Source organism: Mauremys reevesii, linkage group 6 (genome assembly GCF_016161935.1).
Source record: "Mauremys reevesii isolate NIE-2019 linkage group 6, ASM1616193v1, whole genome shotgun sequence".
Classification (NCBI taxonomy): domain Eukaryota; kingdom Metazoa; phylum Chordata; order Testudines; family Geoemydidae; genus Mauremys; species Mauremys reevesii.
Genome location: NC_052628.1, coordinates 31,125,599 through 31,269,777, shown reverse-complemented (window position 1 = coordinate 31,269,777; position 144,179 = coordinate 31,125,599). Strand labels below are relative to the sequence as shown.

General features: G+C 41.1%; 1 long non-coding RNA gene across 1 annotated transcript; it reads right to left on the bottom strand.

The window, feature by feature from the left end:
- Nucleotides 1–66,124: 66,124 nt before the first annotated feature.
- On the bottom strand, nucleotides 66,125–135,668 carry LOC120407642. Its single transcript, XR_005600149.1, has 3 exons — nucleotides 135,457–135,668; nucleotides 126,775–126,875; nucleotides 66,125–66,328 (listed from the first exon to the last, which is right to left on the bottom strand). It is a non-coding gene; the product is annotated as an uncharacterized LOC120407642 (long non-coding RNA).
- Between the last annotated feature and the right edge of the window lie 8,511 nt (nucleotides 135,669–144,179).

Genomic DNA, 144,179 nt, shown 5'->3' with positions numbered 1-144,179 from the left:
ACATGTAATGCACACTGACTGTTGGTTACAAACATGCCCACACAGAGTGGCAGGTTTAATTAAAGCCATTCTGAGACCCTCGTACAATATACATGTTCTGTAGAAGTACATTGGTCACCTTTAAAAAGTCAGTTGTTCGCCTGCTGGTAGCTGAGATCTCTCAGTTGGTCTCTCAGATGTAACTGTGGGTAAACCTTTACTTTTAAATGGCAACCAGTGCAAAATATTAAATTTTTATGGGAGGGATGATATGGCAAATTTCGAATGAGTGATGTTGCAGCTTGGTGCAACCTCTATTACTAGAGTGGCTCCTGTGTACAGCATGCTGCATCCTGCATGCCAGGCCCTAACCTGTCAGTTGCTGAAAATGCTGTGGCTCCTCTTATCACCAGGGACTGACCAAGAAGTGGGATGGACCAATCACCCAAGGGTAAGGCTCACCAACAGTGAGGGATGAGGCATGGAGTGGGGGAGGCAGGGGCGCTTGAGGGCTGAGGCCCCTGGAAAGGGGTAGAGGTAGGGGCTCATGGGCCATGGGATGGGGGCTTAGTTTTGTCCTGGTCCCCTCATAAACTCCTTGGGGCCAATATCAAAATAATTATGAATCTAGCAATAACTCTCTCACACCATTTGACACTTGAACCTATTGCAATGGACAGTAATGGACAAAACCATGTTTTCAGTTTTGCAAAATAAGCAGCCCTTAGATTTGGGCTGCATTTTTGCTAAAACAAAGGTGGATTTTACATTTTTCAGAAAATGCTATAAACTTACCTTCCACCTTCACAGCTCCCAAAGATGGGATGAAGGGGATCAAATTAACATCAGGAATGGCACCCTCAATTATTTCCGTTTTAAATGTACGTCAGCATACAATTTACGTTCAGATGGTAGATTTTATTTTAAATGAATCAGAGGATGGGACTGAATAAGAAGAAAAATATTAAGCTCTGGATTTTTTATTTATTTGAAATCAGTTGTCCACATTTTTAGATAGTATAAATCAGCATAGCTTTATTGACTGCAACAGAATTACATCAATTTACATCAGCTGAGAATCTCACTCATTGATTACAAGTTTAAATATTCCCCTGCAGTGCTGTAAACCCAAATACAATAGTTTTGTGCTAGTTCTTGAGAAAAAGGATTTGAAACTGAGCAGCCTATTTTTAACTGTCCAAGCTGAGTGAAATGAAGAAAGTAAATGATGAAAACTCATGGCGATCGCGGGAGGTCCCGGATGACTGGAAAAAGGCTAATGTAGTGCCCATCTTTAAAAAGGGAAGAAGGAGGATCCAGGCAACTACAGGCCAGTCAGCCTCACCTCAATCCCTGGAAAAATCATGGAGCAGGTCCTCAAGGAATCAATTCTGAAGCACTTCGAGGAGAGGAAAGTGATCAGGAACAGTCAGCATGGATTCACCAATGGCAAGTCATGCCTGACTAACCTAATTGCCTTCTATGATGAGATGTCTGCCTCTGTGGATGAGGGGAAAGCAGTGGATGTGTTATTCCTTGACTTTAGCAAAGCTTTTGATACGGTCTCCCACTGTATTCTTGCCAGCAAGTTAAAGAAGCTTGGGCTGGATGAATGGACTATAAGGTGGATAGAAAGCTGGCTAGATCATCCTGCTCAACGGGTAGTGATCAATGGCTCCATGTCTAGCTGGCAGCCGATATCAAGCGGAGTGCCACAAGGGTCGGTCCTGAGGCCGGTTTTGTTCAATATATTTATTAATGATCTGGAGGATGGTGTGGATTGCCCCCTCAGCAAGTTTGCAGATGACACTAAACTGATAGGAGTGGTAGATACGCTGGAGGGTAGGGATAGGGTACAGAGGGACCTACATAAATTAGAGGATTGGGCCAAGAGATATTTGGTGAGGTTCAACAAGGACATGTGCAGAGTCCTGCACTTAGGACGGAAGAATCCCATTCACTGCTACAGATAAGGGACCGAGTGGCTAGGCAGCAGTTCTGCAGAAAAGGACATAGGGGTTAAAGTGGACGAGAAGCTGGATGTGAGTCAACAGTGTGTTCCTGTTGCCAAGAAGGCTAACAGCATTTTGGGCTGTATAAGTAGGAGCATTGCCAGCAGATTGAGGGATGTGATCATTCCCCTTTATTCAGCAAAGAATCCTGTGGCACCTTATAGACTAACAGAAGTTTTGCAGCATGAGCTTTCGTGGGTGAATACCCACTTCTTTGGATGCAAGCAAGTGTCTGCTTGCATCCGAAGAAGTGGGTATTCACCCACGAAAGCTCATGCTGCAAAACTTCTGTTAGTCTATAAGGTGCCACAGGATTCTTTGCTGCTTCTACAGAAACAGACTAACATGGATACCCCTCTGATACTTGTCATTGCCAGCAGATTGAGGGATGTGATCATTCCCCTTTATTCAGCAAAGAATCCTGTGGCACCTTATAGACTAACAGACGTTTTGCAGCATGAGCTTTCGTGGGTGAATACCCACTTCTTCGGATGCAAGCAAGTGTCTGCTTGCATCCGAAGAAGTGGGTATTCACCCACGAAAGCTCATGCTGCAAAACTTCTGTTAGTCTATAAGGTGCCACAGGATTCTTTGCTGCTTCTACAGAAACAGACTAACATGGATACCCCTCTGATACTTGTCCCCTTTATTCAGCATTTGTGAGGCCTCATCTGGAGTACTGTATCCAGTTTTGGGCCCCACACTACAAGAAGGATGTGGAAAAATTGGAAAGAGTCCAGAGGAGGGCAACAAAAATGATTAGGGGGCTGGAGCATATGACTTATGAGGAGAGGCTGAGGGAACTGGGATTATTTAGTCTGCTGAAGAGAAGAACAAGGGGGGGATTGGATAGCTGCTTTCAACTACCTGAAAGGGGATTCCAAAGAGGATTGATCTAGACTGTTCTCAGTGGTAGCAGATGATAGAACAAGGAACAATGGTCTCAAGTTGCAGTGGGGGAGGTTTAGGTTGGATATTAGGAAAAACTTTTTCACTAGGAGGGTGGCAAAGCACCTGGAATGGTTACCTAGGGATGTGGTAGAATCTCCTTCCTTAGAGATTTTTAAGGCCCAGCTTGACAAAGCCCTGGCTGGGATGATTTAGTTGGGGTTGGTCCTGTTTTGACCAAGCTGTTGAATTAGATGACCTCCTGAGGTCTCTTCCAACCCTGATATTCTATGATTCTATGAATAGTACATTTGATTTTTAGCAAAGAGATAAAAGGCCTAGTTGGTGTTGTGCAACTGGAAAAGGTGGTGTGATGAACAGCAAAAAATATTGTACGGAATACTACTTGGTGTCTACTGCATAGCATCATTGCTCTAGATACATGCAGTACCAAGACAATAGTGTGTGCACACAGCAAAAGGGATTAGGGACACCCTGTAGATCATAGCATTATGTGATATGTTCTCCTTATGTGCACAAAGCAAGAACAGAAAAACTGTTTAAAACAGTCACAGGCAGCTTTCAGATCCAAGTTACTACATCCAGACTCTCTTGGTTGTCCTCCTCAACCATTTCCCCTGGTCACTTTGCACCTCTGTCATCTCCTAAACAGTGACCTCACAGTTTGCACGCTCAGTGACTCATCCCCTATTGATGATAGACCCTGGTAAGTTTCTGGAAATGTCTGGTAAAGCATGGATCATTTGCTCTAGATCAGATTCAGGATTTTATTATTTGGATCCCATCTCTAGTTAAAAATAGATACCAAGCACTTTTTATATTTACTTATGCAAGTTCTGTAAATAAGTAAATGTGAAACAGAGCTCTTCTTTACTGTTGCCAATTGGCTGAACCCCCTGAGGAGCAATGGTCTCCAAAGGGCTTAATGAGATGACAAACTGCTCAGCCTTAAGCTTGTAAGAGCCACGTTATGAGCATTAGCACGAGCTGCATAGTTAAGAGCAATGGATTTGGTAACATTTTTTACCATCTGTACACAGAAACACAGTAATTCACTGAAACAATGTGAGTTGTTTGTAACAACACCCTGCAAGCAGATCATTCTTCTCTCTTTTTTCCCTTCCTACCATGGATTGCAACATTCTGCTTTCTCCGGGAGCTGATATTTTCTTTGAACGCTTTCTTTTTTAAGGAGAGTTAATGCTAGTGTGGCGTTTCTCAACTGTTCCCATAATGGGACCCCAATTCCATTCCCTTTTCCATATTGGGACTGCCCTCCCATGTAGCTGGGACACTTAGACTAGTAACATGAGAAGGGCAAGGTTATCCGGACAGCTGTCCATGATCCCCTGTAGGTTACCGCACGTGCTACTGAAAGGTACTAAGCACACATCTCGGAAGACTGAACTTTATCTACAGAACATGTACAGCATGATAGCAGAAATACATTGTTTCTCTGCATTATCCCACCACTATGCTTCAGCAGTGATCTGGAGTGATCAGCCCTGGGTTTAGGACAGAAATTCAGTCTCCAAGTCTTTCACTGTTGAGTCTCTGTTATGCCTGCTAATAAAAGTGATTATTAGTGCCCTTGATAATGAGGCCATCTAGTGCCTACAAACGAGAGTGAGACCACCAATTCATTCTACATGCCAACCAAGCAGCTGTCAGCTGGAAATGACATTTGGGTTGCTACTGATGTGTCCAAACTTTGGTCACTACTGACCTGGATCAAACAAGTGACCAGGAGATCAAATTCTCTGCATCCACTATACATGTCATGCCATGCATTCCCCTTGGCAATATGCACTTAAATATACCAAATAATTTAACTGATGGCTATTTGCTTCTTATCTGATTATAAATAATAATAATAATAATAATAATAATTCTGAAGCTCCGTTTCATGAAGATATACTATAATGACCACCCCATTGCTCTTTACAATGGAATAGACTCATTAACTACATAAGCTATTCTGCCACTCCAAAGCAGTAAAGCATATAGCTTGTCATAGATAATACGCAAACAAAGAGAAAAAAGGCATCCAACTATAGTGACACACAAAACTAAACCATGTTTTTATAGACATTATATAAAGGCCTTCACTAAAATATAAGAACCTACTAGGAACTGCTTTTAAGGTGCATATACTGTAGCATCATTATAGAGAGATTGAGATAATGATTCAAATATGACTTTCTTCAGTGAAAATGTGTGTGTATGGGGGGGTGTTGTTTGTTTGTTTTTGTGATCTAATTATATAATATATGAAATATACCATCTTAGAGAACTAAGTTTTCCACATGCTATCCCAGATCATATGCATGAGTAAAAAAATTCCACTTGTATAAGAAAAAGCCTCAATTCTATATTAACCAAATGTCTCAAACCACTGATGGTTTCAGAAGGCAGCAGAAATTCTATTTCACTTTTGTTTCTAATCAGCTTCACTTTCTGGTTCTCTTAGATTAGTAACACATTGCAATTACTGTGTCAGGGCACAGTTTTTCCTTGAAAAATAATCTATTTAATTTAATTTAAAAAAAATTGGAATTTTTCATACTAGGCTTTGTAAAAGCATTTTTTTAAAATATCCAAAACGTTGGTCCTAAATTGACCAGTCAGTGTCCCTTTAATGGTCTTTCTAATCTTGAGAAAAGCATTCATTCTTCTTCAAAAATGTGAAACATAGTTGGGCTTTGCTGTTTTAAAATTCCTGAGCTGAAAAGAAAAATCTTTCCCCCCCCAAAAAAATCCTTAGGAATTCCCAGCTACACAAAGGCTGTGGGCCGCATGCTGTTCTCAGTTACACCGTGGCAAATGCAGAGCCGCTCCAATGGAAGCCCCTGGATTTACACCGGTGTAACCGAGAGCTGCATTTGTTCAGAGGCTCTACAGTCAGTTTAAAGTATTAACTAGTTACATCTGCAGCTCTGTATTTAGATTACTAAAACAAGTGTATGGATTATCTGAGAATAGAACAAATTCCTTTTACTTTTATGAACTAATATTGATAAGTGCAGCACTGCAAGAATTGATTCCTTCCACAATTTGCAGTGGCTCCAGACTACGCCATGGCCTGCTTCATCTTTGTTCCACAGTATAAACTTACCCCAGCTGCAGTCCTTCATCGTTGTTGGATTTGTCCATTCCCTCTGGCAATGGTTTCCTATTATATCTGTTAATACACTTTATTTTTTCTTCTTTGTACTGTTTACATAAAGACAACAAACAGTTATTGTTTGAAAACGCTGGTTTTCAAACTTGCTCTCAGGACATGGTGGTGAAAACAGCAAAGCCCACTCTTCACCAGCACTTAGACCATGCTGTTCTACTGGTGCAGGAAACAGGCAGTAATTTGCTCGTGTGGAAGCATCCATGAAAGACGGGAGACAGATTTGAAGGAGCAATGGCAAAACTCTTTCTGTCTCTCTGCTGTCCATTCTCTCACTAGCATCAGCCTTTTTCCTTTCTCACCATGCAATCTCCATACAGTTGGTTGGTTTAAGAGCCTCCTACACTACAATGCCCACAAGCCTCAGTATCTTTCTCCTAGTCATTCACCTGGTCGCTTTTCAAAAGTCATGTGACAAACAAAAGTTTTGTGTTTTGTAGGGTTCTGAGTTCTGCTGGCTCTTGAGGGTAAACTCTTGGCTGTAAACTGCTAGTTAATTTTACTTGTGACTTGGAGCACCTAGCACTATGGGTAGGTCCCTGTTTTTATGTCAGTCCAAATAAAGCTTAACACAGTGTTCTGATTATTTAACATTTACACTGACGTAGCACACAGAAGGCCCAATCAATATTAGGGTTCCATTTGCTGGGTGCTATAAACACGAGAACACAGTCTGTACCCTGAAGGGTCTATAATCTATGAAAATATAGGTCATATTCTCTGCATGTGTAAATTGGGGCAGCCCCTTTGAAATAAAAAAAGCTGCACCAAATTACATCGAAAAAGACTATGGCGGCTCCATATCTTTTCTCTTCTCTGTACCCAAATATTTCTCTTTCATTTTGTTATTGGCTTCATGACTAAATCCTTTGGATTTTGTTGACATATTTATGCATCCTGACTCCCTGGAAGAGGCATCGCTCTAAAGATTAATTTATTTGCCTTACCATCGTTGTATGCCACTGCTTTCAGAACTACGCCATTCAGGTCTTGTGTTATTTAATTTTGCAAAGTGTTTTGTGATACAAGTTGACTGTGTTTTGGCATAACAAAATAGAGGGAGTTTTATTACCATTTTCTTGGAGTCTACTTTTAAAGAATCACTCATTTCCTTGTGAATAATTTATGCTATCACTCTTGTTTGCTATTTGCCATAGAAATTACTGCTATTGCAGATTTTAGGTTGATATTTACTGGTATTTTGTACACTGTTGCCTCTATTTTTGAGGTATATAGCACATTTACAGTTTAACATTTATCAAGTGCATGCACAGACATCATGTTGTTGTGCCACTTTCTCAGCAGGCTTCTGTGAAAGCTGTTTATTATATATTTATTTATCCATTCCTCCATAATATAATTAGGAAGGATTGTCTTGTGGTTAAGTAGGGAGCTATGATGCAGAGGAAATGCGTTCTATTCCTGGCTCTGTCACAATCTTCCTCTGTGGCCTGGAAGAACTTAGCTATAGCCAGAGGTGAAAGTAAGCTGGTGTGGTCTGGTACGGCGTACCGGTAAGAAAGTGGCCGTCGATACACAGCCAACCATACCAGCAGGGCCACTGATGGGGGGGACAAAAGGGGCAGCTGCTCTGGGGCCCGGCGATTTAAAAAGGCCCAGGGCAGTGGCCAGAATCCTGGGCTCTTTAAATCGCCGCCAGAGCCCTGGGCGGCACAGACCAGGCAGCGCTAAAGGGCTGGCTGGGGGAGTCTGGCCCCAGACCCGCCCCTTCAGCCCAAGGTCCTGCCCCTTCCAGGGGCTCAGAGCCACCCTCCGCACCTTGCCCAGGACCCCAACTGCCCTGCATACCAGTAAGTCCTTTAAGTTACTTTCAACCCCTGGCTATAGCCACATTTTCAGATGTGGCCACTGATTTTGGATGCCTCTATTTTCAGGTTACTAATTAGTGGTGCCTTTGGCTGGATTTACAGACTTCAGTTAAACCTGTGGGTGTTCAGCTCTTCTGAAAATCAAGCCTAATATATGTCTTACACTGGTCACCCCAAAATTGAGGCACCCAAAAACCAATGGCAGTATTTGAAATATTAGGCTTCTGTTTCCCACAACCATAAAATGGAATAGTACATAAGTTACCATATGGAGTGTTGTTCATGTTTATGAAGAATATTGAGATCCACAAAGTTTTTAAAACATCAGTATAGTAGCTTTACTCCTTTTGATAAATTTTCCTTTTCATGTTAATATATTATTTTATTTTCTCTGACTTTCAGAATTAGGTATTTATTCCAAGGTCATCTTTTTGCAGCCCTTTATCTGTTGTTCTTATGAGCTGTTTATAACATTAATATGCTCCAAGCCATTCATTTAGTCTCTGATTTTTTTTATTCTTGTTTGAGTAGTCACAAATTTTCCTCAGAAATGAAGGTTTAATGTCTTCTAACCATATATCAATTATAGAAGTGTGCTACGGTTGTAGGACTTCCACTTCTGGTTAATTAGGATATTGCTTTTCTAGTTTCCTTTCATCTTCCATCTTTCCAACACCACAATTCTCTCGTTCTTGCTAGCATTTATTCCATCTCATTTCCAATTTTCATTTAAGTTGAAGAGCTTGCCCATTCTTAATGTTCTACTACTTCAGAGAACTTTTCTTTTACATGGGATTCAAAATGCATAGTTGCCCACAGTAAACCAATGCTGGCAAAACACACAGCTCAGTTATTTATCCTTCCCTAGAACAAAGAAAAAAAGAAAATGTGCATCAAGAATGAAAGAAAGGGGCTTTTTGTGTTTGTGTGGGTTTTTTTACAACAAAGCATGAGAAAGAAACAATATGAACATATTTATTTACTTGGGAGGCCACTCATAACAATGCTGACACAAACTTTGGGATGTTTCTTTAATCCCGAGAGCAGTCATATGCTGGAGCAGTAATGAGTTTCTCTACATTTTTCAATGTGCTTTGAACACAGTGTTTATGCTAATCTGTTCTTCCAAGTGTCTGCTGTTAATCATGATCTTCATTTTTCTTAAGAACATCCACAGTAATACTACTCTCTCTCTTTCATGGTCAAGATGAAGCATCTGCCGACAGCCATCTTCATTAACATCATAAAGGATAAGAGAGCAGGAGGACTGGCAAAATTGTGCAGCATGCACTCGAGAGAGAAGTATCCTGGAAAAACAACTAATTGAGGAATACACCAAGACTCTTCTTCTGTTTATAGAAGCAACTTAGCTGACCTGCAGAGTTGGCCAGAAAGTGGTAAATAGTTTCAGCAAAAAAGTTTGGAAGAAATGGGAATTTTTTATTTATAGCTTAAACTTTGTCTATGGAAAATTTCCATTTTTTTTCAACAAAAGGAAAAAATAAACTAAAAATGATTAGTTTCTGAAAACCAAAAATGTTTCAGCCATTTGGTGTTCAGAAGTGTTTGGTTTTTCATAAAAAAAGAAAGAAAATTTCAAAAGATTTTGACCAGCCCTAAAAAACCGGTGGGGTTCCATTGCCAGATGGGCAAAGAGTAGTAAGAGGTTACCAGCTTTTGCATAATTCAAAACTCAGCTCTGCGTGGAATCTCCCCGCCATGTTAGCCCTGAGATTGAACATTTGTCGACAAGCCACTTTCATATCCATTTGAAGGGCAAGCGCTTTACCTGCAAGGTGATACGTTAAAGAGGAGTAAGGCAGAATAATCAAGTTTTTATATAGTCATCCTGATTTTTTTAATTGGAAAAGAGATTTTAATTGCTTTTGCAGTTTTAGGTCCATATCTCAAAGCTACTGAAAACAAATCGGAGATAAATTTCTCACTTTTTTTGCTCCTTTACTTATTACCTGTGATCTCAGAATACTGTGATAAAATTAAGGCCTGGTCTACACTGTGGAGGTGGGTGGGTGGGATCGATCTAAGTTACGCAACTTCAGCTACGTGAATAATGTAGCTGAAGTTGACATACTGAAATCGATTTACCGTGGTGTCTTCACGCTGCCCGCCAATCTGGTGGGTAGTGTAGACGTACCCTAAGAAAAGGAAAATGTATTGATTAAGAACATAAGAATGGCAATTCTGGGTCAAACAAATGGTACCTCTAGCCCTGTATTCTGTTTCTGACAGCAGCCAGTGCTAGATGCTTCGGAGGGAATGAACATAATTGGTCAAATTTGAATGATCCATGCCCTGTCATCTAGTCACAGAATCTGGCAGTCAGAGGTTTAGGGACACCTGGAGCATGGAGTTGCGTCCCTGACCATCTTGGCTAATAGCCATTGATTGACCTATCTCCCCATGTGCTTATCTAACTCCTTTTAGGACCAAGTTATACTTTTGACCTTCACATATCCCCTGGCAATGAGTTCCACAGGTTTACTGTATGTTGTGTGAAGAAGTACTTCCTTATGTTAATTTTAAACCACCTGGCCATTAATTTCTTTGGATGACCCCTGTTTCTTGTGTTATGAGAAGGAACAAATAACACTTCCTTATTTGTTTCTCCATACCGTTCATGATTTTATAGACCTCTATCGTATCCCCGCTTCATCATTTCTTTTCTAAGCTGAACAGCCCCAGGCTTATTAACTTAGCTGTTTGACTTTAATGGGGTATGGAAGATTTTCAATTTCCCTAATTTATTTTTAATGATTGATTGATTGAGTTTTATTACAGCGTCATGAAGAAGCCCCACTTATGATCAGGTCCCATTGTGCTAGTGGCTGTACATACATATAGTAAAGGACTATTTAGAGGTAAGTGTTTCAGGACAGAAACAGACAATACAGGGAAGAAAGAAAGCACTATTCCCACTTTACAGATAGAGAACTGAGGCATAGGAAGATTAAGTGATTATCCAAGCTAATCTGGAAAGTCTGTGGCAGAGCCAGCAACCAAACATAGATATCCTGAATCTCAGTCCACAGACATTCTTACTCTCCCTAAAAACAAAATAAAAATCTCCTGACTGTGGAATGGTTCCCTATGGGAGGTAGATTTCTCTTCAGTTCATTCTTTTCACATTAAAGAGAATGAAAACACTAAACATATATATTGTAGAGAACTGGCATTGGAGGAATGCAGATCACCAAATACTCTTTCCCATTTCATCCTCTAGGATCAATACTGCACAAAATCAAAAGGAGGCAGGGATTCCTCCTATACTACACAGAGACTTTTCAAAGTATTGAAAATAGTACATTTGTGGCTGTTTCTTTATCAGCAGGAAATTCTCTTTTGTTATGTAGAAAACTACAGAACATCATTAGTAAAAACATTTTCTGCAAACATCAGGACAGAATGACACTTCCATTAGTCAAGACAGGGCTTCAGTGTCTACAAGATCACAGCAATTTATTTTTGTTTTTGATAAAAGGCACTCATGACATTTCTTGCTTTCAAAATGTACTCTGTTTCCAAGGAGCTGAGCCATAAACAACTACCTGGATTAAGATGGTGGTAGTACCAAGATTTCAATGTTAATGCCAAGCCTGTCACACTGTTTACTGTGCATGTGCTAGGTACAAGCCAATCTGTTCCAAGCCTGCCTCTGAATTATTGATGGCTAGTGCTTTGCACAGCTTTCTGAAAGCTCTCTAAAACCAATGGATTTTATACAATGAATCAATTTCCCCAGATCCTTTATGGTTTTTAGTTGAATTGAAATGACCATTTATGGTAGGAGGAAAAAATGCCATTGTGGTTTCATTTGATTAAACAAGAATTGACACACATAGAATCTATTTTGCATTTGAAGGGTTGATAAGTGGCTTGAGTAGAGAAGCAATATACTGGACCTCATTTTAATTTAGTTTTAAAGCTGACTCAACTATCAAATATATATAATTAACAAACATTTTGTAATCAACTGTTAACAATTAATAGAAACCAGGTTTGTTTTGTTCTATTATTATCATCATCAAGTACTAATTTGAGGAAAGTGCTTGCGGAAGAGTGACTCACCGGACAGCACACTCCCTTGAGACAAGGCACTCCATAGTAGGCTTTCCTTTGGAGTCCACTGCCAACAGTCACTCTAGGCTTGTAGTGGCCTGTGATGTCTCATGACTCAGCTCTTTGACCAGGTCATATTCAGTCCCACCCCTCTTGCGGTAACAGAGTCCCATATTAAACAGTAGTCCAGCGATCATATGCCAAGTCTTCTTCCCAGTTTTGGGATTAGCAGTTTTTATACCCTCATGTTAGGGGGCTTTCATACTATCTTCTTCAGTGGCTGTAGGGGAACCCAGGCTCTCCCTCTTTGGGTTCCAGTGCAGGGACCTAGCAAGTAACTAAAGTCTGCTTTTTTAGATTCCTTGCTTCCTTCCTGGACAACTTCCTACCTCAGTCTATCTCTGGGCCCTTTTCTCCCACCCCTTCCTGGGCTCATTCTTCTACAGATTCTTTGCCTCCTCTTGAGCTCAGCAGAGTTCTTTCTGGCTCCTGAACTGACCAACGCCTCCCAGAGCTTTCTCCCTGGAAGGCTGGCTCCTATCTGCATCTCTCAAAGCCCTCTGTGTTTCCATCTCTCTTTCCTTCCTTGTCCTTTCACCAAGACTCATCACAGGAGCTCATGCCACTCCTGTGGCTTCCCACTGTCTTTTCTGGTCCTTTGCTAGTGCTGCCTTCTCAGGAGAGCATCCTGAGCCCTACTCTCCCCCGGGTCTCCTTTCTACTGCCCTGAAGTCCTTCCTTTATTAGTTATCCTGCTTCTCTCAAGTGGGTCTCATCCTTAATTCAACCATCCAACCCCTCCCTCATGTTGCCCTAATCTTGAATTGGTCCTGGCCCACTCTCCAGGTGCAACCAGGTACACTAGTTACTCTCTGGCTCCAGTTTACTCTTTCTCTGCCAGTATGGGATACATACCCTTTCACAGTGCCATATAACTAAAGCAATCAAAATACTCACTTTTTTCCTCTCAGGTGAGCATCTAATTGTATTTTCTAATACAGAGATCGTTTTATTATTATCCACAAGGTGTTATCAGGTTACTGGTGATGTGCTACTGTCATAAACAGTTAGTTAAGGGTTAAGGTTTTTGTCTACCTGTAAAGGGTTAACAAGCAGTACCTGTGGACACCTGACCAGAGGACCAATGAGGGACAAGATATTTTCAAATCCCTGTGGAGGGAAGTTTTTTCCTGTTCTTGATTTTAGAGAGTCTCTCTTGGGAATTAAGAGAGTCCAGACATCTTAATCAAGTCCTCCCAGGTTTCTGCAATAAATTCTTCTATTCAAGCTAGTGAGTATTAGCAAGGAACTAGTATTCTTATACTTTTATTTCTGTATTTGCAATTCTGTGTTTTGCTATAGAATTTCTTTATTTCTGTACTGTTATTGCTTTTACTGAGAAAGAAAGGAGGGGGAATTCTCTCCAGAGATTGATAAGTTTAGACCCTGTGTATTGTTCCATCTTGGTTACAGAGACAGTGACTTTCTTTTTATTCTTTAATAAATCTTTTCTATAAAGGACTTGGTTAATCTTTCCTTGAGTGGATTCTCAGGGAAAGGGGAGGGGGAGGCATTCCTCTGTAGTAGATCCCGGTATCTCTCCTAGGAAAAGGGAGGGGGGAGGAAGCAGGGGGGAATGGTTTATTTCTCCTGGGTGTAAGAACTCCATGGATTTGGGGCTCTTGGGATCCCCAAGGATTTTGGGGAAGGTCTGTGTCCCAATCCACGTACCTGATTGGGTGGTGGCAGCTTTTACCAGATCTAAACTAGGATTTTTAGTTTAGAGGGAAACCAGTGCAGGTCCCCATTTTGGAACCCAACAGCTCTAAGTGGGGGTGAGACCTATGACAGCTACAATGTGGAAAAACTGGATTCAATCCATGCTGATAGTCAAGGACTTGTGTTTTATAAGTCAGCACCATTTGATAAGGTCCTGTAGGTTGGCCTTCACTGGTTGGTTAAGGCACTAGACTTGTGAAGTTACTACAATAACTCTTTGTTTTAATGATTTGCCCAAATATTTCAAGGTTATTTTATCTCTCAAGATCTACGTTAAGGTCTCAGGTCATTCATAAAGCCTTGTATGCATCTTCTGTGCTGGGTGAATTTCACCCTCCCATAATACACTGTATTTACATCTGTAATCTGTTTTCAGTCAAATAAGGCCCTTGTGCTTTCCTTTTCTGGCCATGCTAATCATAAGGGACCACAGCTACCTCTGCTGGCTGCCAAATGGTTACAGTGCAGAAAGGACCAGAGTATTAAGGCAAAGAGTTTTCTCCCCATCCATTTTTCTGTGTCTCTACTTTTCAGTGTTGAAATTGTGTACTTATTACCACAGCAACAAAGTGCAACCATCTGCTCCCCCACTCCCTGACAGTGACAGAGGCTCAGATACTGCCAGCTTTCCCCATATGACTAGTTGTACTGTCTTCACAGGTATAAATGTAGGGTAAACTGTATTTGATCTACAGTCATCTGTATATGGTCCCAGCTCCAAATGACACAAGGTGCAAGCCTGAGATCACTAATACGAGTTTCCTATGGGTGAAATTCACACCCAGGCAAAGGGAGCACCACTGAAGGCCCTTCAAAATAGGGCTGAAGAGAGACTTTTGCAGGGTGGTGGAGGGGGTGTATAAGCCTTGTGATGGTCCTCTGCACGGGTAAAACACTCAGTCAGCAGCCCTTATTCCAAGAGCAGCCCCACTGAAAAAAATGGGACTATTTGAGGAGTGAGGTACTACTCATTGTAAGTAAAGGTGGTAGAATCTGGCACGTTATTAAGATTCAGGGCCAGAATCTTGCACACTTACTTGCAATGAATAGCATCTTATTCTGTAAACTGTTCCATTGAAATAAATTTTATGTTCAGTGAGTAAGGGTGGCAGAATTTTGTATTTAGTTGCAATAGCTACTTTAGCAACAGAAATATTTGTCTGAGAGAAAATGCACCTCCAGATTAGCTTACATTCCCTTGTCCCTTGCCACCCAATTGATTTTCCAGGTTTAATTCCAGATGCAAGTGTATATGTAAAATGAACGAAAGAAACCAAGATGTGCAGAGAGGACCAGTTTATGTACATTAGCTACTGTTGCCAGGGAAACAACTTTTTTTCTGTACATTCTGAATGGTGGTTGGGTCTCAGTCAAGGTGTCTCATACTGTGGCATCCAGAAAAATGACTAAAGTTGAACACAAGAAAAATACGTTTAATAATTATGTAGAGGCAAAATGGAGTGTGTAGACATGGAGAGGACAATAGGCACCATACAACAAGATACTTTGGAAGTTTATTTAGATACTTTTGTAATCTGTGTGAGGGAAATTCATGCCAGTACAGAGAGCTCAACGTGTGGAATGCACCATTCAAGTCACATGCCAGCCCTAGATCTAAGGATTTAAGTACAATAAGACTTTGTGCAAGGCCTGTATTGGGGGTGCAATTCAACCTGTACAAGAAAATGTAAACACAATGGGCCAGATACCAATTTCACGAGTTTTACACCTGTGTATGTCCAACATCAATGGAGTTGCTCCTGATTTAGGCTGGTATGAGAAGAGATTCAGGTCCAATATTTTGGGAGTACTCTCTCTGTGTGTCTCTCCTGATCTTCCTTTAGGGATAAAAGTGAGAAATAAAATTATTATCTCTTATTTACTTTTTTTCTTAAATATATGGGGCCAGATTCTCTGCTAGTTTAAATCCATCACTTCAGTGGAACTGTGAGGATTTACAGCTAAGGATTTGGCCCATTGTGTGCCAAATTGTGCCTGAGTTACTAGTACAATTGTGAAACTTTATTAACACCAAGGGGCTTGCGTGGGTGTAAATGAAAGCAAAATTTGTTTCTATCTGGTCTGTGGTAGTACCTGCATTCACTCAAGTAGTAACTACTACTATAGATAAAAAATAAACAGACAATTAACATCATTATTATTATTCACTATAGAGCTGGATGAGTTAATCGTTACCTGTTTGGTTAGTGAATTATTTGCGAACTTGTGACACACCCCAGGGATACGCAGAGTTGTGAGGCACCTCATTGCTATCTGCCTTTAGTGCAGGAGTGGTCAAAATACAGCCCGCAGGCTGGATCCGGCCCATCTAACATTTCTTTCTGGCCCACCATGACTCCGGCGGCACAGTGGGGCACTCAGGCAGGCTGCCTGCATGCTGTGGCCCCACGCCATTCCCGGAAGTGGGTGCCTGCTGCTGGTATGTCTCTGCAAGCCCCTGGTGTGTGTGCGGTGGGGGACAGGGGAGAGGCTCCATGTGCTGCCCCCACCCCAGCACCATCATCACAGCTCCCATTGGCTGGAAACTGGCTAATGGGAGTGGTGGGGGTGGTGCTTGTGGGTGCAGGCAGTGCACAGAGACCTGCTGCCCCCTCCCCGCAAGGGGCGCACAGAGACGTGCCAGCAGCAGCCAGCTGCAGCCATTTCTGGGAGCAGCATGGTAAGCACCTCCCAGCCAGTGCCTGTACCTCGCACCCCCTCCCGCACCCCAACCCCCTGCCCCAGGTCAGAACCCCCTCCTGCACCCAAACTCTCTCCCAGACCCTGCACCCCCTTCTGCACCCCAATCCTCTGCCCCAGCCCGGAGCTCCCTCCTGCACCAAACTCCCGCCCAGAGCCTGCATCCCTTACCCTCTCCTGCACCCCAACACTATGCATCAGCCTGGAGTTTCCTTCTGCACCCAACCTCCCTCCCAGACCCCGCACCCCCTCCATTAATATAGTAGAAATGTGCGGCCCGTGACAACTTATCAAAATTCATGAAGTGGCCCACCCCTGCTTTAGTATGAAACAGTCTTATCTGAGCATGCTGTAGCTCAGCTCCCTGAAACTAACAGCCTCTGGCCACACAAGCATTGCCCTCCAGGACTTTGCAGATCCCGTCCTCTCTGTGCATGCTTGGGATAAGCACATACGAACCCCTAAGACCTCTGAGCATTTCCTGCAGTGTCCAGCCCTTAGCTATTGGACACTCATAGAAATTACCAGCTAAGCTGTCCCCAAAGAACAGTGCACACACCAGATTGTTTGATTCAACTGATGTTCAGTGCCAACATAACATCACAGCACTAAGATGCTTTTATAGTGAAAACAATCATACTTTTATTATCAAAGGCTAAGATTTAAGAACTAGTAAATGTAATGGAAGCAGAAATGGTTATATATAAAATAAAAATGTAAAATTCAAACCTGGGTCTGTACTTATCAATGGTTACCTTTCCTATTTAATACAGCAGATTTTATTGCAAAGGGTCAGTCTTTTGCAGAACTATCTGGTTTTCAGTCAATCAGGATCCAAGTATTAATGTACACCCCCAGCTCTTTAAGGGGTTTCCTTAGTAAATGGATAATAAAATGTCACTTTGAATTCTGTTTATATTCTTCTAAGTTCATTCCTTTCCCTGTCCACCCTCCCCACCTGCCCCAGACAGAACAATTCCCTGTGGGTTAGTCTTTGCCATCTTCCCACCATCTTGTTTACTCCATATGAGGATTTGGCTTCCATTGTGTTGGCTTACAATGTTTAATTTACACAGTCAACAATGAGACAGTTAAATCAACTACCGCTGTCTGACTCAAAACCTGTCAACCATGCCTTAATTTTTTAGACTTTAAAACATACGTTTAGTGCATATACACAACTTTTTATGTATCCATACATACAGCACACTGATTCTGAGGGTCAGTGTGATCTTGGATTTCATTTAAGATCTTGCATGATATTTTTATAGATAAATACTATGAAAGTAGAGTGATTGGTGTAGTGAGTTTGTCAGGCCTGATACGAGTTGCTATTATAGAACTGTGAACCCTTTGTCAGCCAGAATCAATGAACCTGAGTGTCATAGAACCAGTCCTGATTTTTGTAACTATATTTGTTATAAGTAATGGGTGAATAGTTCTGACAAATCATTTGCAGCCTGTGAGCTGTTCATGAACTGTTCCCTTGTTTGGTGTACATTATTCATGTAGGTATATGTAATCCTGCCTCAGCCTGGGGTGGATGGACTGATGACCTCTTGAGGGCATTGTCTGGTCTAATTTTAAATGACCCAAACAATAGGTCTACCGTCTTATTTATTTTTCCTTGTGTCACCCTAAACAATTTCTCTTAAACACAACATTTGTAGAAAATTATGTCATCTCTAGTCCTTCCCTTCCCCACTTAGTTAATCTCTACGTCTTTTAATCTTTCCTCGTAAGTAATTCAAGACCAATATTATCAGAGCAGGAGACTGAAAGGATCTAATGGAAAGACAGCTGCTATGAGATACAGAAAGAATATTCAGATGCTCCTACGAAAGCAAAGAATGATTTCAATGAGAGCACTGCTCTCATGGAGAGATAGAAAAAGAGATATTAGAAAACATAATTTGGGGCCCAATCCATCTGTTACTGTAATCAATGGGAGTTTTCTACTGATTGCAGTTAGAAGGGAAACATTATGTCAGTGTTAAGTGGAACTCATTGAAGAAGCTAATGATGACTCTCCAAATAGTGATGACTCTGCAATCTGTGCTTTTCATAAACTCACTCAACATAGATCGGAAACGGAAAGAGCCAACAGACTTGTACAAATCCTCTTGCAGTTTGTCATGTTGCCTATAAAGAAAAAATGCAAGCCTTGTGGGACTTATTAATAAAATGATACTGCAGTTTTTCTCTTATATTCAAAAGTTGGTTCACTGCATTCCGAACACAGGCTGCTATTGAAAAGGCAATAAATACTTTCAAGGAAAGAAGGTAAGAGCAGATGGTTAGAGCTGATCAATGAAAATTAGAAACAATTTTTCAGAATCTACCCCCCACTTCATTTTCTAGCCAATTCTATCAGATGCACTTAAATATGCTTTTAAGACTATCCCCATTCAGGATAGCACTTGAGCTTTCATTGAACTTTAACATTTTTTTTTCTTTTCTGGTCAACCAGGCCCTGAATCTCAGCATCATTGTCAAACCAATCTTGGTGATGGTAGGTGACATAGCCAATGGTCTCAGCACATGCCGAAAGAATGGTAGCCTTTAATCCCTTCTAGAAATTTTCATTATCATCATCAGCTATAGGCATAGTGGCAAACCTCTCTTAGAGACCCTGCTGAAGTTTCTCCCAAGTCATTATATCTTGAAGGGACTTGATGCTGAATTTTTTTCATACTTATTTTGCCTGCTTATGATACCTTGAGATGTCCAACAGTCATTGGTTCCATTCATGATGCTCGTGATGTGGACATCCTTCTGATCTCAAGCTCTGACGATAACATAGTCAACAAGATGCTAATGCCTGGAGCAAGGGTGTCTCCAGTTGGTCTTATACTTCTCACTTTGTCTAAAGAGGGTGTTCGTGATGACCAGGCCATGTTCTACACATTTTCTCAGGAGACGTATGCCATTGGCGTTGGCCTTTCCTACTCCATACAAGCAACTCAGGGCTGAAGCTCAAAGGAAAATCTGCAACATTAAAAACAAGTGGTGGCGAGAAAAGGCCAAGGAGATTGAGCTTTATGCTGATAAATATGATGTGAGAAGCTTTTTTCAGGCAATAAGGGCCATTTGCAGCCCATGCTGCCATGGTCCCACACCACTCTGAGCCCAAGACAAGTCGCAGTATTTTAAGGACAGCAAAGCCATCAAAGCCAGATGGAAGGAGCATTTTGAGTCACTTCTGAACCATGAGTCATCTGTCTCTGATGCCACTATCAAATCTATCCCTCAACAACATGAAAGAGAATCTCTTGCTGTCCCCCGACCCACAAAGAAGTAATGCGAGCCATTATGCAAACCAAGAATGATAAGGCAGCAGGGCCAGATGACATAACAGTTGAAGTCTACAAATTTGGAGGTGAAGAACTGGTAAGGAAGCTCCACAAACTTTTTTTCATATCTGATATAATGAGAAGATTCCAGAAGACTTGAGAAATGCCAACATAGTTACAATCTTTAAGAAAGAAGATAAATCAGCGTGTGGAAATTATTGAGGCATTGAATTGCTATCTACAGCAGGGAAAATTCTTGCCCATATCCTCTTAAACAGATTATTTCCCCTGGCTGAGGAAATATTGATGGAATCTCAGTGTGGTTTTAGACTTTAACCAACATGATCTTCGTTGCCTACCAAATCCAGAAAAAGTCTCAGGAGTAAAATCAGGCCCTTCATCGATTTGACAAAGGCTTTCGACTCAGTCAATCATGAAGCCCTGTGGAAGGTGATGGCCAGATTTGGCTACCCTTCAAAATGCATTAAGGTCCTAAGGCTTCTTCATGATCAGATAACTGTCACCATTCTCTGTAATGGCCTGGAGATGGACCCTTTCATCATCAAAACTGAAGCTAAGCAAGAGTGCATTATTGCCACAGCCCTGTTCTTCATCTACTTAGCAGTCATTTTGGTCCTCCTGAAAGACCGCTTCCCCAAAGGAATTGACATTCAATACAGAATGGATGGGCAGCTTTTTAATCTTCAACATCCACACATGAAGTCTAAAGTCCTCAGGGCATCCATTACTGATCTTCAGTGTGCTGATGACTGTGTCATCCTCTCACACACTGAGAATGACCTTCAGCCCACACTGGATTTTTTTTACACAAGCTTATCAAAGCCTGGGACTCTCACTCAATATTGAGAAGACTAAAGTGGTCCATCAGCCTGCCTCAGGCCTTGCACATGACTCATCAATTCACCATCATGGCACAGACTTTGGAGACAGTCAAGCACTTCTGCTACTCCAGTAGCCAACTTTCTCAAAACACAAAACTCAACGGTGAGATCCAGCACAGCACAGGAGCCAGTGCATAAATATTTCATTTGGGAAATTGCTCCAATGCATTTTCACGGACCATGACCTACGGCAGGACACCAAGATCCAGGTCTATAAGACAATTGTTATTCCTACACTCCTTTGTGTATGCGAACCTGGGTGACCTATCAACAGCACCTCAAGAGTCTGGAGAAGCACCACCAGAGATGCCTCTGGAAGATCCTTCGCATCAATTGAGAAGATCGCTGCACTAATGCCAGCATCCTCAGTGAAGCTAATGTCACCAGCATTGAAGCAATGATCCTCATGCACCAACTCCACTGGGTTGGACATTGTATGTGGATGCCAGACTCTCACCTCCCAAAACAAGTCCGCTACTCTGAGCTCACCCAAAGTTGGAGATCCCATGGTGGTCAGAGGAAATGCTACAAAGACACACTGAGAGCATATCTGAAGAATATGTGTGGACATCACAAACTGGGAGGAGTAAGCCACCAGCTGACCCCAATGGCGCCACATTCTCCATCAGGCCGTTGAAGCTGAAAAGAGAAAGAGAAGGAAGGAAAAAGAAAAAAACTTCCTGGCTCACCAGGAAATGTCTGTACCTACTGCAGGCAGATCTGTGGTTCCAGAATTGGATTCCTGAGTCATCTCAGGACCCATATGTAAATCTGTGGTAGAGAACATCCTCAAATCGAGGGATCAGCAATGATGATGATGATGAAGATGAACTTTAAAGACTTAAGAGATTTAAGAACAAGGATTTAAGAACACGTGAAGATTCGCAAGCTGAAGTGGTACGGCCATTTAACAAGATCATCTTGCCTATCCAATACCATCCTCCAAAGGAAAGTACAAGGGAAGAGAAGAAGAGGTAGACAGAAGAAGAGATGGACTGATAACATAAAAGAGTGGACAGGAATGGACTTCCTGGAGACTCAAGCACTGACTCACAATCATCAGGGGTGGAGACAATTGGTTGATTGCTCATCAGTGATGGTGCCCTAACGACCAATGCGGTTATGGGAGTGGTGGTGGTGATGATGATGACATGCCTAAGTTCCATGGATTTATACAGCTAGCTTTTTAAAGCCAATGCTTTCAACAGGAATTAGGTGCCTAACCTGCTTAGATGCTTTTGTAAATCCCACTAGCCACCAATCTGCATCTTTAGGTGCCTAAATAACTTTTTTAAATCTGGCCCATAGTTCCTAAGGTGGCAAGTGTTTAAATGATATAGGGAATAAGGATGCTTTGTTGGATCAGGTCCATAGAGGGGGCTAAATAAGTTAATTGGGAACATTTTATACATTTGCATATACTTAGCAAAATAGAAATAAATTAATCCTGAGAAATATTTCTCTCCTGCCATTTTTAATCCTGCCATCATTGAGGTATGAGTGCATATAATAGGCCAAAGGATGGAATGCTCTATACTCTGTTTGCTCTCTTCTCATGAATGCCATTGATGTTTATGTTTAAATGTTCTTTTTTCCCTCCCATACTCTTTCTTTTATTTTTTCTTTGTGTATTATGTTTTACTTTGACACATCTGTGCATATCATCTCTTTTTCTGCCTATCCAGAGTGAGTTATTGTTTGTTATTTAAATGGAGTTCAAGAAAGCTGACTGGAAAGACTAAGAGGACAAGACCTGTATATGACTTGTACTAGCACTACTGGACAGTGAGTGTGGTCTTAGTTGCAGCCAATACTGGTGTCACTCATGGATGGAAACATGTCACTCCTCATACTGATGGAATAGATTTGATAAGTGCACTATATGTCTAGCACCCACCTCCCTACACCCTTCTCAGATCTGATTGGAATAAGGAGAAAAAACTAATTAAGCTATCTTGAGTTAACAGATGCAATTTTATTTCCCTCCATCTAAATCTTCACAGAATGAAAACTGCTAGGCAGTCTTTGTGACACATGGGTTTCAATCCATTGATCTCCCCATAAAGGCTGAGAAATTAAAACTAATGAAGGTTGCAAAAAGATACAGAAGAGAGCAGGTTGTTATTTCATGAGGAGCTGTATACAGTGGAAAATGTTACCATATTGTGATTTATGAGAGATCTAGGAGGATAAACTCAAGGACTGTGGGCGGGGGGAGGGGAGGAAATGTACTTTAACAAATGTCAAAGTTCTGATGCAGAAGAAAAATCAATCTAAGAGCAACACCAAAAATGTACAGTGAAAACATCTGTCAGAACTTTTGCATGGAGTGCAGGCATGACAGGTAGGAGAGTTAGCAAGTGGATGCATTTTAGAACCGCGCTATGTAAAAGATTCTTCCCTTGAGTGGCAAGAATTATCTTGGGCTAGATTGTAATTTTTCAATCAGGTCTGAGTAAGGGGCAGTACAAATCGGCACTGTCCCAGGAACCAACCAGGGACTGAATTACGCCTCAGAGTCATGATCCTCCCTTGTGCTGAGGAAGGAGTAAATTACCATGACCCATTTTTTGGTTCAATTCCCCAACCCCTCAACTCATCGGGTTGATGACTAAGGGAATGGATGAGTGGGGAATACTGAGCTAATAGCTCCCTACTCTAAGCCCAAGCTGGCATCCCAGTGTGATCAGGGTTAGTGTCCTTACTCCCTCTTGCTGCCCTGAGTGGTTAAGTGAAGCTGTGACAATCGATCCTTAATGACAATCTTTTGTATTAGATACAGTCGAAGCAATCAGTGGCAGTTAATAAGACTAAATGGGGCCCTGATCCAATCCAACCAAAGAGCCTCCAGCAAAGAGAAGACCCTCCCCACGTATCACTGATTTGAGCAAAGGTACTTGTGCTGGTTTTGTTTAAATTAGTGTCAGGTAAATAACTTCTCTGAGGATTTATTCCTGTGCAGAATATGAGCAGAGAGCTGCATGTGTAAATGCAAGGTAAAATATGATGAGCAGGACAGCAGGCATATAAATCAGGACTGATGGATGTAGTTGACAAAATTACACTGCTATGAAGCTGTTGTAAGTGAGCTCAGAGTCATCCCCCCACAGATTTATATTAGTCAATCTTGGTCCATTTTAAACAAGGATTTTAAAACCAAAACATGGAAACCTCTCATGTACTGTATCTAAGGATATGATTTGGTCATGGAGGTCATGGTTTCTGTGACTTCAACAGATCTGCATGATTTCTTTGGCTTCAGCTTCAGCCCCGGGCAGTGAGGCTCTGGCTTTGGCTTCATCCCTGCCATGACCATGCTGTGATTTTGTACATTTTTCCCATGACTATTCTGTGTTTTACACCATGATAAAATTGTATCTATACCTACATCTTAGTGCGTCTCATGGGTTTAATCTACATAATCATTTTTGTTATGCTCCCCACCACCAAGACACTACCACCAATAGTAGCGATGGATAAAGTACTACCCACTGGCTGGCACTGCAGTTTTAACTACTATGATGACCAACCCTACCCAGGGTACTCTAGGTCAATGGTTCTCAACCTTTCCAGACTATCGTATCCCTTTCAGGAATCTGATTTGTCTTGCATACCCTGTGGTTTACCTCACTTAAAAACGACTTCCTTACAAAATCAAACATAAAAATACAAAAGTGTCACAGCACACTATTACTGAAAAATTGCTGACTCTCATTTTTACTGTATAATTATAAAATAAATTGATTGGAATATAAATATTGTACTTACATTTCAGTGTGATACCTGAGCCTGTTTTTCATGTATGAGCCTTCTCTGAAGCTGGAGCCCCAGGCAGTGGGGCTGAAGCCACAGTCCCACCACCCAGAGCTGAAGCATGTAACTTAGCTTTGCGGGGCCCGCTGTGATATGGGGCCCTGGGCAATTGCCCTGCTTACCACCTCTAATGCTGGCCCTGCGCTTGCAACCCTTCCCTAAGCCCATTCCGTGACCCTCCTCAGAGTCGCAACCCCCAGGTTGAGAAACACTGATTTAGGTGAGTTGACCTTGGCGTACCCCCAAGAATATGTGTATCCTTGGTTGTGAACCAGTGGCCTAGATGATAGAGTAGTTATAACCCTGGTGGCCAGTCTACACTAGCACTCCCAGTGATGATACCACCAGTGGAGCTGCAGTATTTGTGCCAATGGTTCAAGATTTTAGCAACAATGCTACATTAATTAAGGCCATATTACAGAAGAATCAGAATCTCAAATCTGAACACATCCCTTGCCACATTCTTTCACGGACTCTGTGGTGTATAGAAACAGTGTAAAAGAGCTGGAAGGGGCATAGGGAGAATTACCTCAGCCCAGGATTAATGGGTCAGTATAAGCAGCCCAACACTGCCTTCCTCATAGGCCCCTGTGTATCAGCGTGCTGGGGATGGGAAGTTCAGTGGTGGGAAGCGTCAGGGTCATAGCACTGAGTGGTACAAGGATTCTGGGTGGTTGTATTTTATGTAGGGCCCTTTTGATACTCACAGAAGCCCAGAATCCATGTAATAATGCGGTGGAGTAAAGCCAACTTTCCCACACTCCCCCTAGAGTTCTTTCTCTCAGGAGACGCAGCACATAACATGTTCCGAGTCTTTGGAGACATTTGGAACAGGATTCTGATCTGACCGTTGTTCTATTCCACCCTAATACATTAGGTCAGTTGTAAATTAGCTCTGTCATACCTCAAAAGCTCACACCTTTTGTCCTTATTAAAGAATTATCCCTGCTGTTCAAGTGACATTTCTGTTAATTTAATGGAGAATAACATTTTCAGTCAGTTTTCTTTTTAGAAAACAAGTCACATCCGGCTTGACAACTATCATGACAACTATCATCAAAAACTCCCGGCCAATGGGAGCTGTGGGAAGCGGCGGCCAGTCCGTGCGGCAGGTTGCCCACCACGGAATTAACTGCTCCCAGCTGCTGCTTTTGTTGCCATGGGGACAGAGGAAGGACAGGCAGGGCAGAAAAGGCAGGGGAGTTGCACTGTATGTAAGAGAGCAGTATGACTGCTCAGAGCTCCAGTATGAAACTGTGGAAAAACCTGAGAGTCTCTGGATTAAGTTTAGAAGCGTGAGCAACCAGTGTGATGTCATGGTGGGAGTCCGCTATAGACCACCAGACCAGGGGGGATGAGGTGTATGAGGCTTTCTTCCATCAACTAGCAGAAGTTACTAGATCACAGGCCCTGGTTCTCATGGGGGACTTCAATCACCCTGATATCTGCTGGGAGAGCAATACAAGGGTGCACAGACAATCCAGGAAGTTTTTGGAAAGTGTAGGGGACAATTTCCTAGTGCAAGTGCTGGAGGACCAACTAGGGGCAGAGCTCTTCTTGACCTGCTGCTCACAAACAGGGAAGAATTAGTAGGGGGAGCAAAAGTGGATGGGAACCTGAGAGGCAGTGACCATGAGATGGTCGAGTTCAGGATCCTGACACAAGGAAGAAAGGAGAGCAGCAGAATACGGACCCTGGACTTCAGAAAAGCAGACTTTGACTCCCTCAGGGAACTGATGGGCAGGAACCCCTGGGAGAATAACATGAGGGGGAAAGGAGTCCAGGAGAGCTGGCTGAACTTTAAAGAATCCTTATTGAGGTTGCAGGAACAAATCATCCCGATGTGTAGAAAGAATAGTAAATATGGCAGGCGACCAGCTTGGCTTAACAGTGAAATCCTTGCTGATCTTAAACACGAAAAAGAAGCTTACAAGAAGTGGAAGATTGGAAAAATGACCAGGGAGGAGTATAAAAATATTGCTCAGGCACGCAGGAGTGAAATCAGGAAGGCCAAATCACACTTGGAGTTGCAGTTAGCAAGAGATGTTAAGAGTAGCAAGAAGGGTTTCTTCAGGTATGTTAGCAACAAGAAGAAAGTCAAGGAAAGTGTGGGTCCCTTACTGAATGAGGGAGGCAACCTAGTGACAGAGGATGTGGAAAAAGCTAAGGTACTCAATGATTTTTTCGCCTCTGTCTTCACAAACAAGGTCAGCCCACAGACTACTGCACTGGGCAGCACAGCATGGAGAGGAGGTGACCAGCCCTCTGTGGAGAAAGAAGTGGTTCAGGACTATTTAGAAAAGCTGAATGAGCACAAGTCCATGGGGCCAGATGCGCTGCATCCGAGGGTGCTAAAGGAGTTAGCAGATGTGATTGCAGAGCCATTGGCTAGTATCTCTGAAACCTCATGGCAATCAGGGGAGGTCCCAGATGACTGGAAGAAGGCTAATGTTGTGCCCATCTTTAAAAAAGGGAAGAAGGAGGATCCAGGGAACTACAGACCAGTCAGCCTCACCTCAATCCCTGGAAAAATCATGGAGCAGATCCTCAAGGAATCAATTCTGATGCACTTAGAGGAGAGGAAAGTGATCAGGAACAGTCACCATGGATTCACCAAGGGCAAGTCATGCCTGACTAACCTAATTGCCTTCTATGATGAGATAACTGGCTCTGTAGATGAGGGGAAAGCAGTGGATGTGTTATTCCTTGACTTTAGCAAAGCTTTTGATACGGTCTCCCACAGTATTCTTGCCGGCAAGTTAAAGAAGTATGGGCTGGATGAATGGACTATAAGGTGGATAGAAAGCTGGCTAGATCATTGGGCTCAATGTGTAGTTGGCAAACGGTATCAAGCAGAGTGCCCCAAGGGTGGGTCCTGTGTCTGGTTTTGTTCAATATTTTCATTAATGATCTGGATGATGGCGTGGACTGCACTCTCAGCAAGTTTGCAGATGACACTAAACTGGGAGGAGTGGGAGATATGCTGGAGGGTAGGGATGGGATACAGAGAGACCTGGACAAATTAGAGGATTGGGCCAAAAGAAATCTGGTGAGGTTCAACAAGGACAAGTGCAGAGTCCTGCACTTAGGACGGAAGAATCCCATGCACTGCTACAGAGTAGGGACCGAGTGGCTAGGCAGCAATTCTGCAGAAAATGACCTAGGGGTTACAGTGGACGAGAAGCTGGATATGAGTCAACAACAGCATGCCCTTGTTTCCAAGAAGGCTAATGGCATTTTGGGCTGTATAAGTAGGGGCATTGCCAGCAGATTGAGGGACGTGATCATTCCCCTCTATTCGACATTTGTGAGGCCTCATCTGGAGTTATGTGTCCAGTTTTGGGCCCCACACTACAAGAAGGATGTGGAAAAATTGGAAAGAGTCCAGAGGAGGGCAACAAAAATGATTAGGGGGCTGTAGCATATGACTTATGAGGAGAGGCTGAAGGAACTGGTGTTGTTTAGTCTGCAGAAGAGAAGACTGAGGAGGGATTTGATAGCTGCTTTCAACTACCTGAAAGGGGGTTCCAAAGAGGCTGGATCTAGACTGTTCTCAGTGGTACCAGATAACAGAACAAGGAGTAATGGTCTCAAGTTGCAGTGGGGGAGGTTTAGGTTGGATATTAGGAAAAACTTTTTTGCTAGGAGGGTGGTGAAGCACTGGAATGGGTTACCTAGGGAGGTGGCAGAATCTCCTTCCTTAGAGGTTTTTAAGGTCAGGCTTGACGAAGCCCTGGCTGGGATGATTTAGCTGGGAATTGGCCCTGCTTTGAGGAGGGGGTTGGACTAGATGACCTCTTGAGGTCCCTTCCAACCCTGATATTCTATGATTCTATGATCAAGTTTCAACCTGATGCAGGATGCATGCACACCACACACACACATGTAAACACAGAAAACCCAGTTAAAATATTAATGTTGAGAATTAGGATTAAATTGGAATATCCAACTCACTCCCAGTCAGCAGAGCACCAACAGATGCGGAAACACATCTGTGTGTCATGGCTGATCCAGTAGACTTCAGCAACCAGTTTATGTGATATGTTTTCAGAATCTTGGGTTGACAAGTACACAGTTTGATTGTGGTCTCCTACATGAGATTTCACAAAGTATAGCTCATCAAAAAATGGTAAAATGAGAAAATAAATTCAAATACCGCCCCATGAATAGAGGATACTGCTAACATAAATTAATAATGGAAATACTGACCAGCAAAGAAACATACTGATGTAGTATCTTTCTGAAAGCATATTGATTCTCCAGTACATTAATTCCTTACACTGAAGAATTAATGTCAGGGAGTGAGTCATAGGTCAAAATATAAGTTATATTTTCACTGTGGTCATTTATGGGTTTTGGGGGGCGGATGGTTTTTTTTCTTCTTTTTTTGACACAGATACTTCTTGTTTCATTATGTTTTTAGAGTGCAATTAATTTAAACTGATTAAGTACTCTTACATTTTGCTGTGAATGTTACCCACAATAAACTGATCACAGATGGAATTTACAAGGATCATTTGGTAAACCATTTATATTATATATACAAAAGAAATTAAGGTGTGATATAATATCAGAGTTCTGGAGGCTGCATCTGGTTTGTATCTGGAAGTAATATGACTAAGATCTTGTCCATAAGTTGTGCCAGTATAACTTAAATATTCTTTTAAACCAATACAATTAAATAATTTTAAAGACTTTGTGAACACACTTAGTTTGGCTAAATCTGTTCCTAACTGATTTAAGATAAACCTAAATAAGCCGCTCAGATCAAATTGCAACTGTCTTATGGAGAGGAGTCCTAAATATGGGGAGCAGTAGAGAATTAAGTTATAGCTAGTTGAAAAATGGGGGGAGCGTGGTTCTGTGGAAAAATTCAGTTTTTTGGCAAAAATTCAAATATTGAAAATGTTGTATTTGGGAATACTGCTACAGAACCTTATGGTCCTATTCTCCTCTATAGGCTGGGAGTTCGGTCATAATGCAACTTACATGAGGCACCATAGTCACCCTCTTGGATTATCACAGGAATCCAGGGCCATAGTGCATCATGGGAAATGTAGACTGGACTGGAAGCCTGTCTCATAGATGAGAATGGGAACAGGAGACAACTGAACTACAACTTCCATGAGGCACAGGATCAGCATATTGAAATCACTGAATTCTTTCCTTAGAGGTTTTTAAGGTCAGGCTTAACAAAGCCCTGTCTGGAATGATTTAGTTGGGAATTGGTCCTGCTTTGAGCAGGGGGTTGAACTAGATGACCTCCTGAGGTCTCTTCCAACCCTGATATTCTATGATTCGATGATAAAATATTTTGGTGTTTGGGTGTTCATTTTTTCAACCCAAAATTGAAATTTTCCATGAAAAGCAGTGTTTTCACAAAAAATATAAAAACCCAACTTTTTGTCATAAAACAGTTTTGACAGAAAAATTTTGACCTAACCTATTTATATCTTTGATTTTTTGTAATATATTGTACACAAAACTCTGAGTTCCTGGTCAGGAAAGTGCAGTGTAAAGTTAAACACATTCTTAAGTGCATTCCTGACTAGGGATGCTTTCCTGAATTTGGGCCCTTGTTATATAGAGAGATATTTTGGGTATGTTCTGTTCTATTATGCTCTAATCTCTGTTACTGGTTTCAAAATGAAATTTACGTTCTATGGGGAGAGCTTCTTACTCTCCTAGGGCTTCTAAGACAATATTTATATACACACACTGCTAGTGGCATCATATCTCTCGGGGGACAAGGGGAGACACAGACACCATTCTTGTCTCCTGGTTGGCGTACTAATTTGAGGCAAGGCTAATCATGTGACCTAGGCATGAGGAATAACAGCTCCATCTCCCAGAAAGAGAGGGCAGTTTCTGGATTTAAGGTCCTAAATAGATACTACTCTATTTAAAATAATCCTTTGCAGGTCTTTCTGGTTATCAGGTTTTATGGGATAGATTTTGTTCCTGTTTGTTATTTTCTGGTAAAAATATAATGTTAATATATATTAATTCCAATAAACTATAATTTTCACTAGAGCTGAAGTTTCTGTTGCAAAAGCCTGGATCCCAAAGCTGTTGGATTTAATCTAGCTGGTTTATAACCTCTCAGAGATTGTTTTCATAAGAATATTAGAAAAATATGGTTGTATTTCTGCAGGTTTTCTGAATCATTCCCAATACATGATAGATTTTTCTCCAAATCACCGCTGTCTTGATGGTTCTCTTTATTCTGCTTCTTCAGAGACTTAATTTAAGCAACATATCTGAGGAAAAATCATATTTATGAGGATTGTCCTAAACTTTAGCTTCCTCACAGATTGTCCTTTTCCAGGGCTTCTCCCTGAAATACTTTCTTTCTCTCTTTCATCTCCAAGACATACTCAGCCTTTGGTCTTGTTGAGTGAAGCTTTGAAGTGGAGATCCAACTGGTCTGATTGCCAGGGTGAGTCAGAGGAATATCTCTGCAATTTCATACAGTCCAACTGTTTTACAAGCTGTCTCGGGATTAAGGAAAAGTAAAATTTTCCAAGCTATTGACTGTGATAAATCATTATCAAAACAATGCATCAAAGAGTCCTGTGGCACCTTATAGACTAAACAGACGTATTGGAGCATGAGCTTTCGTGGGTGAATACCCACTTCGTCGGATGCATCCGACGAAGTGGGTTTTTACCCACGAAAGCTCATTCTCCAATACGTCTGTTTAGTCTATAAGGTGCCACAGGACTCTTTGATGCTTTTACAGATCCAGACTAACATGGCTACCCCTCTGATACTTATCAAAATAACGTTATACAGCATTGTTCTATTATAAGCAATGTACCCTTTACAATTGCTGCAGTATGCATATAACTTTCCATGGACAGCAGAAATATGTAAAACAAATAGGTTCTAATGTTTTCTTCCACATTTTTCTTGCACATTTGTTTTTGAAGTATGTAATTTATAAAAGAGGGGGCAGTAGTTAAAGCTGATGCTTAAAGGTTTTCATTTATCATCCTTTAAATATAATAAATGCAACCCTATCATTCAGATATATACAGTTCTGTAATTTCAGCAATCAATAACAGAATAAAGATATCAGGACTGGGGTGGGTTTTTGGTAAATGTATGGTAATTATATCCCATTGTTGGAATTTTGTACAGTTCTGTTCTAGTATTTATTTTATATAGAGTCAATCAATATCCGTTAGCAAACTCTGAGTAGAAGATAGAAGGAGAAGCCTGTACAATTGACCAGAAAACACGATAGAAAAAAAAAGATTGTGAAATTGACTAGAAAACATGTTATCTACTAAGGAAATCCAACCCAGTGCAGCTGTCTAGATGAGTTATTTAATTATTTAATAATGTAAACACTATGAAGAATATGCCACACTTTTCAATGAAGTTCAATTTGAGTATAATGAGCCACTGAGTCCCTTCTCACTTACACTTGTTTTATGCCACTAACTTCATTGGCTTCAAGGGAAGTTACTCCTGATTTACACCAGTGTAAATGAGAGGATAATAAAGCCCATTGTATTCAGTCTATTAAATTACATAGCATTTATGACCTGCTTTATAATAATTTCAGATCATGTAAGAAAAAAGAACATTTAGTAAGTTTTACGAATATCACTAATTTTAAAATACTGTGTGATGGTTGAATCTTAATATGCTAAGGTTTGCTGAAGCTCCTTAAAATTAATGGGCCAGATCTTCTGCTGGTATAAATTGGCATAGGTCTATTGATTCCATTGGTACTGCTCTAATTTACACTAGCTGAGAATATGGCATATAAGATGTACAGCCAAAGTTCTTCCAAACATCCCATCTGGAAATCTGGGTAAAAATCGTCTTCCACCAAGATCTCCGCACAAGGCCTATGCACCATTTAAATCCAATTTAAGCCCTCAAAATAATGCTTAAATGGGATTTAAATTGCATAGGCTTTGTGCTGGCCCTCAGTACAGAGGGGAATTTTATCCCTGAATTTGAAATAGCATTTCCTACTGTGTTATGTGACTCCTATTTCCAGCTATGGCTGATACTAAGGGACAGGTTTTCAAAAACAATACCCACATGCTGCATCATAATTATGGGATTCTGAAGATGCCCCATGGCAGCTCTGCCATAGGAAGAGACCATGATGGGTGATGTAATTCAGCTGGGGAGCAGCGCCCATCAGGGAGAACAGGAGCACGAGGTACCCAAAACAACAACCACCATAAGGCACTGCGGTGGTCCAGACAGGCACAGAGACCTGACCGGAAAGCATTTTGGGTTGACAAACTGTAACAAAATGTTTATATGCATCAATGTCAAAATGCTTCATTTCGATCAAAAATATGTAAATGAAACACATTGATGTTTCTGATTAGTAATTTTTCAGAACTTTTTGTTCTATTTAAAATTTCAATATTTTGAATTTTTGTCCCAATTCAAGAAGAAAAAAAATGGCAAAATATTGGAATTCCCCATGGGATGGGAATTCTGTTTGTCAATATACTTAGTTTAAATGGGACTTAAATTACATCAGCCTTCTGCTAGTCTTCAGGACGTGGGTGAATTTTACTCCTGAAACAACTTTTCCTACAGTTTTTTCAACTTTCATTTCCAGTCCTGGCTGACAGTAGGGGCCTGATTTTCAAAAGAGCTCAACCTTCAGCGGCAACCAGAGTGGTGCAAAATAGCTGGATTTTAGGATAGAATTTGGCACTGTGATAAATGAAGAAGGGGGATAGCTCCCTTTTATGGACACCCACCTAGTCAGTTAGCTATAAAATCCCCCTTGGTAGCTGTTCTCTACTTGCCTGTAAAGGGTTAAAAAGTCTGATTGCTATGCATAGATAAAAGGAAGGGAGTGGGCACCTGGCCAAAGGAGCCAATGGGAAGGCTAGAACTTTTTAAAATTGAAACAAGACTCCCCTTTTGTCTGTTGTTGTTGTTCTCCGGAGAGTAGAGACACAGAGCAGCAATGCTGTAAGCATCTTTAAAACCAGGTATGAAAAAGCATCAATTCATACCTTGGAACCTAATTATCTGAAATCCCAGATATGTAAGTAAATCAGGGAATGTCTAGGGAGACACGATTAGGGTTATTTTTTTTTATTTCTTATTGGCTTGTGGACTCCTCTTTGCTAACCCCAGATGCTTTTGTTTAGCTTGTAACCTTTAAGCTGAACCTCAAGAGAGGAATCTTGATGCTTATTTTTTGTAATTATTTCTAAGGCCTGGTCTACACTAGGAGTTTATGTCGAATTTAGCAGCGTTAATTCGATTTAACCGTGCAACCGTCCACACCAGGAAGCTAATTAGTTCGACCTAGAGGGCTCTCTAGTTCGAATTCGGTACTCCACCCCGATGAGGGGAGTAGCGCTAAATTCGACATGGCTATGTTGAGTTAGCCTATGTGTGGACGGAAATTGACCTCAGTAGCTCCGGGAGCTATCCCATAGTGCACCACTGTGTTGACGCTCTGGACAGCAGTCCGAGCTCAGATGTTCTGACCAGCCATACAGGAAAAGCCCCGGGAAAATTTGAATTCCTTTTCCTGTCTGGCCAGTTTGAATCTCAATTCCTGGTTGGACATCGGGGCGAGCTCAGCAGCACCGGCAACGATGCAGAGCTCTCCAGCAGAGGGGTCTATGCAATCTCAGAGTAGAAAGAGGGTCCCAGCATGGACTGACCGGGAAGTCTTGGATCTGCTCGGTGTGTGGGGCGAGGAGTCTGTGCTTTAGGAGCTGCGATCCAAAAAACGGAATGCAAAGACCTACGAGAAGGTCTCCAAAGCCATGGCACTCAGAGGATACAGCCGGGATGCAATGCAGTGCCGCATGAAAATCAAGGACCTGAGACAAGGCTACCAAAAAATCAAAGCGGCAAACGGACGCTCCGGAGCCCAGCCCCAGACATGCCGCTTCTACGAGGCACTGCATGCCATTCTCGGTGGGTCTGCCACCACTGCCCCACCAGTGACCGTGGACTCTGAGGATGTGATAGTGTCGACGGGCAGTTTCTCGGCGATGTTCGCGGATGGGGAAGATGAGGAAGGGTTTGTGGAGGACGAGGCAGGCGACAGCGCTTACAATACTGATTTCCCCGACAGCGAGGATCTCTTCATCACCCTCACAGAGATCCCCTACCAACCCTCCCCGGCCGTTAACCCGGACTCTGAATCAGGGGAAGGATCAGTCGGTAAGTGCTATAAACATGTAAACATTTATTTTTTAAAAAACAGGAATAAAAACTATATGAAAAGAAGGTCAATGCATATGGGGATAGAACAGAAATCCTCTTGGGAGAGTTCCACGAAGCTCTCGTAGAGGTACTCTAAAAGCCTCCGCAGGAGGTTCCTGGGGAGAGGTGCCTTATTGGGTGCTCCATGGAAGCACACTCTTCCGCGCCAGGCTATCCTCAGGTACTGTGGGAGCATTGCCTCCACGAGCATGGCAGCATAGGGCCCTGGTTTGTGCAGGGTTTCACGCAGCATGCGCTCTCTGTCTGTCTTAGTGACCCGCCTCAGGGTGATCTTGCTCGGCGACTGCTGCATCTAATTAGGGGAATTAGTGTAATGTTACTATTGGGAATGCTTCACTTTTCCTTTGCATAACAATAAGCGTCGTTTAACAGCCACGTGGTGGAGGCTGCAGAGGGGAAGCATACAGGGATCTTTCCCGGGGACAGCCGCGAGGGGGTGGAACAGGGTCAGAGTTTATGCTTTCCGGATTCCCTGCAGCAGGAGGGCACTGCTATACATTAACTTTTAAGCAGCCTAAAGTTTATGGCTTACCATGCCTGGCTGCTACACGGATTCTGCTGTCCTGCCCCGCTTGTCTGATCTCCAGTGCAAGACCCCAGGCAATGAAAGCGAAGGCCGGAAATTCGAACTTGTCCTGAGAGCGCATGAGATAGGTGCCGTATATGGTCTTGTTCACAGAGACAGACTAGACTGTGTTCAGTGTTCGCAAACATGTATCTTTGCAAGGAAATCACTTCCTTTTTCCCATCACACAGCTGTGGCTGATTCCCGACCTGCCCCGGCATCCCCCTCACAGAGGCTGGTGCAGATTAGGCGGCGAAAGAAAAAGACTTGGGACGAGATGTTCGCTGAACTGATGGCCTGCTCCAGAGCCGAGGCGGCCGAGCAGAGACAGTGGAGGGAGACCCTCTCTCAGCAGCAGCGCTCACACAGCGAACGAGAGGACAGGTGGCGGCAGGAAGACCAGCAGGCGACTCAAACGCTGCTTGGCCTAATGAGGGAGCAAACGGACACGCTCCGGCGCCTTGTGGATGTTCTGCAGGACCGCAGGCAGGAGGAGAGAGCCCCCCTGCACTGTATCTGCAATCGCCCCCCCCGCCACAAAGTCCTGTCCCCCCCTCACCCAAAATAACAAGAAGGAGGGGCGCTAGGGGCCGTGAAAACTGTCACTCCACCCCAGCAGAGCGCTCATGTACCAAACAGCTATCATTCCCTAAATTTTGAGAAGTGCATCCCTTCCTGGCTCACCCAATCCCAAATCCCAGTTTCATCCCCCAGCTGTGTAGTTGAGTATTAAAAATAGTTTGCTGTTAATTACTGATTCCGTCATGTTTCTTTGCAGAAGAATTTGTGTGAAGGGGGGGGAGTGGTTTGTTAATTGCATAGGACAGCCACCATTACCAGGGTACAGACATGGGGGCAGGATCAACAGCAGGTCACACACAGAGTGCAGTCACTAGACACCCGGGTCACTCTGGGAGGTGTCTGCTGCCCCAGGTCAGTCTGGGAGGTGTATGCTGCCCCAGGGTCCTAGCGCCTGCCATCCACAAATGGCAAGGCAGGCTGCCCTTACCATGCCCTTCCACCCTAGCCATGAGCCTCTCTGATGCCCTGAGCCCCAGCCAGAGCCCTCATCCCCCTACACCTACTCACCCTTCCCACACACCCCTCACCCCTTCCTGCAAACCCACCCCTTCCTGCACACCCTCCTGTAACCGTCCTCCCCCCAGAGACCGCTGTAGGAGCAGGAGCCTGTCATTCCTCGAGTGTAGAAGCGGTCTGTACATCACTGCACACCGTACCCACCACAGTCTGCGTCCCTGTTTGAACCCTTTAACGCGAATTCATTAGTAAAGAAAACTTTGTTAATTAACAATGTTCCATTAACTTTATTTTTAAACGTCTGTTGGAAGGGGGGAAACCTGGTGAACGGGGTATGTAACCGCAGAAAAAAGTCAACAGTAACTGAAACAGGGGCAGGTTCAGCTTCTCTGTAAAGAGACTGGACAGTCATAGGTTACCCTGCTCTCTGAGGAACCTAGCTTTCAAAGCCTCCCGGATGCACAGCGCTTCCCACTGGGCTCTTCTAATCGCACGGGTGTCTGGCTGAGTGTAATCAGCAGCCAGGCGATTTGCCTCAACCTCCCATCCCGCCATAAAGGTCTCCCCCTTGCTCTCACAGAGATTGTGGAGCACACAGCAAGCTGCAATAACAATGGGGATATTGGTTTCACTGAGATCCGAGCGAGTCAGTAAGCTCCTCCATCTCCCCTTGAGACGTCCGAAAGCACACTCCACCACCATTCTGCACTTGCTCAGTCGGTAGTTGAAGAGTTCTTTGTCACTGTCCAGGGCGCCTGTATAGGGCTTCATGAGCCAGGGCATTAGCGGGTAGGCTGGGTCCCCGAGGATCACTGTAGGCATCTCCACATCCCCAACAGTTATTTTGTGGTCCGGGAAGAAACTACCTTCCTGCAGGCGTCTAAACAGACAAGAGTTCCTGAAAACACGTGAGTCATGAACCTTGCCTGGCCACCCGACGTAGATGTTGGTAAAACGTCCCCTATGGTCCACCAGTGCTTGCAGCACCATTGAAAAGTAGCCCTTTCTGTTAATATACTGGCTGGCCTGGTGGGCTGGTCCCAGGATAGGGATGTGAGTCCCATATATAGCCCCACCACAGTTTGGGAATCCCATCGCGGCGAAGCCATCTATGACGACCTGGACGTTTCCCAGGGTCACTACCTTTGAGAGCAGTAGGTCAATGATTGCGTTGGCTACTTGCATCACAGCAACCCCCACGGTAGATTTGCCCACGCCAAAGTGGTTCACTACTGACCGGTAGCTGTCTGGCGTTGCAAGTTTCCAGAGGGCTATGGCCACTCGCTTCTGCACACTCAGGGCTGCTCGCATCCGGGTGTCCTGGCGCTTCAGGGCAGGGGACAGCAAGTCACACAGTTCAAGGAAAGTGCCCTTACGCATCCTGAAGTTTCGCAGCCACTGTGATTCATCCCAGACCTGCAGCACTATGCGGTCCCACCAGTCCATGCTTGTTTCCCGGGCCCAGAATCGCCATTCCACAGCATGAACTTGACCCAGTGCCACCATGATCTCCGCGGCGCGGGATCCCGTGATTTGTGAGAGGTCTGTGCCTCTCTGACGCTTCATGTCCTCACCGTGCTGCCGGAGCCTCCTCGCCCGATTTCTCAGCAGCTGACTGTGGAAGAGGTGGACGATAAGGTGCGAGGAGTTGACAACGGCCATAAGTGCCGCGATGATCGCAGCGGGCTCCATGCTCGCAGTGCTGTGGCATCCACGCTGTCACTGACCAGAAAAGTGCGCGAACAGATTTCCCGCAGGCGCTTTCAGGGAGGGAGGGCGGGAGTGACAGTTGAATGACGTTACCCAAAACCACCCTCGACACATTTTTCCCCCAGCAGGCATTGGGGGCTCTACCCAGCATTCCAATGGGAAGCAGGGACTGCGGGAACTGTGGGATAGCTGCCCAGAATGCACCGCTTCCAATGTCGATGCTTGCCCCATTAGTGTGGACTCACAAAGTTGAATTAGTGTCCTTAGTGTGGATACACAAATTCGACTTCATAAGGTCGAATTCACAAATTCGACCTAAGTTAAATCGAACTACTCTTGTAGTGTAGACATACCCTAAGATCTTGCAAAAAGCCTAAGTTCCATATGTATTTTCTTTCTTAATAAAATTTACCTTTTTAAAAAACAGGATTGGATTTTTGGTGTCCAAATTGGTTTGTGCATATGTTGTTTAATTAGCTGGGGGCAACAGCTAATTTCCTTTGTTTTCTTTCTCAGCTCTTCAGAGCATGTGGGAAAGACTCACCAGCCAGACACTCAGGAAAGAATTCTCTGTAGTAACTCAGATCTCACCCCATCTAACATCCCATCACAGGCCATTGGGCCTGTTTTCCACTGATAGTCAAAGATCAATTAATTGCCAAAATTAGGCTATCCCATCATACCATCCCTTCCATAAACTTATCAAGCTTAGTCTTGAAGCCAGATATGTCTTTTGCCTCCACTGCTTCCCTTGGAAGGCTGTTCCAGAACTTCACTCCTCTGATGGTTAGAAACCTTCATCTAATTTCAAGTCTAAACTTCCTGATGGCCAGTTTATATCCATTTGTTCTTGTGTCCACATTGGTACTTAGCTTAAATAATTCCTCTCCCTCCCTGGTATTTATCCCTCTGATATTTATAGAGAGCAATCATATCTCCCCTCGGCCTTCTTTTGGTTAGGCTAAACAAGCCAAGCTCTTTGAGTCTCTTTTCATAAAACAGGTTTTCCATTCCTTGGATCATCCTAGTAGCCCTTCTCTGTACCTGTTCCAGTTTGAATTCATCCTTCTTAAACATGGGAGACCAGAACTGCACACAGTATTCCAGATGAGGTCCCACCAATGCCTTGTATAATGGTACTAACACCTTCTTATCTCTACTGGAAATACCTCACCTGATGCATCTCAAGACCGCATTAGCTTTTTTCATGGCCATATCACATTGGCAACTCATAGTCATCCTGTGATCAACCAATACTCTGAGGTCCTTCTCCTCCTCTGTTACTTCCAACTGATGCATCCCTAGCTTATAACAAAAATTCTTGTTATTAATCCCTAAATGCATGACCTTGCACTTTTCACTATTAAATTCCATCCTATTAGTATTACTCCAGTTTACAAGGTCATCCAGATCTTCCTGTGTGATATCTGGTCCTTCTCTGTATTGGCAATACCTCCCAGCTTTGTATCATCTGCAGACTTTATTAGCACATTCCCACTTTTTGTGCCAAGGTCAGTAATAAAAAGATTAAACAAGATTGGTCCCAAAACAGATCCCTGAGGAACTCCACTAGTAACCTCCCTCCAGCCTGACAATTCACCTTTCAGTCTGACCCATTGTAGTCTCTCCTTTAACCAGTTCCTTATCCCCCTTTCAGTTTTCATATTGATCCCCATCTTTTCCAATTTAGCTAATAATTCCCCATGTGGAACTGTATCAAATGCCTTACTGAACTTGAGGTAAATTAGATCCACCGCATTTCCTTTATCTAAAAAATCAGTTACCTTCTCAAAGAAGGAGATCAGGTTGGTTTGGCATGATTTACCTTTTGTAAAACCATGTTGTATTTTGTCCCAATTACCATTGACCTCAATGTCCTTAATTACTTTTGCGTTCAAAATTTTTTTCCAAGACCTTGTATACTACAGATGTCAAACTAACAGGCCTGTAGTTACCCGGATCACATTTTTTTCCTTTCTTAAAAATAGGAACTATGTTAACAGTTCTCCAGTCATATGGTACAAACCCTGAATTTACAGTTTCATTAAAAATTCTTGCTAATGGGCAGGCAATTTCATGTGCCAGTTCCTTTAATATTCTTGGATGAAGATTATCTGGGACCCCCGATTTAGTCCCATTAAGCTGTTCGAGTTTGGCTTCTACCTCAGACGTGGTAAGATCTACCTCCATATCCTCATTCCCATTTGTCATCCTACCATTATCCCTAAGCTCCTCATTAACCTCACTAAAGACAGAGGCAAAGTATTTGTTTAAATATTGGGCCATTATCCCTAAACACTGAGGATGCAGTGGAGATTAGCAGTCCCACTTCTTTCTTTGTTTTCTTCTTACTTATATGGATGTAGAACCTTTTACTGTTGGTTTTAATTCCCTTTGCAAGGTCTAACTCTACATGGCTTTTGGCCTTTCTCACTTTATCCCTACATGTTCTGACCTCAGTAAGGCAGCTTTCTGTTGTATCAACCAGGCAAGGTACTAATAAACTTCAACAGGACTTTATTTTTACCATGGAAACCTCTTTACCAAGCTTCAGCTGCGCTCTCTGTAACTCCTTCCCTCTCCTTCCTGTTTCCTGTCCTTTCAGACTCCCAACAGCCAGTGCTTCCAGTTCTAATAATTACAAGCACATCTAAACACCACACTTTCCTTGCTGATCCCTCCCATCTTCCATTCCTTGTAAGCTTTCTGCTTTTTCTTAATCACCTCTCTGAGATGCTTGTTCATCCAGCTTGGTCTACAACTCCTGCCCATGAATTTTTTCCCCTTTCTTGGGATGCAGGCTTCTGATACTTTCTGCAACTTTGACTTGAAGTACTTCCAGGCCTCCTCTGCCTTTAGAGCCACAAGTTCTTCAGTCCAATCCACTTCCCTAACAAATTTCCTTAATTTCCTAATTCCTTAGCCCTTTTGAAATCAAAAAGCCTAGTCACAGATCTATTTTTGTTTATCCTTCTATTTAGTTTTTGAACTGAATTAGCTCATGATCACTCGAACCAAGGTTGTCCCCTACAACCATTTCTTCTATGAGGTCCTCACTACTCACCAAAACCAAATCTAAAATGCATCCCCTCTTGGTGATTCAGCAAATACTTGGTGAAGGAATCCATCACCTATTGCATCCAGAAAAATCTGAGCCCTATGATTATTACTAGCATTTGTCCTCCAGTCTATATCCGGAAATATAAAGTCTCCCATGATCATACAATTCCCATTAGTATTTACTTCATTAAAAACATTAAAGAGGTCTCTATCCATATCTAAATCAGATCCCGGTCTATAGCACACCCCAAGCACTATCCCAGGGGAAGCTCTAGTAGCTTTCTTCCCCAGTGTGATTTTTGCCTAGACAGACTCTGTCTTATCCATTCCATCCCTTCTTATTTCTTTACAGTCTACCTCATCATTGATATACAATACTACTCCACCACCTTTGCCTTTATTTCTGTCTTTCCTAAACCGCACATACCCTTCAATACCTGTACTCCAGTCATGACTACAATTTCACCATGTTTCTGTTATCCCTATAATATCCGGTTTCACTTCCGGCGCCAGTAACTCTAGTTCCTCCATTTTGTTACCTAGGCTCCTCGCATTAGTGTACAAGCATCTTAATTTTTGCTGTTTGGCTTCGCTCACATTCTTTACCCGATTAGGCACAGACATTCTCAGATATACGCCAATATCCCTATTAGATTGGAATCTACACTACCCTTCTTCCTTATGTCCATTCTCCTACCCATGGCTGTATCCTTCCTTACCTCATTTTCTTCCCTCTCAATGTTAAAATCCGGCGTGGAGATTGCCTGGACATCTCCCAACCATCTCCCCCAAATTCCTAGTTTAAAGCTCTCTTAATCAGTTATGCCAGCCTCCATCCTAGAAGTCTATTTCCCTCCCTACTCAGGTGAAGTCCATCCCGAGAGAACAGTCCTCTGTCCATGAATGCCTCCCAGTGGCCATACATCCCAAAGCCCTCCTAATAGCACCACTGCCTGAGCCATCTGTTGATCATTATAATCTTGTCACACTTTTGTTGCCTTTCTCTAGGAAGAGGCAAAATCCCACTGAAGATCACCTGAGCCTTGAATTCCTTAAGCATCTTCCCCAGCCTGCCATAGTCTCCCTTGATTTGTCCCAGTGAGAATCTAGCCGTATCATTTGTTCCCACATGAAGGACAATCAGTGGAGGGAGGAATAGTTCAGTGGTTTGAGCACTGGCCTACTAAACCCAGGGTTCAATCCTTGAGGGGGCTATTTAGGGATCTAGGGCAAAAATCTGCCTGGGACTTGGTCCTGCTTTGAGCAGGGGGTTGGACTAGATGACCTCCTAAGTCCCTTCCAACCCTGATATTCTATGATTCTTTCCCATTAGGATCCTCTTCAGCCTCAGGTCCACATCCTGTATCTTAGCAGACAGCACACCCTTTTGTTCTCTGGATCAGCTCTGGTTACAGACCTGTCTATTCTTCTCAGTAAGGAGTCCTCAATCACATAGACCTGCCTTTTCCTGGTGATAGTGAGATTCTCCAGTCTATCCCCTGTTCCCTCTGGCTGCAAGTCCTCTCAATTCCTAATCTTCTGCAACCCATCCTGTATCCTCCTGGAGCTCATATTTGGTGTTATCTCCATTGACTCTTCCCCTCTTCCTATAGGACTCACTGCTCTTGCTTTCTTCCTTGCCCTCTCACTTCAGTGACCACCTGCTGTTCCCCTTCTTCATTTTCCAACTCCACAAACCTGTTCCTGAGCTCTATTTCTCCTTCACTAGCCCGTCTTTTCCTCTGCCTGGTTCTCTTAGTCACATGCTTCCACTGTCCACTTTCCTCACCCAGCAGTGTCTCCTCAGAGTTCTTTGGTCCTGCTTCCATCTGCAAGTCTGAGCTTTTCCCTTCAGCCTTTGCTCCAGCATCTGCTCTAACCCCCTTCTAAACTCAACCAGAGGTTCTGCCTGCATCTCCAATCTTTGGATCTTTTCTTCCATCAGCTCTAACAGGTAGCACTTTATGCAGACAAAACTCTTTTCAGGTACCCCCTCCAGGATCACATACATACCGCAACTTCAACATCCAGTCATCTTCATTGTGTCTTCCACTGCTTGGGTCACTACCACTGCTGCCTCCGTGTCTGCCATAGCCTTCCCACCTAAGTCCTGTTAGTCCGGGAAACACAAACCAAACCACCACCACCACCCACAGCAAAGCAAACCCCCAACAAGCACCAAAACACCACACACTCCCTTCACTAGCCTGTCTGTTCCTCTGCCTGCCTCTTCTAGTCTTCCCCACAAACTCCCCTGTTTTCAACACCATTTGCTGGCTCCTGTGCCACTACAGCTGTCTGTGCTGCTGCCTGACTGGCTGGCTACATTTATAGGACCCCTAATCAGAGAAGACCCACCCCCTAATCAGGGCTCATCTTCTCTCCCCTACCAGCCTCTACAAATACAAATACAAACACAAATACCTTCTCCTCCAACAGAACTCCCACATTTTCACATTGAAATATTACTACCAATGCTGCTATAACATAAATACTGCTCGGATTATATTTATGTTTTCCTATTTTACTAGTTATGCAATTAATTTTATATAGCTTCTTCTTAAGTAAACGAATGCTGTCCTATAGATTTCTCTGATTTATAGGAGTATTTATATCTCATGTCTGAGTGAAAACATATTCTGACTTGCCCATGACTAGTCATAAATCGTAGTATAAGTCTGAGTGTATAAACCCTACTATAAACTAGCTAATAGTTAAATATTTCTGTACACAGCAGCTAGAGCATAGTAACAAGAATTGCTAACATTCCACACCAGCTTTTCTTATTTTCTGTATTTATGACTCGTGTAGCAGTAGCACTTAGAGGCCCCTTGTGTACTATGCACATATAAAATAAAAGGCAGTCCCTGCCCCAAATACTATCAAGTAAATACTAAGAGCCAACAGGTGGAATCAGCACACCAACTGCCCAGTGATTGTGAGGTGTTTTGTAATCATCCAGGCAGAGACCAGTTTTAAGAAGAGATTTGAAGGGTAACCTTTGATATCTTTCCAGGGAGCTCTTCATATGGAGGAGAAAGCACAAAGGTACTCAGGGGAAAACTGGACTAGCATGTAATAAAGGCTGGCAACAATGGCAGAGTAGAAGTAGGACCTGGTTACACCTAGGGGGAATTCTGCACCAAAACATTAAAAATTCTGTGTACACTATTTTAAGATTCTGCAAATTTTGTCAAAATAATACAATATAATCACTCCAGTTTCAACTCTTTTGGTAATTTATTTCAAAATACCAGCCAGCAAGTATGTTTGTAACAATACAGACAGCAAAAAAGGTTCAGGAAATGTGGTGGGGTTTTTTTTGGACTAATGGACTCCTTACTAGGCATATTAATACAGAACTTTGAGTAATAACTCATTTAAACTACAATACAGAAACGTATTTCCCACACCCCTCAGAAGCAGTTCAAAGGCTGGGGGGAAGTCAGGAGTAATGGAGGAGCTGAGGGAGATGGAAGTAATTGCCCTGTAGGGTTGTTCAGTGTTGGTGGGAGATGTATGGATTTTTTGGGGGATGGGGAAGATTGTTAGGGAGTTGGGAGCCTCCCCATGCAGACCTTGCCTGACCCTTTCAGTCAGGCACATCTGCTCTTGTCCCCAGGTGTCCCTGAACCTCTCCCCCATCCCAATATGCCCCTGCACCCCTACTTAGTCATCCCTCCTCCCGCCATCCCCATGTATCCCTGCATCCCCTTCCCATCCCCATGTGTCCCTGTACCTCTTTCCCCATCCCAGTGTGTCCCTGCACCCCCACTCAGATAGCCCTTGCCCCTTCATCTCCATGTGTCCATACACCCCCACTCAGTCACCCCCTGTCCCCATATGACCCTGCACCCCACTCCCATTCAGTCCCTGCCCTGGTCTGCCCCTCCCGCTAGCCCTTCTGAACCCCAGTCTATGTAACCCCCCAACAGCCCGGGGTACCCTGCTCTGTCTGTCCTCATCCCATATTCTGCATGTGAGAAATGGCACAGAATTCCCCCAGGAGTAAGTAGGAGTCAGTGGTTCCATAACATTTAGGAGTTGATTGTAGAAGAAGATTGTAGAGATTAATGCTGAGTCCCGTGGGCCAATATCAGTGGGGAGTTTTGATGAAAAACTGATAGCCTGATATGCCCTATGGAATTTTCAGAAATACAGCAAGGATGTTATAATTGCTTTTGTAAATATAATATTGATCATGTAAAGGATATTATTATTCTCAAATTTTCCTCCTGAGACGCATTGTCCTATAACCCCAAATAATATTTGATTTTCAATTTTATGAGTAATACAGTCCTATCTTCATTTTGAACTATGAGGTAGAAGAAAATTCCTTTTTATTTACAGATGCTGTAGGTAATAGGCATTTCAGGTTTAGTAAAGTGCATGATTGTTTTTTAAATTGAGCATTTCTTCATAATAATGCGTTATAAATAAATTGTTGTGCTATAAAACATCATCATGCTTTCACAAACCTTCAAAGTCCTTAAAAGCAGTCACTCTTATATGGTTTTAAAAACTAGCTACTAATATTTACATTTGTGACTGTGCACAAATACATAAAATCATTGTAAAAGCAAGAGGCTTAAGTGCCTGCCCTTCCATTCACCAGGTCAAAAAGAAATTTTAGATCTGTCTCAGAGGATTTCTTGCTATTACAAATATGAAACCAGGATGTTAAAATGAAAAAAGAAGCAAATTTAATAATAATAATAAAAATACTAGCAATGGCCAGTGCTCAGCTTGATGGCTCCAGAGAATAGAAAGAGATTATGTTAAAGCATAAATGGAGCTTTAACATTTTTAAATCCAGAAGGTCTAATCTAATCTAATCCTTTTCAATCCAATTTTTTAAATGCAGCCTAGACATCAGATTAAAGCTTGTGCTTTGCTTTTTTAGGCCACTGCAAACAGAGTCAGCATCTGTGAAGCCTTCCCCATGTTCACCATTTCAAAAAGGGGGTTTTAGATTAAAGAAAAATATAGTTATGAAAATAGAAGGGAAGTTGCAACTTGGATATCACATGTCTCAATTCCACTCACTAAATTGAAACAAAATTTATTTCCTTATTGTAAACATACATTTTCTGTTTTAAAATAATGAAATTGAAGGAAAGGATTCTGTTGGTGGGTATAAAGCCTATTGGTTCACACAATATACAGTACAATACATTAATATACAAGTTGAGAAGTGGAAGAATTTCCATGCAGTGTTACATTTTTCCAACAGATCAATGTGTGAATAATTCTGCAAATCTCTAAGAATTCAGCTGATTTAATTGTAAGGCTCAAGCCAATGAAACCTATTTTTTTGCCCTTGCATTAAACAAGTACAAATCGAGTTGTCCTCTTTGATTTAAATTTGTGAAATGAATTTCATGGTTGTGCTTCTTGAATCTAAAATGATCTTTCAAAGCAGGGTGCACAGGATTATTATGCTCCAGAGCAGGGGGAAGGATCTATTATACATGAGCACAAATAAAGTCCCCCACACTTAGCAGAAGTAAGTCTGAAGCCCCTTGTCTGCTTGCCCCCTACTCTCAAGAGCCTAGATTGGGAATATAAATTCAACACATAATCCTGATGTAAAAATTTCTGTGTTGCTGAGCTACTGTCAGCAGGGTTCAGACATTTATTTGTCTTTCTGGATACAATATCCAGTTTTGTCTCAGGATACTAGGGTTAGATCAACAACTTGTTAGAAGGAGGAAAAAACAAAATGTGGAGTGGGATTTTCCAAAGTGCTCAGCATTGGCTTCTTTTCCCATTGAAGTCCACGGTAAAAATCTCAAGGACTTCAATGGGGAAAGAGGCAAATTATGAGTGCTTTTGAAAAGCCCCCCAAAATGTACTCTGTTGACGTCCTTCTGGCAGTGTTTTCCGTTTACCAATAATACCTATGTCAGTTTTCCATTATGGCAGGATAGCTAGGTCTAAACTGGACAGCACTGAACAAATGTTTCTTACAGTACTGAATAATAAATAACTGAAAGGGGGATGTGTGAGTGTAGAGTAGATGTATCAGAAGTGATATGAGGTAAAATGTTCAAAAGTGCCTAACTGACTTACGAACCTAAGTGCCATTTTCAGAAGTCACTTAAAGTCACTGATTGGAGGAGGGATAGCTCAGTGGTTTGAGCATTGGCCTGCTAAACCCAAGGTTGAGTTCAGTCCTTGAGGGGGCCACATAGGGATTTGGGGCAAAAATGTCTGGGGATTGGTCCTGCTTTGAGCAGGGAGTTGGACTAGATGACCTCCTGAGGTCCCTTCCAACCCTGATATTCTATGTTTATACTCTGGTAAAAGACCCATGATACTGCTGCAGCTGACAGGTTCATGGTGCTCCAGCCTGAACATCTACACTGCTATTCTATAGTCCTGCAGCCCAAGGCCTGAAAGCCTTTTAGCTGACCTAGGGTCTGTGTCTCAGTGTCATGGGGTTTTTATCTCAGTGTAGATGTACTCTCAGGTGCTTTTGAACATTTTACCTAAGATCTAAAATGTCAGCGGGCACTTAGTTATTCACTCTCATCTTTGGCCTTATTCTGATACTAGTCAGGATTCGTAGCTTGATGGCTACCCAGATCTCTAATTAATTCAGGATCAGATTCCACAGCATGTCCTCAGCACAACACCAACACTTGTGCTGTGAATAATCAAGCACTTGATCAAGTAGAACTATTCAAGACAAACAAGTAGAGCAGTGATTAGAAGAGGGTGCACAGGTAAACTGTCCTTAACCACAACAGGCCAGATCCTACTCACCTTCCTCATGCAGGTAATTGATTGCAGCTGAGCAGTGATGATGAGCAGGAGTTAGCCCATAGTTAGCACATTTGCTATACAGGGAGAAGAGATGTTTCCTGTTGTCTCCAGATACACCACAGTATTCTGCCATTTTTGTCCAAAGACAACATTTTTATTCATTGACATCAAGTGTAATTTGTATAGCAAAAATCCCCTAATCATGTTCATCCAGCTATGCCATGAGAGACCATCTTCTGTTATCCAAACAAGGGAGCATTCCCATGTGAGAGGCAGTAGAAACAGGTTATATCCAGCTACTGAAGCTTCTGAATACTCATGGGTTCTAATGATGATCATGTTACACATGGGGCAGCTAAATCAAACTGCTCTTTTAAACTTGCACATACTTCAGTCTAAAATATGTGTGCGCTTAATATAGCCCCACAAAAATGCAATAATGCTAGTGTGTCCTGTGTAGACTGTTCATAAGAACATAAGAACGGCCATACTGGGTCAGACCAAAGGTCCATCTAGCCCAGTATCCTGTCTACCGACAGTGGCCAATGCCAGGTGCCCTAGAGGGAGTGAACCTAACAGGTAATGATCAAGTGATCTCTCTCCTGCCATCCATCTCCACCCTCTGACAAACAGAGGCTAGGGACACCATTCCTTACCCATCCTGGCTAATAGCCATTAATTGACTTAACCTCCATGAATTTATCCAGTTCTCTTTTAAACGCTGTTATAGCCCTAACCTTCACAACCTCCTCAGGCAAGGAGTTCCACAAGTTGACAGTGCGCTGCATGAAGAAGAACTTCCTTTTATTTGTTTTAAACCTGCTGCCCATTAATTTCATTTGGTGGCCTCTAGTTCTTGTATTATGGGAATAAGTAAATAACTTTTCCTTATCTACTTTCTCCACATCACTCATGATTTTATATACCTCTATCATATACCCCCTTAGTCTCCTCTTTTCCAAGCTGAAAAGTCCTAGCCTCTTTAATCTCTCCTCATATGGGACCCGTTCCAAACCCCTGATCATTTTAGTTGCCCTTCTCTGTGCCAGTATATCTTTTTTGAGATGAGGAGACCACATCTGTATGCAGCATTCAAGATGTGGGCGTACCATCGATTTATATAAGGGCAATAATATATTCTCCATCTTATTCTCTATCCCCTTTTTAATGATTCCTAACATCCTGTTTGCTTTTTTGACCGCCTCTGCCCACTGCGTGGATGTCTTCAAAGAACTATCCATGATGACTCCAAGATCTTTTTCCTGATTCGTTGTAGCTAAATATTGTATGTATAGTTGGGGTTATTTTTTCCAATATGCATTACTTTACATTTATCCACATTAAATTTCATTTGCCATTTTGTTGCCCAATCACTTAGTTTTGTGAGATCTTTTTGAAGTTCTACACAGTCTGCTTTGGTCTTAACTATCTTGAGCAGTTTTGTATCATCTACAAACTTTGCCACCTCACTTTTTACCCCTTTCTCCAGATCACTTATGAATAAGTTGAATAGGATTGGTCCTAGGACTGACCCTTGGGGAACACCACTAGTTACCCCTCTCCATTCTGAGAAGTTACCGTTTATACCATTTGTTCAGTGACAAATAAGGAAAGGAAAGGACCTTTGGTGTTGAAGATTATGGCTGATTTTCTCAGGTTGGCAGCCAGCACTGACACTATGCTGTTCTTCTGGAGGTGTTGTTTTGATGGATGGTACCAAGTGACAGCACAGAGAAAGTGAGAGAGGGTACAGCAGTGACAAAAGTGGTATCCAAATCCTATGAGAGTCCAACTTTTTGGAGTGGCTTTGGGAAGAGGCTCTTTGTGGTGTTTCTTTTTTCCCCCTTATGATGTGTTAGTTTAAGACTGAGATAGCAAATAGACACATGCAAAGAAAATGTGTGAAAACATTAAATGTCAAGGTTGCACTGATAGCTGGCAGCTGACTGTTGATAAGAGTATCAAGAACATAGAGTTAGTTCTGAGGGCTTGTGGTGGTGCAACAAAATACAGTGAGACTGCACCTGCCTCTGAAGTGGGTCCCTGAGCAGCAAAACCAATCCTGTTCTATTGCTCATGGAGGAGCAGGATTGGTGGGGGAGACTCCTGCTCTTCAAGAACTCTGCATCAGCATGAGGCTGCTGGGATGCAGGCTCAGGCAGGACATGGGTGCATATAGGGAGGTGCAGGATCAGAAGATCTACTTCTATGCAGCTGCTTTGGTCTTCACCCCTGCATTCAAGGGACCACAGACAGTACTCCAACAAACGACTTGCAATAGTCTCTGAAGAGCCACTCTGAAGCCACTTCATCATCTGGAAGAATGGATTCCTCCCTCTCCTCACACATTTGCCCAGCACCTGCTCCAGCTGCTTGAACTAGGACTCTAAACATACCCAGGTAGAACTTTCCAAAAACACCTACAAGATATAAATTCCTCCTTGGGTCACTCTTTTCAATACTTTTCTTTTGTTTATGACTGATTTACTTTTGAGAGTTTGTGTATTGTAGTAGAACGGTGGGTATGATTTTTCCCCATTTTACAGCTGAGGACACAGAGGCAAACAAAGGCTAAAGGCTGTGTGGTGTTTCTTGTATATATAAGTTTTTAAACACACTTATATCCAAGTTATCTCATTTTTCTAATGACAACAAAACAAGGAAATTTTTATGGAGAACTATTGGTCTGGTTTTAGAATCACAGAAAGGCAAGGTTGGAAGGGACATTGAGAGGTCATCAAGCCCAGGGCTGAGGCAGGACTAAACCATCTCAGGTGTTTATCCAACCTGATCTTAAAATCTTCCAGTGCTGGGTATTCTGCTCCCTCCTTTGGGAAGCCTATTCCAGAACTTAACCCCCTTTATAGTTAGAAAGTTTTTCCTAATATTTAACCTACATCTATCTTGCTGCAGATTAAGCCCATTACTTCTTTTCCTACCTTCAGTGGATGTGGAGAACAATTGATCACCATCCTCTTTATAACAGGCCTTGACATATTTGAAGACTGTTATCAGATCCTCCGGTCTTCTTTTCTCAAGACTAAATATGCTCAGGTCTTTTTTAACCTTTCTTCATAGGTCAGGTTTTCTAAACCTTATATCATTTTTTTTCTCTCCTGTGGTCTCCCTCCAATTTGTACATATCTTTCCTAAAATGTGTTGCCCAGAATGGGACACTTTTCTCCATTTGAGGCCTCACCAGTGCTGAGTAGAGTAGGACAATTACCTCCCATATCTACCGTATGACACTCCTGTTAATAGACCCCAGAATAACATTAGCCTTTTTCACAACTGAACCACATTTTTGGTTCATATTCAATTTATGGTCCACTATAATTCTCAGATCCTTTTCAGCAGTACTACCACCTAGGCAGTTATTCCCCATTTTATAATTGTGCATTTAGTTTCTCCTCCAAAGTGTCGTACTTTGCACTTGTGTTTATTGAATTTCAAATTGAAATGAGGATACATGTTCAGATCCTCAGCTAGTGTAAATCAGTGAAATCCCTGGAATATTCACCCTACCACTGATTTACAGGATGACTTTGGGCAAATTCCTTACCCTTTCCATGTGTGAAAGAAAATTGTAAACTGCAGGATACAGATATATGTAACTGTTGGTAGGGCAGCTGGTGAGGAAGAGCACTGTAAAAGGAAACCGTGCTGTTAACTTTTCTGTTAACTTATTTCCAACACTGGATACAATACATAATTGATAAACAACCACAAACAAAGAGTAACTATTAATGGAATTATGTCAGACTGGAGGGAGGTCTCAAGTGGGGTTTCACAAGAATCTGTTCTGGGTCAGGTATTGTTTAATATCTTTATTAATGACCTGGATGTAGGAATAGAGAGCATACTAATCAAATTTGCAGATGACACAAAGTTACGGGGGTTGCCAACACTTTGGAGGACAGAGCTAAAATTCAGTGGGATCTTGATAAGTTGGAGAACTGGGCTAGGGACAACAAAATGAAATGCAACAAAGACAAATGCAACAAATAAAAAACAAATGCACAAATACACAATGGAGGATAACTGGCTTGGCAGCAGCACTTCTGAGAAGGATCTGGGAGAAGTGATGGATCACAACCTCCACATGAGTCAGCAATGTGATGCTGTTGGGAAAAAAAAGGAAATGCAATTTTTGGTTGCATTAACAGAAGCATAGCATGCAAGTCACGGGATGTATAGCACTGCTCTACTCAGTGCTGGTTAGGCCTTAGCTGGAGTACTGTGTCTACTCTTGGTCACCAGTGTATAGAAAGGATGTGGAGAAACTGGAAAGAATCCAGAGGCAATCGACAAAGATGATCAAAGGAATGGAATGCACACCATATGAGCAATGACTGAAGGAACTGGTTATGTTTGGTCTGGAAAAGAGGAGATTGTGAGGGGACATGATAGTGGTCTTCAAATACTTGAAAGGGTGCTATAAAAAAGATGGAGAAAAGTTGTTCTCTCTTGACGCAGAGGGCAGGACAAGAGGCAATGGGTTCAAATTACAGCATAGCAGATTTAGATTAAATCTCAGGAAAAACTTCCTAATTGTAAGAACAGTAGGACCATGGAACAAACTTCCTAGTGCAGTTGTGGCAGCTCCTTCACTGGAGGTTTTCAAAAGGAGGCTGGATAGCCACCTGTCTTGGATGGTTTAGATAGAACAAATCCTACATGTTGGCAGGGGGGTAGACTAGATGACCTTTGCAGTCCCTTCTAACCCTATGATTCTATGTGTCTGATATATAGATTGAACTCACTGGAGCTGCACCATCTTAAAACTGGAGTAACACAATGGTGAATTAGGTTCTGTGCTTTATTTCTGAGCAATTCTCTAAAGCAATTACACATAAGATCTAAAACACTATCATTCATGTGTAAAAAGAACAGTTCAGCCAAATGTGAAGAACCTCTCTGCACAAGCAGAGCTCTGAATTGGAGAGAAGGACCAAGTTGGCACTAGTACTGACTTGAGTGAGACCTGACTAACTAATCATTAATAACTATTTATACTCATTTTGAACCCGAGTGTCAGCTGGTATAAAGCAGCAGATAAATCGACTGCAGAAAAGCTATGCCACTTTGCACCAGTTAAGGGGCTGGACTGTTTAGGCACCTTCCCCCAGCCAAAGAATTTAGGGTGCCACACAACAATTTGTAGTATGGAATAAAAATCAAACAGTAGCCAATAATATAGGTAACTCACCCCTTCACAGGTTAACCCTTCTCGAAATTGATTGGCTCTATAATTACCCTAATATCTTGGAACCAATTCTCCATTGCTGCACATTGTGAAATAAGTGTCACCCATGTTTACACCCGTATCTCACCTATTTTACTGGTACAAATGACAGCACAAAATGCAGGGCCGTAGAGACTCAAGATACACATTTTTAGAATGCTCATGTTCTTCTTATAATTTGACTTTTTCACACGTGGACATTTTTTGGAAAGATACTAGGGGTCAGAGCATCAGCAGGTGTAAGTGGGCAGAGTTCCAATGCCTTCAGTGAAGGTATGTTGATTTATACCAGCTGAGAATCTGGCTATATATAGCACTGCACACTATATACGAAAGCCAAATCCTGCCTTGACCTGCAGATGTATGTTGTATATATGTGAAGGTGCGTGTGTCTTTATTAGAAGGCAGGATTCATCTCAAGAGACTGCCATCCCACCCCACCAGCTGCTATTGTTTCTTGGAGCAGGAGCAATGTGTACTCATGATCTTCTACTAGCAAGTTCTTGCTGAGGGCAGCATATGTGCTTCCAGCTGGGTGACTCTCCATATACCATACTTTTTACAACACCACACCTGTAGGCCATGGTTTGTGCTGCGTGGGCATAATTGCCAGCAGACTCTTAAGGCAAGGCAGGATGACGGTGCCTCTCCCCATCCTGGGTTGTGTTCAACACTTTCCTGATCACTTTCCCCCCTGCACACCAGTGCAGCCAACTGCATGATTTAACCCTTAAAAATTAAATAATTAAAGAAAGAAAATGCACCGATTGATCCATGGAGAACCTGAAAGTTTTTATTTTACTACTTTACTCTTCGCTAGCCCTTTTCCCTCTGACTTTCTGTCGACACTAGTGTTGCTTTTCCTTTCCACCTCCCACACATATTGATTACCTCTCAAGCTGATGCCCTCTGCTCTCCTCTGACTTGCTGCTGTATCTAGCACTGTGAGTAACACTTGCACATTTTTAGTTCTTCTGTTTGTACACAATGGGCCAAATTTAGCCCTGGTGTATTTTCACTGAGTTTCACCAGGGGTAAATTTGTCCCAGTGCCTTAATATGCCTCACTTTGTTTTTTCAGGTCAGGAGTTTTCTGAGCAAAAAGGGAAAACAGGCCCCTATGATATAAAACTAAATATTTATATTTATAGGGATTGATCCTGCACATAGTGAAGGACATCAAACTCCTGATCAAAACTCAGCTTTTTACTTTGGGTGAGTACATGACTTAGTCTTCTTCCACACTCACTGCTTATCCCGTCCTTAATTTCTGCTTTTTTATTCTTGGGTGAGATGGATGTATACCATTTGTATGTGAAATATTCAAACATCTTCCATAAGTGTGGAACCTGTTTGCTACAAAGAGTTCTTTAGAGGATGCCTTTAATGTTTACTTTACTGTGTCCCCACAACTGTTTATAGCTTTTCATGGAAGTGTGGAGTTCTCTGCTAGAACACTGTTTTTACTGAGTGTGCTATGAAGAAGGACCAATTCAGGCCACGCATCCCTTTATATAAATTTTATCAATATACAACAATTCAACAGAGTCACATAAAACTCAAGATGGCCAATAGCAAAACCACAAGAAAAGAGATTATGTAAATCACAAAAGCAAACTTAGATTTTTTTAAATTACCTTAATATGGGTTTTTCCCCCTCATGGACATTTTTGACTTTTCAGCAAAAACCTGAGCTTTTGGGGCTGAAAACAGATTTTTTTTCAGTTTCTAGCTGAAAAATTTTGTGTTTTGGTTTTCCAACAAAAATTTAAAAATTTCAAGCATTTTCCACACATTTTTTTAAAAAATAAAATAAAAAAATATAAAGCAGAATAGTTGACTAGCTCTATTTAATATTGAGGGTCAGATCCTGCCATCCTTACTCACGTGGTGCTTGATTTTACTTCCATTGATTTTAATGGGGCCATATAAATTGGCTTTAGGAGAGTGTTGCCACTTTGAGGTGTTTAGGCACCTTACTGCAGCCAAGAAACTTAGGGAGTCACACAACAATTTGCAATATTCAATAAAAATCAAACAGTAACCAATAATGTAGGTAACTCACTCCTTCACAGGTATGAAGAAGGTGTGGAGAAGTCATTTGTGCTGTGAGGAGTCACGCTGAAACCTAGTTCCTGTGATTGGCTATAGGGCTGCTTTGTACCACCAAATGTGTCACACCAAAATGGCATCAATCCCTTGAGTAAACAACAGAACACCAAACACATCATTTATTTGTCAAGCTGCAGTTCTGATTCTTCTTACTCTGATAGAGTATTGCAGCTCTTGTTTAAAAAGGCAGACATAGGGATCCACCCACACACCCATTCTCAACGTAAATAACCACACTTAGAAATTCTGCTCTGTTTAAAAATACCTAAAATACACAGCAACAATTCTCAAATTGGTTATTTTTCCTATTAAAAGTAGTTTCACATGCAGTTTTCCTTCTGTGTTTCACGCATTTTCCCAGAGCTTTCTCAGTCCCTGAGGAAGAGAGAGACACACACATGCACAGAGGCTGAGCCTGCCTGAGAGATTGTTTCTCAGAGAAAGCATGGTTTCCTCTGAACACCCTTGCTGTACATATATTTTCATTCCAGTTAATACTGAAGAACTTCATCCATGTTTATTAGTGTGGATAGAAAAGGAGTGGAAGTTTTTAAATCAAGGAACTGGCAAATACCCCACCCCAGTCAATTTCATTTACTAGTTCTCTGCTCTTTGTTCATCTCTAATAAAAATGGACAAAATGAATTAATTGGTGACAGCGTGATAATTAATAACATTAATAATTTAACTCTTGTTCTAATCAGCAAACAATAGAGAGATAATTGAAAGATAATAGTCTAATTTATCCCTGATATAGTTTCATTAACTTCAATGCTCACTGATGTGCAGAGCTGCCCATAGTCAATTCCCTTACCACTGTAATAGCTCATGGAAAACAACCCTTTAACAGTAATGGGGGAATTATAAATAATAATATGCATAATAAGTTCCTGTTAGATTGCTATTTAGTGGTGTATTGAAAACGGTGTTAAAATGATAAATTCTCAGAGGTTTCCCTAGTCTTAGCCTGTTTGCAGGCTAAGAGGTTCTATAGGGAAGTGTGCAATCATGTTCCCCATTAGCTGATTTTTAGCTGAGTTTTACATACTGACTTCTTTAAATCGTTCCTTGTAAGTCATTCTCTCCAGCCCCCGATCTTATGTCTCTCTTTTTTTTCCCTCTGGGTCCTATTCAGTTGGGAATATTTTTGGCAATGTAGTGTCTAGGAGGAACGGAATGCCACTGCATTCTCCTTTCTCATGTCACTGAATGGTTGAGCACTCAAGTATGATATCAGGACATAGAATAATTTTTAAATCACAGTAAGGAGTCTTCTGGGCATATCAACTACTCTTACATTTTAAAGTAACAACACTTTATGCACATAAGACTTATTCCACTGCCTGTGAAGCCAATGAAAAGACTCCCACTGACTTCAATGGGTATCGCTTAGTGACACTGAAAGTTGAAGTTTGATTGCTCGGATAACTCTCCTTCCTGATGAGACACTAGGATCTTCATCTTTCTGAAGGAAAAAGGAGGATCACAGACTCATACTACCCTACAAGGATGGCACCAGTTACCTCTTGTTTAAAATAACATTGATAGAAAAGAAGCTGTTGCCAACAAGATGACAAAAAAGGTAGAGGAGTGAGAGAGAATGTATTGAAAGCTTTGCATTCTTAGTCCACAGGTTTCTACTGATTAAATATTGCACTCAGCCTGGAATGCTACAATTCTGTGAACTGAGTGAAAGCAGTTTGTAAGTTTTAATGTTTTATTGGGGGAAAAAATACCTGAAACAACTTTGAATGTTCAAGTGAAACTTAGCCTCACTAGAAGGAATGTTGTATTTTCATTAGTTTAAAGCAGATTAGTCAAGCTGGCCACTGATATATTAATATTTTGAAGAAAAATGTGAGACCTGAAGCCTTAAGTATTTTGTATTTTTTTATGTGTGTGTGGGTTTGGGGTGCAGGGAGGGGCAGTAGGAGGTGGCAGGAATCAGGGTTCTTACCATCTACAGGCCAGCTTCTCCAGCGTAGCAGGTTTACTCTGTGCATCCGCAGAGAGCAGTGAGGAAAGATCACTCTATGCCACCTTTCCTCTCCCCTGACCCGAGTCTAGTAGGAAGCTGAAACAGCCACCAGCACAGCTGAAAACAGCCTAGGGCTGTAAATTAAATCCCACTTGAAATGGGACTGCTCTGCCCTTTGGGAATTGGAGAGAGCACTGGGCCCTCAACACTGGCCCTCTCAGCCCTGGCTTCCCTCCTCACCACCCTGTCCCCTGACATGATATGCCAGCTGCAGACCACCTGAGAATTCTCCTCTGCTGAGGGAATCTTCACTAACCCTCTGTTGCAGCTTTCCATCAGCTTTGTGCAGACTCAGCTGCACAAAGCAGGTGGAGTCAGGGTGGAGAATCTGATTTACATATACAAATAATATCTCTAGATTCTGCCAAAAATAAAATAAATTTTTTTTTTGCCTGACACAGCTAAAGGGAACCTATGAAAGCAGGAAAGGCTACAATTAGATCATCTCTCCATTGTCTGCCTGCTACGCTGTCTTGGTGAGTATATTTGAGTGTATTAGCGATTCAGAGAAACAGCAAAGCATTTTTTGAATCTCAGTCAAAGAATATATGAAATGTAAACAGAAATGTAGTGGTGATTAATTAGCTCATGAGACACCTTAGTGTGACATGAAACATTTTCCATGTGCTGCTTTCCCACTGTGCTAGCCCTGTAGCTAAAGAGCAGATGGATGCTGTGACATTAAGTTCTCTCTGTAGGTGATTGTTATTTTCTTGTCAAACACACTATTGACTTAGCAGACTGGGCTACATTTCTAAAGGAAAAAATCCAATTATACAGCTCTGTCATCACCAGAAGGCTATATTTCTGAGCTTCGATATTACAGCCATGAAATATTACTTTATACAAATGTAAGGAAATACCCATAAGGAAATACCCAACAGTTTTAAAATCAGTTCAATGACCACAGTTACAGTACACAAATCACTTATAGAGGACTAAATATTGATTGGCAGAATTATTTCTATTTTATCACCAAACTGATTTTTCCAGAATTCTCTTAAAATCAAACTCCAAACAAAATATGCCCTGTTTATTCAATGATGTGATTTCCTTCACATATAAGGAACAACACACTGAAAACAGGGTTGTCACTGTCAGCATACCATGGCTATTCAGATTTAAATTTCCAATGGAGATGGAAATCAAATCCCATCACTCCAAAAGGAGGCCTGTCTTCCTTAGGGAGAATCTCCATTGACAGTGTGGAACAGTGGTTCTCAACCTATTTACCATTGTGGGTTGCATATGCAGCTCTCTGTATATTATGTCGGCCACATCCACATAATAGATATACTACTTTTATAGACCTGAGGATGTCACATGGGCTGCAGCTGTGTGCTGATTGGGCAGCAGGTTGAGACCCACTACTGTAGAGCTTAATACATAGAGATGTAATTCTGATGGTATCCAACAGAAGGCAGTGTCTATGGCTGCCATGTCAGTATTGGCAGCACACTTGCTTGCCTCTCTCATCTTTCTTATCTAAAATCTGATACACAGACCAGGTAATTTCAGATTATCTCAGTGTACTCATATTATAGGCTTTGTACCTAACATGACCAACTGATGGGGGAAATGAGTGTGTATATTGTTACATTGATGGCATTTTGGTAACCTGTGTTAAAAATGTCAAATATATCACTCCGCCTTCTTTCTCACCAATAATCAGTGGCCCATTATTTCCCTGCCATTGTGGGGGCCTCAGGCACTGGTGCACATTGGTCCCTCCTATTATCTGCCTGTGGAACATAATAATCTAATCTCCTGTGGGCTGTAATACTTTGGTCTGATTTTGGTTGTTGGGTTTGGTATACGGGAGCTGGTGGCCTGTGGTATGCAGGAGATCATCTAGATGATTTGGTGGTCCCTTCTGGCCTTAAACTCTATAACTCAGTAATATTTCATATTTCAAGTTTCTAGCTCAGTGGGAACATGGAACTTAATTATGTAATTCAGTCAGCCAGGCATTCTCTATTAGAAACATACATCTCAGGTTGAGAATGACACCAAAAACCACTGTACACCTATGGGTGTACACCTATGGGTGAGCTGAATATTAGGCTGCAGAACAATATGAGTAGTGATGCTATTCAGTAAACCAAATATTGCCTGACCTGTCATTCAATATATATGCTTCTCAGTATGGTATATAATATAATATAATATAATATAATATAATATAATATAATATAATATAATATAATATAATTAATAATATCTGACAGATAGAAATATATGCACTTCATGGCCTAGTGCCTGCCCCCCTTATTCATCTCTTCTCTAAATAGAGCAGACACAAGCAATTGGCTCAAGCTTACTGATCTCTCCCCATGTGAAAGTGTCCCACGTATACAGGCCTCTGATTGAATTGTTCTGAATATTAACACAAGGAGAGTGTGTTTTAGACAAATAAGTGATTTTATTTTTAATTTTTGAATTCTCCAGACACCTCCCACACACTTACTTAACCACGCCAACTATTCCACACATGGTGTGTACATTACTGGTTTCTGAATGACAGGGAATATATTACTTAAAATGATCTGAATTAACTCTTCCATAAATCAGAGCATTGCAGTTTTAAATTCTGACATCTTCTGAGCTACCATGACTAAAAATGAACACTGTATATCACCGGAAAGCCTAGAATTCCCATAGCATAAAACAGATGTTTCTATAATTCTACTCAAAGCAAGAAATCAAGAGATTTAAACTAAAATTGGTCCTGGACTGAATATTGGCAGTCCTGTGATCCTAGTTAGTGCAATTTTACATGAAAACATTTTGACTTGACTTCGGAATTCAAATTCAAGACCATGCAAGGGGTAGACTATAAGAATAGAATTGATGGCACTGTAATCTCATGAGCAATTCTCATAAGATTTTGGCTCAGTATTGGTAGAGATCTCATGAGATCAACTGATCTTGCAAGATTGTGAGTGCAGTGTTTTACTTGCAATTCGTTTCAAGAACAACATTGCAGATACAATTAATTGTGCTTGCAACTGCACCTATTTGGATGTGTAATTATTACCTCATTTTTGAGTATTTTCAAGTGGCTAAGAATCTAAAAGGATAAGACCATAGACACAATTTATTGCACCTGCAAATTTATGCCCATATATATTTTGTAACCACAAGCCTGGAGGTCATTTTTGAAAAGGTAGGCCATGAGTTACAGAGCACCCACTACCAAGCTACGTGGGCCACTGCTCAAACACATCAACAATAAATCAGCCTAAAACATGTAAACAGAGTGCACCAGTACCCACAAGTTTACTGCACCTCCCTTTTTGCTACATCCTTTGATAGGTCGGCTGGCTCACCTCCACTCTGATAATTTCCCTTTGAAAATCCCATGTTCTCTGTGGCTCCTTGGCTGCTGAAGAATATCACAGCCTGAGGCATATTTGCAGTAGGTAGCCCCAAGGGTCTGCAAAAGCTATATCAGTACTGTAGAGGGGAAAGAAGAAATGACTCCAGAACTGGTGAGCACATTGGGGTGTTGCTGATTTAAAAAGAACTTGGACTGTCAGGGAGGGAGGCAGAAGCCTCTTAAGATTATGTGGGCCTATTGTAGAGTCACATAGGGATAGAGAAAAAAGGAAGCGTTTGGGGGATTATGATAACAGGAGTTGGAGGGCCTTAAAATGTTGTGAGATCAGGTTTATACAAATATCCTACATTTTGGATACATCTCTGGACCTTTTACGATGCTCCTATCATTAGAAGTGGCATCTACATATTAATTCTAGTAATTGCCTCTGAAGTGTGAGCTATTGGAAATAAAATGTATCCACAGTGTGAGAAACAAATATTATGAGCCTTGGAGATCATCATTTCATACTTGTGCCAGAAGCACCGACAGTTCCCACTGGCAGGTTGACAACACTGCAAACTGCCATCTACTAATTAACTCAGCTGTTGAACTCTCACTCAGACTCCATTTGCCACCTGCGCAGCCTGCTGCCAGGTAAATGACAATAACATCTACACTTAAACTATTGAATAAGATGGGAAATATTTTAAGCTTTGGTTTAAACAGAATACTGTATGTGTAGAGATCCTGAACGTACCATTCTGGCCTGAACCTTACACGCTATGGCTTAGATTCTGCTCTATGTGCTATCATCAGGGGCACTAGACAGATATGAGTCAGTTTTAGGGATGTGTGAAACTGAGGCTAGGTCTACATACAAAATCAAATTGTTTAACTATATTGGTTTAACATTACACCTTTAGTTAAATTGAGGCAAATTTTGTGTATACCATCCCTTACATAATGAAACCCCAACCTCAGCTAGATTTGACTGAGTTTTATCTGAGATTGGGACAATTTATGGTTTTGAATGGAAATTGGGCAAAGCTTGGAGTTTTCAAATCAGTTTTGCTGTAAGTCTCGGAGAGTTGTTCAAATCTGAACTTCAAAGCAAAGTGGAGTGGTGTTTGAACAAATAATGAAGCTTCAAATTGTGCTAAGGAAGCCCATAGAGCTCTTAAACTCTATAAGCCTAAAAATTTCAGTTGAAGGAGCTGATGGCCCCCAAGACTAATAAGATTGGGATTTTTCCATTTTTTAAATTTTTTTTTAAAGAAAATTGGGAAACCAAACCAAACCAAAATATCCCTAGAAATTAAAATACAGATGCATGTGATAATGTACCACCAAAATTATTAAAAAACTATTATTTGACAATAAATACTATTTTATCTGCTTTTTTAGATCTCTGCTCAATATGTAGCACCGGTTACAAAAAAAAAACAACAAAAGAGGAAATGTTAGGCTGCATAATGAGTAGAATGGAAAATAATATTGACATTAAAGTGCCGTTGCATTATATAAATCAATGGTGTGGCCTTGGCTGTAATATTGTATTCAGTTCTGACCACTTCATCTCTAAAATGATATAGAAACAGCAGATGGGGTTCAGAGATGGGTGAGGGGCGTGATAAAGAGATTGAAAAAACATTCATATATGCAAGGTTTGATATGATTGGCCCTGTTAACTTAGAGGGGAGATGAATAAAAAGGGTGAGGATAAAAGTATACAACATAATGAATAGCATTAAATAGGTCAGGAACTTCAACCTCCCTATAATACAAGAAAAACAGCAATTCAATAAAAATAAAAGATGGAAAATTCACATACCAATAAATGTTTTTTCACACATTGCACAATTATCCAGTGGAATTTATTACCACAAAATACCATTGTGTCCAGGAGTTTAGGGCATGGATCATATGCATTAAAAAAGGGTATGGATAATAATAAAGGTATACATACTTAAAATATTGTCTGGATTCCTGTGTTAAATTGCAGGTATACTGGGCGTCTGTGGGAGCTCTGTGCTCAGGAGTTAGAACATCCTCTGACCACTGAAACACATGGATGTCTTTCCACTCAAGGGTGGATTGTTCATCTACAGTTCACTTAACATTTGTTATCATTACTCACTGTGTGTGATTGGTCACCTTAGTTAAATTGTATGGTTTCTGCTCCCCAACTGGATAACTGAAATGTTTGAAACAGCAGTGTAACACCCTGGTACCCCAATATTCACCACTGTCATGTTATTAGGATAAGTTTTGTACAAAGTATGCCTTGTGTGGTATCATTCTAAAAGTCTTGATGTGCTGGACAGTAATATCTCATTGGATTGTATGTGCTATCATCATATGTGAAGTTATGAAGTTTGGCTATGTATGTGTCATTGAAACATGTTGTGAGGTTGAAAACACCCACAAGCAGCCTTTCAGGTATGACAGTAAAAAGGCCAAACAATGTTAATGGCTTCTTGAGGAAATGCACACAAGCGGAAGGATTATCCCAGGAACTGTGTATAATAGCAACCTCTCAGAGATAGCTCTACACAATGGGAGCTGTTTGACTCAGGTCACAGCAAAATATCTGTCCAGCAAGTGGAAGAATATATAAAAGGGGGACAATAACATCATAACAATCTCCTTACAACAACACACCTGGAAACACCTGAGGGGCAAGGACTGAACTGTGGGAAGTGATGGTCCAGGCTAGAGTGATTTTGTATGAAAACCTGGGAAAGCCAAGGCAACTTGTGCCTTGAGAATCTGCCAGACTCTTTATCACTCAGGGTGAGAATTTGCTAATTTATATCCTACCTATCTAGTGTGTTAAGCTCAGTTTGCGGTTATGTTTATTTTCTATGGTAATCTGCTTTGATCTGTTTGCTATCACTTATAATCACTTAAAATCTATCCTTTTGTAGTTAATAAACTTGTTTTTGTTTTGTCTAAAACCAGTGTGGAAATCATACTTGGGGCAGAAAATGGTTGCATATATTCCTCCACATTGAGGGAGGGGGCAAATTTCATGAGCTGACACTGTACAGTTCCCTGTGCAGCGCATGACAGTATAGTTTGAGGTTTATACTCCAGAGGGGAGGGTGCGTGCCTTAGTAATTGAGAGGTGCCTTAGCTGAGCCTTCCCATGCAGAGCTGATCTCAGTATCTATGTGTAGAGCTGTAGTTGTACCTGTATGTGTGCTGGTTAAATGCAGCCTGAAGCCCGGGGAAGGGCTTGACAGGCTGCATAGCAGTACAGTGTAGAGGGAACTCAGGCTGGTGGGTCAGGTGGGCTCAGTGGTACTCCAATTCCAAGTGGCACCAGGGTTGCAGCAGAATAATGAAAAGCAAATATGGAACATCTAATGAATAATAGTTAATAATAAACAACAGAAACTCTTTTTCTCATAAAAAATGCTTTTGTTTAAGTATGAATACTCAAAATAGGATTACACAACACTTAAATGTAAAAGTCTTGTTCTGGCCTTCTATAGAGAGGTGAATTGCACTCATAAATAACAAGCCCCATTGCCCACACATTTGTGTGAACTAAAACTTATTTGTATCAATGTTCATGGAGAGCAAATAAAAACAGAGTGACCCATGCAGCTATTCAGAATTCAAATAAATGTTCATAAACACTGTTTCTGGAGTATCTGACCAACAAAACAATGGCCCTGTCATACTGAGTTGCAGTTCTGCAAGATGACCTCGGATGGATGGTGGGGTCTGCATTACATAGTGGGAGAAGCAGGCTAGTGAGGGAAGAATGTAATGACAATCTTTGCTCTGACTGAATTCCATAGACTTTATACCCTGCTCACAGGCTCCAGCTTCAGTTTCTACCCAGCTACAGTACTTAAACTGTTATTGATGTTTGCACAAGGTCCACAACCTGTTTATCTCTTCAAAACCTCTAATTTCACCATATTTGCCTTTGCTAATGTATGGTAAATGTGGCATGGTAAAAGCACACTCTGCCTGTAAAACCTACTTCCTTCTCAGTCTGCACATTTGTATGATATGTAGGATTTAGGCCTTATCACCCACTCATTGGAGTCACACATGAATGCACAGCAGAGATTTGTCATGCAGTTAACCATTAACTGAAAACCCTCATGATCCTGGACACCAAAATTTGTAGCGTTTACGGATTTGTCATCATCCACCTTGAAGGAAGCAAGAGGGAGTTATAAATCACTCCAATTAATCACCCCACCCCCCTAAAAAATGTAGTCAAAGAACTCGAGAAATAAAACCAGATGGTACAATCATGTCAGATCTGTTTATATAAGCTGTTTGCTAGAGACAGCAATAGTGTAATACCAGATTTCCATAAACTGAATCAATATTTGAACGTTTGAGACCAGCTGTTTTATAAGATGCCGTTAAGTGACTAGAGCACATCAGTAGGTTTCAAACAGGCTGTGTAGGTCTTCTCAGGCCTTGCTGCTGCACTTGCATTCCTCAGTTTCACAGCAGCAATGTGCACATTTCAACCAATTTTGATTGGATTTAACAGACCTAAGACAGATTGTGATAATCCTGCCTTGGGTTTTTCCTCATGAGTTTATGCATTTAGGGCCAGCAATAACAAACTGATGAACTGCTTGTTTATTTACATGACATCGGCGACTGAATATGTTCTCTGACTCTAGCTTTTCCGAGGCCTCATTTTTGCATTGCATTGTTACTAGGCTGCACTGCAATTGCTTTAGCTGTACATCAATAAACACTCTCGAGGCTGGTGACATTAGCTTCTCATTCTGTTTAAGGCTTAGGAACATACACCTATACAAGAAATAATTACCATCGGAACATAACGCATTCTGCACAATTATCAGTCCCTTTAGTTAAATACCATCTATGAAGTCAGTTAAAATCTACATGGAAGCTAAAATCAATTGAAAATAATAAACAACAACAGGTACAATGTTTTTTTTTAATGTATTAGATTAATATATAAGCTTTCAGTGTGGGGTTTAGAATATTAGATTGGGGGAAAATTACTGTATTTTACCATAATAGAACCCCCCCGCATCAAAAGCATTTTTCCAGTCTCAATCTGTGATGCCTCATGGGAACATCAGAAGGAGGGAGGAGAGACAAGTTTATCATTCTGCATAGCAACTAAATTGCAGCTATTCAGACCTTATAGATTATTAGGGTTGGAAGGGACCTCAGGAGATCATCTAGTCCAACCCCCTGCTCATATCTGAGCACCTCACAATCAATGTATTTATCTTCACAACATCCCTGTGCAGTAGGCAAGTACAATTATCCCCATTTTACAGATGGGGAACCAGGACACAGAAAGACAATAACTTGACCTAGGTCGCATAGAAAGTCTGCGGAGAGTGAAATTTTTGTAGAATTTTTTCATTTTTTTCTGTTGGAAAAAATCTAAATGAAATATCATTTTGGGTTAAACTGACCCACATCAAAAAAATTCAGTTGTCAAATCAAATTGAAATGTTTCATTTCAGGTCAGATCAACATTTGCCTGAGCTGTCATGGTGCTTATGAGAGTTTTAGGTCAGATACCTCATGTCCCCATACTTCTGTGTTGTGATGATCTCAATTACATCTCTCATGATCCACCCTGATCTCTTCTTTGGATGAACTGATGTGATGCAGCATAGGAGTTCCATGAGCACAGTGCATTGTGGGAGGTGTAGTCCAGCCAGGGAGTCCAGCTCCGACAGGAGACTAGGGCATGCAGAACATGATTCACAGCTCCAGTGAGGCATTCCACCAGCTTTGGGGGACAGAGGTTTATTGTAAAATCAAGACAAAATGAAATGTTTCAATTTGAGAATGTCAATGTTTTGTTTGGATCAAAAATGTCAGTTCAGTACTTTTCTCAAACACTGAATTCATTCTCATGTGCACACACACAAACACACAAACCATTTCTTTTAAAGATATACTTGGGCAGAAATAGTATAAAAGGAAATAACTAAGGCTACAAACATTCATTTTTCAGGAAGCTTCTGTGTTTGAATGAGGCATTTTTGTTCCACTCAACAATTTAATCATGATTAAATTTATAATTAACAATTAATCTACAGCACTGTTTTGACCATAGTTGCAGAGAATGTGTGTCATTAAATCATGAATTCAATTAGATATGAATAAAAGAAACCACACTTATTGTGGCTAACTAAATCAAGCAACCCAAGCAAAATCAGTAAGACTCAGAAGGGAGCTCTGTTAAAGCCTGGCATTGGAAAAGCCATAATTTGAACAATGGTGTCTCCTTGAGTAAACACTACCAAACTCTTCTCTCTGTCTATGCTGGAGGAGGATTATGGAAACCACATCAGTGCACATTGCTCTGAATTTGAATGAATTTGCTGAAGGGCCACTGTCTGGTCCAAAATATTCTGCATGTTAAAAAAGGAATCAAGCTTTAAAAAAAAAAGAGAGAGAGAGCGAGAGAGAGAGAGAGAGAGAGAGAGTAGTTCATCTATGTGGAGGTCTGTTGGCAGTAAAAGGCACCATGCTAGAAAAGGGTTAATCTTCTAGTGACCATACTTAGGGCTGACTTGGCACAACTTGCAGGATTGATAAGTATAGGCCAGAGATCTGAAGACAGGATGTGAGAAGGAGGGAGGAGAGACAAGTTTACCATTACTGCATATCAACTAAATTGCAGCTATTCATACCATACTTACACCTCACTGAATCTAATCGTTTTAGGTGGGATCCTGAAATGCACTGAACATGGGACTAATTCTGCTCCCATTGAAGTCAATGATAAAATTTCCAGGGACCTCAAAGGGAGCAGAATCAGGTCAATGCTGACCACTTTTGAAAACCCCATCTTTCCTGTCCAGCTATAATTAGCTCTGTTTCTATTGCATGATAAAGTGACCACTGAAGTTTCTTCTTCTCACTGCAGTTTTGCCCAATGTTTGAAAGGGCAAAATAAACCATTTGACTCCAACTTCTCACTAGATTCCCACTTCTGGGGCATTTGGAAACCTTGTTGCTTCTTCCTGTGCAACAATTCAAAGATCCAGCCTTTCATCTATCACACTGCAAATTAAAACCGCAGCATTTTGAACAGGGCTCTGATATTATTAAACTCTACTTTAACCGCAGTCTAACCATATAATCTTTAGGGTTTTCAGGGAATCATTTGCACTAGGGTAAACATTAGGGACAGACAAAAAAATTCAATTGAAACTTTTTATTTCTACATAAAATTGGCTTTATTATTAAACACATTTTCTGTGAAGTGTTCTTTTTCCACAGAAAAATTTCATTTGTCAAAAACTGAATGCCCCAAATCCTGAAAAAAAATTAGGTTGTAGACTAAAACCGGAAAAATTTGGATTCTGGAATGCCACCATGGTGCCTCATGAGAGCTGTACTTCAAGTGCTTCATGCTCCTATTCTTCTTTATTGGGCAGGATTTCCCAGCTGGACCATATCTCCCATTTTGCACCACTGTGGCAGTTATGAATCAAAATATCTCGGTTTCCAGCAGAAATATTTTGGTTTTTGATTTTTTATCAAAAACACAAAATTTTCAGTGGGAAAAATCCATTTTCCCAACAGCTCTAGTAAACACTGGTTCTAATTCAGATTCTTATATCCTGCCTGTCACTATTGTGTCTTGTTATACAGTTAGACCATGGATTCATTTGAGAACTGACAGAGCCATATCTGAATAGAAAAAAAAGTCTCACGAGCCATCTCCCCTTCCATTGGTGATCATACAGACTTCTCTCCTTCTGTTGGTGATAGAATAATATTCCTGTGACAACTCCAGCTATTTTTTACATGGAAAGCAACATCAGGAAAGTATGTAACATTAGGAAAGTATTAGCTTCTTCTAATGCATTTTAGCAGCTGGATAAAAGGGCAGACAACACCGAGTGACCAGTATGTTCTCTGCAGACCACCTACAAATGGTCTTTGGACCATTATAGTGATCCACACTGACTGCAGTTTGGTGATCACTGCTACAGTGTGTGCCTGCTTTACTGTGATGCTGATGTCATAAGAACATAAGAAAGGCCGTACCGGGTCAGACCAAAGGTCCATCTAGCCCAGTATCTGTCTACCGACAGTGGCCAATGCCAGGTGCCCCAGAGGGAGTGAACCTAACAGGCAATGATCAAGTGATCTCTCTCCTGCCATCCATCTCCATCCTCTGACGAACAGAGGCTAGGGACACCATTCTTACCCATCCTGGCTAATAGCCATTTATGGACTTAGCCACCATGAATTTATCCAGTCCCCTTTTAAACATTGTTATAGTCCTAGCCTTCACAACCTCCTCTGGTAAGGAGTTCCACAAGTTGACTGTGCGCTGCGTGAAGAAGAACTTCCTTTTATTTGTTTTAAACCTGCTGCCTATTAATTTCATTTGGTGACCCCTAGTTCTTGTATTATGGGAATAAGTAAATAACTTTTCCTTATCCACTTTCTCAACATCACTCATGATATTATATACCTCTATCATGTCCCCCCTTAGTCTTCTCTTTTCCAAGCTGAAGAGTCCTAGCCTCTTTAATCTTTCCTCGTATGGGACCCTCTCTAAACCCCTAATAATTTTAGTTGCCCTTTTCTGAACCTTTTCTAGTGCTAGAATATCTTTTTTGAGGTGAGGAGACCACATCTGTACACAGTATTCGAGATGTGGGCGTACCATGGATTTATATAAGGGCAATAATATATTCTCAGTCTTATTCTCTATCCCCTTTTTAATGATTCCTAACATCCTGTTTGCTTTTTTGACCGCCTCTGCACACTGCGTGGACATCTTCAGAGAACTATACACGATGACGCCAAGATCTTTTTCCTGACTCGTTGTTGTCTATTCAAATTTAATTAGTAATTTTCTATATGATCACTTGTGTGAAAATCAGCTTTCCCCCAGGAAATAAGGACCTATCCAACCATATGTTCCTTCTTACAGAGGGAATACTGAAATTTATTTAATATTAAAGAGCGCTTATGTATACCTACCACATTATTAGAGCAGTTTTGCAGCTCCCTGAAATATCTGTGAACCTCAGCTGTGAAGGCAAGGTAGTTAGCTCCCACTCGCAGTCTAGAGTCCAATCATCCTCCCTTTGAAGTCAATATGAGTTCAGCTGTTGACTTCAGCTGAAAGAGGATCAAGTCCTTCTTTTTGTTCCTTAATGCTATTTTCTTCTAGTTTCCTGTGCTTAATCGAAAAACAGGTCACAGCCCATTTCACTTGCCCTACAAAGGTCATGGTAAAACCTTCAACTGAGAAGATAACTAAAGACATTAATTAAGCTGCTAATAATTACAGAAGACTATTACTGAACAAACCTCACAGCCCCAACCAACACCATATTCTGGCTGTTCAAGTGAAAAGGGACATCTGAAAGTTAACACAGGATTGTATTTTCATCCGTGGCTTTGACACTGATCTAGGATTTCTTCCCTTGTCTTTAAAGCAAAATCAGGATAACAATGATATGTTGACCAACTGGAATGACTCTCAGGTAACACAATACATATTGTCCAATCAGGGATTATTTTACTGTGGAATGCTTACTGCCATCCTTCCTGTCCCAAATGGTCATCAACAATAGAATAACTGTTTTTGAAGATAAGATGGCCTTTTCAGAACAACAAACATAGCAGGAAATGTTCTTTAGCTCTGATGTTATTTTTTCCACTCTAAAAATAGCAGGCAAAATGAATCAGTTCTTGTAAAAATCATACTTCACGATAAAAACAAAAAGAACAACAGAATGGCTGACTCTACATCAACAGTGCACTTTCACATTTAAATATTTATCTCAGGTATGCAAAGCCATTAGAAGAATCAACCTGAGAAGGGGAAGGGATAGCTCAGTGGTTTGAGCATTGGCCTGCTAAACCCAGGTTTATGAGTTCAATCCTTGAGGGGGCCATTTAGGGATTGAGGCAAAAATCTGTGTGGGGCTTGGTCCTGGTTTGAGCAGAGGGTTGGACTAGATGATCTCCTGAGGTCCCTTCCAATCCTGATATTCTATGATCTGTAAACTTCTATAAGCTGAACCAAATCTGATCTGAGGTACTCCAGAGTAACTCTGCTGTAATCACAGGTCATTGTGATGATATCCTCATCTGGCATAAATTGGTGTAACTTCAATGGACCTATGGTGGTTTACACCAACTAATGGTCTGGCCCTTAATTTAAATGCCAGTATTCTGAATTTATATTGGTATAAATGAGGTCCAGTTTGGGCCCAGTGTCTTCAGAAGGCTATCGGCAATGTGGCACAATGGAGAACCTGTGCTGGGGAGTGCAAAGGAGGTAGGCTGGAACAATTAGCTACCATGTTTTCCTTCTTTAAGGAGGAAGCACTTGCTGTTCTACTCGCTTCCAGTACTTCCTTTCTGTCAGATAATTGCTGTATTTATTCTGTGTAACCTGAAGATTCATCCATTATTTATTTTGTTATAATTGACAACTATCTGAAAGGAAAAGACAAGCTAAGAATTTGCTGGGTTTGATATGAGTAAAAGGATTTGAAGATTTTACTCATAAAATTATGCAGCCCCCCTTGGTTATGTGTTTGGCATTTCCTATACAAATGTAAGATGGGTACAGTATTATGTACATTATCTAATAAGAGGAACTCTATTTAATCAATGTGACCTGGAAGTGCATTGAAGTGTATTAGGTCTGAAAGTTTATTTTAATAGGTAACCAGTTTAGAAAATTATCATTGCATCTTTGTTCTTAATGAAATAGTGTTCTCCCTCCTCAACACCCCCCTCCCCCAGTGTTTTTTAGATAGCTCAAGACTGAAACAAGATGAAGAATCCATTACTAAAGGCTTTGATATTTTTCCCCACAGCAGCACATCTCTGCTGGAGTTGTTACAGGCCACAAACAGAGATTCAGCGTTCTCCTATGGCTTTATCTATTGCAGCCTGGCTGTGGGTGTATTGAGGGGAGAAAGACTAGCAAACGAGAAGGGAGGTACAGCAGATCACTACACCAGCATCTTGGATGCCTTCTGCCAGCAGAGCACAAAATTAGGCATAAACCTGAAAGGATATTGTGAGGAGCATGCTCACAAGGAGCTCCCACATCTCTTTTTGGTGTGGAAGGGGATAAGGCTCTTTGGAATGTGCAGTGTCACAGGAGGCTCTAATATTGCCCTATTGCTCATGCTTGAGAAGTGCAAGAATCATAGAATCATAGAATATCAGGGTTGGAAGGGACCTCAGGAGGTCATCTAGTCCAACCCCCTGCTCAAAGCAAGGCCAGGGACTGTGCTAGGTGCTAAAGTGAAGGCAATTGCTCTTTAAGCCCTCTCTTTCCTTCCCACACCCCAACAAATTCGGCTACATATTTGCTCAGTTAAGGGCTTTCATTCTGAATAGTAACAAGCCAGAGAAGTTCTCTATTCCATTTTTTTTAAATCTATGCAACAATATGCAAGAATCTATGCAAAAATAATACAAAAGTGTCTTTTCCTTACTTCCTTCTGCCTCTAATGTGTGACATAACTGCAAAGATTTCCCATGGCCCCATATCATAAAGTAGCTAAGGTAAACAGAAACTACATTAGTGGACCAAAAACTTGCCAGCTGAGATCATAGCCCCTGAGAACACATCAGTAATAAATTCCTATTGTTCAGTATGTTACAGTGATGGTATTTGATGTGTGCAGATAGTATAAACGCCTTCCATTTGAAACCTGTGATCTGGTTCAAGTATCAGTCCCCCTCCCATTTATGTTAATGGCAGAACTCCCAAAGACATAAATGCTTCAAGAGGAAGGTATTGCAGGGGAGCAGGAAATCAGTTTGAAGAATGATGTCCTAGGTGCAAAACTGACTAGCAAAATAGATCAGTGTAAGCCTGACCAAGTTAGCAATATGTACAACACAAAGCCAAGCACCTCTTTTTTTTTTTTTAAGGAGCAACTCTTGATTCAGCAATGTCAGAAATCACCATGTGATTGCACAGGCTATTTACAAACGCATAACAGGGTTGCAGAATTCTCCTTCTCCCCATCCCGTTAGCACCCTGCAGAGGAGTTCCACATAAATGACTGCTGACTGGGAACGCTGTGGTTTATTAGACTCCACCCTGAATTAAGAAAGGTAACTGAGAAAAGGACCCCTACAAACAAACCGTCAAGCTAGGAGAGAAGGCTTAGACTGTCATGTTATGGTTTGTTTAATTTTGTTTTCTTAATAAAATCAAACTCCAGTAGGTGGTAACTCTGCCTTTGCTAATATGCACTATGTGAGATCACCACCGCTGAACACCTATCAACTCTAAGGTTACCTGAGGTTGTACCCAAAGGTGAGAAACAAGAAGTCCCCCTCCAGATGATTTACATTTGATAATCTTAAAATGGAAGGGCATCGACTCCAGCTCTGCTTTACCATCTCCAGAATAGCATCATACAGGGAAGAACTAGGTTAGAGGCCTGCTTATGACTGTAAAGCTGAGGCCTCCAGAGCTGTGAAGCCAAGGCTCCTAGAGCAGTGGCGTACTGGCCCCAAAATGGCAGGCTGTGCTACTGGAGCCATTCTACTCTTTTGAGGCCCCTTTAGTAAATCATCTCCATCATCATAAGGTGGATGATATAGAACTTTATGACTTCTAGGGCTAGTCTATACTTCTTAAGACCTATGGCCTGGCTCTGCAGATCAGTGCTGTGCACTGGAGAAGGAGGAGGAGAGTTGGAAGGAGAAGTGGATAGATGTGGAGGGAAACAGAGCTATATCAAGAAGAGCAGCTTGGAATCAGCCTGCACTGGTAAAGTACAAGTGTCAGTTTTAGTGAAGTACTCAGGAACTTTAGAGACCCATATTGAAATTTCATTCAGCATGTAAAGCCCTGTGATTCTATTCCCCAGGATCTGTATTAGAAAGGAGACATTTTAGCTAATGGGCTACCCACTGGGAATACCAAAATCTAGGGTTTTGAGAGAATATGGCTTCTATATGGGTGCTATAGAATAAAATAGAATAATAGAATATTAGGATTGGAAGAGACAGGGGTGGGCAAACTTTTTGGGGCGAGGGCCACATCTGGGTGAGGAAATTGTATGCAGGGCCAGGGCAGGGGGGGTGGAGTGCGGGATGTGGAGGAAGGGGCTCAGAACAAGGGATTGGGGCAGAGAAGGGGTGCAGAGTATAAGAGGGGGCTCAGGGAAGGGGGTTGGGGTACAGGAGGGGTGTGGAGTGCAGGACGGGGCTCAGGGCAGGGAGTTGGGGTGCACGGGGTGCAGGGTGCAGCAGGGAGCTCAGGGCAGGTGGTTGGAATGCACAGGAGTGCAGAAAGGGGCTCAGGGCAGGGAGTTGGGTGCAGGAGGGGTGCGAGGTACAGGCAGAGGGCTTAGGGCAGGAAGTTGGGGGGCGGGGGGCAGGAGGGGTTTGAGCTCCAGCCCGGTGCCGCTTACCTAAAGTGGCTCCGGGGTGGCAGTGGCGCACACCAGGGCCAAGGCAGGCTCCCTGCATGCCTGCCCTGGCCCCACGCCACGCCAGGAAGTGCTGCGGCCCCTGGGGGGGGGGGCAGAGGGCTCTGCGTGCGCACATGGAGCCCTTTGCCTCCCGGCCCGGGGGCTGCTTCTGAGAGCAGCGCCGGGCCCGCAGCACCACCAGGGGTAATCCCGCGGGCCGGATCCAAAGCCCTGAAGGGCCGAATCCAGCCCGCGGGCCATAGTTTGCCCATCCCTGCCTTAGGAGGTCATCTAGTCCAACCCCCTGCTGAAAGAAGGACCAACGCCAACTAAATCATCCCAGCCAGGGCTTTGTCAAGCCAGGCCTTAAAAACCTCTAAGGATGGAGATTCCACCACCTTCCTAGGTAACCCATTCCAGTGCTTCACCACTCTCCTAGTGAAATAGTGTTTCCTAATATCCAACCTAGACCTCCCGCACTGCAACTTGAGACCATTACTCCTTGTTCCATCATCTGCCAACACTGAGAAAAGCTGAGCTCCATCCTCATTGGAACCTCCCTTCAGGTAGCTGAAGGCTGCTATCAAATCCACCCTCACTCTTCTCTTCTGCCGACTAAAGAAGCCCAGTTCCCTCAGCCTCTCCTCGTAAGTCATGTGCCCCAACCCCCTGATCATTTTTGTTGCCCTTCGCTGGACTATCTCCAATTTGTCCACATCCTTTGTAGTGGGGCCCAAAATTGGACGCAATACTCCACATGTGGCCTCACCAGTGCTGAATAGAGGGGAATAATCACTTCCTTCAATCTGCTGGCGATGCTCCGATTAATGCAGCCCAATATGTTGTTAGCCTCCTTGGCAACAAGGGCACACTGTTGACTCATATCCAGCTTCTCATCCACTGTAATCCCCAGGTCTTTTTCTGCAGAACTGCTGGTTAGCCAGTCAGTCCCCAGCCTGTAGCGGTGCATGGGATTATTCTGTCCTAAGTGCAGAACTCTGCATTTGTCCTTGTTGAACCTCATCAGATTTCTTTTGGCCCAATCCTCTAATTTGTCTAGATTACTCGGAACCCTATCCCTACCCTCCAGGGTATCTACCTCTCCCCCCAGCTTAGTGTCATCTGCGAACTTGCTGAGGGTGCAATCCATCCCATCATCCAGATCATTAATAAAGATATTGAACAAATCCGACCCCAGGACCAACCCTGGGGCATTCAGCTTGATACCGGCTGCAAACTAGACATCGAGCCATTGATCACTACCCATTGAGCCAGACGATCTAGCCATCTTTCTATCCACCTTATAGTCCATTCATCCAACCCATACTTTTTTAACTTGCTGGCAAGAATAAAGGGAATAATATATTAATGAATAGCCAGGTGCAGGGTAGCTAACACAGGGACTGCAGGTTGAGGAAAAGAGTAATGACATAGATTTGTGAAGGCAGGTTTATTGCATCCTCAATCTCAGAGGAAAGGAGCAGGTCATACTGCTGTAGAGATGCTGCTCATGGTGACAAGAAGGGGAGTACATGTGCTACAAGGCCCATTGGGAAGGGGTCTGATCCAAAATAATATAGATCCTATTTTCCAATTCCAGTTTGGATGAAGCCAAAATATTAGGAGATGAAAGAAGTTTCATGAAAACTGCTGATCCCATGAGATTTCCATCCTTCTGGGGCTACTAATAAAAAGTCTACTAGATCATGGTGCTTTTGAACTTGAATGTGAACTCTAACCCTAATGCATCTTCAAACCTGAACACTGAACATCCACTGAAACTGGTTCTAGAACAAGATGCAAACAGTGCTCTACAGCTCATCGCTTCCTCTCAGTGATTCATAGAATCATAGGAATGTAAGGCTGGAAGGGACCTCAAGGAGTTGTCAAGTCCAGCCCCCTTCACTGAGGCAGAACTAAGAATATCCCTGACAGGTAATCCCTCTTGCTGCTGATTAAGCCCACTACTTCTTGTCCTGTCATCAATGAACAGTGAGAACAATTGATCATGGTTATTTTTATAACAGTTATCAGTCAGACACACACACACACACACACACACACACACACACACACACACACACACACACACACACACACACACACACACACACAAGTCTTCTTTTCTCAAGACCAAACATGCCCAGTTTCTTTTAACCTATCCTCAGAGGTTAGGTTTTCTAAACCTTTTATCATTTTTGTTGCTCTCCTCTGGACTCCCTCCAATTTGTACATATCTTTCCTTAAGCATGGTGCTCAGAATCGGACACAGTACTTGAGCTGAGGCCTCACCAGTGCCGCATAGAGCAGGACAATTACCTCCCATATCTTACATATGACTTTCCTGTTAACATACCCCAGAATTTTATTAGCCCTTTTTTGCAACTGCATCACGTTGTTGACTCATATTCTATTGTAACACCAGATCCTTTTCAGGTGATACCATCTAGCCAGTTATTCCCCGTTTTCTAGTTGTGCAGTTGAAGTTTTCCTTTCTAAATGTAGTACTTTGCATTTATCTTTATGTAATGTCATCTTGTTGATTTCAGACAATTCTCCAATTTGTCGAGGTGTTCTGAACTCTAATCCTGTCCTCCAAATTGCTTGTATCCCTTCCCAGCTGTGGGGTCATCCACAAATTTTATAAGCATATTATCCACTCCATTATCCAAGTTATTAAATATTGAATGTGCAATATCCAGCAACTATTATATTGTACTGCTTTTGATTAACCATTGTAAATTGGTTTGCTGTGCTTTCGCCTGGAAAATAATCAGTATTTCTTTTATTACCCCTCAGATTTTGCCTTCACTAAGCTGAGGAAATTTGGAGGAGGATGTGCTGGTTGACATTTCATTGTGTTTTCTGTTTTATGTACAAACTTCAGGACTTGGGCTATAGTTTGTTTACATGGTTTATTGCTTGCTGTGCTTGCATGAACTATCATTCACCTGTGTGGGTAACTCTCAAGCTAATGCCGGGGTGGCCAACCTGAGCCTGAGAAGGAGCCAGAATTTACCAATGTACATTGCCAAAGAGCCACAGTAATACATCAGGGCCCTCTATCATCATCAGGGCCATCTCCCTGGCTCCCAGCACCTCCCGCCCACCGGCAGCCCTGCCAATTAGCGCCTCCCACTCCCTCTCTGCACCTCCCAATCAGCTGTTTTGTGGTGTGCAGGAAGCTCTGGGGTGGGAGGAGCGAGGGCATGGCAGGTTCAAGAGGGGGGGGGAAGGGTGTGTGGCAGAGCCAGGGATTGAGCAATGAGCACCTCATGGCACATTGGAAAGTTGCCACCTGTAGCCCCAGCCCAGAGTCGGTGCCTATACAAGGAGCCACATATTAACTTTTGAAGAGCCGCATGTGGCTCCAGAGCCATAGGCTGGCCACCCCTGAGCTAACATAAATGGTATAAAACCAGACTTTCCAACTTCTAAATGTTTATTTGAATGATTGTTAGGGCTTGTCTACACTACAGGACTATTTCGAATCTACTTAAGTCGAATTTGTGGATTCGACCTTAATAAGTCGAATTTGTGTATCCATACTAAATACACAAATTCGAACTTCTTAGTCCACATTCACAGGGCCAGCTTCGACTTTGGAAGCGGTGCACTGTGGGAACCTATCCCACAGTTCCCGCACTCCCCGCTGCCCATTTGAATTGTGGGATTTCCCCCCAATGCATGCTGGGGGGAAAAATGTGTCGTCATTGAACCGTCAATCCCGCCCTCCCTGTCTTCCTTGAAAGCGCCGGCGGGAAATCTGTTCGCGCCCTTCTCTGGTCGGTTACAGCGTGGACGCCACAGCACTGCGAGCATGGAGCCCGCTGCGATCATCGCTGCACTTATGGCCATTGTCAACTCCTCGCACATTATCGTCCACCTCTTCCACAGTCAGATGCTGAGAAACCGGGCGAGGAGGCTCCGGCAGCACGGTGAGGAGAGTGGCGCAGACCTCTCACAAAGCAGGGTACGCCGGGCAGTGGAGATCATGGTGGCAATGGGTCAAGTTCATGGTGTGGAACGGCGATTCTGGGCCCGTGAAACAAGCACAGACTGGTGGGACCGCATAGTGCTGCAGGTCTGGGATGACACAGAGTGGCTGCGAAACTTCAGGATGCGTAAGGGCACTTTCCTTGAACTGTGTGACTTGCTGTCCCCTGCCCTGAAGCGCCAGGACACAAGGATGCGAGCAGCCCTGACTGTGCAGAAGCGAGTGGCCATAGCCCTCTGGAAACTTGCCACGCCAGACAGCTACCGGTCAGTAGCGAACCACTTTGGCGTGGGCAAATCTACCGTGGGGATTGCTGTCATTCAAGTAGCCCACGCAATCGTTGAGCAACTGCTCTCAAAGGTAGTGACTGTCGGAAATGTCCAGGCCATCATAGATGGCTTCGCGCGATGGGATTCCCAAACTGCGGTGGGGCTATAGATGGGACTCACATCCCTATCCTGGCACCAGCCCACCAGGCCAGCGAGTACATTAACCGAAAGGGCTACTTTTCAATGGTGCTGCAAGCTTTGGTGGACCATAGGGGACGTTTTACCAACATCAACGTCGGGTGGGCGGGCAAGGTTCATGACGCGCGTGTGTTCAGGAACTCTGGTCTGTTTAGACGCCTCCAGGCAGGCACTTTCTTCCCGGACCACAAAATAACGGTTGGGGATGTGCAGATGCCTACAGTGATCCTCGGGACCCGGCCTACCCGCTAATGCCCTGGCTCATGAAGCCCTATACAGGCGCCTTGGACACTGAAAAGGAACTCTTCAACTACCGGCTGAGCAAGTGCAGAATGGTGGTGGAGTGTGCTTTCGGACGTCTCAAGGGAGATGGCGGACCTTACTGACTCGCTCGGACATCAGCGAAAAGAATATCCCGTAGTTATTGCTGCTTGCTGTGTGCTCCACAATCTCTGTGAGAGCAAGGGCGAGACCTTTTGGCCGCTTGGGAGGTTGAGGCAAATCGCCTGGCTGCTGTTTACGATCAGCCAGACACCCGTGCTGAGAGAATATCCCAGCGGAAGCGATATGCATCAGGGAGGCTTTGAAAGCGAGTTTCCTCGCAGAGCAGGGTAACCTGTGACTGTCCACTTGATTTTAAGAGAGCCTGATCATAAACCAAGTTTTCCCCACTTCCCAAGGACGTTTTAAAACTAAGGACATGTTTTAGTAATTAATAATAAATCTTTCGTTGACTTTGCATTTCTGTTTATTCGTTGAAACATGGAAGCAGTCTGTGCTGGTTAAGGTGTGCACTGATGGGTGGGTTTGCAGGAAGGCGAGGGTGCCGTCCTTGGATAGGGGTTACCATGACGGCTGTGGGTTTGGGCGTTGGAAGGGTGAGGGGTGGGGGAAGGGTGAGTATCTGCCCCTGGATGAGGTCTATTTTTGGGGCTCGGGGCACCGGGGAGGATCGTGACTACGGTCCAAATGCATGTGAAGGGAAGCCTGCCTTTACATTCGGGGATGTCAGGCACCAGGACCCTGCACAAGCATACACCTCAAGGAAAGACCCGGGCTGCATACACCACACAGACTGTCCCTGGTGCCTAGTGACTGCAGTCTGTGTGTGCCCTGCAGTTGACCCTGCAGCCAAGTCTGTAGCATGGCACTGTGGGCTATGCAGTGACATTACAATTCCCCCCCCCCCCACAGAACAACAGAAAGTCTTCTGACACCAGAAACGTGACGGAAACAGTCAGTAACACCAAACCGCTTTTAATAATGTAATACACAGTGGGGGGTTTGAACTTGGAGTTGGGACTGGTTGATGCTGTAAAGAAAGAGCTTGTACAAATTTACAGTTCGACAGTTGTCTCTAACATTATCGGTGTGCTGCGGTGCAGGGACAGTTCTCACGGCCCCTACCGCCTCCGTCTTGTCACTTTGGGTGAGGGGACAGGACTTCTTGGCGTTGGAGGGCGGTTGCAGATGCACTGCAGGGGGCTCTCTCCTCCTGACTGCGGTCTTGAAGAACATCTACAAGGCGCCGGGCGTCTCCGTTTGCTCCTCATTAGACCAAGCAGCGTTTGAGTCGCCTGCTGGTCTTCCTGCCGCCACCTATCCTCCCGTTCCAGGTGTGTGCGATGCTGCTGACACAGGCTCTCCCTCGACTGTCTCTGCTCTGCCGCCTCCGCTCTGGAGCTGGCCATCAGTTCCTGGAACATGTCGTCCCTTGTCTTTTTCTTTCGGCGTCTAATCCGAGCCAGCCTCTGCGAGGGGGATGGCGGGGCAGTCCGGGAAGGAGCCGAGCTGTGTGATGTGAAAAAGTAGGTGATTTCCTTGAACACATACATGTTTGCCAACAGTAAACACAGTCTAGTCAGTTTCAGTGAACAAGACCAAAGAGGGAACCAAGTCTCAGGAGATCTCAGAACTAGTCCGAGATTTCGGAATACGCTCTCATTGGCGGCGCCATTGCACTGGAGAGCGCACAAGCGAGGAAAGATAGCTGCATCCCTCTTGCACAAAGTCCTGGTAAGCCTTACAGTACAGAGTGCTTATCAGTTAGTGCTTAGCTGTGCTCTCCTGCTGGAGGCAATGTGCAAAGCAGAAAAGATGAGCGTTATGCGGCATCTCCCGCCAGTGAACGGGAAAGACCCCTGTATGCTTTTCCTCTGAGGCCTGCCACAAGTGGCTGTTAAGCGAGGGTCATTCTTATGCAAAGTAAAACTCTGTTAAGCGAGGGTCATTCTTATGCAAAGTAAAACTCTGTTAAGCGAGGGTCATTCTTATGCAAAGTAAAAGTCTACCATGCACAATAGTAACAGTACACTAATTCCACTAATTAGATGCAGCACTTCCACAACGACATCACCCTGAGGCGTGTCAGGCGCACACAGAGAGAGCGGATGTTAACAGAAGCCCTGCACAGACCAGGACCCTACGCTGCCATGCTCGTAGAGGCGATGGTCCCCCTGTACCTGAGGATGGCATGGCGCGGAAGAGTGTGCTTCAACGGAGCACCCAATAAAGCACCTCTCCCAAGAAACCTCTTGCTGAGGCTTTTCCAGCTGCTCTCTGAGAGCTTTTTTGAACTATCCCCAGAGGACTATTGCTCCATTCCTATATGTGTAGACCTGCTGTTTGTATAGTTTCATATTTAAAAATTTTTATATAGTATTTCTATTTTTTATATATATCCCTGTTTCTTAAAAAAATAAATGTTTCCCTGTTTGTAGCACTTACCGCCTGATCCTTCCCTGATTCCGAGTCCGGGTTAACGGGCGGGACGGTTGGTAGGGGATCTCTGTGAGGGTGATGAAGAGATCCTGGCTGTCAGGGAAAGCGGGAGTGGGTTCGATGTCGCCTGCGCCGTCCTCAAAAGACCCTTCCTCATCTTCCCCATCGGCGAACAGGGAGGAGGAACTGTCCCGGTACACTATTCCGTCCTCGGAGTCCACCGTCACTGCTGGGGCACTGGTGGCAGACCCACCTAGAATGGCATGCAGTGCCTCGTAGAAGCGGCATGTCTGGGGCTGGGCTCCGAGCGTCCGTTTGCCGCTCTGACTTTTGATACCCTTGTCTTAGGTCCTTCACTTTCACGCGCACTGCATCGCATCCCGGCTGTATCCTTTCTCTTTCATGGCTTTAGAGACCTTCTCGAAGGTCTTCGCGTTCCGCTTGTTGGAGCGCAGCTCCGAAAGCACAGACTCCTCGCCCCACACAGCGATCAGATCCTGGACTTCCCGGTCAGTCCATGCTGGGGACCTCTTTCTATTCTGGGATTGCCCGGACTCCTCTGCTGGAGAGCTCTGCATCGTTGCAGGTGCTGCGGAGCTCGCCCCGATGTGCAACCAGAACGTCAGATTCAAACCGCCCAGACAGGAAAATGAATTCAAATTTTCGCGGGTCATTTCCTGTGTGGCTGGCCAGAGAATCCAAGCTCGGACTGCTGTCCAGAGCGTCAACAGAGTGGTGCACTGTGGGATAGCTCCCGGAGCTGCTAAGTTCGATTAGCATCCACACCAAGCCTAATTCGAGCTAGCAAGTGCGAATTTAGCGTTACTCCACCTGCCGGGGTGGAGTACCAAATTCGAACTAAAGAGCCCTCTAGTTCGAATTAAATGGCTTCCTGGTGTGGACGGTTGAGCGGTTAGTTCGAATTAACGCTGATAAATTCGAATTAAAGTCCTAGTGTAGACCAGGCCTTAGCATAGTGGGGAGACACTGCTGGTGAATAAAAAAGCCCTCCTTTTGATTCAGTTGCAGGCCTGATTGCTGTTAGAACTGATCAGTGGCATAATATTCTTCTTTTGGCATCTTATCAGGTGCAGAGGTCAATGCAGCATTACATAGTTCTTTCCCCAAAACATCTTAATCAACCACATTGTCCTTATACACCAGGTGCTGTGCACGTACATCATTCGGTTTCTTTTTAAAAGCACTTCTAGGGAATAATGCGAACATCCCCTTATTTAGTGGCCTTTTGTATGATAAGAATAGCACGCAGCAGCACAATGAAGTCTGTATAAATGGCATTTGGAATAGTAAGGACACTGCATGTTAGCTCTGCTGAGCTGATGTCAGTACATCAGTATACATCACACTAACTCCTTTGAGCCATTACAATGCCAACACAAGTGTTCAGTAAGAGAGAAACATTACTTCCCTTAGGATTCTCCTTCAGAGCTGACACAATAACAATGAACATCTTAAGACACGATACAAACTCACATTGCAGCTCTTCAGAAGTGCTTGTTCTAGCCCAAATTTAGTGCGCACTGATACATGCACCTGCACTTTTCAGCAGTGAACCTCTACATACCCAGCTTCAGTTCTCTGATCCTTCAAGCTCCCCATACAAATTGTTAGAATTTGCATACCCACACACATTGGCACTGAGGGGGTTAACAGCTGCTGACATGCTTGCATGCATAGAGGTAAATCTATGTATATAAAACACATGTGCACAAGTAACAGTCTAGTGAAACTCCATATTAACGTGTTTGCGCTAGGGCTGTTTGAAAATTTTCATCAAAACTGATTTTCAATGAAGTTTTTGCTTAAATGAAAATTTTCTCAAAAAGTGTCTGCTTTCTGCAGAACTTTGGTGAAGGAGCTGAGCATCATAAAGGGGGAGATCGTGATGCATTATGGGAGATTGTAGTCTAGCTGGGGATCCTAGTTCAGAGAGAATGAGGACATGAGACGCAAACTGCCCCTCCCATGAGGCATTATTACTCCCATTTTGGCTAAAATATTTCAGTTTTTGAGAGTTTGGCAAAAAAAAATCATGGAAATTGCAGATGGAAAATGAATGTTTTTTCATCTACAGCAAATTTCCATTAAAAAAGAAATAATTTTTGGACCAGCTCAAGTTTGCACCTAAAATGTCTGCGTGCATTTATATATATATATGCAATTTTGTGTACACTCATTATTAGTATTAAATTGCAGTAGCATGTCTAGGGATCATCTCTGACCATAACAAAAAGATGGTCTCTGTCCCAAAGAGCTTACTGCCAAAGTATAAGGTAAGAGGCAACAGGTGAACACCACAAACAGATGCGGGGAGCACAAGGTAACAGAGAGATGATACTGTAGGTGCAACCGGGGTGGATATTCAACTGGTGTAAATTATTATAAATCAATTAAAACAGGACCACACTAGTTAGGGATCTGCTTCCAACTACCTACCTATTTTCCAAAGACATAGCTAAGCTGGGGTTTGAAAACAGGACCACACTAGTTAGGGATCTGCTTCCAACTACCTACCTATTTTCCAAAGACATAGCTAAGCTGGGGTTTGAAAATTTACCTCTACAAAAGAATGTGATTTTGCTTACTAAAAATTCTTTAGTTACCTTCTGAGGGCAGAATTTGTGCTATTGATTCATAATAATGCAAAGTTATGAAAAATCATCACTATACAAAATCAGTAGGTTTTTTTTAGACTTTAAAAAAAAGAATCAAACTATCAAACACAATAACTTCACTTTAAGGATTCAGGAGTTGCAGAACATTTTTCTTAAGAAACCTGGCTTTAGTGTAGGTATCAGAAACTATTAGAATTATATACCTTTGTCTATTCTATAATTAGAATTCATGAGACTGATAGAAAATATATCACAGATCTTTCTTTTTTGTACTAAATAATATCACTTGTTGTAAAGAGTTTTAGCAAACACTTATGACTGGATTTTATGAAATGATGAAACTATATATTAATATTGATGGACCAGATTCACAGCTGGTGAAGATGGTGATTGGAATGAAGCTATGCTGATTGACACCAACTGAATAGATGGTTCTACAACTCTGGAAGAAATACATAACCTGCAGAAAATGAAAACAAATGCAAGTTATAGGGCAATGGCTGTAAAAGTGTGGTAGATGTAGTGGGATTTGGGTCCAATGGGATCTTTCCTTGTGGTTGAGTGAATTTAATTCTATGAGATGAATCCTGTGAAATGCTGTGCACTCCCACAAGGCGCTGAATTTCTTTCACTCACAATGAAGTCAGTGGGAGTAGAGAGTGTTGAGCACCTTGCAGCCTCATTTTTCATCAGTGAAAGTGGTAAATCCATAAAGCAGATTTATAAGCTTTCAAAGCTTCAGCCTACATTTTGTCAACATTCGTGTTAGGAATTTTGAAACTAACATGAAAATTTTGTTTGCCGCAATGGCACAGTATGGCATGCATTCATTAATTAATTTTGAAACTATTGCAGGTACTGATAACATTTCCTGAGAAATCACAAAGAAAAATTTCAGGGTGCAAAGGAGATTTTGGTTTTGGACCAGAGGCCCAGTGAACCCTGATGAATTTCATATCTGGAATGCCTTTGTTCAGTGTGTACATGGACTCAAAAAGGGAAGAAGAGGGAAACAGCAAACCCAATATGACCAATGTGGTTATTAAAACATCAATAATCCATTTTTAACCAGAACTCTTTCAAAAAGATTTGGAAAAACTATTAACTTTGTTTATGAGAAATGCTGCACTTTTAAAATTTATTGATAAGCATTTCTACAACACAAGTGACAAAATGTATCCCTTGACATCTATAACCTTACATCAGGGATGACTGTGTCTATCTTTTCTATCCATATGGACAAAAACTACATTGGTGTCCCAGCATTAATCCGATCCAGGGGTTCTCAAACTGGAGGTTATGACCCCTCAGGGGGTCATGAGCTGTCCATCTCCACCTCAAACGCCACTTCACCTCCAGCATTTATAATGTTAAATATTAAAAAAAGTCACTTTAATTTGTAAGGGGGTGGGAGGGGTTACACTCAGACTTGCTGTATGAAAGGGGTCACCAATACAAAAGTTTGAGAAACACTGCGATAAACATTTCAATAACTGCCTCTTATTTCTCTGGTTATACACTTAATTCAAACTCTAATTCTTTCATTTAGCCCCACTGCTTTTCAAACGATAAGGTACGGTAGAGCAAATGAAACATTTTGCAGCAATGTATTGATTTAATACAAAATTTTGATCATACATTGTTGAAATGTTTCATTTCATCTTAATTGTTTCAAAATTGTTATATTATTGTATATTATCATTTATAATATAAAATAACGATAATGTAAATAAAATGTTTTGATAAGGTCAAAACATATTTCAGAATATTTCATTCAGTAAAACATTGAGATTTTGACTTTGCATCTCAATTTGGGAGAAACAAAATATTGAAGTCTCAGAATTTGCTATAGCATGGAAATTCCAGACGTTGGCCATCTCCAGGATATGTTACAGAAGGTTGAGGTAACCATCAAGTTAACAAACATTGCTTTTCAGTCAATACAGTTGATGTTTATTTTCATCAATTTGTGTGTCTGTTTAAGCAGTAAACATTTCTAAAGGTAATAACTGTTTTGTCACTATTGTCAAAAACATCGTCTGTGTTTGCTTAATATTCCATTTCACCTACATCTGGTATAGATTGATTTTAAAGACTATGAGACACTCAACATTTAGAGTATTCAGAGATCACTTTAGTAGTGCAACTGTTGCAGGGACCTCAATTATGATGTTAAAATAGAAAGGTGAGTACAGAAAACTGAAGTGTAGGTCTGTGTTTTGGCAAATGTTGGTGTTTGATTAAAGCTAGTTGATATTTCCCTCTCATGTTATGTTGGTTTAAATGTAGAGGGTAAGTAAATCTTCTCTTTTAAAATGTTTGCTCTTCTGTACATTGTTTGTATGCAATCCAATTGAATGCATGTGATGTGGATCTTCATACAGAGTCAAAAGGAACATGTTATCGTATTCTAAGGGAGAAGTTTAAGTAATTTCCTATATTACTACCTCAGAGGAGACACTGCTCAGGGAACCATGGGTACTTAAAAGCATGGGGTGATTCCATTACTGGATTACCACCTGCTCTTCATAGTCCTTAGTATAGCTTTCTCTTTGTGGGAAGTGACCTGTGTAAAAGATGTGGAAAAGGTCAATTTCTCAACACTTGTATGTACAATTTTTAGTCAAATTGGCCATTAAAAGAGAACCACTTAATGCAATCAGCTATCCATTTTTAAACTTATATTTTGACTCTAAATTCTCAAAGAATGAGCACCATCCTTTTTTATGCCAGTATTTAGTTGAAGATCAGGAGAAGAAAACAGGTAATGTTCTTCAGTTTCCTGTGAGTGTACATGCCAGTATAGTTGACAATTCTTATTGACTACAGTATATTAAAGTATACAGCAGATAATCACCACCTCTCCAAAGAACCCACTTTTTGTACTATCGTAAAGCAATAGTCTTTCTCAATGCATATGCTCTAAACCCTAGAGCTCAGCAGAAGCTGTTTTGTATGTCTTTTTGGAAAGGATGTATACAATGCAGTCTTTCAAGACCTGCTACAATAGTAATTTATTTATTTGTTGAGTTTGTGGCCAAATCCTGGTCCTAACACTAAGGCAGAATTGGCAGAGGTATGTCCAGAGAGGTTGGGTAGATAGAATGTTGCACACCAAGCTATGCAGCGATTGCATGAATCTGCAGTAATCTTTATGTCTGGGTTTGCCTGACCAATTTGCATATTTCTTGTCCCTGCCTCAGCATGACCCAATAATCTTTCCATCAGGAATGGACTCACTGAATCCTATCCCCTCATTCAGTAATACAATATTAGTTCATTGACACACAGAGATGTCTGCATTGGCTGAGTCAGGAGAAAGGGTTTGCCTCTTTATGTAGGTGACCTCTTCTTTCAATATTACACACACAAAAAAATCACAAATAATTCTAGTCACATATACTTTATAGTGGTATATGCTACATTTATCCTACTGAAGCATGTACTGTATACATATCACACACACACACACAATGTTAAAAGAACATAAAGATTACAGAGTCAAACACTCAAAACTTAGGAAATGCCAGAATTAAGGTTGCCTTTGTTCATATGCATTATGATAAAGTCTTTAATTCCAGGATCATATGATTTTTTTCCACAGGACTCCTGACTCATTCAGTGTGGGAATGTATGGTGCTCAATTAATGGCAGTTATTCAATATTTTGCTTTCTTCTCATTGTTCAGTGTATGGTGCCATGCCTTATTTACTACACACTATTCAAACTCTGCTCTGAATAAAGTTTTTCATTTCCTCCTGGGGCTTCTCTGTGGTGCCCACCACTCTAGGGTATGTAGTTACTAAAATCTAAACAGTCTTTACTGAGCATATGCAAACTGCAATTTTTCAAAGGCTTATAACTTTGCCAAATTTGACTAGATTTTTCATGGTGAAAGGAGTGGGGGAAGCAAAAGTGACACATCCCTGACACAAAGGCTACCATCATACTCCTATAAAATTTCAAGCCCTTGCTCCGAAGCATGGAGCACTAGAACTTTTCAAAGAAGACATCCCCAGAATTTTCAACATGGGCAAAACAAAGTATTTTTTCCTTGCTTCGTCTCAGAAATGGCTGAACAGTCTTGGTGGAACATTTCTAAAAAATTCAGTCTGAGGCAGATACCTAGTACAGAAAAATTCAGACTCAAGTGATAAAGTTATGAATAACTAAAAACAGGGTCTTATAACTCGAAGTGTCAGGAAACCTTAATAGGCAGCACTACCAGCCTTGACTATAATCATTGCCCTCTTCGAGATAAAATGGACTTTCTTAAATGGGTATGTGATCGTGTGACTCTACTGAGGTTACAAACTGAGGAGGCTACAAATCCAAAATACAAATTAAAGCTAGTTGACCTAACATCTTTGCTTTTTCAACCTTGCCTTGTAAGCTATATTGTTGCTATTTCTTCATTGAACATTGCCTGCTATTTGCATTTTAGGATTCCTGCTACTTACCAAGATGGTATCATGTATTCCTCCATCATGGGTCAATGAAGAATTAAAGCTTTCGCATTGCCTTCAGTTTCTGTCATATTTTAGCACTTGCTCATCTCTTGCGAACATATGGTAGTACTTTTTGTACTTAATAGGACCTAGTTAAGTCAAATTGTGCCCTTTATGTCAACATACAGTCATATTTTTTCTTTAAAAAAAAACTTACTCAAACTATACCAACTACTGCCGGAGACATTTGACCCTAAACAGACCAGTATACGTATATGGCATTTTTTGGTGTTTACCTCAAGAAGCCCACAATTTATGCTCCAAATCCATTTAAGAATTGTGACCCAGAAGACTTTCAGAATTAATTAAAACCTCTGGAATTATCATATTGTTTCATGTCAGAAAATCTTTTAAGACACTAACCACTTATAAAGGCTGTTTTCAGATTCATTTTCTCCTTCCTTTTAGTTTAACTGTAAGAAGTTATACTGGTCAGTTCATAGTCTTCAGTTATTTATGTGCATATCTCAATTACATAGTTTCAATCTAAGAGCTAGAGTAGAAAAAAAAGAAGCAATATCCTTTTCCAAAGAACAGGCTTCAGATATCTGAAGTTGAGGCACCCAGTGTCACAGACCACTTTTGCAAATGTGGTTCTTAATGATAATTTCCTACAATGCTGAATGACAAGGTTCTCACATAGATTAGCTTGATTATTGAAACTTATTTTTATTATATACTACATCAAAATATATGCTAGACACCTCACTGAACGGATAGCTAGGCAGGTTAGACAAAGATTTAGAAGCTGTGCAGTATGAAGAAGACCTGGGTGAAATGGATTACTTCTTTTTACAAAAATGATTGTGAACATTTTCTTTTATTTCTTGTGTGTGCTTTTATGTTGGATTTTTCAGGACATTTAGAAAGACTGAACATTTTAGCAGTAAAGAATATAGGGACTAAAAATGCCCCTTTCAAATTTCGATCAGGAACATGAGGAGGTGTAGGGAAAGGGTCTGGAAGTCCTGTGATCGTGGGAGAAAAATTGTGCATGATGCTTCATTGTTTAGTTGTACGCCCATCATATTTCTTAGCAAACACTAGAGTTCTTTTAAAACAACAATATGGAAAGCTGCTTGAAAAAGGTAAGTCATTTACTGATGTCAGTTACTCTCTGATGTACAGTATTGAGACCTGGGACAAATGAGAATTGTCAGTTCCAGGTAAAGCTGCCAATACCAGTGAATTAGTTCTTCTGCCAAAAGCGTTTCTGCAAATGTTTATTGTACATTAGTGTACTTTGAAGATGGAAAATGGGTATTACTTTCCTACCCCTACTTAATGAACATGTTGAGTGGCTATGTTTAGATTTTCAACCTAGAGTGTTTTCTTTTCCCCACTTTTTCTTTTTTGCTTCACCACTTATAGTTGCCTCAGTATTTCTCTGTCTATAGAACTGGACATTGTTCAAGTGAACAGTATCATTGAAAACTTTGGTAAGCTTATCGAAGTAGGGTATGGTTGTTTATATATAACCAGCTGAAGTCTAATGACTAGAATTATACTGGGTTCTCAAAAGACTGCAGTGATCAGCTATATGGAAATGACTATACAAATAAATAGTTATGCACTGTCAATTTAAACTAAAGCATAGTCCAACAACAAAGGCTATATTTGCATTACAAGGCACTGAGATACGAGGATGGTGGACTTGGTATAGAAACAGGAGTAGACAGATGGATATATTTGATAAATGGCCTAAGTCTGCCTATTTGGGAGACTACCTCTCACCCTCTGTGAATCTGTCGCAGTTGTAATAACTTGCACTTAAGCAGGATACCCTTAGGTTTAAAAGGGGCGGGGGCTTTTGCTGGGAGGATTTTCTATGTGTGGGCTCCTTAATTTTGGAATTCATTCCCTTCCTGTGATGCAAAATAATCCAAATATGCTAAGCTTCAAGAATTTTTGCAAGGCTCACTTGTGCCTTTAGTTTACTGGAACAGATTTTCAGAAAGTGCTGAGTATCCACCTTCTGAGTTTATGCCCACTTATGGTGTCTCAATCTGAGCACCTAAAAAAAGAAGCATTCAAAATCACTAGTTACTTTCCACTCTCCTTCTCTGAAAGGAGACAAAGCTCCAATATGATCTCCAATGCAGCCTTTTGAGTAATGATTGCGTAGACTCAGACAAACAAGAATACCCACAAAGAGCTGAGATTACTAAACTCATTACAGAACTGAGAGAACCCTTTCAAGTGAGAGGTAAATGGATCTATTCAGCTAGTCAACATTCACCATTTTTATTTTCCTCTTTCCAGCTGACCAAGGGCAAGTCTACACTACCCCGCTACATCGGTGCGGCTGCATCGCTGTAGCGCATCTGGTGAAGATACACTGTGCCAACAAGCGAGTGCTCTTCCCTTGGCGTAATTACTCCATCTCCATGAGAGGTGAAAGCTATGTCAGTAGGAGAACATCTCCCGCCAACATAGCACCAGTGTGATCAGCACTTAAGTTGGTGTAACTTTTGCCACTTGAGGGGTGTCTTTTTCACATCCCTGAGTGATGTAAGCTACATAGACTTAAGTGGTGGTGTAGACCAGCCTGAAATAACTATTTGAATAACAACAGTTACCAGGAATGACATGCAGATACCAGCTAAGTGGTGCCTCTGTATAAATAGAGTGATTTCTCCCAGCTTCTTCTTTAGCAAATGAGAGATCAGCAGCGAGTTCAAAAATTACATTGTATTATGTGCAAAGGAGCAGATAAAGATAATGCACTGTATCAAACAAACAGATTTTTCCATTCACTTCTTCAGCTGAGCACTGAAGATCAGAGATATGCTGGTAGGAAGCCACATGGGTTGTATCACTAAATAGAGACATAACAGCAAAACTATAAACATCATTTAGACACTACAGATTTCCCAGTTCAGTGATTTTGATGCTGATAGAGATAGACTTCCTTTGAAAGTGCAATGATCTGCATGCGTTTTGATCAATGTCTTGGGGCTGGCAAATATTATTTCACTTTAGGGTAACAACTAGTCTTCGCTTTTGTAGAATACTTGCACATAGCAGAACTGTCAAACAAATTAATATATGCCATGTTAATGACCTGTGGCTGAGACTGCATGCATGTACACTGGCTGTAAGGCACAAGGTGTGTTTACAGATATGCAAAGGGAGGAGGGTTTCGTTTTCTCACTAGCAAACCAAACCGCCCCTCAAAGGTGCTTAGAGGACATATCCTTACTTTTAAAGATGTTACAATTGAAACAATGGCTTTCAATTGTGAAACTTACAACTGATGGCCAAACTGGCCATATGTGCCTGCTAGTTTGTGTGCATGCACTGATTATATGCATATGTTAATTATGCATGCACAAATATGTGTGTATAATTGTGCATGACTTTAAAATTGGGCACATGATGGTCAGCAACTAACTTTGATTGAATCATACAGTCATAGCAGCTGGAGTTGTAAAAGATGAAGTTTATCATATTGGGCCAGACCCTCAACTAGCATATGTCAGTTTACACCAGTTCATCACTAACTCCATTTAGGTTCAGACAATGGAGATCTTGTTTACATTGAAAAATCTGTCTTATAACTAAAAGTGAATTGAGGGCCAGTGCAAAGAGGGGGGGCATTTACTCATAGACTCATAGACTTTAAGGTCAGAAGGGACCATTATGATCATCTAGTCTGACCTCCTACTCCCTGCGTCATATTCCTTTCCCCTGACTAGTGTCCATAGGAATGCTAGGAGGGACCAAAGACTATGTTCCTGCCTGGGGTCCCTCTGCAGGAGTGAAGGCATATGTGTTTGGGGAAGTTCCTTGTGATTTCCCCCCACCCTCCATACACCTGCGAAAGTACTGGTCAGAACCTGGCTCAGTAACCACAGTAATACCAAACTGAGCTAGCTAAAAGGCTGTAAATAAACAACCAGCATGTTTGCAGGAAGCCCATGTTCGTGGAATGACTTTGAGACTCTCCACCCTGCGTCATTTGAGCTTGAAAGTATCATACAAGTGATTAAGTAATAGTGACATTAATCCTATGAGTTCTTGATGCCAGATTAATTTTGCAGCATCAATGACACGATTATGGCAGCCATGTTTCGTTAGAGTCTGGAAAATGTAAGTATAAAAAGGGAAGAGAGCAGAAGAACAAAGACCTCACTCCAGAGTGTCATTGCAAGATAGGCCACCCCTGTATGCCTGTAGAAGTGGCACACGTGACTACATTATTTTGGTGAGTCTATGAATCTTTCCATTCTAAAGATCGCTGTGAACAATAAAAGTTTTAAAGAAAAAGAGATATTTGGCAAAATCCACAGACCAACATAAATATTAGCACATATGTACATCAGTAAATATAGCCCAACTAACATCAATAAGCTGCAAGAAAAAAGACAAGGGAATTTGAGTCTCCCCAAAGAGTAGTAGAGAGCCTAATGCTGTGAAAGACTAAGAATGGCCATGTCAGTGATTTGATCTTTGACATCCTCTTGAGGAGCTTTTGTTTTAAGAGAACAAAAGTGGAGGAAAAGATAGGGTAGAAGGTTTGCAAGGTGAGTGGTAATACAGATGTGAGACAAACGTGTCTCTGGCCAAACTGAAAACTCATTTACCATACACAGAGTTAGGACAAGACAGCTGAACTAGAAAACATCAGAGATTTACCAGATCTGTTACCATGATGCAGAAACATTAGAGATGGGGTGAAAAAAACATATTAGATCATTTATTTTATTGTCTGCCAACGCAGAATGGTTCACTATAATATACTGTCTAATGCTTCGTCCAGTCTAGTTTTAATTATCTTACACGATAAGGCTTCCATGCCTTCTTTGAAAGACTATTCAATATTGTCAGACCTTACGATTCCTGGTATTCAGCTGAATTTTTATTTTATTAACTCCTTTGTACAGTATCACTCGTAATTATACCCTGATTGTATTAACCAATTCCTCTTCCTCCATTGTGTTTACAGACATCATATACTTGTTGGTAATTACTTATCCCCATTATGGCCCAAGATATTTAATCTGAGTCAGGACTGCAGGACTGGACTGACAGTCATCATTTGCCAAATTACACACATTTAGCTTTTTAATTTTTTCCTCTTGTATATTATAACAGTAGAATTCTCATATTCATTCATATGTCAGTCCCTGAAATTCCTTTAATTATGGTGTTAATTCTCTCCTAATTATATCTAAAAAGATAAAACTAAGGATCTGAACACCCCTGTGCCCATTAAATTCATCATGGAGGGTAAGGGTGTTAGTGCCTTTTTACTGGCCAAACTAAAACGTAGGTAAACCTAAAACTTCCTCTATGACACATCCTATATTCTTAAGTAACAACCTCTTGATTACATCCAAGGATCAGACCACTGGACCAGCTAGTCCAGGACCCTCTCTGTGATTACAGCCAGGACCACATGCTCCAGATGAAGTTAAGTAAAGTCCTGTAATGGATTATTCTGTTCATACAATAAGATTCTCCCTAGCTTACATAAATCAGTGGTTGTCATAAATGCAGAAACAGGAGGGTTTAGATTTGTTATTCTTTTTCTCCTGTCTAATATAATTAAGGTTGTTTCTGTCATTCACCTAAGGACCTATTGACTTCAAAAGGAATTGAAGATGCTGATCACCTCTAAAGATAGATCTATCTACCTCACCTATCACTACGTGGGCCAAATATGATCACCAGAGCAGCAACAAAATTGTAAATGACACAGAACCCCTACTGAGAGCTCTGAGAAGAAGACATTATGATAATCAAATTTTGTGGTCCCAACATCTTTGTTGCTGATGCAAAGTAGACAAAGGGTAAACAATAGTACAGCTAGTATAAACTGTGCAACTGGGGGCAAAGCACTTCCATATCACATCAGACACACTAAGCTTTCCATTGAAAGAGCATGGCTCAAAGTGATGCTAGGATTCTTAACCTGATTCACCTCCTAAGAAGAAATACCCCCAGCAAGTGAGGACATGAAAAAGAAACGAATTTTCTTGTGTAGATGACCACTATCCAATGGCAAAACTCTGCTATCCCAGCAGTTTGGCAACAGGTTTTAAATACCTCTGTTTAAATTTAAACTATGCATTCCAACAGGATTTTTTTTTACTATGAAAACTGTGGCAAATTAAATGTGATAACATCTGGGAGATTTTTCTTGAAATTTGACTTTTCTACTTAAAAAAAGCTTTAATTTCTAGATCCTTAGACATTCTGTGGGTCAAATCTCAGACTTGAAAAACATCAGGGATGAAGGTTGTGCATATGTAAATAGTCTTTACAATTACCAAAAAGTTCTCTACATATAGTTGTGGCAGGGGAGCACCTCACCTACACGGAATGCATTAATGAAAGGGAAGTGTCTTTGAAAATAAGATAAATCCTTTAACCATGGGAAAGTAAATAAATACTGAACCAAATTCAAACTTGGATGTCACTTAGTAGGTATATTACTTAGTGTAGACATTACTCATTAACTCGTATAATGGAAACTGCCATCTCTTTACAATCCATGGTTTGCTAGCATTAACAAAAGAATCAAAATGAAGAATTAGCCTCCTCCTTTTAAATACAATTTAGTAACATTTACGCACTGTGTCCTGAAATGTCACCAAATAGTGCTTTGACTGTCTGATTCTGGAGATTAATTAAATTGAAAAACCCCTATATATTTTCACATGCTTTCTTTGTAATTATGCCATGATGGATGGAGGAAACTCAATATTTTTCAGACTTCTCTGACATTGTATTTTGCACAAGAACTCAGATATGCAGACAAGTGGCTGTAAAATTGATTACATGACTGTGAGTGTTCACTGGTTTTGTTTTTCCCGGTCAGTTCCAGGGCTGATGTTAGTTCGTTGGTCTTTTTGTATAAATGGGTTTGTTAAAGTTCCCTTACCATCGAACTTTTGCAAACTATTTCAGTGAACAAATTCTATACAGTGAAATGTGTGGCTTGAAGCCAGTAATTTCCGCATGGCTTTACAGTATCTGACAACAGAATTAAAGTGTTTGTGCAATGCAGATGACAGCTCAGCTCTTTTAATGTTCCTATAATTAATCAAATACAGCTTTCTGCCAAGTGGGAGAAATGTACACAAAATACATGGGCATCATGAGATAATCCTGAAATTCTTTTCAGGATTGTAGAAACATGCAGCAGAATACTGAACCAGCCCATCACCAAATCAAATAATTTAAAAAAACAAACACACACTAATATATGATTATGGAGACAAATTGCAGCAAATATGAATATAAATATGCACAATGATGACATTTTTTACTTTGAAGTGACTTTACATTCAGACTGGCCAAATATTCCACTTGTGCCACAAAGTAATGACAATCTGAAAAAGGAATCTCAAATTTACCCCATTCATAATATATGCTTTGTGCCTTTTTGTTTTCAACATCATGAACTATTCGTGTATCAGCTTTCACTATGAATGAATATGTTTTTGGAGTGAACCTACATAGTGATTTGAAATTATGAATGGGGGGGAAGGAATGTGTTACCTTTACTTATTGAGTCCTTGATGGAAGTTGCCTGGATCATGCAACCTTTTTTAGACCCATTTAAGCAGCTTTTGGCTACCTGCGAAGTTAGCTGTAATCAGAGCAAGGAGCTGTAATCAGAAGTCTTGATGTCAGAGAAAAATATGTCATTTGGGATACTCTGTGGTGAAGTTCCATCACAGATTGTCCAAGATTTATTACTAGAAACAGTAGTAGAGGAATATAAATTTCATAAGTATAGTCATGATCATTGTTTAAATATATTCACAAGTAGCTAGTAAACTATGGGTTACATAGGTAAAACAGGGGTAGACATTGGCTTCTTGTTTGCAAAACAAGCTTTCCTTAAACTTACAGAGCCAAACTCTACTCTCATTTACATCAGTGTAAATCTGGAGTAATTTCAGTTCTACACACATGTCACTGAGATCAGAATTTGGCCCCTATATTTTAAGTTTTATGGTTATTTCTTGAGATAATTCCGAATAAAGAGGTGCCTGAATCAAAATCAGCCCTGACAGACTGCAATAAGTGTGCTAGGCTAAAGCCCCTGCTATTACCAACTCCTCGCAGAGGGGCATGTTTTCAAGCTTAGGATGGGTGTTACTTAAACCCTGCTTAGGGAAAGCTCAGCCCTGATGACCCCAACTTCCTGTTGGAAGTCCAGAACTGACCTTCATGGCATGTTACATGTTGCTATGGAATGTGCTAAAACTGAACAGCATTGGGTACAAGACAGCTCTTGTCAAATAACTCATTTGTTACAAGGTTGGAATAGCTAGCAGCACAGACGCCAATCTGCCACAAAGTGATCAAGTTACTGTGGAAGAAGCAACCTTCCTCCTCTTCACTGGTTCACACTGAACACTCGATATGGTACTTGTTATTAGATAATCTCTAGCACAGACTTTAGCCACAAGGGACCCCGTCTTTCCACACTTACTCTATGCTCAGCTCCAGCATTGCAGTGGACATCTCCCTAGCTTCTCTGACTAGTGGTCCTATAAAGGTAGCCAGCCAGTTAGGCAGCGGCACAGACAGCTACAGCAGCACAGGAGCCAGCAAACAGAGCTGTAAACAGGGGAGTTTGAGTGGGACTTCTGTTGGAGGAGAAGATTTACAGGGTTTAGTTGGGAAGCCTATGGGCAGGTCTACACTAAGGGCGGGGGTCGAACTAGGGGACGCAAGTTCAGCTACGTGAATAGCGTAGCTGAATTCGAAGTACCCTAGTTCGAACTACTCACCCGTCCAGACGTCGCGGAATCGAAGTCCGCGGCTCCAAGGTCGACTCCGCCACCGCCGTTTGCAGTGGTGGAGTACCGGAGTCGACCGCGGTGCTTCCAGAGTTCGAACTATCGCGTCCAGATTAGACGCGATAGTTCGAACTCCGAGAAGTCGAACTCACCGCGTCGACCCGGCTGGTAAGTGTAGACTAGCCCTATGACAGATACAGAGGCAGCAATGGTAGTGACCCAAGCAGTAGAAGACACAATGAAGATGACTGGATGTGGAAGCTGTGGCATGTACATGATCCCAGAGGGGGTACCTGAAAAGAGTTTCATCTGCATGAAGTGCTGCCTGATAGAGCTGATGGAGGAAAAGATCTGAGGATTAGAGATGGAGGTGGAAACTCTGGTTGAGTTTAGAAGGGGGTTTGAGCAGATGATGGAGCATGAGGAGTCTGAAGGGAATAGCTCAGACTTGCAGATGGAAGCAGGACCAAAGAACTCTAATGGGAGACTGCAGGGTGAGGAAAGTGGACAGTGGAAGCATGTGACTAAGAGAACCGGGCAGAGGAAAAGATGGGCTAGCGAAGGAGAAATAGAGCTCAGGAATAGGTTTGTGGAGTTGGAAAATGAAGAAGGGGCACCGCAGGTGGCCACTGAAGGTCAGAGAGCAAGGAAGAAGAAAGAGCAGCTAGTCCTATAGGAAGAAGAGAAGAGTCAATGGAGATAACACCACCAAATATGAGCCCCAGGAGGATACGGGAAGGAGAAGAATTATTTAAGTTCAATACCAATGTGGACATAAGAACAAATGGATATAAACTGTCCATCAGGAAGTTTAGACTTGAAATTAGACGAAGGTTTCTAACCATCAGAGGAGTGAAGTTCTGGAACAGCCTTCCAAGAGGAGCAGTGGGGGCAAAAGACATATCTGGCTTCAAGACTAAGCTTGATAAGTTTATGGAGGGGATGGTATTATAGTGGGATAGCCTAATTTTGGCAATTAATTGGTGTTTTACTGTTAGCAGTAAATATGCCCAATGGCCTGTGATGGGATGTTAGATGGGGTGGCATCTGAGTTACTACAGCGATTTCTTTCCTGGGCATCTGGCTGGTGAGTCTTGCCTACATGTTCAGGGTTTAGCTGATCGCCATATTTGGGGTTGGGAAAGAATTTTCCTCCAGGGCATATTGGCAGAGGCCCTGGGGTTTTTTCGCCTTCTTCTGCAGTGTTGGGCATGGATCACTTGCTGGAAGATTCTCTGCACCTTGAATTCTTTAAACCATGATTTGAGGACTTCAGTGGCTCAGACATAGGTTTGATACAGGTGTGGGTGGGTGAGATTCTGTGGCCTGCGTTGTGCAGGAGGTCTGACTAGACAATCATAATGGTCCCTTCTGACCTTAAAGTCTATGACTCTATGATCTCTCTGTCACTGTGGCCTATGCACCAGAAGAAAATGTGTCACCCACGGAAAAGGACACATTCTACCACCAGCTAGCAGCAAAAATCCAGTCAGCTCTGCCACACGATGTCCTGCTAGTGCTTGGAGATTTCAATACTGGGGCTGGGTACAAAGCTGTGATAGGTTCCTTTGGCTCAGGTTCCCCAAATGACACCACCATCCAATTCTTCACATTTTATGCCACCCAGGGCTTATATGCTATGGGCTACTGTTTCAGGCACCTTAACATCTATCGTTGGACCTGGATTTCATACAGTAGCCATGCCATAAAGGAAACAGACCACTTCCTCATCACAAATCACTCGATAGTGAACTCTCACTGGGTCTCCAGTGCTGCAGAACCATCAGCAAACCCAGGCCACAGACTAGTCATTGCTCAACTCTCATTGCATCTTCCATCTACTTCCATCAAGCCAGACATCTACCAACAGTACAATGTGCAGTGTCTTTCTGAGGATGCTATTGAAGCCATGAAATACACACAAGCCATCAAACAATGAGGAGATTGCCTGGGGTGGTATATGTAATCCTATGTCACATGCTGCCCCTGGAACAATCAGGTTTAGGTGGCCACATAAGAAACCTTGGCTTCTGAAGGTGCCTTTGATGATAGTAAAAAAAGCAGAAGCAGGGAGCTGTCCAAGAACATAAAAAACTGAAAGGTATTTTCTTGGCCTTGGCAAAACATGACCATATGATATCTACATCAACTCCCCAGCTGATGAAGCAGAAGATGGCTTAAAGAAGAATCCACATCGTGTTTACAGAGCCATCACTTGCCTGGCTGGCAGCCATAGTTTTCTAACATCTGCATTATGAAACCAGATGCCTCCCCATTCTCATCAATGGATAAGGCCTTGGACAGATGGAAAATCATTATGAAATTGTGGTGAACTATGGACCTGCTGACAACTTTCCAGAACCCTGTAACCTAGCAAATTACATAGCTTCATACACCTGGAGGAACACTGATCCTCTGTCACTTGAGGAAGTATGAAAGATCATCCAAAAGTTGTGGAATGGACATGCTGCTGTATCTGATGGTATTCCACCTGAGCTGCTAAGAGGTGCCTTGGAGCCAGTGAGCATCGGTCTGCAACAACTGTTCTTAAAAGTGGGAGCGTAGGCAAAGTACCAGCAGAATGGAAAGACAGCATCATAGTGTCCCTGTACAAGGGGAAAGGATCTCTTACTGAATGTGGCAACTATAGGTCAATCTCATTGTTATTGGTCCCTAGAAAGACCTGCTTGGTAGGATGCAGCTGCTCTTCTACAGACACTATCATCCATAATAATCAGGTTTCACATTATATTATCTCTTTTCCCCCCAAATACAGAATATAAATATTTATTGAACTCTTCTGCCTTTTCTGTATAATATTGACAACTCTACCATTTCCATCAGTAATGGACCAGTACTGTTGTCCAAGATTCTTTTTCTTCCTAACATACTTAAAAAACCCTCTCTTATTGTCCTTAACTCTGCTAGCCAGAGATTTCTATTTGTATCCCTTTTCTTCCCTCATCAATTTTCTACAATCCATATCTTCTGATTTATATTCATCATCACCTTCCCCTTCTGAGTTGGATACTAATCTGTCCTAAAAGTTTGTGAATTGCTGTTTTATCTGTACAGAAGGGGAAGAAACCCTCAGAGATAATTAAGCTATAAATAATGGGTGAGCATTAATATTCCTTTCAAGCATGATAGATTTATATACTATTAGGATATAGTATCATATTATAAGAATTTAGTAACCTATAGGTGCTGTAATTACTTATTGTCTATAAAAATCATGAATTGATGAAAGATAGAATTTTGCTATCTGGTTGCAGAATTTTCAATTTCAAAATAGATTGATTGTATTATGGTAATGGTATTAAAATGACTGACCTAACTTCAAACCAGCAACATGCTTAGATCTTGTGGTACTTAAATCTTTGATGGATACCCAATTCATCTACAGCATGCAGTTAATAGAAAGAGAGGAAGGACAGTCTTGTGACTAGGACTAGGAAGTAAGGAAATTCAGGTTGTGTGCCTTAATAAATTGTTTGTTACTAGCTTCTGAACTACCTAATTGTATATGAAACTGGAACAAAACATGCCAAAGCATTGCCAGAAAGGCTATTTTTGTAATCAAACAAAACTATGAGAGGTGTACAAAGTGTGGGTTAAAAATGAAGACTGAAAAATATTGTTTGACCATTAAAATGCTTTTCTTAAATATGTATATGGTGCCTAGATACTAAAGTGATAAGCACATTGGAAATCACAGATTAGATATATAGATGGAAAGATGTCAGCAACAAATGTAATTTTGATACAATCAAGAATCTAGTGTGATATACTATTGTGCTGGACGTATTAAAATGTGTGTGAACAGGACTGTTACCAACTGTCTTGCTTAGGTTCCACCACAACATTCATGTTAAAAAGTAGGAACATATCAACAGGTTTAATCACACTTGTTTACATTTCTATCTCCACAGTGAAGTACAACTTGCGCTTATGTTGACTTTTACCTGTAAGCAAAGAAAAGATCTTAGGTAACTGAAGCATGCAAAAGTAAACAGTACATTAGTAAAGAAATGATAGAGGCTTTCCAGATTGAAAAGAAAATGTTAGAAACAGACTAATTTATTAAAGCAATGCATGTTCCACCCTTGTAACTGTGGAACATTTAAAACTGCTATATCTTTCAACAGCAAACAGCACAGCTCTATGGCTGATGTTGGTATAAGCTACAGTGTCCAATGGGTTCTCTCAGTGTATTGCCTTTGTGTGAAATTAACCTTTGTATAGAGGACCATTGCAAGGTGATCATTAAGGTCTCAATTTAGCCCTCAGAATAAAGCTTAAGTGGGACTTAAGTAATGCATAGACTCTGTGCTAAGTGAAATTCATGCTCTGATTTCTACAGCGGTTAGATTCTTATTGAAGCTCCAAGCCTCGTGGAATAAGTAATCATCCTAAGTTTACATAATTTCTTTTTCTGAGCTTCAGAGAAAGAGATCAGACATGTTCACTTAGTCCAATATATACTAACCAAGTCATATAAAGTATAGTATGAGAAATAACAGTGAATTGTAAATGACTCAGTGCACAACATACACCAAAGTTACAACTCTATAAAGACTAATTTGGAATGTCCACTTCTACTGTGAACCAGACATAGTTATTGCAATGGCTTTACTAATAAATATTGTTCTATTAAAGAAAGAAATAGTGGGAATTTTTAGATCACTAGTATTAAGTCAGAAATAACATGAGTCCATCACATATGGAAACATGTTACTGAAGGCATTATTAGAGTGCAAGGCATGTATTGTGAGGAAACAAAAAGAGCATTGATTTAGCTTGAAACTTATCATCCTCTTGGAATTGAAACATGTAATTGGTCTCTGCAGAACTGTACACTGAAAACAAGCCCTAGTACTTGTATAACTCAATCATATATGGAGCGGGGAGGGAAAGGACTTTAGAGTCAGGCTTCAGGACCTTCACAGACTCTACACAGCCATCTTTAGACATATTTAAAAATGATTCACAATATTCATTTCAGTGCATCTACCTTTCAACTTCCATTATTATTTCATAACCTTTACATATGAGCTAGGTATTATTATTATATATTACATGCAAAATAAGCTAGGTTAAAAGAAAGTTAACATTGCAAAGTCAAACAACAAGTAGAGCTGATTGAAAAATGGTTGTTTGTAGAAATTTGTGAGAAAAATGAGAAAAAATGTTTGGTTTTTTAATATTTTAGCAGAAAAGTTTGACTATTGAAAACATTTTTTGTTTTCAGCTGAAAAATATTAACACATTCACTTTCTCCATACCATTCATGATTTTATGATGAATCTGTGATGCATCATTGACTCTCCTCTAGGTTGGGGGAGGTAGTTTATTATGGGAATCCTTGACCCTGGTGTATCATGGAAAATGTTGTCCACCTGGGGAGCCCACCTCAGGAAAAGGGACATGAAGCAACCAAAATAAAACTCATAAGAAGCACAACACTAGCATAGCCAAATAAAAAAAAATGGCCAAAATATTTTGCATTGTGATTGTTTGATTTTTCAATGAAAAATCAAAATTATCCATGAATAATGGATACTCTTCATGAAAAATATCACCACAAACCCAATTTTCTATCAAAAATAGTTTTAATGTAAAATATGCAGATTAGGACAATATATCACTTCTCCAGATTTCCAGGTCTTCAATCTTACCAGGTTTGGACTTAAAAGTCATATATGTGTTTATGTATGAATGTATGGGTATACACACACACACACACACATTTGGTCTCAGAGTATTTGTGCTATACTGGCAGAATTCCAAGAGGTCTTCCAAGGCTTATGTTGTCTGGAAATCAGTTATCATTGCATGATAGACAAATCAGTAACTGTAGTGATTCATCCATGAAGAAAAATTCTATTAGTGCTAAGAAATAAAATAACTTCATAATATGGAAAACTGGGAGTTATTGAAAAAGTAAAAACACTTACAGACTGGATTAAATATGTAGTTGTAACTGAAAAGTCAAATAAAGTACAGCCATGTATTGATCCATATGATCCAAATAAAATAATAAAAATAAATGTTGCCTGATAAAAACTCTTGAAAATGTGGGAGAAAAGCTCTTGGAAGCTTGCCTGGCATTAGATGCCAGGTATATATTTGAACAAGTAAATTTAGATGATTTTAACTCTAATTTAATAACAGAAATCTGGTGGGACAATTCACATAATTCACATAAATTTAAAAATCACTGAATACAACCTGTTTGTGAAGGATAGAGTTAGTAAAAGAGGGGGGCATGGTGAGACTACATTAAAGACATCATTACCTGTTTTAGAGTTACTGCTTATTCAGAACTGTATGATTTTTAATGTGTATTGATCAATGTACTAACTAAGCATTAGTAGCAGTAGCAGTGCTGGTGGGAGTCTGGTGGGAAATTAAACTAGAGAACTGGATGAGTTGCTCCTTAAGCACCTGTCTGAAGTGTGTGGAAAGAAAAATTGTATTATGATGGGGGGATTTTAGTTTGGGAGGCACACTAGAGGTCTCATACAGCCAGTAGCAAATCACCATTAGATTTTTTTAAACGTTATAGATAATTTTCAACCATCAAAGGTACTGCACCAAATACAATAACTTTACTCTGGATGTTATCACAGATTGATTAATTTTTATCTCTGGATTGCAAACTGGGGTTCCCTAAAGACCAGTGATCATGATCTGATTATTTTAAATATGGCCAAACATAGGACAGTTCCAAACAGTAATGTATGTATCTGATGCTTCAACAGGGTTAGGTTCCTAAGCTGAGGAAAGTTATTCATGAAATTGATTAGGATGAAACATGTAAAAAGAAAAATGAAAATTGGGAATTATTTAAGAAGAGTTCACTAGATGACTCAAAGCAACTCTTCTACAGCTGTGAAAGAGGATGACTTTAATTTAAGCCCATTCTTTATGAGGGTAATTAAATTCTTTCTAATTGCTTCTCTCTCTCACACACACACACGAAGTAGAAAAATGGGAAAGTATATAGCAATCAATATATATTAGAAGTTATGAAATGTAAAAAATTGATAAGGGAAGTGAAAGACATCAGGGAAAACACCACAGCTGGTGGGGGTTAAGGACAATTTAAAGTATATAAGGGAATATGAGAAATCCTAAAAATGGTATAGGCCCATTACTAGATGGAAATGGTAAAATTATGAATAATGATACTGAAAAGGCAGAGGTATTAAATAAAGATTTATGATCTATATTTGGAAAAAGACAGGATGATGTCACTTGAGGATTTCAGTTCACATATTAAACAACATGTACTAGAGTTAAATATTTTTAATCAACAGGCCCAGATAACTTGCACACAATAGTCCTAAAAGAGTTAGGTAAGGAGACCTCAGGTCCACTAATGTTAATTTTTAATAAATCTTGGAATATCAGTGAAATTCCAGAACAGTGCTAAAGTGCCAATATTCAAAAAGCCCAAGGAGGATGACCTGGGTCATTAAAGGACAGTCAACCCAACATCAGTCCTGGGGAAAGTAATGGAAAAGCTGATACAGGATTCAATTAAAGTATAGGAATATAATTAATACCAGTATATATGGTTTAGGGAAAAAAGGTATTGTCAAACAAACCTGATTTTATTTATGAGATTACAAATCTGTTTGATAAATGTAACTGCACAGATAGACTTTTGTAAGGTTTCTGACTTAGTATAACCCAACATTCTCATTAAAAAGTTAGCACTATACAATACCAATAAGGCACACGTTAAATGGAGTAAGAACCAGCTCACAGCTCGATCTCAAAAAGTCATTGTAAATGGGGAACCTTCATCAAAGTAGTATGTTTTTAGTGGGGTTCCACAGAGATCAATTCTAGGACCAATGGTAGTCAACATTTTCATCAATGATTTGGAACTAAATATAAAATCACTGCTGTATGATAAATTTGTAGATGACACAAAGATTGAGAGAGTGGTAAATAATTATCAGGACAGGGCTGTCATATAGAGCAATCTGAATCTCTTGATAAACGCTGCCCAGAAAAAATAAGTTTTAATACAGCCAAATGCAAGTTCATATATCTAGGAAAGAAGAATGAAGGCTATACTACACAACGGGCAACTCTATCTTAGAAAGCAGGGACAATGAGAAAGATGTAGAGTCATAGTGGACAAGGAACTCCACCTGAGCTCCCAGGGCAATGCTGTGGAAAAAAGGAATAATGATCGTCAGATGTATAAGTAGAGGAACACTGAGTAGGAGTAAGGAGGCAAATTTACCTCTGTTTGTGGCATTGATGAGAAATTCTGTGTCTCATTTTGGGATCCACATTTAAAAAAAAAGATGCTGAAAAAATGGAGAGGGTGCAGAAAAGAACCACAAAGGATTTGAGGGCTGAAAAAAATGCTTTAGAGACTGAAGGAGCTCTAGGTAATCAAAAAGAAGAAAGATCAAGAGGTAACTTGATTGTGCTGTACAAGCACCTTCACAGAGAGAAAATACCAGTACTAAAGGATTGGTCAATCTTACGGAGAAAGACATAACAAGAACCATCTAACGAAGTGGGTATTCACCCACGGAAGCTCATGCTCCAATATGTCTGTTAGTCTATAAGGTGCCACAGGACTCTTTGCTGCTATAACAAGAACCAGTAGATGGAAGATAAAGACAGAGATTCAAATTAGAAATAAGGCACAATTTAACAGTGGGGTGATTAACCATTGTAACAGACTACCTAGGGAGGTATTGGATCCTCCATTGCTTGGTGTTTCCAAATCAAGACTGAGTGTCTTTCTGGAAGATCTGCCTTAGAGCATGTCTACACAAGAGCTGGAAGGTGTAAATTCCAGATCAAGGAAACATACCCAAGTTAGTGCTGATCAAGCTAGAGTGTTAAAAATAGAAGTGTAGCCACAGCAGCATGAGAGGCAGGAAGGGATAACTACCCTAAATACAATCCATCTGACACATAAGTATATCCTCTGGGCAGCTAGCCTCTCCTGCTACTTGGACCACAGCAGTTACACTTCTATTTTTTGCATGTTAGCTCATCCAGAGCTAGTGCAGGTATGTCTCCTGGAGCTGAAATGTACACCTTCCAGCTCTAGTGTAGTCAAACCCTTAGTCAAACACAAGGTATTTGGTTCAACCCAAGGTAAATAGGTGAAAATCTATGGCCTACTGTGTTGTACAGGAAGGGAAGTCAGACTAGATGATCTGATAGTCCATTCTGGCCTTCAGAAGAATCTATGAAACAGACTATTTTGTCTTTGTAAAGTTTAATCAAATGCCATTTGGTGTAAATTCTGATCCTTATGCCAGGGAATATTTTTATAGTTTTTCTGGGAGGGGGGATTAAAAAAAGTCAAAGGTATAATGGATTATGTTGTAACTTGGCCTAGGGACCTTAAGGAACACAGTGAAAGACTTCAGCAAATAACTCTGTGAACAAGAGGAAAACATCTATCACTGAACGACAATCAAAGGGATGGCGGGCCTGGCAAAGTTATACAAATAGGGTAAAAATGGAGGGAAATGGCTTATTTTTTCACCCAGACAAAAAAAATAGTTAAAATGTCTGATCCATAATATAAAATAGAGGGGCAGAATTTTAAGATATTTGCCAAAACTCAATCTAAATACTTCCATGGTCAGTAAGCCCTGAAGGAAACTGATGGAAAATAACACTGCACAGTATTGGGAAGAGAGACAAAACAGTCAAGGGAAAAGGTAAAAAAAATCTGATTACCAGGGTTTCCATGGTATTATTATTTATCTTTGCCCCTTCTGTTATCAGAAGGTCTAGGTACATGTTTATGAAGGAACAGTTAGTTGCATTTCTATCAATATCCCTAAATATGGCAGAAAGAAACTAAGTGGATATTGAAAAGGTGCTGGCAGTTGAGAGTGGTTGTCTTACACTTCATACACAAATACCAGATTTGGGTGAGGGAGGATACATCTAGAAACTGATCATAAACCACTTGTGAATTAATTTTAAAAACTTTGCCTTTGACACTGGTTAGAATCTGTGCCTGCACCTACTACCACTATGTAAAATGCAATGCTGAACCGATAAGGTGTGGGGGCAAATCATCAATTAGTTTAAATTGTCATAACTCCATTAAAATCAATGGATCCATGATAATTTACACCAATTGAGAATCTATCCCCTGATCTCCATGAAGAACATACATCAGATAAGGAACTATAAATAGTAAACTGAAGGACACCACCTGAAAGTGATGCTTATTTTTGTTTAAAAAATCTAAAGTATTGAACTAGCTGTTATTTCATACTGATGAATGTGAAATTTTTGGAGGAATTTATGTCTATTACTTCAAAATTTGCCGAATTTCAAATTAAAAGAAAGAGAGGGAGCCCATTATGTATAAACAGAAATTATCCAATTTACAAGATTGACACAAAGAGCATAATCAAACCCCAACCTGATATCATACAGATTATTTCCAGAAGAAATGGATTTAGAGAATTCTATAGACCAGCCAAGCTCTGGCTGAATAGATTTGACATGGTATGGAAACTGGTTCTATGGCCCTGTGTGACATTGTGTATATAAGCGCATAATGTTGAGATACACTATTGTATCTGAATGTAATGTTCACCTGTAGCACTGCGGACCCAATACTGGTCCCATTTAATAAGACCTTATGCCATTGTTTTAACTGGGAACTACATCAGGCACTACACCTGCTCTTTAAAAATCATTATACTTTTTCCCCTAGAAAATAGGAAAGTATTATGTAAATTTCAGGAATTTTATAAGATTCCACTTTTAAATGGCTCTGTTATAAAGGCTTGTATGATTGCTGGTTGTGTTGTTATATTTCTGACTATTATGCATAATAATTAAATAGTATCTCTTCAGCTCCCAAGAAGTCACAAACCTTTTGTCATCATTAGACAAAATCAGGCTGAGTGTAAACACAGTCTAGTTTCCTCCATGTTTTTGTATTTGTATGCAGCAATTGTCAGCATGTCGGCAGTGGACGGTGATAAAGTGCATTTTTCTGCTTGGGTGGTTAGCCCTTTCATTTTTACAAGTGACAAAATAAAAATCTGCTGAAGAGTGAACATGCTGCTTTCACTGTGTCATCTCAGCCCTGCGGGTCATTTTATTATAAAAATGTAAAAATCCAGTCAATTTTATTTAATCAGCTGAAAAGGAAAAGTGTTTCCAGGTCATTAATCAAGTGCTCCTTCTCTGTGGGACTTGTCTCTTCAGAAACTGCCATCTGAATCATTAATAAGCTGAAAAGATTTTGTGCCAGCAGGTTTTTGAGAAACCTAGATGTTATCAATATAACAGAAGTAAAGTAATTTGAGGTCAACAAATAAATCCTTATATATTCATTGCTTCCAAAGCTATATCTAGGTTATTAAAGGAAAATATTTCTTTACTTTCTAAACATTTAATTGTTCATATTGTTGGAAAACATTCAATTGTTTAGATTGTATTTGATTATATAGTCCATAATTATATGTTTTCTTTAATGTTACCTAACCTTATATTTACAGTAAACTTTTATTATGTGAATTGATCAAAACATAATGAGACAGTAGGAAGAGATAATTACTACTGTATCTATAATAATGATAGTAATTAAACCACAGAAAACTACATTCAAAAATTGTCAAGGCTGCGACTTAAACCCATAGTAGCACAGGAAGAAGATGAAGGCGGATATCACATCTAAGTGAACCAATTGCATATGCCTTGATGCTTCAGTACAAGCCATATGGGCCAAATTTTCATTCATACTTATGGGTACAATTATTTGCATGTGAATAAGTGAGCATCTGGCATGTGAAAACAAAGGCACTTGCATGTTTTATACACATGTTTTTGGAGGTCAGCTGAATTTAGTCCATGTTGTATGACCATGAAATACACAAGAACAATGGATTGGTCATTGCTAGAATTTCATCCTTAACTCTAAACTTTCTTTTGTTGGATGAATATCAAATTTATATAAACCACAAGGTATGCAGTTCTCCTGGTAATATTAAAAATAATTTCAAAGACTATTAAAATATGTTTCTGTTTATGGACATGGCAGTCCAAAATGGTTTCTCTTAACTTATGAAACTCCTAGTGTAAAGGATAGAATCAACATTTTGGTGTAAATCAACTGCTGTACAGTGTACTCTGTGATGGATACAGTTTCCCATTTTCTTTGCACTTTTTAATGGGTAGCTTAAAGATCATGAAAGATTCCACTTTGATAGTTCTAGACACTGGAGATTAGATTTTGACCTCAATTATACCACTACAAATTTGGGCTAATTCCATAAACTATAATGGGTAACTTGGATATACATAGGGCATACCATTCAGAAAACAAATTCTGATATAACAAAACATAACTGGTAACACCACCCATTGATCGAGGAAACATCTGTAATCTTATGGCATGACTATGACTTCAATGTAAATCCTGCATAACTCTGACTTCAGAGCAGATTTTTACCCACAGGTTATACAACAAATCACCAAAGAGCAAAATTCAGTTGACTTAAGTAGAATTACTCCTCATTTGTACTCATGTACCAGAGTGAAATAAAGCCCACAGGTGCCAGCTAGTGTCAATGGTAGGAGTAATTTCTTGCCAAATAGGAATTGGACTGTGACCACCAACTCATTTCATATAGTTGACCAAACAGCCACTGGATGCTAACGACTCTTTATTCCTTGCAACTTACACTGTATTCAGAGCTGTGACTTAATAGCAGAAGGCTCCATAGCCTATTTACCAATCCCCAAGGCTGACTTGCTCAGGAAACTGGTAATGGGTTACGAAGCTTCTCACTAATGCAAAGTTGTAGTGTTTATTTTTCCAGCGAATTGCCCGAACTACCCCGTTAGCTGTAGGGAGAATTATCTCTATCCCTGCTGTGATCATTTAAGATCTGGCAGAATTTTGTAATATAGAGCCATTTTTTCCCCATTATTCTATCTTAAAATTAAATATTAGAAATGTTTTGTTCTTCATATTGACCAATCACTATGGTAGTTATTTTGAAGAAAAAAAGAAGCAGCAGCATTAAAATAACCTCATTTTATCACTTGTCTTGTTCCAAAAATCACCATAATAATTAGTCTATAATAAGGACAAAAGATCTTAAAATGAAATTTTAGAGATAAAGGAGTTTTAAAAAGTGTCTTGAATCACAAAGCTCTGCCAACTCCTAAATTATCACAGCAGGACTAAAGATGCTATAACAATGATAAAACAACTACCAAAGAAGCTCAGTCTCAATTCACATTAAAATTCCTACAATTTTTCTGAAAGAGATGTAGTAATTTAATGGTAATTGTTACTAATTTTTTTGGCAATAAAGTATCAACACTTTTTTTAATAATGTCACTTGCCATTAATAAAAATCTCACAGAAGTAATTTTATGTATGCAAATACTTTATTCTGTGCGCCAGAAAGCCAGGAACTTGAAGCTGTAATATAGATCAAAAAGAAAGATCGGAAGATGCGTGATGAGGCCCAGTTTTCAGTGGAATCATTTGCTGTACGTGCACCGGGATGCAAAACCTTACAGAATAAGTAAAGCTGCTGATTAGCAGCTGTTCTGTGATCAATAGTTAAGAAGATGAAGAAAGTGGGTTAAAAAACATATTTTATCCCTATAACTTTGATTAATAAACAATGCTGAAGATGCTGAATGCTATGTTAAAAATGGAATTAAACAAGACAAAAACTCTTACAGAATTACAGCAGTAAACAGATGGTATTTTAGCTCAAATTCTGCTCAGTTACAGTACTCCAGGATTTGAGTTTATCTGAACCTGTGTTTTACTCTTTCCTGCTCCAAACATTCCAGAAATACCAGACTTCTTTCTGCCCCTACCTCCCTTGAACAAATTCTGCTCTCATCTATTCCATTGGAAAGGAAGAATAGTTACATTAGAGTAACTAGAGTAGAGTCACTAGAGTAATCTGGGTATTTTATCTCTGCACAGTGGGCAATAGAACAATCTCTCCTTTGCTACCGGTATCTGGAAAGGCTTTTTTGTGGGATAAATTCACAAAACTAGATGACTGGGCAACAAAATGGCAAATAAAATTCAATATTGATAAATACAAAGTAATGCACCCTGAAAAGCAATCCCAACTACATACACAAAATGGGATCTAAATTAGCTGTTCAAGATCTTTCTTGACTTGTAAATCATTGTGGATAGTTCTCTGTAAACTCCCACTCAACGTGCAGCAGAATGATGGGAACAATTAGGAAAGAGGCAGATAAGAAGACAGTAAATATCATAATGTCACAGTATAAATCCATGGTAAGCCCGCACATTGAACAGTGTGCAGTTCTGCTCACCCCATCTCCAGAAAGATATATTAGAATTGGAATAGGTACAGAGATGGGCAAAAAAAAAATGATTAAGGGTATGGAACAGCTTCTGTGTGAGGAAAGATTTAAAAGACTGACTCCTCAGCTTGAAAAAGAGACCACTAAGTGGGGGGGGGTGCAATAGAAGTCTACAAAATTGTGAATGATGTGGAGAAAGTGAATAAGGAAGTGTTATTTTCTCCTTCAGATAAGACAAGAATCGGGTCACACAATGAAAATAATAGGCAGCAGGCTTAAAACAAACAAAAGGAAGTACTTCTTTATACAATGCACAGTCAACCTGTGGAACTCATTGCCAGGGGATGTTGTGATGGCCAAAAGTATATCTGGGTTCCTGGCATCAGCCATTGTCAGACCCAGTATGGCTGTTCTTATGTAACTTCACTTCCTAAATATTATAAAGCCCTACCCAAAGCCACATCTCTTCTCCTTAGCCTGCAAAACCATCTCTCTAGTTCTCCTCTTCATAGAATCATAGAAGATTAGGGTTGGAAGAGACCTCAGGAGGTCATCTAGTCCAACCCCCTGCTCAAAGCAGGACCAATCCCAACTAAATCATCCCAGCCAGGGGTTTGTCAAGCTGGGCCTTAAAAACTTCTAAAGATGGAGATTCCACCACCTCCCTAGGTAACCCATTCCAGTGTTTCATCACTCTCCTCGTGAAATAGTTTTTTCCCAATATCCAACCTAGACCTCCCTCACTGCAACTTGAGACCATTGCTCCTTGTTCTGTTATCTGCCACCACTGAGAACAGCCTAGCTCCATACTCTTTGGAACCCCCCTTCAGATAGTTGAAGGCTGCTATCAAATGCCCCCTCGCTCTTCCCTTCTGCAGACTAAAGAAGCCCATTTCCCTCAGTCTCTCTTCATAAGTCATGTGCCCCAGCCCCCTAATCATTTTCATTGCCCTCTGCTAGATTGTCTCCAATCTGTTCACATCCTTTCTGCAGTGAGGGCCCCAAAACTGGACCCAATACTCCACATGTGGCCTCACCAGTGCTGAATAGAGGGGAATAATCACTTCCCCCAATGTCCTGGCAGTGTGTATGACTTGCTAGTTTAAATTTTGTATGGAAATTAGCATCAGTTCTTCTCATTTGATTAATCTATATATAGTACACAGCTAAAATATGCAGGTCAAAATATATCCTACATGCAATAGCCCTACCCAGTCTCTCTGAAATTTTTACCTTCTTTCTCCCTCTCCATTCTCTCTCACTGTAGATTCACCTTGTATCTAGTGTCTCCCTCAATCTGATCCAGACAAGCCCTGAAAGACCCCTCCCGCCAGTGAGGGACAATAGCCCCACACTGCTAGCTCGTTACTTGACCTTCTGGTGAATGACCTCCATACTAGACTCTTAACCTCAGTCTTTCTATTTCTGTGAATTGATTTGTACCTACCATTTCTTAGCATGAGCAACAGAGTGGTACCCAGCAGTGGGGGAAGGTAGGGTACTTTCAGTATGCAGTCTGGAGGGAGGGAGGGTCTCCCCAGCAGAGGGAAGGTGGTGTCTATCTTGAATTACTCCTCCAACAATTGTAAACTTGCTTTTTTCCCAGTGACCAAAACCTCCTTTGTCCCCACTACAATGTCTGCTAATCGTTTTCTCGAACATAAGAAACATGGGCTTTCCATTAAAGTTTAAAAGATTTTCTCCAGTTTCCCAAATAGAGAAAAAATCATTCCCATTTATACTTAATGAACTCAAAATAGCTGCCTGTGTTTTTCAGAAATCCTAAGGAAAAAAACCACACATCTTAATCACTACTAAAAAACCCCCCAGCAAACTATCATACCTCAGTATGTTAGATAGTTGAATACAAATGGAATGGAATGGAATGGAATGGAATAAATGCCAGCTTTCTAAGCTAACTTGTGTACTAGCCCACATTACCATGATTTGGTTTTGAACACATGAAAATATTATTAAAATTGTTCTTTCTTCCTTCTTTAAAATTGCTTCATAGCTTGTGTTTGGGTTTTACAAGCATTGAGACATATATTTATCACAGTTATGAGTTGTCCATTGCTGTGCACTCATAACACTCCTTCACGTCACCTGGAGTTGTGCATCATCAGCTCTTTTGAAACTCAGGCCCTCTATCTTCTCTTCAACACAGTAGGAATAATAATGTAGTCCAACAACTTTATACAGGCATCAAAAAATTTTCATAGAACCATTTATACAACTTTCCACAATGCATTGCAGTCCTTCGTCACATGTTAACTCCACCTGTTAGAATGTACACATTTATGTGATGAACATGCTATGTGATGTAATATTTGTACAGATATTAACTCCTAAAGATGATTATCTCATCTTCAACTTCTGTACAATGTCAGAATGCATCAGAATTCTTAAGGGTCAAATTTTGTACAGCTGGTCAGAACGTTTTTTCCTGTGGAAAATGTGGACTTGATAAAAAATCAAAAGCCAGACCAGTTTGGTTAGGATATACCATTCAGGTGTCTCATGGAAGTTGTAGTTTGGGTGCATTGTTACTATTCTCTTCTATAGGCCTGGCTTCCTGGTGGGAGTATATCAACTATGAGGTACTGTGGCAAACTGAACAGTGTGCCACCTTGTTTGTAGTCTGGCTGGTTCCCTTTTGCCTTGTGATTCAGCCTTTGGTCTCGCCCTTTTAGGGCAAACCAGGATTTTCAGTCAGTAGTCCCAGGACCTCACACCAGGTCAATGTCTTGGTCCAGGCCCAATAGTCTTTCTGAACCCTTGTGTATGTGGTCTTCCTGCAAGTCTTCCCAGTTAGGCTGGAGGGGTACCTAGTCCCTCCCTCCAATCTGGATTCCAGTCCAGGCCCCTTGTAGCAAGTAGTTAAGGTCTGTCTGGTCAGACTTCTTGCTTCTTTCCAGGTCTACTTCCTATATCAGCCAGTCTTCTCAGGGGGCTTGTATTATCAGCAGGGCGAGGGTGGAGGGTGGGGTCGGAAGTCTCCAGGTCAAGCCTCTAGTCCCAGTTCTTAAGGCAGCATTGGAAAGGAAACTAAATTAACATAAATAAAGAGTGGCACCAGCTTCTCTGTCCTAGTAGGGTCCTCTAGCTATTTTTCCTACTACTCTGTTTTCACAGGCAACTGAAGGTATCTTGCTCTCTGCTATTCTGCGTTCTGGGTGCTGAGGATAAGAGGTCTGTCCCTCTACCCAGGCTGGGCCTTTTGAACTGAACTTCTCCCTTTTTAAGACCCTCCACCAAGATTAGCATATCTTGCAGGTGCAGTGGAGCAGGACTGCCTAAGCCCCAAACTGCTCTTTAATCCCCTTTTGCCTGCTGTAGGGTTTGTATACTCCATCACAGGTACTATGTACTTTTGTTGGTGGTGGTTGTGTGGGAAGAGTGCATCATGGAAATTCCTGACCATGACACATTTTGGGATATGTAGTCCATTCAGGGAGCCCAGCCTCAAAAGAAGAGAAATATGAGGCAATGTCCAAAACTAAACATTTCCTTTTTTGTGCATTCAGTTTTTCAATGGAAAAAATAAATACTTTTCATGCAAAACAGACACTTTCTTGGGGAAAAAAATTTACTCAAACTCCCTATTTTCAGGTCAAGAAATTTCAATGGAAAATTTTAGACCAACTTAAAATTCTTCCTTTAAACATCAGCACATGTTGGAAGTAATGGGGAGTCATAATTCCAGGAAACAATCCAAGCTACAGCAACCTTGAGGATTCTTTAGGATAGTGCAGCGTGTTTCTCTTGTCCCTTAAATTTGAGAGGATGGAGTAGAGAACTGCCCTGAGAACTGCAAACTGTGAATAGTCCTTGCTCGGGCCATGCAAGGGTAAGAACAGGAGACACCTTGTGCCTTCTCTGCTGTGCACTTGTAAAATGGCCAGTCACAATCTGGCCATCAGTGTTGATGTTGCAAAAGAATACTAATACTTCAAAAGTGATGTGCACCAATCAGCAGCCAAGATGCCAACTGCCACAGTAAACAGCATCCAAATAATCAACAATAGGAAAAGTAAAGGATGAACATGAAGGTCAGTTACAGACAAAGCTCTGGATCTATTATTCAGTAGTTTGGACAGAAATTCAGTGAGTTGTTACCTAGGAATAGGAACTCCAGTTAGTAAGTCCTCCCAGGCTCATTTTGAGGAGTGATCCAATGCCCACTGCAGTCAATGGAAAGACTCCCATTTATCTCAATGTGTGTTGCATCAGGCCCTTAGAGATGCTGACAAAGGTATTGCTAATTAATAATTTGGCTTAAAATGACTAGGAAGCTAGAAATCTACTTATGTTTTTATGTATGTATTGAAAGCCTTTTTTATTGGACAGTGGAACTTCAGTAGTTTGGGAAAGAAAAAAATGCAAGGACAGAGCAAATATAGCACAATGAAATAGTGGGGTTTATTTTCTTAGCAGCTCCTCCATTTGCTCTAATGGAGTTCTGATTATCCTATGAACACAGAAAACATTTTCTTTTTTTAAAAATGTCACTAACTCACCCAGTTATTAGAGATCTCAGAGCTCTAATTCTGACAAGCCTAATCATGAAAGAAAAGAGGCACATTAAAAATGCATAAATGTATGCAGCTAGAAGAAGCATGGGAGAGTCAAGTTCTTGCCAGAGCAGATCTTACATTCTATTCTCTTTATTTAGCCTGCTAGTCTTTCAATAGGCACAACTTATAAATAGCAAATCATTAATATGTTTAGTTGTCTAAAGAGCTTTAAAAGCCACTTGAGAATGGTATGGGGAAGTTGTTCTTGTTTTCTTGCTGGGACAAAGCAGCACAGAAGAAAAAAAATTACTCACTGTCATTGCAGCATCATTTTCCCACTAATAATATTCACTTAGAAATTATTGATTGTTCCATCAGAAGCTAAAAGAATGAAGTTAGTTTAGTTGTTCAGTCTGTGGAATTACGGGTCAAGACACTAGCATTTCTAGACACCCCCCTCCCCAAATCCTAAATCCTGGGGGTGTTATGGGTTCAAAGAAAGAAAGAAGGATGATTTCTATGATGCCAGGTGCCAGATCTTGCCAGCTGAGCACTGACAAATTCATAGCTGGAAATCAGACCAGCTCACCTATATGTTAATATTGTTCAAGATAGGTGTGGAACATGTAAGAATGTGTTTAGTATTTAGACTTTATGAAATGCATGTAAGTTGCAGCATGCATTTATCTTACTTATAGTGTCTGTATTCCATGCTATAAGGCAATATGTAACTTTTGCTTTATAATTGTAAAAATGCCTGCTCTGAATTTGTGAATCTAGGCAGGAAAAGTGGTTCCCCTACCCATCCAGAAGAACAATCAAGACTAAGTGATCCATTGTGAAAAATCACCTTTTTTCTTCTGCAGGGTCCGGGGTTGGGTTTAATGGCCCTCTTACACCCATAAAGGTGCTATGTGAGAGAAAGCAGGTCCCATCAACTTGAATTCTGGAAGAGGGAAATATAGTGCCATGAAGATTTGTCGCCTCTGCTGTTTGGACTCTTACAAGGGCTGGAGCTAAGAAACAAAAAAGCAGAGATCCCCAGGGGCAGCCTGGGTTAGCCTTAAAGAGACATTCAGTGCTGACACTTTATTACATCTCCGTCACACGTTTTGGAACCATGGCCTGAACTAATTTGTGTATATATGCTGTCTGCTTTAACCTGTAAACAACTCATTTCTTTTTCCTAGTTAATACATCTTTAGTTAGTTTACTATAGGATTGGCTACCAGCGTTGTCTTTGGTGTGAGAGCGAAGGTACAAATTGATCTGAGGTAAAGTGGCTGGTCTCTAGAGACTGGGAGAAATCTGAATATTTTGTGATTTTTGGTTTAAGTGACCATTTATCACTTGCCTGGGTGGTAAGATAGACTGGAGTGTGCAAGGAGACTGTCTGTGACTCCATGGTACGACTGTTACACTGATCCAGGAGTGCACATTTGTTACTGGGTTGGTAAAATCTACTTCTAGAATGCAACACCAGTCTGGGGTGTCTGCTCTGCTTTTGACAGTCTGTCCTGAGGTTGGCACTCTCGGTCATGAGCCACTCCAGATAGCACAACAATTTTATCTTCCATTCCAGCATGTTTTATTCACCATAGGACAGAAGCCGCTCTAATCTCAGGTCAAGATCTGCAGTTATGGGCAGTAATGTAGGCCAAGGGGAAATACAATCTCCACTGAATGCTCATAATTTTTACTGATGAAAGGTTAAAATAGAAGTAAAAGAGCCCCCCCAAAATAAAATCATGTGTTCAAAAGGGTTGCAGATCCACAATTGTTTATTTTCTGTTGCTGCTAGTTTTGCAGGGTCTGATGCTGAGATGGACATCCCATTGGCTTAAACAATATTGCCACACTTATGTGTTATTGTATCACACTGTACTATACATTGTGTACCTCCTTCAGGGAGACATTCACTAAAAACACTCTCTGCTGCTAAGCTGTCTGTATGGGGTGTACCACTCACCATTGGTCTGGGACCTCCTCCTTGTCACTCTGGGGATTAGCTCAAGACTGACACTCCCATGTGTGGTTTGCACACTGTCTCTGCATCTAGCCTGTCTGCAGCCCCTCTCTGACTCAGTAACCACAGCATCTTCTTCATGACTTGGCTGTCCAGCGAGGTCACTAAGTGTTCCTCTTTCTGGGGGACAGTTCATCACCAGTCCTAGGCAGTCTTCCCATTCACTGCCTCAGTGCTACTCTCCCAGTGGCTGGTAGGGGAACCTGTGCCTGCCCTCTTCTCCAGGTTCCAGTCCAGGGATCCTCAGTGCAAGTTTCGGGCTTCCTCTCTGTGCCCTCACTGCTCCATCCCTGGTCTGCTTCCTACCTCTGGTTCCCTTCTTTCTGGGTGTACCAGCTCCAACAACCCCCCTCCCTCTTTTCAGGTAGTGACTGCTTTCCTGCAGTCTTTCCCAGCAGCCCCCTATCTGGGTTTTACAAGCCCCACCTGTTCCAGCACAATTGAGCCTGTTCCTCTAATTAGGGTTTTCTCAGCCTTCAAACTACGAGGTTAATTGGCCCATCTGGCCTCCATTAACCCCTTCCACTCCTATGTGGGGTGAACACCCTCACACTGTCTAAAATTCACACACACTGGAAAATGGATTTTTCAGAACTTTCACAAGCTTAAGTAACAGTCCCTAGAATAGGTCTGTTAAAACAACCTGTTATTTGGGGGATGGACTGTTTTGGAGACTGGTGTTCACTTCTTGGTCATGGTTCAATTCTGGATATTGGTAGTGATTAAAAGCAGTAACCATTTGATGGCTATTGAGTTGACCTTGTGAAATGGACTGGTCATTTTCTTTGGATTCTGGATGTATCAATGCATCTATCACTGACACTGACACCCTAGGTAGCATGCGACTCAGCTGAAAAGCAAAGGACTCAATGGGGCTGGAGAGTGTAACATCTCACCACTAGAAGTGAATCCTTCTGAACAGCGGCACATTATCGGGACAGAATGCAACAAATTTATTTACTGCTGCTGCTTGTTCTGGGAAAATAACAGATTTTATCTTGACAACTCTGGAGCATAATACAGATATTTCAGTATTCTTTAAGATGAGGATAGCATTTGAGACCAATGAATCTTTTTTCTTCTATGTGGGTTATATCAGATAGATACAACAGTGCTTACAAAATACAGTTTAAATCAATGTTGTTGTCCTGCTTGGTTTTGGACATTTATTGGTATAGTGAGTTTGGTGGTTAGCATTCTTCTTCAGTAAGTCTCTCAGAAAGACCTCAAGGAAGCCTCTCTCCCAGGAATTAGTGTGTATTGGGGTTAGGCGAGTGATCTAAATGCATTAGGGAGAACATATTAAGGGGCAAGAATGAATAAAGCTCTGCTGAAGCAAATCCCTGGGAACCTGACCAGCTATTGGAGTTCTGTAATGCAGTGCTGGAGCTCTGAAGCACACTTTTGCTATCAAGAAGGGATGTGATTGGTTCTTTGCTCTTGGTTAGGTAGAATTGGGAACATTGCAGATCTTACCTCAGATGTGTGCTGATGCGTAGCCTTGTGTCATATAAAAATCAGACACTGTGCAGTAGTAGCTTTTCCAAGATGTGTGTCAAAGTATGTCTGTGTGCCTGGGGGCAGGATAGAGTCCTGTGTGATTTTAGTGCTTTTTAAAAGTCCTAAAAGCTTCAAACAGACAAGGGCAAATAACGTCCGTACACACTATACGCCTTACAATTACCCTGGCTGAACATATCTTCTGAAACACATTAGGCATAATATGGTCTGGTCAGACCTCATGGGAGATCTTCTTTCCTTATCACTTCTACAGGATAATTTCATTTCAAACTCCCTTGGTCCTTACCTTTACCATAAAAAGCACTTTCATAGAAGTTGTACTGTATCAATGATGTACTCCAAGGTCTGTTGAAGAGTCTGCCTCTTTAAAGTGTTAGCTCTGAGACCTTGGGAAAACCAGCCCAGCGGGCAAATTCTCTTTTCTTCTGAAGCCTTATAAGAAGTTTACATGCTTACTCACTTCCAGTAAGTAAAACCACTTCAACCCTGCTGTCCAAAGTTCTTTCACAACTCTCATGCCTAACTATTCTCATTTCCTGTTATCAAGACTAGCATTCTTGGGAACGTAGGAATTGCAATGCATACCACAATGGACCTGTGTTGCATTGAAATCTGTAGCCTGTTTTCTGTATTAGACAATGCGGATGCTTCAAAAGATTATTACATGTAATTCTGGAAAATACAGAAAATATCATAATCCCACTATATAAAGCCATGGTATGTCCACACCTGGAATGATGTGTGCCATTCTGGTCACCCCATCTCAAAAAAGATATTAGAATAGGAAAAGGTGAAAAGAAGAGCAACAATAATGAGCGGAGTTATAGAACAGCTTCCATATGACGAGAGATTAAAAAGACGAACTGTTCATTTTAGGAAAGACTACTAAGGGGGAAGAATATGATATATAATGGTGTGGAGAAAGGGAATAACTGGGCCATAAATGGCTATTAGCCAAGATGGTCCAGTATATAACTGCATGCTCTGGTTGTCCCGAAACCCCCAACTGCCAGGAGCTGGGACTGGACAGGGGATGGATCACTCAATAATTGCCCTGTTCTGTTCATTCCCTCTGAAGCATCTAGCACTAACCACTGTCAGAAGACAGGACACTGGGCTAGATGAGCCATTTGTCTGACCCACTATGGCTGTTCTCATGTAATGCTAAAGACAGTTATAAGTTAAGATCGCCTACGTATTTTCATTCTAAACTCCTGTTTAAAGTTGATGCTAAAGTTTTCCAGGCTTGGTGAATTTGGCTTGAAGCTTATTATTTAACTTTGAACCCAATGGTTCAGCCATTTTTTTAGTTAGAGGAGTGTGGGGGAGGGGGAACACTTTGCCCATTACAAAATAGCTCTTGCTACCTTTTCTTGAAAAGCTCTACAGTCAAAACTGCTAGGAATGGCAAACTGAAGCGTGGCATGGACACAGCCCTCTTTGGGAAGTGTCTAAGGTGCTCTTGTGAAAACTGGTTTTGATAATACTGAATTAGTCAACATTGGAAAATGATACTTTACATATGTACAGTCAAATTGGCAGGAGGTATTTTGGGCATCTTGGCATCTTAAAGTAAATTTCAGAATGTGTTGCCCCTACACCAGGAATGAGACAGTGGTCCTATAAACATCCTTTAGACATCTTGTGCAACTTTAAGAAGTGTGCACAGACTCACGAACGGGTACATGTAATCAAGGGTATCAGTCCAGTACATGGGAAGGTGCTACTCCTTATTCTAACTTTATAAAGCATGAACTTAATGAGGCAATGCTTTATAAAGTGGACCTCAGGCATTGCACCCTTCTGTTTATAGACTGAAGCCAGCTAGTGGATGAGAGCAGGGAGTAACTAGGGATTAATAATTCAAACTTGTAGGTAGAAGCTGAGTTATACAGATAAGGAACAGAAGCTTGACTTGGATGCAAAAAGTGAGGGGAAAGCCAATGAAGGAATTTAAGGAGGGGACCAATGTGTTTGCAATAGTGAGCAAGGTAAATGATGGCTGCTACAGAATGATAGATTAAAGAGGGGTGAGGTAAAGATGCACAATGGGGAAGAAGTGTTTCATCCTGACGCCCATATTTGTCACCTACAAATCTTAGTGATCACTGTTAAAATAGTTTTTCATTGGTGGGGGTTAATTAATAATAATTAATAATTCTTTAAAGAATCACAGAACAAACAAGTAATCTGCTATAAATCATCTATCACAATAAGTGATACTGGCAGAACAGAAAAACTGCCTGCATGCTGTATTTAAAGCTCTTGTAGCATTGTGTCATCTTTTAAATCACAAAATCTTTCTATTGTTTTGTTTCTGTTTGATTATCATTAGTCAGAATCTTAATATTAGATGCTCTTAAGACTGATTATGCTGTGGACACCTTAGGATGTCAATCATCTCCTCAGGCAGCCTGATATATACCAGGGAGCCAAGAGGAAATACCTTGATTAAGTTATCCAGGCTCTTTTTAAATAATTATAAAACAGCAGAAAGCAATGAACTGTCATTCTAAAATGCAAAGAAATAGCTCTATTGTTGCCATGATTTGCAAAGAGACTGTACCTATTACTGCAGTTTAACTACTATGCTTTTTCTTCACTTATTAAAATACAGTTTTATTTCTTCTTGACAGCTACTTTTCCTACTTATTTCTTATACATTAGACACTGGCTCAGTCCAAAGGGAGATTCATCCACATTCTGGAAATACAAATACTGGACTATTTGGGTTTAAGTTTAGAGACAGTGCTGTGTGTACCTCACTGTCCTTTCATGGACTGTTGGACATTCGCTGGATTAAATATTGGGCCTGTTTTTTGTGGCCAGTCACATGCTGTGGTTCAAGAAAAATACATACAGATGGAAAGAGCAATAGAGAAGCAGGTTAAACAGATGCTTTTTATATTTTTCTTCCTCCCCCCATAAAATATTCCCTCCTATGGGTATTCTTTTAGCTGAAGCTTTTCTACTGGGGAGACTCACACAGATGTAATCTCATCCCCTCTTTTACATGTTTTTGTAATGATTCCAAAAAGTCACAATCTTTGTTCAATTTCTTAAAACTACAAATACATAAAGTACATTGATACATAAGTCACAGTTCTCCAAACAAACTAACTACTACTCAAATCCTGAAGTTTTTCTTATTCAGTTTTTACTCATTGAAGTCAATAGGCAGATCTAAGGCCAGACCCACTACAGCTTCAAAGGAACTGCTGCATTGGCCTGTTTCTTCCTGAGAATGGAAAGAGCAATATTAGGGACTGAAGTGGCTGCTCCATCACATCAGCTCATAATCCCCTTTCTGAATGCCCTTTGCTCCAGAATATGTCACTGCTGTACACTAGTAGCAAACAACTTCCCCTTCCATGCCATCTCTGCTCTGCCAGCTGGTGCACTGAAGCCAAGGCTCTGCTTACTTCCCCACTCCTGCTCACCCCACATTTCTAATTTATTTAGGGCAAGATCATGTGGTGGGCTGGATCAAGGCAACGGGCAAAGCTTTGACTAGAACGCACCAGCCAGCAGAGTAGAAACAGCACAGCGCTGTACAAAAATGGGGACAGACCTCATGGTCTCAGTTGATAATATAATGGAAATCCTCTGATCGAAACAGAGTATTTCTTTTGGTCCCCCAATTAGCTAAGACTATTCCATGTGCCCAGGGGATCAGAGAAGCCATTTTCAAAGGGTTTCTGAGAAGGAAAGGCATCCGTTGGTGTGCTCTGTGTTCCTGTGTGAGCAATTCTGAAAAGTCAGAAAGAAGTCTCACTTGTTACCAGGACAATTTTCCATTCCTAATGCACTCTGACATACAATGGCCTAGGCCATGGGTCGGCAATGGGCTGAGGGATGTGCTGGCCGCAGCTTCCCGCCGCCCCCATTGGCCTGAAGTGGTGAACCATGGCTAGTGGGAGCTGCGATTGGCCGAATCTGCAGATGCGGCAGGGTGCTTACCCTGGCGAGCCATGTGCCAGAGGTTGCCAACCCCTGTTATATATATATATATACACAAAAACACAGTATAAGTTTTAAACAAACCATTTAATACTGGTGCACAGTGATGATGATTGTGAAGCTTGGTTGAGGTGGTGGAGTCAGAGGGTGGGATAGTTCCCTTACTGCTAAATGATGAACTAGCAATTGGCTGAGCCCTCAAAGGTTAACTCTCTCACTCTACAAGGCAGCAGGAATGAGGGAGATATGCACATTTCCCCTTTAAGTACACTGCCTTGTTAATTAGATCAGCTTGCTGAGACCGCAGTTGCTGCAAGCTCCCTCCATCCTGAGCCCTGGTGTGTCCCCCCTGCTTTATGGAAGATGGGGTAAGCGGGGTGCAGGAGCAGGGCGGAGGGGGACACCCTGACATTAGCCCCCCTTTTCCTTCCTCCCTCCCCCCGCAGAGCAAGCAGGAGTCTCGGGAGCAGCTCCAAGGCAGAGGGCAGGAGCAGCACACGGCAGTGTGGGGACGGACAGCTGCAATTGTTAGCCTGCTGGGCAGCTGCAGCACAGGGAACTTAGGGGAGTGGGGAGCTGATAGGGGGGCTGCTGGTCCACCCTGGTTCCAAGCCCCCACCAGCTAGCTGCAATGGGCTGCTCTTCCTGCAAGCGGTAGACAAAGCAGGCGGCTGCCAAACGACGTTAGAAGGGAGCATTGCACAACTTTAAACGAGCATGTTCCCTAAGTGATCAGCAACGTAACAATGTTAACGGGACGACTTTAAGTGAGGAGTTACTCTTAACTTTAGAGGTTTAATAATTGAGTGTCCAAGCTGTAGGTCATTGAGAATAATACAATAAATTATAGACAATTACAAAAACAGATACAAGTTTTAAAAACCAAACTAAAAACTCAATATTAACCCTTCCATAAAAATCAGTTACATATTTTATATCTAATCACACAAAACTGAACACCCTTGCCCCATCCTGAGGTTCTGCCTCTGCCCTGCCCCTTCCCTGAGGCCTCACACCCCAATCACTCCATCTTCCCTCCCTCTGTTACTCACTCTCCCCACCCTCACTCACTTGCTCATTTTCACCAGGCTGGGGCAGAGGGTTGGGGGTGCAGGAGAGGGTGAGAGGTGTGGGCACCAGCTGGATGGCACTTACCTCGGGTGGCTCCCAGGAAGCAGTGACCAGTCCCTCAGCTCCTAGGTGGAGGCATGGCCAAGCGGTTCCGTGTGCTGCCTGCACCCAGAACCACGGCCAATGGGAGCTGCGGGGCCAGTACCTGCAAGCGGGGTCAGCATGCAGAGCCCCCCGGTCACACCTCTGCCTAGGAGCCGAAAGATGTCGCCACTTCCGGGGAGCCATCCAGAGCCAGGCAGGGAGCCCACCTTAGCCGCACTTCACCACTGACCAGACTTTTAATGGCTCGGTCAGCAGTGCTGACCGCAGCTGCCAGGGTCCCTTTTTCATCTCGGTGTTTCAGTTGAAATCCAGACACCTGGCAACCCTATTCCTAGCCCCGCTCCCAGTGGGAGAGGGCGACCATGAAAAAGTTTGAGCATCATTGCAATACGCTGTCTGCATATTTTGGAAACAGAGATTGTGAAGGCCCTTCTTAACATACTGTTGTTCGAAATACCCAAATATTTCTCATAATTATGGATATTCTTTAAGTGAGAAAGCCAAGGAGACATTTGTTATATGAACTGCCATATTTCATTGTTTGCAGGTATCTTCTGCTCTGATATTAATTAAGGTTTCCACACTTTTGCCTACAGTCCTTACCATGTCAGGTTTGGAAAAGCCCAAAGCATGGAGGGAATGGGGAACTTGCAAAAGCTAAGAGAACTTTAAGGGGTGTATCTTGTTGAGTTGTTCTTCCAGACATAACGTTGGAAGGCGCTGTCAATCATATGCTGAATACAAAGCCAATAATTAAATATTTCAGCCAAAACCAAAATCTTTTATAGCACATTACCTTACCTCTGCCTTAAGTAAAGCAGCTGGGATATAATTTGGGGAGCTAAGCATTCCCCTTAAGCATTTGTTTTACACAACCTCTAACTCACTAAGATTCTTCCAACCAAATAATACTTGGGCACAGGCTTTTTTACCCTTGAAAACTCCAAGAGCTTAAGGTTTTCTTCTTTGCCCCATCTATATGTTTATCCTAATGGCCATTGGGGTATATGCAAAACAAATACCCCAAATAGCGGAAAAACCTGACTTTTTTTGCTTCTGAATTCCCAATTCATGGAATTATACAGCTAAAATGTCAGTTGCAAATTGTGTTGCTGTTACAGTGGAGACATAATATTAACAGGAATGTTAAACCATTATATTTTCCAATTAATGAAACTACAGTTGTTAATTACCTTATAAGCAATATGGCCATGAAGATTTCCATCATAAAATTAGAAAATAAAATAAAAAGCAAAAAGCAAACCAACTAACCACTACTCCTTATAAAAGCTAAGGATGGCTGAAAATAATTTCATAAATATTTTTGCAGGAAAACATTTTTTGTCTTAAACACTTCGATGAAAATGCTCCAATTAGCGCTATCAAACATATAAACAAGAATCCCAAACTAGTAAACATCTTATTTAGTTTCACTCCAGGAACAAGCCAATGAACGAATTATTGTATATTTACACAGATAAACCCCTTCCAATCATAGATCTTTCTTTCATGTAGTGTAGACCCTGGAGCCTAGAGTTAATTTTTGCTGTATATAACCATGGTTTTGTAATCTACAAGTGCTCACACAACCTTCAATCCTATAATGCAGTATTGCTGTAATATGTATACTAATTCACATGATATATGGATATTCCACTGTCTTCAATTGGCATTGAATCAGGCCATTAAAAAATGAAAACTAAAACAGCTGTTACCATTCTATATGCTGTACATTTAATGAGTTTGTAATGACATAATGGGTAGAGATAGTAAAAATAGACCAATAATTGGAAATACTGGTTATTTATTAGTTCTAGTAGTTATTTGATAAAGACAGTTTTAGTATTTAACAAATAATAACCTGTTTTTCTCCCAAAATGTGAGTAAGTGGATTGTTTACTCTTATAGAATAATGAAAAATAAAATAAAATCCTCCATAGTGCTAGAAATCTAACAATGAACAGAAGTAGTTGAAAAAAGTAGTGTTTCCCAAAGTCACATTTTAGATTGCAGGGTTCATTTTAAAATGGGGCTTGAGTTGGGATATGAGGGATGCCAAAAATCAGAATGCTTTGGGGGTCTCACAAGAAGGTCAGATGCACTGAGTGTGTAATAAGCAGGAGGCAATGCAGCAGGCATTATCTTCCCTCTGACAAGAGAGCAGCTCACTGACCTGGCATGATGACAAATGGAGAGGAAAACTCTGCACTGAGATGTAAATTCCCCACACAGGTCCCTCATGAATATCTTGTCTCCAGGATTCAAGCCAGTGACCTGGAAAACAAGGTTCCTCCCCAATCAAAATGACAGGCAGAGCTGGTTTCCTGTTAGGAAGACTACTAGGTGTGTAAAAAAATTATGATTTCTGAGGGGAAAAATGAGATGTCACACAGAGCAAAATATTACTTTCAAATGGTCTTGTACAGCTCCTTTGAATGGCAGCTGTTAAGAATTCAATTGTGTGTATGACACATTGGAATGCAGGATGGAAGTTCTGTTGGGGGCAAGAATGAATAGAAATTTTCAATTCAAATACTCATTTGAGAATATTTGAATATCTATCATTCTTTATAGTCTGAAGGTTAATTCTTGTAAAGAATTTCCATTATTAATACAAATTGTAACCTTGTCAAATCCTCTTATGTAATGCATCAGTGCTGAAATACATACGCTACAAAACTGTACTATTAAATACATATCCTTGGTTCATAGAGAATTTATTCTTTTAGCAGTTTCATTGATTTATCAGTTATTTGTTTAACAAGGCTTCATGCTATTATGTGTATTTTCCTGTTTAGCATGCAGAAAACACAATTATAAACAATTTAATAAAATAACTTTTTGCATCTCTTCTTTCCATAGCAAAATCCTCTTCATCTTAAAGATTTTAATTAAGAGAATGGTATGATGCTTTTGCTCTCGCAGGAAAACAGGACTGTTTAAATAATTTTGTTCCTTTTAAGGTGGCCTCTTTTAATTTCTGTGCACACTTGTAGTTTAGCTTCCATCAATATCCCCATATATTATATTTTTGCAGGTTTCAATTGAATTCAGGGAAACATTCAGATTAAATTTTTATACCAGTTTTCCTCATAAACATTCATCTATTAATCCATTTACATCCCCGCTTGTATATATATATTTTAAGCTACCATTACGGGGTATCCATTTTCAAATGTTACCTGCTAGGTGTTACCTAAAATATATGTGCGTCCTTATGTGTGAAACTGGGTAACCAAGAAACATGCATTCCATAGTTGTGAAGCATATACACACATTTGTGGCACTAAATAAATCATATCTGATAATATTTGCATTAAATACACATTTCCATGAACAGTATGTTTGAACTTTCAATATTATCATATGGAGATTAGAGAGAAAAAGATCATTGATGGTTTGGTTATCTTACTAGATAACTATATCCAATTAACTATATATGTGTAATCAGGTAGTGTCACAGTAGCCAGTTACATATGTATATTATATGTAAATTATTTGTTAGTTTGGGTTACTTGTAGGTTAAGTTCTTTATCTGAAATTTTTATACCGGAAAGTAATTAATAGAATTTTGTAGTAATACTTACAAAATAAATTACAACCTTTCACAGTAATATGTTAGTTTCACCTTCCTTAAAATGTTCTCAAAATTCAGTATGCAATTGAACTGTGAATTCAGTGCTTTATATAATATTCACTCCACAACAGGCTGATTGTGATCTCTCCTTGCATTTCATTCTTAGTTGCATACAATGTGTAGCAATTTGGTGTTCATGCTGCTTGTCTATTTTCTGGAGTTTCTGCATTACCTTTCATATGTAGCATTAGATGTTTGGAACTCTTCATGTTTCAGCTTTCAGCGACACAAGCTACCATTGGGGTTAAAATTATTGAAGCTGGTGTTTTGGTGTCGTGTACTTGAACAATTTTTGGAAAGCACATTTTGAATGTGCACAAAGACTTTAGATAGAAGGAATATGTTAATAATCTCCAAGCATGGGTTGCACACTCAAATTATCATCAATTGTGCATGCAATTTTTCCAGGCTATTTGTTCTGAAAAGAAGTACTAAATTATGCATTCAATTTAGATTCATGGTATGGGCGAAAAAAATAATTTGGTCAAATACTGTCAGATGGTAATTTGTATCTGCAAATACAATAAAATCCAGTTACCAGGGATGTCTATTTCAGCACTAAAAAACCTCACACATAGGAGTGAATAAAGGCAAGCTCGGGTTCCCACAGCTATCACTCCAGCAGGGTTAGACTGATGGCTCTGATTCCTCTTTCTCCAGTGCCAGCAGTAGGATCTGCACAAGCCAGCAACAGGATGTCACCTCCCAGAGTTCTGGCACTGTTAGGATTCCCCACCCACTCTGCATCCTCAGAACTGTGGTAGATATCCATCCCCAAAGCAAAGGGCCTAATCTATTCCAGTGGTAGGTATAAGTCCACTTCCTCCCGAGCTATAATGACTGCTACTGGAGGCTGTCTGCAGACAGAAGACATCAGGTAGACATCACCAAATGGGTTACATTTGGATAACATTTTCAAGCTTTCTTTGAATCTATGCAGGCTAGAAATATAATTTTCTGTTTTAAATAAAAGCTCAAACTTTGAAATCATCACCACATGACTTGGGGCCAAAGCATGTGTTTATTGTGACTATGATTTAATATGTCCCTGCTCTTATAAAGGTCGATGTATGTTATAAGTAAAGCTTTTATGACTTTTCTTTTCAAAGGATAAATCTGTTCACATTGGGACACCTTCAGGCAAACAAAAACCAAACCAAAAGGCAAGTGTGGGGTGAAATCCTGGACCTGTTAAGACTTATGGAAAATTTGCCATTGACTTCAACAGAGCCAAAATTTAATCCCTGCAGCTTGAGTCGGGGCTGGCCTCTTCAAAAGGGCTATATCAAAATTGGTCTGCAACCCCTGATGTGACTCACCACAATTCACCCAAAGTTCGGATCTGGATCTGAATTTGGATGAGAGCAACCTGGCTGCTGTCTCCAAAGACAAATTTAAAGAAAACAGAGACACGAGCATCAAGCTACAAAAGCACATCAAGTACTTTTTATCAAGGACTGTTGCATTCTGAAACAGCTACTGAAGAATTGTCTGTGCTCACAAACAGTTCATAACATCATATCAGCACACCTGAGGCAAAGTGGAGATTTGTTTTAGATAGTAGTCCACAAAACTCAAAAGGCCTTGAATTCTACATTCCATTACATTTCTATGTCAATTATCATTTGACTTAGTTGGAAAGCTGTTGAAGGTTAACCCACTCTATGCCATTAAAAATAATACTTCACACAGTTCACTGCAGTCAAAATGTGGAGTGGGTGATAGATCTTGCAACATGTCTAGGTATTCTACAGCATGTTAGACATCTGTAGAGCTTGAAGCATTTATTCATGGTAAATTAATCTCAAGCAAACTTTCCCCACAACAATAACTGTTGTGGTCTTTTTCTCCCCAGTCCCCAGAAGAATATCACATTCAGTTGCTCATGTAAATAAGTTATATACAACTCAACTTCAAAATAAGTAAACAGCAGATGTACATACTGGGGTGAATACAATTATGTGAATTAAAGAAAAAGTCTGTGTGAAAGAGTGTGTGGTGAATAAAAATGCATATGTATGACACACGAGAAGGCCAGTAGGAATAAAGGCTCTTGTACTATAATAAATTATCTTATAACTGTGTCTCTAAATAGCTAACATTTGTATAATAAATTATTCCTGGCAAACAGTAGGTTGCATTGCTTATTGTTATGTGACCATTAAATGAATGATTTTATGTCTAACCAAAACTGTTGCAGGGTTGACTGGTTCAGATAAAGTAAGCCCAGCAGAAAAACTTCAGTCAGACCTTGAACCAAACTGAACCTAAACCTATTTTCTCAGATCGATACCCAGTGACAAATTCTGATACCTTCACAACTAGTCTTGATGCTTGAGTGTAAATGTACCTAACGTGAATCCTGGCATCATCATGAATCAGTTTGCTAGGGCTTGATTCTACCCAGTGCAGATGCAGAGCATTGTAGATATAAATGCAAAATAAAAATATGTAATGAATGTGACAGGGAACATTCACAAGAACGCTGCTGTCCAACTATCAAGTTAAACCTGCCTCGTAGCTCAAGTAAGGCTATAGAAGGGAATAGACCACTAAGAAACTCATTAGCATGATTAAGATCCTGCTTCAGCTCAGGTCCCTTCAGATTTATCCATGCTCTGCCCCAAAATTCCACCCTTTCTCTATCCTTTACACACACAAGTAAGGAAGCAAGAGCCCATGGGATTTATTACCACTCTTTGAAGAACTACATCTGACATTTAATCTGACTTGTGCTGCCCATATACCTGCACTTTTTGTTCTGCTGGAATAGACAGCTTTGTACACCCCTCCAATGCTCTGTGCAAGGACTTGCAGAATCAAAGTCTTAGAGTAAATAAATGTAATAAATGCATTCAGAGTGATCCAATATGATGATTAGGAATAATTGTACAAATCAGATGGTGTGGTTGAATTTAGGAGAAACTGGCCAACTGCAGATGCAACTGATCTCTCAAGATACTACAATTATCTGCTTTGAGGTAAGCCTGTTACAGGATGTTTCTGAACAGGGTGTCTGACCCGCCACTCCAGAAGGGGTCAAAGCCCCCCTCAGCTCCTACATTAGCCTCTCCATCTGGGTCATCGCCTACAAGAGCAAGACATCTCCTCAGACCTTGGAGCCCACATGGAAGCAAGGCTCCTCCTTCCTCAATCAGCCCAATGTTGGGTGCCACTACATAACTTGACTAACAGTAGGAACTGAATTGGAGAACTCCAGAGTGCCAATGGATGAGTTTCTATAGCTTGCACTAAAGAGAAAGCCTGTGTACTTAAGAGCTGTAACAGTTTCACAGCCTCTGTGGGTCGCAGTAGGATATGTAACACAATGACTGGTTGGTAACTTTTGCTTCTGAGATTGAAACTGGAACTTATTCTGGGATTCATTGAATTGTAACAATCCTGTCACCTGGACAACCTGTTATCAATGCAGCATATGCTGAAAGTTCTTGAGCCTTTTTTTGGACAATATCTCTACAGCAGCACTTACTGGGATTTTAATATTAAAACAAATTCAGCACCTTTATGCAAGACTGAACCAAGATTTAAAATAGTTTGAGACTGGATTAGCGTTATAACATCCTGACTGGTTTTGAAGTGTTAAATTGTCTAAGGACATTTTCAAAAAAATGAACGGGTCTCAATTTGACTTTCAATGGGTTGTGGGTACCTAACTGCCCTTTTCACCTTTGAAAATCTCCCCCAAACAGATACTGCATTAGTGAAAATAATTGTAGGAGAGAAAGTTCATTCTAAAAACTAAATGAGACAGATCATGGAATATTTTAGTTTGAGGATTCATTATGGAAGCAAACTGCCCCTAGTTAACAACCCCTACCCACACAAAAATCTGTTGTATGTAAAGTATTGTAAGGATTCTTTCTTTTGTGCTTTCTTAAATGTGTCTTTGACAACCATAGAAATTGCATCAGCAGGCAGCTGGTCATGATCATAATGTGGTTATGATTTCTTTCTTAAATGTGTCTTCAAAAACCATAGAAATAATAAAATAAGAAATGATTCTAAATTCTGGTTGATGATTCCAAGAGCCAGGCAGTCTCTGGTTGATGATGTACACATGTGCTTGCCATAATCTTGAAGGCAGCAGCAGGAGTACACAGCAGAAGTTGATTGCTCTAATTACGCATTCCTTGGAAAATGATGGAGACACTGTTCTGCAGGTCTCTGTTGAGCATTGCTAAATTGGGTAACAGGTGCGACCAGAAGGAGAGTAGGCATGATCCACATGTAGAATGGATGACATTTAAAATGTCATCTATTACACTGCAGTATTTCACTATATTATATTAATTGCAGTATATCTATATTTAGATTGGGGAAATAGCAAATAATATTGTATGTGTCACTTTTCATTGTGGGGGTACTGGTGAGGGGCTATAATTTTAGTAGTGATACAGTTCTTCAGTTCCCCACACTGTATGAGGCGGAGTCAGATGTTTTTGATTAGGTGGGCTGACTCTCCAGATTATTCTTCCAACTGAAGAGCCCCTCCAGAATTTTCTCGGACTCTAAAGGCATAGCAGGCTTCTTATTTATTTATTTAAGATATTTCTCTCGAGTCTCCACTTTTCCATGTGGGGTTACTGGATTTTTAAAGGCCATTAACATTTACCTCAGTGAACGCTGGGCAATTGTAGGGAATTTTACCAAGCTCTCCTCACAGATTAGACCCTGGTAATTGCTGATTAAGCAAAAAAGAGGGGAAAGAGCAGGTTCTGTACCCTGTGCTCAGATCCCTTGGCCAAGTTTATCAAAGGGGAAAAATGTTCTTTTGCTCCCTTGACCTTGGTGCTACTGTGATTGGCTGCTGGCCTGCCTCAACAGGACAGCATGATGGTGGCTGCTGACAAATGAAGAGTTCAGAAAGGCAAGGTACTGAAAAAAGTGGCCAGGACACCAGGGCCTCCAATCAGCAGCCACTGAAGCAGACCAGGCCCCCTGCCATCCCAGGATGGTGAACCATGGAGGCCTCAGGATCTCCAGTCAGCAGAACTGGAGTAAGGGTAAAACCCCAAGTCCTTGGTCACTTTCCTTCCTCTGTTCCACCACCCAAAGCACTGCGATAAGGGACTGCACATGTTGCCAGGGACCCTCCGCAGTGGGCGTGTTGTGGTCATGTCACCTCCTCCATTTCTCAGGGATCTTGAGAACCACTGGTGACACACAGAAATCACTTTTCCACTAATGTCCCTTCTTTACTTCATAGCAGAGTTATGGACGCCATTTTGGAGCCAGGAGCTCATGTTCCTCAAGCATCCATTTTAGAACAGGCTCCTGGAACTGCCTCCTCAGTAGCCATCTTAGAGTCCTTCAGCAGCATCAAAAACACACCACAGCCACCACACAAACAAAATTCACCAGGGCACAGGAGGAAACAGCAGCCATTCCTCATCTACTTCCCCCTTTTCCTTTCCACAGCTGAGGCTCAGGAAAAAATGGACCCCAAAACATTCAGATTCTCAAGGGGCCACAGGTGAGACAGCTTATCTGAGGAGCTGCCCCCCTCTTCTTCATCTGCCTCCTCTTATGAGATGATCAGACCCAGCAGAAGGCATAATGATATAAAGCATAGGCGTTCCTCCCCAGATTCTTATGACTCCATATCCTTGGCCCTCTCTCCTGCTAATCTTCCCTATAAGCAGAGTAAGGGTCACAAGTGCAGAAATATACTAAAGAAATCATGTAAGTCTAGATATTCTTCCTCTTCAGAACATGATACACTTTCAAAATCTGAGATGGAGGAGACCCAAGAGGATCCTCAGGAACTCTTGTTCCCTACACAGATTTTTGAATCTATTTTAAGAAAGGAGGTAGCTTTCTTGGGTATCTCCCCTGAGCATTCAGCCAAAAAGAATAAAAAAGGGACAAGAAGCCAATTAAAGACACAGAAAACATCCAGAAATATTTTCCAGTGGGCTCTAGAGCTGACCCTTACCTTCTCATCCCTCCTTAAGGCTGCAGAGACAGAATAGGAAAACCCAGTGAAGGCAAAGTGTCTGACCAAAAAGCCAAAATTCCTATAATGTCCACCAATCAAAAGTGTTCTTGGTTGCTTTACCTAAAATTTACACCACCTTGTCAACCCTTGTGAAGGATACAGTTCTCCTTGCTGAAGGGGATTTCCTGTCGGATACTTTTGGGAAGAAGGATGGAATCTGTCCTTTGCAGGGGCTATGAAGTGGCCTTGGCAGCCCTCAGAGCTTCAACAGCAGCCATATTTTTTGCCAGATCAGTACTCATTTATACTGAATCCCTGCTCTCTAACATTCCCAAAAGGTGTAAAGAGCCAAGGGTCCTCTTTATGGAAAATTTCCCTAACATCTGCTCTAATTTCAGAAGTCTCATCTGATGCTCTCAGGTTCTCTGCCAGATTGATGGCATCCAATGCAGTAACTAGAAGACATCTGTGACTATGGACATGGGAGGCAGATATTTGGGTTTTGGTAGCAAACCTGTAGTTAGGAGAGAAACCTTTTGGGAAACCACTATGAAAAAAAATCACTTTTGAAGCACGGGACAAAAAAAAATTCTCTTCTTTGCTAATGATCACAAAAAACTCTGAAGAGTGTTTTTATGTTGTCTTTACATTCTAGGTTGTCCTATTGGTGTTACAGATCTTCATATAGCTATATTAGATGAGACAACAGATTCTCTTAGAATAGATAGGGTAAAGCCAGATCAAGTAAATCCAGAAGTGACCACCTTCGGGAATGTCCCTAATAGCAGTCAATGACTACTATTATCCCTCCAACATTTCCTGGGGTGGGGTAGGAGGGATGATTGTCTTTATTTGTTCCCACCTGGTTTGCTATCACCATGGACAAATGGGTATGCCATAGAACTCAAAAGGATCCCTTACCCAGATATCTCCCCTCTCCCTCAACCTATGCAAAAGGAAGGCTATATTCAGGCAAATAGATTACCTTCTCCCAGTCAGGGTCATAGAGCCTGTCCCAGTCCAGGAACAGTGTCAGCACTTATATTCCATATTCTCCCTAGTTCCAAAGAAATTAGGGGATAACAGGGCTGTCCTGGATTTAAAGACACTCAATCAGTTAATTCATTCCCACAACTTCAAAATAGAGACTGGTCAGTCCACCACTCAGTCAACTATTACGCAGTGGACATGAAGGAAGCACATTCTGGGATGAACATACAAGATTCTTCACAGTAAACACTCTCTCAAGAAGGACTTACTTTGTGTACTAGCCATATTAATTTCATGCATACTTATTCCCATGGGCAAAGTTTCATCTCGGGTATCTGCAGTACTACCTGCTCACACTGTAAGACTTCCCTTTGTAGTAAAAAGGTCCCTCAGATAGTTGCCACATCTGACAAGATTTAAGAAGGATATCTGGTTCGGTTCTGGCCAGTTCAGTAGGTAGAACCACAGAGGTACACCATAATAATAGATGCCATCTTGGAGAGATGGGACTACTCAACACATGGTACAAGGTCAGTGGTCCCAGATGGAATCTCATTACACCATAAACCATTTAGAACATGAGGCTATTCATCTAGCCTTTCAGGCACTCCTTGCTACTTTAAACTCCGACACATACTCGTATTCATGGACAAATCTACCACTAATATAAACAGACAAGAAAGCACTCAATTGAACTCATTACAAGAGGAAGCCACAACCTCCTTCAGGTGGTCCAAGAGAAATATTGTCAATCCAAGCCTTGCATATCAAAGGAAAACTGAAAGCCAAGGGTCATTGGTTCAAGTGCAAAAATCATTAACCAGTGGGAGTGGCATCTCTATCAGAAGGAGTGTCAGGAGTAAGGCTCTTCTCAGGACTCTTGAGAGCTTAATGAGTCAGCTTGGCTGCCTGATAGACTGAGGAAGCTAGCAGGCCGGTTCTTAAGCCTAGCAGCAGCAATAATTTCTAGCTGCTGCTTGCCTCACTCCAAGCTCTGCTCCTGCTTTACTCCCACTGCTCCAGCCTAGACCCTGCATGCACCCCTTGTTCCAGTCCTGTCCCAGCCTTGCTTCTGCCTGAGAACGAGCCCTGCTCCTGACTCCTGGGAATCTGGTTCAGACCCTCAGCTCTGATTCCTGGCTCAGACTGTTTCTCAATCCTTGACTCTGACTTCAGTTCTGCCCTTTGGCCCTGGTTTCTGGTCCTGACCCTGTCTCACTCTTTAGCTGTGGCATTTAGACGCCAACAACTAGGTTGGACTTCTGCTCCAACTGCTAGGCCTGACTGCCTATGACCCAGTCCCCTGACAGGGCATTCAACCATATAGTCCAGACTTTCAGGAAACCAATGTGGAATTTCTTTGCATGCAGCTCCAATGCCAAAATGAACAACTACTGTGCCAGGAGGAGAGATTGTTAGGCATGGAGAATAGATGCTGTTAGGTTATAGATATTCAGGCCTGTCTGTAAAGGCCTATACTTTAAGAATTAGGTATATGTTTATCATTTAGCTAGTTATAGAGGTATAAAAGAAAGAATCAAAATCACTGTCTGCCTGCGTAAGGGCCTTCTCTCACTGTGATAGTCTGAGGCCCTGTTCTTAAGCTAAGAACTTTGGCTAAGCAGTGGGAGCAGCCATAAGCTGGAAAGCATACAATCACATCCTCAAACATTTCAAACCAGTCATATTGAAATAAGGCAATCTGGGGCTGTTAGAAAGGTGATATGACCTATCATCTCCAGATAAAGGGAAGAGCCTAGAAGATGTAATGGGAAATTTAGTTTAATAGTTTTTTGTTTGTAAGAACTCACTTATCAATAGATATAGTTGGGAAATCCTTATGTTTTTATAGATGTAGTTGTGAAATTCTCACTTTTGTATTGTTTTGTCATTATAATTCTCACTTTTCTATTGTTTATTTGGATGGTCTCTGTCTGGTTCTGTGATTGTTTCTGTCTGCTGTATAATTAATTTTGCTGGGTGTAAACTAATTAAGGTGGGGGGATATAATTAGTTAGCTAATCATGTTACAATATGTTAGGATTGGTTAGGTAAATTTCAGTAAAATGATTGGTTAAGGTATAGCTGAGAATATTACTATATAAATTAGATGCAAACAGGAAGTAAATTGGGATTCGAAAATAAGGAAAAAGGAACTTGGATTTAAGCTTGGGGGAAGTTCATCCCAATAAACATCTAATTTTTGCACCTTCGGACTTTGGGTATTGTTGCTCTCTGTTCACTCAAGAAGGACCAGAGAAGTAGGAAAGTGAAGGAACAAGCCCTCTAACAGATGCCTTCTCCTAGATATGGCAAAGGGCTCTATGTACATTGTATCCTTTTTCCTTTGGTAACATGCACCATCCAGTACACGTGCGGACAACAGGCTACAGTCTTACTGATTGCACCGCACTGGCCGAAAGTCCCTCATTTTCAGACTTGGAGGAGATGAAGATGTCTGCAACCTCTCCACTACCCGCAGCATCCACTCCATACCTACTATGTCAGGGCCATCTGTTCTATCACAACCCGGCATCTCTGAACCTGATTGCCTGGTTACTGAGAGGTCACATTTAAGTAAACTAGGATGCTCCAATGATGTGAAATCAACCTTACTGAATTCCAAAATGTTTTCCACAAAGTCTTGGTATACAATAATATAGAGATGATTTGATTCCTGGTGCACATCAAGAGGATACACAGCGGGATCAACTTCTGTCAAATTGCTTCTTGAATTCTAGAATACAGGCAGGTCTGTCTATGGGGCTACAGTACAACACACACACAACTCATGTCAGTTACATCAGTTCTGGCAGCTGACAGTCGATCTCCCTCCTCCCATCATCTTCATGTAAAAAAATCCTCAAAGCTATTCCCGTAATCAGATTTTTGCCTATTCACAGGGTATCCCTATGGAATCTTTCCCTAATATTGAATGCATTCTTGGTTCCACTTTTTGAACTCCTTTCTGAAGTGTTCCTATATTTCCTGACGTTTTTAGTAAAGGAACTTTTTAGTGACCATAACAGCTGCACTAAGGGTCTCAGTTGGAAGCCCTCTTTCTCCTCCCTCAAAGCTGTGTTTTCCATAATGACAGGCTGTACTGCAGACAGATTTTATTCATTCCTAAGAAATTCTTTCTTCCACCAGTCCCAGGAAATGTTGCTCCCCTTCTTTTGCCCAAATCCAGATGATCCAAAAAAAGGGGATGACACACCTTAAATTAACAGAGGGAAATTAAGATCAATGTTAAGAGAACAAAGCCCTTCAGAAAAACCTCTGCTTTGTTTATTCTAATATACCACAGGACTAATAAATAGAAAGTTTCCAGGTCCTCTTTAGCAAGATATTAGGCGGGAGATTTCTGAGGCACATAATGTCAAGGGGAAAACACTTCCATTCAAGATTAAACCCTTTTCCATGAGGGTAATACCAGCTTCATGTGCAGACAGGTCCAGTGCACCATATGAACAAATCTGCAGGGCAACAACCCGTTATGCGTTCCCCCGCCCACCCCCGAGGGTGGACAGTTACTACTTCTTAGTGTTGGGCAATTTTATCTGTTATTGTTAATACATTTTGAAAGAGTGTTTTATTCAGATACTATTATCATCATCTTTGGAAGTGACCCTCAGGAAGGGCTCTTCAGTGGGAGGAGTTATCTAAAGAGTCAGCCCAGCCAATCCAAAACTTTTGACTCTGCTTCATACCGTGCGGGGGACTGAAGAACCCCATCACTACTGAATTTATGGATACAACCTCAGAACAAATTTTTTGGGGGTAAGACAAATGTTCTTCTATGTTAGCATGTGTATATAATTATTATTTAATAATACCTTATGTGCTGTGTATTGTATGTGCATATACACATGCAGCCACTCCGACCAAGCACTGGACCCCTATATAATGTCCCCATCCAAAATATTCTTAACATTAATAAGAATAAAATGCATACACGGGGAAAGTCCCAGGAAGACTATGGACTCCAGTAAATGATACTTTGGCAATGTATATGATGTGTACATCCAGTTCACTGCATCATCCACATCTTGCAGATATATGGAATATTTAATTAACTGAATCCTTTCCCTTATATTAATTGCTTTGATGTCCTTTAGAGTAAATACTAAAAAAAATCACCTGTAAATGGAAATGGGGCTGCAGTTTTATTTCCTGTGTTCAATCTTAGACAACAAGGTCTTGAACACTTATCTTCACAGTATATAAACAGAGAAGTGAGTATTTCTTATGTTTTTTTATTTTTCTAGAAGATTGAAATGTAACAGTTTATTTCTTCAGATTCAGAACCTTAATACACAAGAACCAAAAACAGGGAAAAAGAAAGCAGACTGCTCCGTAAGGCAGAGGGGCACAACTTACCCCACCTTGCTCTAGGCTGGCTCTTTGCAGACTGACTGCATAATACCCACATCACCCACTTCCCTACAGACCCCCTACTCTGCAATCAGGACCAGGAAAACCCTTATAACTTAGAGGGATCATTTGTCATTTTAATGCAGTTTGCCATACCCCACAGAAACCTCAGCCTGGCCACCTCATAATGATGTCAAGAAAATATTCAGTTGGTATCACTGAGAGACTGCAAAACCAAGTGCTTGCATAGAGACTGACAGGTATTGATATTGATGGCCATCCCTTAATATAGGAGAAAAAGGAAAATATCTGTTCCCCCAAGGGTGCTTCCAGAACAAAAGCAAAGATATAACCACGTCCCCAAAGAGTTTAATTAGCCCTGCAAGTTGCTGAACTCTCTGGCCCCAGTTCAGTGATGCACTGAAGCACATGCTCAGCTTTAAGCATCCGAGGAGTTCAACTGAAATCAATGGGACTCCTCAGGGGCTTAAACTGAAGCACGTTGGACTGAGCCTTTTAGCCCTGACCTGTCTGTTAACGCTGCCAAGAAGAGTGCCAGTTATTGCTAACCGTAGCTGTCCTGTGGTGATAGTTTTTGTGAGGTAATTATAAATATTGATTATTTAATAGTACCTCATGTGCTGTATATTGTATGTGCATATACAGTCCCCCCAGACCGAGCACAGGTCCCTATATACCACCTCTATCCAAATTATTCTACTATCTGTCTGATTTGTCCCCTGTGAATCTGAGACCACAAGTTCATTTTGCATTACTATTTATTATTTATAAGGTGTCATTAGTATACAGAGTTCTTAAACTGGAGAGTTGTGTAAAACAAATAGCAGGCTCCCTAACCTGAGAGGCTTACAGTCAAAAAGGCAGAACCTGGCTTAATGCAGTATAATGTAACAAAGACAGCTGATCAGTGTAGGTGGAATGAATCATAGCCCATGTGGGTTTAATGAGCTTTAGGTACACTAATTGAGAGGCTCTTCCAGACATAGTATGGGGTAGCATGCAAGAAGATAGAAGCAAGACAAAGAGCAGGCTCCAAAAGGCTGAGGAAGCAGAGGCTGTAGAAGGAAATAATGGTAAAACTCTAGGTAGGAATTAGGTGCCATAGCAACTTGAAAGTAGAAAGAACTCTGAATTTCATGCAGAAGAGGAGATGCCAGTATAAAGCAAGAAAGAGAAAGGTGTCCAGAACATTGGGAAAGGAACACAATTTTGAGAGTGTTGTGGGTGGTCCAGAGTGGAGACAAACAGGACACCGAGGCTATCAAACCAGTAATGGCAACACCGGATTCCTGCCTGTCATGGGTCCACTCACTGCTCTGGGGCCTGCTCCTGGCTGCATAGGGGACTAGCACCTTCCAGGTCTGATGCTTCTTCTGTAGCTCATTCATGCTGCCTCCCTATCCTACTGCACAACTCGCCGTGACTTGGCTCTCCAGCCAGGGCACTATGCATTTACCCATTTCCGGGGTATCAAAGTCTTCACATTCATTGGCCCAAAAATACCACTTCCCCCAGCTGGTGTCAGGTGAACTGGGGCCACCCTGTACCCTGGGTTCCAGCTCAGGGACCCTCTAGTCAGCAGGCAAGGTCTGTACTATCTTAAATCTAGCTGCCATTTCCCTGAGCTTTTTCCTACTCCCTATCTCCTTGGTTGGTTTCTCTAATGTCCAGAGGGTGGCTAAAAATTTCCTCACTGCAGCCCTCAGGCTTTATACTAGTCCTGGCTGTTTCTTCTCAGCTGGGCTCCATCGTCGTTCAAGGGTTACTTAGGCCACCTATTTCCTCTCAGCTGTGGCCTATCCCGTTTATTGGCTCCTTTGCAGCCTCATTAACCCCTTCTCAGGCTAGTGTGGGGAGAACAGGCCATCACACTACCCCTTTTCAATAATTGTTGAGTCACTGCACAGCATAATCAACACATAATTCAAACATTACAAAATAAATTCACTACAATGGGAGCTGGATTTGAACTGGTGACCTACAGGTGAAAGGCTCTATAGCCCAAACGTCTTCTGTACTCATGTTGAATGTCCATCTTCTTATCTGCTTTGATTTTAGATGAAATCAAGACTTGCTGTACCATTTATTGAATGTACTGAAAATGTGGAATCCTCAGCAGTCAGACCTTATTCCTGTGCCCAGTTTCTGAATATTAAAAGCTTTAAGACTGGCACATCCTTGTCAATATGATATATAATGCTCAGTTACATTTCTCAGAAGCAGTAATGTGTATGTTTTAATTAGAGAGGAGTACAACTCTCCCCTCCCACTCATTCCAAGCAGCCCTGAAATTTTGATGGGAGTGGATCTGAAATTTAGGTCAAGATCCAAAATTGAAGCTTGGGCTCACTTTTGGTTTTAATCTTCTTGATGTGCTGAACTTCTTGATCTGATTTTCATTTCCTTTTCTGAGTTCAATTTGTACAAGAGAGGGAACAAAAGACAAAATTAATATAATTAATTATTAACCATTATTAATAATTATTTTTATATAGAAATTGCCACCATCAGAATGGACAGTTCTGAACAGGATCATAAAATATAATAGGAGCCAAAGAGTTGGTTGGGAATGGAGGCATTGTGGATCCTCTTCTACAAACCGAATAAAGACTTATATTCTTAACTTCTGTACAAGATAGAAATGAGATAAGAATCTGGCCCAAAATTATCATTGATTTTTCAAGTCAAATTGCATATTTCCTGCCAAATAGAAGTGGGTGTGTGTATTTTATTTATGCTTGTGATGTTAAATATTCAATATATGTTGAATAAAACAATATTTTAAAATCTTGACATTGCTGAGTTATGTCACAATATAATCAAATGAAGTAAAAATAGCATAGAAAACATGTAGAAATCCATAAGTAGTGTATGCGTGGACATTATTTTTGCAAGACTGTGTTTAGAGTAGATTTGCTAAAGTCTGTGGCATTGTTACATCATCAGCTGGAAGACTTTTTTTCCAAGTTTATGAAATGCATTACAAGGATCATTTAATTAAGAAAGAGACTGAAGACACACTATTATTTTGTTGCTTGTCAAGCTTCTTAAGTGAATGCATCAGCACAAATTTTGTGAAGCATGTTGTCCTTCCTGCCTACTTGGAAAGAAAAGTTTTCAGATACAGACTGAACTAACAGAATGCTACCTGTCCTTTGAGTAAGAAACTGCTTTGCAAAGTACTTTCAATACCAGACATCCGAAAGACGTAATTGAGATAAAAAAAACCAATGAGGCTGACATAAAAATCATGACTTTTTTTTAAAAGTTGAGTTGTTTTTATTTGCCTTGTGCTTTTGAGCCTTACTTGTTTGCATTTTCAAGTTTTCCCCTGCAACTAAGTAGGCTAGAAATGTATTTTTTTTAAATGAAAGCTGAGCATCTCATATAATCACATGACTCCAGGAGCTGGGGCTATAAGATGCCAAATATCATAAGACCTGTGATAAAATGTTGGGAGCTGGAAACAGTGCATAAAAGTTTCCTATTTTTTCAGCATGAAGAGCCATTCTAGTATCAGTTTCTTTGTATTTTTAATTCAAAGCTTAAGCTTATTTCATATATATTTCTCTTAGGAAGCATGCAACTTCTGGCAAGTCCTAAATTTGCTCAGTTTTACAGAGGAAACACTTTTCATTGCTAAGAACTATGTTAACTAGAATACAGCCTGAAATTGCAATAGTCACCCTTGCATTCATTAAAGATGACAGGAGTTTGTCATGAATTCTTAAGACTTTTTGTGAAATGCTGTGTGATATGCAGCATATTTCATGAAAGCACCTTCCAGATCCCTGAAGAAGTCTTAATCCTTTTGAATTGAAAAAAGCAACATTGTGAATAATTCCATGGTTATTAGAATGACTGCATCAGCAGTGCTAGCAAAAGATGTTATTTTGTCATCTGGCAGTAGTTCCTCCAGTGTATGCATGGATTGGCAGTTGGCTCCTGACAGCATTATGCCATCCCCTGAGAACATGATAAAATACAACAGTGAATTTCTCAATGACAGAATTTCTTTGGCAGGACATTGGGGTTTTTTATTATTATTTTGGTGGTGTGTGGCAGGAGGGAGTTGTTTCTTTTCCCATTTAGTTGCTACATTACTTCAAGGATGAAATAAAGAACTACTACATTTTTCATATAGGTTCTGCATAATATAGATTTGATACTAGAGTCTTAATTAACATTTTTCTAAGGTAGTTTTGGCACAATTACTAGGAATGGTATTTACTTACAAATGTGGTAACCACAGGTCCAACTTTATTTAGTGCATCCTTAGCATGAGGCTTTTCTGAAAATAAGAATGCTTAAGCTTTCCTTGATCTATGAGTACAATTTCCATTAATATCAATAGGAGCTGGACATCATATTGGGGGAAGTATATGGACCTAGATGTGGATAATGCTGTGATGTGATAGATGTGATAATTATGAAGTTGAGGTTCGATCCTGCTCAGTAGGAGTTTTGGCTCATTTTTCAGTTTTCTTTGCACTAAAAGGCATATTACACCAACCCTACAAAAGGATGTTTTCTTTGAAAGTGTAGCACATACATTCTTAATAGAGTCTGAGGCAAAAACTGTGACTATGGATTCATA